The sequence below is a fragment of the Coregonus clupeaformis genome, chromosome 12 (genome assembly GCF_020615455.1).
Source record: "Coregonus clupeaformis isolate EN_2021a chromosome 12, ASM2061545v1, whole genome shotgun sequence".
Classification (NCBI taxonomy): domain Eukaryota; kingdom Metazoa; phylum Chordata; class Actinopteri; order Salmoniformes; family Salmonidae; genus Coregonus; species Coregonus clupeaformis.
Genome location: NC_059203.1, coordinates 23,176,593 through 23,320,771, shown reverse-complemented (window position 1 = coordinate 23,320,771; position 144,179 = coordinate 23,176,593). Strand labels below are relative to the sequence as shown.

Genomic DNA, 144,179 nt, shown 5'->3' with positions numbered 1-144,179 from the left:
TACACTAAGTTGACTGTGCCTTTAAACAGCTTGGAAAATTCCAGAAAAATGATGTCATGGCTTTAGAAGCTTCTGATAGGCTAATTGACATAGTTTGAGTCAATTGGAGGTGTACCTGTGGATGTATTTCAAGGCCTACCTTCAAACTCAGTGCCTCTTTGCTTGACATCATGAGAAAATCAAAAGAAATAAGCCAAGAAGTCTGGTTCATCCTTGGGAGCAATTTCCAAATGCCTGAAGGTACCACGTTCATCTGTACAAACAATAGTAGGCAAGTACAGTGGGGAAAAAAAGTATTTAGTCAGCCACCAATTGTGCAAGTTCTCCCACTTAAAAAGATGAGAGAGGCCTGTAATTTTCATCATAGGTAGACGTCAACTATGACAGACAAAATGAGGGGAAAAAATCCAGAAAATCACATTGTATGATTTTTAATGAATTTATTAGCAAATTATGGTGGAAAATAAGTATTTGGTCAATAACAAAAGTTTCTCAATACTTTGTTATATACCCTTTGTTGGCAATGACACAGGTCAAACGTTTTCTGTAAGTCTTCACAATGTTTTCACACACTGTTGCTGGTATTTTGGCCCATTCCTCCATGCAGATCTCCTCTAGAGCAGTGATGTTTTGGGGCTGTCGCTGGGCAACACGGACTTTCAACTCCCTCCAAAGATTTTCTATGGGGTTGAGATCTGGAGACTGGCTAGGCCACTCCAGGACCTTGAAATGCTTCTTACGAAGCCACTCCTTCGTTGCCCGGGCGGTGTGTTTGGGATCATTGTCATGATGAAAGACCCAGCCACGTTTCATCTTCAATGCCCTTGCTGATGAAAGGAGGTTTTCACTCAAAATCTCACGATACATGGCCCCATTCATTCTTTCCTTTACACGGATCAGTCGTCCCTGGTCCCTTTGCAGAAAAACAGCCCCAAAGCATGATGTTTCCACCCCCCATGCTTCACAGTAGGTATGGTGTTCTTTGGATGCAACTCAGCATTCTTTGTCCTCCAAACACGACGAGTTGAGTTTTTACCAAAAAGTTCTATTTTGGTTTCATCTGACCATATGATATTCTCCCAATCCTCTTCTGGATCATCCAAATGCACTCTAGCAAACTTCAGACGGGCCTGGACATGTACTGGTTTAAGCAGGGGGACACGTCTGGCACTGCAGGATTTGAGTCCCTGGCGGCGTAGTGTGTTACTGATGGTAGGCTTTGTTACTTTGGTCCCAGCTCTCTGCAGGTCATTCACTAGGTCCCCCTGTGTGGTTCTGGGATTTTTGCTCACCGTTCTTGTGATCATTTTGACCCCACGGGGTGAGATCTTGCGTGGAGCCCCAGATCGAGGGAGAATATCAGTGGTCTTGTATGTCTTCCATTTCCTAATAATTGCTCCCACAGTTGATTTCTTCAAACCAAGCTGCTTACCTATTGCAGATTCAGTCTTCCCAGCCTGGTGCAGGTCTACAATTTTGTTTCTGGTGTCCTTTGACAGCTCTTTGGTCTTGGCCATAGTGGAGTTTGGAGTGTGACTGTTTGAGGTTGTGGACAGGTGTCTTTTATACTGATAACAAGTTCAAACAGGTGCCATTAATACAGGTAACGAGTGGAGGACAGATGAGCCTCTTAAAGAAGAAGTTACAGGTCTGTGAGAGCCAGAAATCTTGCTTGTTTGTAGGTGACCAAATACTTATTTTCCACCATAATTTGCAAATAAATTCATTAAAAATCCTACAATGTGATTTTCTGGATTTTCTTTCCTCAATTTGTCTGTCATAGTTGACGTGTACCTATGATGAAAATTACAGGCCTCTCTCATCTTTTTAAGTGGGAGAACTTGCACAATTGGTGGCTGACTAAATACTTTTTTTCCCCACTGTATAAACACCATGGGACCACGCAGCCGTCATACCGCTCAGGAAGGAGAAGCTTTCTGCCTCCTAGAGATGAACGTACTTTGGTGCGAAAAGTGCAAATCAATCCCAGAACAACAGCAAAGGACCTTGTGATGATCCTGGAGGAAACAGGTACAAAATTATCTATATCCACAGTAAAACGAGGCCTATATCGACATAACCTGAAAGGCCACTCAGCAAGGAAGAAGCCACTGCTTCAAAACCGGCATAAAAAAGCCAGACTACGGTTTGCAACTGCACATGGGGACAAAGATCGTACTTTTTGGAGAAATGTCCTCTGGTCTGATGAAACAAAAATAGAACTGTTTGGCCATAATGACCATCGTTATGTTTAGAGGAAAAAACGGGGTTGCTTGCAAGCCGAAGAACACCATCCCAAGCGTGAAGCACGGGGGTGGCAGCATCATGCTGTGGGGGTGCTTTGCTGCAGGTGGTACTGGTGCACTTCACAAAATAGATGGCATCATGAGGAAGGAAAATGATGTGGATATTTTGAAGCAACATCTCAAGATATCAGTCAGGAAGTTAAAGCTTGGTCGCAAATGGGTCTTCCAAATGGACAATGACCTCAAGCATACTTCCAAAGTTGTAGCAAAATGGCTTTAGGACAACAAAGTCAAGGTATTGGAGTGGCCATCACAAAGCCCTGACCTCAATCCTATAGAAAATGTGTGGGCAGAAGTGAAAAAGCGTGTGCAAGCAAGGTGTCCTACAAACCTGACTCAGTTAAACCAGCTCTGTCAGGAGGAATGGCCAAAATTCACCCAACTTATTGCGGGAAGCTTGTGGAAGGCTACCCAAAACGTTTGACCCAAGTTAAACAATTTAAAGGCAACGCTACCAAAGACTAATTGAGTGTATGTAAACTTCTGACCCACTGGGAATGTGATGAAATAAATAAAAGCTGAAATAAATCATTCTCTCTACTATTATTCTGACATTTCACATTCTTAAAATGAAGTGGTGATCGTAACTGACCTAAGACTTTTACTAGGATTAAATGTCAGGAATTGTGAAAAACTGAGTTTAAATGTAGTTTGCTAAGGTGTATGTAAACTTCTGACTTCAACTGTATCAAAGCTGCAGGCTAAGGTTAAATCTAGACTTGGTTTCCTCTATCGTAATCGCTACTCTTTCACCCCAGCTGCCAAACTAACCCTGCTTCAGATGACCATCCTACCCATGCTAGATTACGGAGATGTAATTTATAGATAGGCAGGTAAGGGTGCTCTTGAGCTGCTAGATGTTCTTTACCATGGCATTCGGCCATCAGATATGCCACCAATGCTCCTTATAGGACATATCACTGCACACTATACTCCTCTGTAAACTGGTCATCTCTGTATACCCGTCGCAAGACCCACTGGTTGATGCTTATTTACAAAACTCTCTTAGGCCTCACTCCCCCCTATCTGAGATACCTACTGCAGCCCTCATCCTCTACATACAACACCCGTTCTGCCAGTTACATTCTGTTAAAGGTCCCCAAAGCACACACATCCCTGGGTCGCTCCTCTTTCCAGTTCGCTGCCGCTAGCGACTGGAACGAGCTGCAAAAAACACTCAAACTGGACAGTTTTATCTCCATCTCTTCATTCAAAGACTCAATCATGGACACTCTTACTGACAGTTGTGGCTGCTTCGTGTGATGTATTGTTGTCTCTACCTTCTTGCCCTTTGTGCTGTTGTCTGTGCCCAATAATGTTTGTACCATGTCTTGTGCTGCTACCATGTTGTTTTCATGTTGGATTGCTACCTTGCTGTATTGTCGTGTGTTGCTGCCATGCTATGTTGTTGTCTTAGGTCTCTCTTGTTGTGATGTGTGTTTGGTCCTATATTTCTATTTATTTATTGAATCCCAGCCCCTGTCCCCGCAGGAGGCCTTTTGCCCAGTTAAGTTTGTTCTTAACTGACTTGCCTAGTTAAATAAAGGTTAAATATATATATATTTTTAAACATGTAACAGTACAATCATACTCACTGTATTGAGCAAACATTTAACCAATTTCCTGCATCTTCCCACAAAATATGTGCAGGTTTTCAAGGTGCTTGGCCACATGGATCAGTGCTCATGAAACCCTCTCTGGATCCGGCAGTGTGCACTGAAAGAATATTCAGGAGTCAGTTCTACCGTGGGGTCGGGTTAAGAATAACCTTAGCACCCTAGGTTAAGAACCAGCGAGAAGAGAGGGAGACAAGAGGCTTACCTTCTCACTGTGGCCTTATAGTTCTGTAGAACAAAGACCAATAATAAATCATAACACATTAGGTGAAATCAGTTCATCAGTAAATGTATCTCAAATAATGTCTTCTTGTCACAGAGCTGTTGGTTCTTACCTGCAATAATGAGATATCTTCTGGTTTCAGCTCCTCCTCTACGACGCTGATTGTCTGAAAGGAGCAGCATACTTCAGTCTTGTTTAGTCAGATGTGCTTTCAAATCTCAGTATTGATGCAGTTTTCTCCTGTTCTTCAGAGTTGCTATCTTGTAGTGGTAGAAAACGTTTGATTAACTTTGAGTCCTATATCGTATCCAATGTCGAACACAGCAGGGCTCAGTTTCCCAAAATCATCTTAAGGCTAATAGGTTCATCGTTACAACCATAGGATCCTAAAATCCTCTCAATCACCTTAAGATGATTTTGGGACACCGGGCCCTGGTATATTACACATATAGCTGATGCAAGCTGAATGATACAGTGTGAGGGACTTTACCCAGGACAGCGGTCATGAGTTCACTGTCATAAAAAGTAAGTCAAATGCATTGTAAAGTACTTTGATGACCTATCACTAGCCACACACACAAACAAACATGAACACACACTAGGGTTGGAACTGGAACAAAAATCACTTTGGGACCCTCCAATGCAAAATCCTTGAATTCAGCACAGTTAGGTTCAGCCAAAGATTCTTAATTTACTGAATATTCCTCTCTGGTTGAGCGTTATTGGTGACCATTGCCTGACCCTGGCCTGTGACTCTATCCCCCTCTACAGGCTATAACTACATCCCTACAACACCAGGATAAAATGGAAAAATGTGCATTTCTGAAGAAACTTTCTGTGCTTTCTCCAGCTGTCAAAAAGTATGCTATACTAGTGTGAGAATATTAAATAATGGGATTATCAGTGGGTTAGGATCGTAGTTTGGTGTAACATTATGGTAAGACATTATCAGCTATTACTGTGCTACGTGTAAGCTGTTCTACACTTACAGACAAAACAAAAAAACAATAGCATGTATTTGCTTTAATCATGGAATAAGGAATGACAGTTACAGTATGGTTTTGTATTTCCATGTAATTGATCAGCAGTCATGTACATAACTGTATTCTTAAGACAATAAGAGCTAATGATTAACAAATCAAACGTATCTAAGACAAAGAAATAACAGGTTTATACTCCACTAAGCTTAGACTAAATCAAATCAAATTGTATTGGTCGCGTATACATATTCTGCAGATGTTATCGCAGGTGCAACGGAATGCTTATGTTTCTAGCTCCAACAGTGCAGTAATACCTAACAATACAAAACAATAAACACAAATCCCAAAAAATTAAAATTAAGAAATATCAGAACGAGCAATATCAGAGTCCGGAATATATATATATATATATATATATATATATATATATAAATAATGGTGTTTATGGACAGTATATGAATAGAAAAGGTGTGTACAGCAGTAGTTACAGTGAGGGAAAAAAGTATTTGATCCCCTGCTGATTTTGTACGTTTGCCCACTGACAAAGAAATGACTTAGTACTTGGTGGCAAAACCCTTGTTGGCAATCACAGAGGTCAGACATTTCTTGTAGTTGGCCACCAGGTTTGCACACATCTCAGGAGGGATTTTGTCCCACTCCTCTTGGCAGATCTTCTCCAAGTCATTAAGGTTTCGAGGCTGACGTTTGGCAACTCAAACCTTCAGCTCCATCCACAGATTTTCTATGGGGACTGGCTAGGCCACTGTGCATCTTCTTGAGCCACTCCTTTGTTGCCTTGGCCGTGTGTTTTGGGTCATTGTCATGCTGGAATACCCATCCACGACCAATTTTCAATGCCCTGGCTGAGGGAAGGAGGTTCTCACCCAAGATATGACGGTACATGGCCCCGTCCATCGTCCCTTTGTTGTCCTGTCCCCTTAGCAGAAAAACACCCCCAAAGCATAATGTTTCCACCTCCATGTTTGACGGTGGGGATGGTGTTCTTGGGGTCATAGGCAGCATTCCTCCTCCTCCAAACACGGCGAGTTGAGTTGATGCCAAAGAGCTCCATTTTGGTCTCATCTGACCACAACACTTTCGTCCAGTTCTCCTCTGAATCATTCAGATGTTCATTGGCAAACTTCAGATGGGCATGTATATGTGCTTTCTTGAGCAGGGGGACCTTGCGGGCGCTGCAGAATTACAGTCCTTCACGGCGTAGTGTTACCAATTGTTTTCTTGGTGACTATGGTCCCAGCTGCCGTGAGATCATTGACAAGATCCTCCCGTGTAGTTCTGGGCTGATTCCTCACCGTTCTCATGATCATTGCAACTCCACAAGGTGAGAACTTGCATGGAGCCCCAGGCCGAGGGAGATTGACAGTTCTTTTGTGTTTCTTCCATTTGCGAATAATCGCACCAACTGTTGTCACCTTCTCACCAAGCTGCTTGGCGATGGTCTTGTAGCCCATTCCAGCCTTGTGTAGGTCTACAATCTTGTCCCTGACATCCTTGGAGAGCTCTTTGGTCTTGGCCATGGTGGAGAGTTAGGAATCTGATTGATTGATTGCTTCTGTGGACAGGTGTCTTTTATACAGGTAACAAGCTGAGATTAGGAGCACTCCCTTTAAGAGTGTGCTCCTAATCTCAGCTCGTTACCGGTATAAAAGACACCTGGGAGCCAGAAATCTTACTGATTGAGAGGGGGTCAAATACTTATTTCCCTCATTAAAATGCAAATCAATTTATAACATTTTTTACATGCGTTTTTCTGGATTTTTGTTGTTGTTATTCTGTCTCTCACTGTTCAAATAAACCTACCATTAAAATTATAGACTGATCATTTCTTTGTCAGTGGCCAAACGTACAAAATCAGCAGGGGATCAAATACTTTTTTCCCTCAAGGATTAGCCTTGACTAGAATACAGTATATACATATGAAGTGGGTAAAACAGTATGTAAGCATAATTAAAGTGACCAGTGTTCAATGACTATGTCTTTAAGGTGCAGGGCAGAGTACTACTTGTCAGTTTTCTACTCTCTTATGCCATATCAACAGTTTGAACAAGAAGTTCAAATCGTCCAAGTCACTATAATATCTTGTTTTCAAACAGTAGCTAGGTGGCTTGTTTCAACATTGTATGGTAAGAGACATTATCAGCTCGAACTATATTTTTTCCACTGTTATGGCACGATCTTTAGAGGCTGCCGTTTAGAGAAGTTACAAAAGCAGGGAAAGACTCTCTCAGTAAAAGTTTGTGCGATTGTGTGTAGGTGTGTTTTATTAATAGGGTCAGAGAATGACAGCTCTCCTCTGTCCCAGTCCAGCTTCACTCTGATCCTCTGGGGTGTGTGTCTCACTGTGAGGGGAATGGTTGGCTTTGGTGGGGATTCTGCTGAGTATTCACCTTCAGAATCATAATATAGACACCAGAGTCCATTGCGTATACGCCCCTTCCTCGGTACAGATTCTGTGATCACACCCAGGGCCCATGATGCATTTTCCCCAACCTCAACATCCCAGAAGTTTGTCCCCGAGTTAAAGCCCTCAGAGCCCAGGACAAATGCACGATCAAACCTCTCTGGGATGTCAGGAAGCTGTTGAGCCACACCGAATCTCACACTGGTCAAATCCTCAGACAGGATGAGACTTGGATGAGCAGTCTTGGGGTCCAGAGTCACAGCAGCTAGACAGAAAATAGACTATCAGACCTGGGTTCAAATAGATTATTTATGTATTTGAGTTTTTTCAAATACATAGCCCAAAACAACTACCTCTATTTGAAGTATTGGAATGCCTACTTGTAAAACTCTACCAAAAGGTTTTTGAAAGTGTTGTCAAATACTTTCCTGTTTCCAAATACATTCCAATATTCTCAAATCACTATATCTAAATCAGTGGATGCTGCTGAGGGAAGGATGGCTCACAATAATGGCTGGAACGAAGTGAATGAAATGGCATCAAACAAAGGGAAACCATGTGTTTGATACCATCCCACTCATTCCGCTCCAACCATTACTACGAGCCTGACCTCCCCGATTTTTCAGTAATTGAAACACTGTATTATATGTAATTGATCCAGGCCTAGCGTTTCACAATTGCATACTTTAAAAGGGGCATTATGTATTCACTTCAGTTAGTAAATAAACGTGTTAATTGTAACAATCATACTCACTATATTGAAAAACCTCTTTAAGAATTTCCTGTATCTTCACACATGATCTATGTAGGTTGCCAAGGTGCTTGGCCACATGGATCAGTGGTTCTGAAACCTTCTCTGGATTCGGCAGTGTGCACTGGGCCCTGGTAGAATATTCAGGAATCAGTTGTACTGTGGGGTTGGCATAACTTTGTTAAGAACCACAGAAGAGAGACAAGAGGCAGATCACTTACCTTTTCACTGTGGCCTTATAGTTCTACAGAAGAACAAAATACAAAATGAATAATACATGTAAACAGCGTTATACATGATATCACATCAGTTCATCAATAAATGCATCTCAAATAATATCAACAAGTTATTGGTTCTTACATGCAGGAATGATACATCTTCTGCTTTCAGCTCCTTCTCTACGGCTCTGATTGTGTCTGAAAGTGATGATATCCCTCTGCTCATCTCCTCAGTCTTCTTCTTCATCATCTCACTCTTCTTCTTCTCTTCCTCCTTCAGAGTAGCTAGTCTGGCTGCCTTGTCCTCTCGAAGCAACTCGTGAAGCTTCTCAAACTCCTCCTCAATCTGCCTCTCTGTGTCCTGGGCCTGTAGCTGGAGGCCGTGAGAGAAATATGTCAAATATACTTGAATATACAGTGGGGGAAAAAAGTATTTAGTCAGCCACCAATTGTGCACGTTCTCCCACTTAAAAAGATGAGAGAGGCCTGTAATTTTCATCATAGGTACACGTCAACTATGACAGACAAAATGAAAAAAAAAATCCAGAAAATCATATTGTAGGATTTTTAATGAATGTATTTGCAAATTATGGTGGAAAATAAGTATTTGGTCAATAACAAAAGTTTCTCAATACTTTGTTATATATCCTTTGTTGGCAATGACACAGGTCAAACGTTTTCTGTAAGTCTTCAGAAGGTTTTCACACACTGTTGCTGGTATTTTGGCCCATTCCTCCATGCAGATCTCCTCTAGAGCAGTGGTGTTTTGGGGCTGTCGCTGGGCAACACGGACTTTCAACTCCCTCCAAAGATGTTCTATTGGGTTCAGGTCTGGAGACTGGCTAGGCCACTCCAGGACCTTGAAATGCTTCTTACGAAGCCACTCCTTCGTTGCCCGGGCGGTGTGTTTGGGATCATTGCCATGCTGAAAGACCCAGCCACGTTTCATCTTCAATGCCCTTGCTGATGGAAGGAGGTTTTCACTCAAAATCTCACGATACATGGCCCCATTCATTCTTTCCTTTACACGGATCAGTCATCCTGGTCCCTTTGCAGAAAAACAGCCCCAAAGCATGATGTTTCCACCCCCATGCTTCACAGTAGGTATGGTGTTCTTTGGATGCAACTCAGCATTCTTTGTCCTCCAAACACGACAAGTTGAGTTTTTACCAAAAAGTTATATTTTGGTTTCATCTGACCATATGACATTCTCCCAATCCTCTTCTGGATCATCCAAATGCACTCTAGCAAACTTCAGAAGGGCCTGGACATGTACTGGCTTAAGCAGGGGGACACGTCTGGCACTGCATGATTTGAGTCCCTGGCGGCGTAGTGTGTTACTGATGGTAGGCTTTGTTACTTTGGTCCAGCTCTCTGCAGGTCATTCACTAGGTCCCCCCGTGTGGTTCTGGGATTTTTGCTCACCGTTCTTGTGATCATTTTGACCCCACAGGGTGAGATCTTGCGTGGAGCCCCAGATCGAGGGAGATTATCAGTGGACTTGTATGTCTTCCATTTCCTAATAATTGCTCCCACAGTTGATTTCTTCAAACCAAGCTGCTTACCTATTGCAGATTCAGTCTTCCCAGCCTGGTGCAGGTCTACAATTTTGTTTCTGGTGTCCTTTGACAGCTCTTTGGTCTTGGCCATAGTGGAGTTTGGAGTGTGACTATTTGAGGTTGTGGACAGGTGTCTTTTATACTGATAACAACTTCAAACAGGTGCCATTAATACAGGTAACGAGTGGAGGACAGAGGAGCCTCTTAAAGAAGAAGTTACAGGTCTGTGAGAGCCAGAAATCTTGCTTGTTTGTAGGTGATCAAATACTTATTTTCCACCATAATTTGCAAATAAATTCATTAAAAATCCTACAATGTGATTTTCTGGATTTTTTCCCCTCAATTTGTCTCTCATAGTTGACGTGTACCTATGATGAAAATTACAGGCCTCTCTCATCTTTTTAAGTGGGAGAACTTGCACAATTGGTGGCTGACTAAATACTTTTTTTCCCCACTGTAACTACCATTCTTACATTCAGTCCACAAACTCACTTCTGTGCAGTTGTATTGTACAGCATTATTCAGCAAACTCACCTTAATTTGCTTTGCGGTTTCACCACAGGTTAGTTTTACTTCTTTAAAGGCCTTCAACTTCATCTGTAAAGGCTTCAATGTAGTTGTGAGTTCCTCCTAGAATGAAAAATGGACACTACTTTGAAGAAAGTATATTCCTGTTTTTATTACTTTATATTATTGTACTTTTAAATTTAAATTTAAAAACATGGCTCAAATCTATCCAAACCTGTGCACATGAGTTATCTGTGGTTCCTCATATGTAAGACAACAGTGTTTTTATTACGAATAAGTTGTTGTTGTTGTTGTTAGAATTGTATATTATAGGATGTCATGTATTTGTATTTTGTATTATTTTAGTGTGTATTTGTATTGTGGCTGTGCTACTTAGACTTGCTTTCAATGAGAATGACAGATGTATAACTCACATTTCTATGTGAATTTGCACAAAAAGTGAGAATTAGTCACACAGTGTTTCAAGTGAGAATAAGGCAGGTCTGATGTCGAAAAATAAAGGATATTCTTGCTTACTTCACCCATATTACATTTGTGCAAAAAAAAAAGGTACTGTGTAGTTCCTGTTGTTAGCTACACCACTACATGGCAAAAAAGTTATTAACTACTGAAAACACTATACCAAGATTTGAATTTAATTCAACTGCCACAAAGCTACTGCAAAATGTAATTAAATTACTAATTGAATTACATGTAGTTGCACTACTCCCAAACACTATAAGACATAATACATTTATGACTACAACCTTATTCTGTTGAGGTTTGGACATTTTATACCAACATATTTATATATATATATATATATATATATATATATATATATATATATTTTTTATTTTTTTATTTAATTGATTTATTTATAGGGGACAATGCACATTAATCAACATCAATATTACAATAATGCAACAGCCATGTCAATGTGCCGGGGTTAGCCAAAAGCTAACCCGTAGTCCCAGGGCAGGTAAAAGCAATTACGGTAGCTCTGTTCTATGTGTGCTATTTCTATGCTTCTCGTTCTTAAGACTGAAATGACATTTTTGCATCTACCTATCAATTTTGAGATTTGTTGGTATTTTGGTCCATTAATATTAGTATGTTCAAAAAGTAAACATAAAAATGTCAAATATTTGTTTAATTTATTTAGTTTATCATACTACCGTCATTAACATTTTAATGAATTTTAACCACCTTACAATGGACATACATCAATAATTGCAAAACGTTCTACATTTCATAGAGAATGTTATAAACTGGACTATATTTAGCAATTTACTTTGAAGAGAGATGGTGATTGGGTCTAAATTCAATGCACTTGTCTTTAACTGCCATTTCCCAAAAGTCAGATACTTCCCACAAGCCAACCCATTTTTCTCAACTTCAGAAGCATCTGCATTCACCACATTTTGTGTGCTTATCCTTAGATATATTCTCCAGACTTGCCCAGAGGGAATTTTTGACATGTTGTCAATTTTTAATTTGAGATAAGATTTTATTTTTTTAAATTCACAACAATTTCATGTTGTGTACATGTCTTTAGTATTTTACAGATAGAAAGCTGAAAAAAGTATTTATCCACATTCTGCTCTGGACAAGTCCGGTCCTGAAGCGAAAAATATTTTGGCTGACTTCATCCAGTGTCCAGAAAAATGGATTTGCACAATATGCAAATACTGTTTGTGCATATTTAAGGAGATATCACCTAATTTGCATATTTTAATACAATATTTCTGAGAAATGCTAATACAAAAAGTATAATATTTGTGTCTACATTCAACTTGTAGAACTTGATTGTGATATAATTAAGGGGGAAAAATATGCTGAGGTGTGGTGGCTGGCCTTCAGTTTAGTTTTTGCGTCTTTTACGTTCGGTTTTGTACACCAGCTTCAAACAGCTGAAAATACAATATTTTTGGTTATACCATGGCATTGTTGAATACTCTTTTCTGATTGGCTTGAAGGGCATTCTAGAGCATGCATACTTGCACGGTAGAATTCAAAGAATTACATGTCTATAGTTCATTCTTACATGTTATATGTTTGAGCTGCTTTTGAAAGCAAAAGTCAAATTGAAAACATTATTGGCATTGTTGAATTCGATGTTCATAATAGCAAGCTAGGACTGATGGTTTGGTTAGCTAAACTAGGAAGTCTGTTTGTTTGGTTACCAAGGCAACTACTGTGTATCTCGTAAATTTGCTAGCTACTTCAGTGGATGTTGAATGTGTTCAATTATAGCGATGGTATAAAAGGAATAATCAATTCGTGGCTCGATGCATTCTCTGGAAAATAATGCAACTCCGTGGAAGGTCAGTTGCACTCCGCTAGCGCGTCGTGGCACACACCTTCTTGCACAGAACGCATAACCTCTTGTTGATTATCCCTTACTTACTGGAAATATATTTCACAGCGGCTTAGAATGATTGTACAATGATTTTCTACACTTGCTTGTTTTGTCACAAACTGAAATTAGGCTAACTAATATCTGACTCCAGTGATCTGTTCTTGCAATTTATAGTTTGACATTTACGATTTAGATATCATTTTTCACGAAGTAGTGAAATACTTTTTCAAACTTTACTTTATTTAGCTTAACTTTTTCCTGTGTGACGTAACTGTATACTATACAGTATCTTTTCAGAGTAACTTCCCCTACCTTATAATCCTGTGCAGCCTCATCGACGGGACAGAACTTGTGTTGTGCATGTTTTTTAGAAGTATGACACACCAAACACACTGGCTGTTTATCATACAGACAGAAAAGTTTGAGTTTTTCGCCATGCAGACTGCAGAGCACCTCAGACCCTGCTGAAGCTCTCCGACTCCTCTCATCTGAGAAGCCCACACACAGATTCTTTAAAACCAGGTTACAAGGAGGTTCTTCCTTTGAGGATCTTCTACTGCAAATGGGACATTCCCGAGATGCCTTTTGTTTCCAGAATTCCTTCAGACAGTCTTTACAGAAGCTATGGCTACACGACAAGAGTACAGGATCCCTGAAGATGTCACAGCACACAGGACAGGATAAATCATCTTCTTGGGGAGAATGTTTGGAAGCCATTTTCTTGAAGAAATCCCAACCTGTCACGATATTATGTAATGGCCTCTGAAGGAAGCAGTATACTTCAGTTTTGTTTAGTCAGAAGTGCTTTCAAATCTCAGTATTGATGCAGTTTCCTCCAACTGTTCAGAGTTGCTATCTTGTAGTTGTAGAAAGTTGGAGGCCTCCTAGGTTATATCGTATGTAGAACTTTTAGCTGACACAAGTTGTAGAAAATGCCCCAACCACTTCCTGAATGACACTTCAACCAATCACCTGTCACCTCCACTTCCTGCAGGGGCGGAACTGCTTCTTCTTTGACATCATGGCGTTCACACGTTTTGTTTGTGGATGCCGCCACCTACTGTGCGGGAGTGTGTGGTCAATTTACATTTACATTTTAGTCATTTAGCAGACGCTCTTAACCATTTACATTATCCAGAGCAATTTACAGTAGTGCATACATTTTCGCATTTGTTAGTACTGGTCCCCCGTGGGAATCGAACCCACAACCCTGGCGTTGCAAGTGCCATGCTCTACCAACTGAACCACACAGGACCACAGTACATTTTGTGACACAAAAATGTAAAGGAAGGGGGAAAGGTAAAAATGGCCCCACCAACTAGCCCTACACCTATATACCACTATTCCTTAAAAATTAAAATATTCCACTACTTTAACCCTAACTGATCCTACACCTGGCCGTCTGCCTGGGAGGGCTGGTCTCTTTCTTCAACACATCTTAACTCTTCTGCAGTAAAATCTCGTACACCCAAGTACTTCTCTGCAGCTGCCATCACAACATCTATTTTCTGTGATTTACGTTCCATTTCTGCTCTACAGTTGATAGCCATAGCAATGAATGCTAAGAAGCCAACCTTACTGAAGCACAAATTCACTCTGTACCCATCCCTTGACCTATCATCCTGTACTCTGTTCACTGCCTCAGCATATAACACCTTTCTTCTACTCTGACAGTGGCACCCTCAACCTGTCTCTCGCACTGGATACTTCTGATACCCAGCAACATGGGCACCCCCACAATTGACACCGTTTTTCCCACCGATACTACACATTAATTTGTCCGATGCCCTCCTGCACAATTCTCACATCTCTGAATCTCTGTCCTACACACTACTGCAACATGACTATAAGCTTGGCATCTGAAACACCTTAGTGGGTTCGGCACAAAAGCTCTCGTGGGATAACTGATATATCCTAACATGACTTTGTCAGGTAAAGACTCTGCTTTACAAGTTGAACAGACAGTGTCTTCTGAGATTCATCACGTTTGCCACCGGGTCTGCGTAGCACCAAACGGCGGGCGTCACAGACACAGGGAATCTTCCATTTCAGTTGCTCCACCTCAACACTTAACCGCCACCCCAGTAATCACTCCTTTCAAAGGTACCCTGCTCCGGAGAGCAAAGCAAGTCACAGTCCCCTGTATCTCAGTTAGTAGAGCATGGTGCTTGCAACGCCAGGGTTGTGGGTTCGTTTCCCACGGGGGGCCAGTATGAAAATGTATGCACTCACTAACTGTAAGTCGCTCTGGATAAGAGTGTCTGCTAAATGACTAAAATGTAAATGTAATGTAAATGTCTTGTCCCAAGGCAGCTACCTTCACCCAAACGATTTAACACTCAGCCTGATACTATAAAGGCAGAGATACACTTTCTCCAAACATTTCACTCCCACTGGGCCAGAATCATCCTTTGCATGACCATCGGGGCTCGGCTCAGGGGTCTTTGCCACCGCAGGTAATTCATCCTCACTCTCGTCAGGTTCAATTTCTGAGCTATTAGAGACACCAGAGTAAGGTTAGTACTGCCATTCTTCCTCAACACACATCTTCCCTCTGCACTCAGCTCTTCTCCTTATTCCTCGCTGTCCATTACCATGTCTATCCGTTCACCAAGCTCTTTCCGCACCTTGATCCACTACATTGTTTGCAGAACACACACTGATGTCCTTTCTCCAATACCCAACTTCTGTTCCTTAGCCCAATTTACTAGTCTAGGCAATCTCTGGCCTCTTCATGCTCGCAAGCAGTGGTGTAAAGTACTTACAGTTAGTAAAAAATACTTTAAAGTACTACTTAAGTAGTTTTTGGGGTATCTGTACTTTACTTTACTATTTATATTTTTGGCAACTTTTACTTCACTACATTCCTAAAGAAAATAATGTACTTTTTACTCCATACATTTTCCCTGACACCGAAAAGTACTCGTTACATTTTGACAGGAAAATGGTCCAATTCATGCACTTATCAACAGAACATCCCTGGTCATCCCTACTGCCTCTGATCTGGCAGACTCACTAAACACAAATGCTTCGTTTGTAAATTGTGTTGGAGTGTGCCTCTGGCTATCTGTAAATAAAAATATATATAAATAAAACAATTGTGCCATCTGGTGTGCTTAATATAAGGAATTTGAAATGATTTATACTTTTCTTTTGATACTTAAGTATATTTTAGCAATTCCATTTACTTTTGATACTTAAGTATATTTAAAACCAAATACTTTTAAACTTTTACTCAAGCAGTATTTGACTGGGTAACTTTCACTTTTACTTGAGTCATTTTCTATTAAGGTTACTTTACTTTTACTCAAGTATGACAATTGAGTACTTTTTCCACCACTGCTCGCAAGACAAACGACCAGACAGGTTTTTCTAGTCGATCACCAAACATTTCAGTAAAAACCCAACCAATGATAAAGCCTTGTGTTTTTTTTATTTGTTTCGTGCTGTTGACGGTAGGTGCACTTGATTCAGCTGCCCTAGCGCCGGGAAGAAAAAGTGTTCTCATTTTGTACCATTGCATGTGTCTGAAGGTAGAACTCCGCCTAGCCGGCAGGCCCAAAGAGCACCTACCGCTGAACAATCAGATAGCTCAGATCACCGTGTCTGCAGTTTCCTTGCGCAATAGACTGTAAAAAGATGCCTCGAACGCATAGAAAAGTTTATAATGTGAGATTTTGTTATCAGAAAGTTCATGTTTAATTTGTCATTCAGCACTGTCAACACTGTTCAACAGTGTTATAAGCTATAAAATGCTCGTTTCGATAAGCTTGCGTTATTATTTCCGGCTTGTGTCTTTTAATATCGAGGAATATTTAACTTTATCTGCTCATAGGAGTAACAACATGAATTGGTGCATGACGCAGAAGTGATGCAGTGCGACTTAAGTTTCGCCATCAGCTGGAAGACTGTGTCCCCTTTCCTCAGCAGAGGAAGAGATGAGGGACGGTGAGTCGGTAAAAAAAAAGTTATATATATTATGTCACTCAGCTGTGCCTGCTTAATTTGAGCTGGATCCTGCCGGAACAGGATCCGTCACCTCTCCGTTTTGGACTGTTTAGTTCTGGAACCTATTTGTCAGAATCCGGTAAATCTCGTGGCATAAAAAATAATTTTCACTTTTTGCAATGTAAAAATTATAATAGAAGCCATCAAAGTTAATTTGAGTTGCCTCTTCATTAATTCTCCTGCCCCCACCAAAAATGGTAATGTGAAAAAGTTGATTTTCAGCCTGGGCCTAATATTCTAAGAGTTAATTCGGGTTGGGCCCCGGGTTTATGGTTTGCGCAACATTGTAACCTATGTTTGAGACCAACGCTTGGCCTTGGCTGTGTTAGAAGCGCGGCAGTATCTCTCACATAACTAGAATGAGATTAACTTTCTATGATCTCTCTCCCTCTCTGCTCTGATAGACATGAGCCTGCAACTCTCATCTCTCCAGCGTTGCACTTCATCATTTATTACCTTATAGAATCATAGCCACACTTAGGGTTCTGAAGGAACTGCAGCACCCCTGATACATTTAAATACATTTGCCAAAATTATAGAATTACTGCTGTCTGTTCAGAAATAAATGAAATCATTCAAAATAGCCTACTACACCATAAGAAGAACTATAATTTATCCACAGAGGATCAATAGCTTTTTTTTTTTTATAGCCTAGCTGTGGATTGTAGCCCAATAACAAGGAATAGCCTACAGTCGGGAACGCGCTGCAAATCTGTCAGTTAGCAAACAGCATGCAGACAAAATAGGCCCTTCGCAATATTTCAAATACAATCGAGGGAAACACAGGTTGGAAAGCAAATGGTTCCTGCTGAAAAGTGAAAACTCTATGCTGTAGGCTACCAAAATATTTGATCAACTTCCAAATATTGTTTTACAAGAGAGAGAGAGAGAGAGAGAGAGAGAGGCTTTTGGCATGAGCGCATTGGCCATCACCAGTGAGTGAGATGCGCATCATTGGGTGAGTCAGTGAAATAAGTTAGTCCTAAATAAAAACTGTGTTTGTGACAAATCATTCACTAAACCCTAAACCTCAACTAAATCTTGTAATGAATAATGTGGAAATTGAGCAAGTTGTGGAGACTAAACTGCTTGGAGTAACCCTGCATTGTAAACTATATTGGTCAAAACATATTGATGCAACAGTAGTTAAGATGGGGAGAGGTCTGTCCGTAATAAAGTGCTGCTCTGCTTTCTTGACATTGCTATCAACAAAACAAGTCCTACAGGCCCTAGAGTTGTCGCAAATTAAAGTTGGCCCAGAACAGAGTAGCACGGCTGGCCCTTAAATGTACACAGAGAGCTAACATCAATGACATGCATGTCAATTTCTCCTGACTCAAAGTAGAGGAGAGATTGACTGCATCCCTACTTGTCTTTGTGAGAGGTATTGACATGTTGAAAGCACAGAGCTGTCTGTTCATACAGCTAACACACAGCTCAGACACCCATACATACCCCACAAGATAGGCCACCAGGGGTCTCTTCACAGTCCCCATGTCCAGAACAGACTCTGGGAAACACACAGTACTACATAGAGCCATGACTACATGGAACTCTATTCCACATCAAGTAACCCATGCAAGCAGTAAAATCTGATTAAAAAAAAAAAAAGATTAAACTACACATTATGGAACACCGCGGACTGTGAAGACACACACACAGGCACACACACACACACACACACACACACACACATACAGGCACACGCATGTACAGTACATTACAATATTGTTGAATGGTGGTATTATACATTTTGTAGTGTAGATATGTAGTGGTGTATTAATGTTATATGATGTACCTTTTGTTTGTTTTTGCCTTGGCAGCATCTAATTGGGATCCCTAATAAATACAAATACAAATCAGTGTGGCAGCCTGAGTAACATTCAAGTGATTGTTCAAGAGTTTGAGTTTATACCTTTTCCCTTTGTTAATTACCTTTGAATGTGTTATACTGAATGTAAGTTGTGTTCTCTTTACAATGTATCTGTCATTTGAGCATCTTTAGCCAACTAAGATTGAAATTAATAATGAATAATTCACAGCTTCAAAGCCATTCATACTGACCATATAAAAAGCCTAGTTAGGTGCCCAAAATTATTTATTTACTGAATATAGAGAGCAATAGTAATGGCGTCGTTTTGTATGAACTAACAAATGCTAACTTCGCCATGGCTCGTTGGCCAAAGCCTATGGGGAAATTAATGTGTTTATTTATTTTTTATTTTTTATTTAAAAAAAAACACAGGCTTAGGACATTTTATACGTTTTGTTCTCTGAGTTAATCTTCATCAGCTAACGTCACTTTTTGTGGCGTTTATCCCAAAACCCCATTCTTTCCCAAATCATTTACCCCGTAGGAATGAATGGCTGAACAAACCAGAGGTTTCGTTTCCAGTTTTTAGGTTGAGCATGACCAAAGACAGTACAGTATAAACTCTATGGCATTACAGTAATGTGACCCTGGCCTACCCATGCACCTTGACTTGCTGTTTCGTTAATGCGCCAGGTGTATAACTACAACAAGTTAGCAAGTCGGACATTTCCGAGTTTCCTAGTTCCGACTCCAACTTGAACGCGGCATCTATCCCACTCAACAGGCTGTATACGTCAGCTGCAACATAACAAGGGCCAGAAACAATGCCATCATGCATATGCAGGAAGCACACTTGCAGCACAGCTAGCTAGGCTACTAGAACTTGCGTAGTTGTATGCCGTATTATGTCCTACAGAAACCGGGATTCGTCTTCTACGTTTACGAACCGTCTTGCCTTTATTGGTTGAATTTAGCTAGCTAGCTAACAGATAGCATAACTATGCTTACGTTTGCTGGCTTGTGACTTTTGCATGCTAGGAGGAGAAACCCTCAGCTAACTGTTAAAATAGTGAAAATAGAATCGAGGACGAATTAATTCATAAGATCGGTGTTATTTGCTAGCTGTACGTAGCTAACTAGCAGCAAACTACGAGGGGAGAGCTAGCCAGCTGGTTAGCTCCCATGCTGCTCTATGCAGTAGCTGGCGGGCTAGATTATTAGCTAGTTTGCTAGCTAGCCATGACTTTTAGTTTTGGCCAGCATTTAGGCTTGCATGTTTTTGCAATTCCACGTTGTAAATGGCTGCTGTCAAAGTTGCAACTATAAGCTTGAATTGCGTTACTAAAGCACGAGTAGCTAGCTGACAAGATATTGTACGCAGTATAACAACACTGCTTTCAGATGTATAAGCCGAGAGCGGTCCTATGGTGTAATGGTTAGCACTCTGGACTTTGAATCCAGCGATCCGAGTTCAAATCTCGGTAGGACCTCGTCCTTTTGATAAAAAATATCCTTAGTCACACAATTTATAAATTGCCAATCTTATTAACAGTATAATTACTGGTGGTTATATCTCAGATATAAATGTGGATTTGTAGTCTCATATCAATACGTCTGCTCTGCTATCCCCATAAATAGTCTACCACCACAGGCCTATTACGAGTATTTTGATGGATCTAATAAAATCCCAACGAAATATCACAAGATTTCTCAGAGGGAATTGCAATAAAGCCAGACAGAACTCATTTTTTTACCCTTTTATTTACTCAATTTTCAACAAAAAAAATAGATTTTTTTTGTTCTTACACCATTTGTTAGGCCTATAAACTTTTTCAGACACTTCAAATATATTGTAACGACCCTGTATTGTGTTCTGTGTTCATGGATGTGTTATCGTTCTCATGGGTACTAGCAGGGGTTAAATATGCCAGGACAGATGGAAAGGTTGGGGGGTATGATGGGTAATCCCGCGGGATTTTGGGAATGATTAAATAGGGGGTTACGGTCTCATCTCTCTCTCTTCTGTTCGGGACCCTTGATTTGACATGTTCTATTTGTGTATGTTTGAGGTTTAGCGGCGTGGGTTGTGGCCTGAACAATAGCCCATTTAGGAATAAACCTGTGTTCTGCCTGTACACCTGGTGCCCGTCTCTCTTTTACTTTATGACCCAGCTGGGTCATTACATTGGTGTCAGAAGTGCTTTCGAGCGACGGGATAGATCGAGATTAGGCGAGTTAGCTGTTTCAGTATAGGCCGTGGTTAGCTTTAGCGTGACTCGCATCTACGGTCAGGATGATCGGGCGAGGCGGAAAGTTAAGGAAGAGTCGGACAAAGTGGCCGTTGTGGGCTCGGGTGTACCCGGTCGGGAGGGTCAGGCGATGACGGCTGTAGAAGAGCTGGAGAGCCACATGGCGGGAGTTAAATTGTCAGTCAGCAAGATGGCAGAACGGGCGGGTTTTCCTTCAAACCGCTCGACCAGAACAGACGTCACGGCGACGGAGATATCGACGTCACCGCGTGCGAAATGGCTGGACCTCCTTATGTAAACAGAGATGGCAGCGCCCTATTGCCATTAGCCACGGTAGCGGCTAAACTCCCAAAGTTCAATGGACAAGGTAAATGGGAAGTTTTTTTCACTCAATTCGAGTTGTTGGCTAGAGCCGGGAGGTGGTCTGACGAGACGAAAGGGTTACAGCTTGCCCTGAGCCTGTCAGAGGAGGCGTCGGAATGCCTGCTAACGCTAGCCCCGGACGAGAGGGGCGACTACGGTGCGCTAGTGGAGGCATTGGGGGCCGTTTCGGCAGCGATGCACAGCCCAACATGCTGCGGATTGAACTGAATAACAAAAAGAGACTTCAGGGGGAATCATTAAAGGCGTTGGCAAGTGATATTCTGAGCCTGACCAGGCGGGCTTATGCAAATATGTCGATTGGGGTGCAAGACGAGCTGGCACGGGACAGTTTCATTAGAGCGCTCTCCCCCACCGAACTGGGTAAGCATGTGCAGATGTCGGACCCAGCATCTCTGCGGGCTGCAGTGGAGATAGCCAGGAAGAGGGAGCTGATCTGGGGTGAGGGAGTGAGTGGAGGTTGCCAGTCAACCAGAGGTGAGAGCAGCGGCGGCCGGGGTGCTGGGGGTCACCAAACCAGAGTGGGTCGACGAGTTGGGAGGGTTAGTCAAGACCGCTTCGCTTGTCATTGAGAAGGGCTCCAGACAACATCGCAGTGTCAGCTCAACTTCCATTGTCTGCTGGGGTTGTGGCCAGACTGGCCACATTCAGCGGGAGTGTGGCAGATTCTCCAGTCAACAGGGAAAGCGACAGCGGGTTCTCGCGCAGGGGGCAGCGCGGGCCCATTCCTCCGCCCCCGAACCCACAGTAAGCAGAAGATGTACCCAGCAGTGCAGGCAAGAGGGTGGGGACCTGCTTCCCCAGGGTGTAGCGGCCACCGTGTTTCCTAGTCCGGTAGTTGTGGTGGGACGTACCACCATTGGGGACTTCTGCAATGTCATCGTCAAGGTAGAGGGGGTGGAATGTTTGGCCCTGGTCGACACGGGCTCTACAGTAACCCTGGTGAGACCAGACATACTACCTGTTGGGGTGCGGGTGGAGCCGACCTTTGTCCAGCTACGGACTGTCACGGGGGAGCTAGCCCCCATGTTAGGGGAAGTGTCGGGTGTCTGTGACTGTGGGGGGAGAACTGTGGGGTGTCCGGTGTGGGTAGCAGCGGTACAGGACCCCTGTATACTGGGAATGGACTTTTGAAAAACTGTGGGGCTCAGTTGGACTTAGCTTCGGGCACTTTGAGGCTGTCGGGGGGGCCCACAGTGGGAATGTCGCCTACGGGAGGGCCAGCAGGGGGCAGGGCTGTCCCTCCGTCTTCCTCCAAGCTTGCCGAAACTCCACTGGTCGTCCCGGCTGCTCCCTTGGTCGTTGTTCCATCCCAGCAGCTGTCTCCGGCGGCAACGACCTTCACTCCCCATAATGGTGCAAGCACAGGCATCCCAGTAGCCCAAAACACACTGGCTCCTTCACCCCATCAGCCCGACGGGGAAGGAGGAAGTTACTCGACGCCCGTTGAGGCTGTGTGGCTGAAAAACTGTCAAAGGTCTGGACGAGGGACAACAGAGACAATTAAAGCAGCTGCTGTTTGACTTTAAAGATAGCTTCGCTTGGGGGAAGATGAGGTAGGGCAAACGCACCTGGTTCAGCACGACATCGACACTGGGGACAACCAACCCATTAAAATTCGGCCCCGTCGCATTCCCCTTGCCAAGAGGGAAGCAGCAGCCACAGCTATTGCTGACATGTTGCGGGCTGATTTCATTGAGCCATCAGATAGCCCGTGGTCCGCGCGGTCGTCATGGTGCCTAAGAAAGGGGGTAAACTTAGGTTTTGTGCGGACTACAGGGGCCTAAATTCTGTCACCATTAAAGACTCTTACCCCATACCGAGGATCGATGAGTCGCTAGACCACGTCAGAGGGTCCTCGTGGTTCTCTTCCCTTGATCTGCGCAGCGGCTACTGGCAGGTGCCCCTCTCGCCTGGGGCACGTGAAAAAAGCGGCCTTCTCCACGGATAGGGGCCATTGGCAGTTCAAGGTGCTGTGCTTCGGGCTTTGTAATGCTCCTGCCACCTTTGAGAGGCTCATGGACAGAGTGCTGGCGGGGGTTCCGAGAGACGAGTGTGTCGTGTACCTAGACGACATATTGGTACATGGCACGTCGTTTGAGGGGGCACTGGGGGGCACTTAGGCGAGTGCTGGAGAGGATCTCGGGGCGGGGCTAAAATTACACCCGGAAAAGTGCCATTTCATGCAAAGGGAGTTGGCGTTCCTGGGTCATCAGCTGGGTGGTGAGGGTATCAGCACGTTGCCAGACAAAGTGGAGGCTGTGAGGGGGGTGGCCAATTCCAAAGGAAAAAAAAGGAGGTTAAGAGCTTCCTGGGTCTGGCATCCTACTATCGTAGGTTTGTGAAAGGGTTTGCGGGGATAGCAGCTCCTTTGAACCACCTTCTCAAGAAGGACACTGTCTTTCAGTGGACCGAAGAGCACCAGCGGGCGTTTGAGGCCCTCAAACGTGCCCTGGTGGAGGCCCCTGTCCTGTCCTCACCAGACCCAAACCGTCCGTTTATTCTGGACACCGATGCAAGCAATGAGGGCTTGGGGGCCGTGCTGGCTCAGCGTGGTTCTGACGGGGAGCACGTAGTAGCTTATTACAGCAGAACTTTTGATAAGGCCGAAAACGCTACTGCGTGACAAGGAGGGAGCTTTTGGCTGTCGTGGCAGCAGTACGCCATTTCAAGTACTACCTGGGGGCCTGCCGTTTGTGGTGCGGACGGATCACTCCGCCCTGCAGTGGCTTCTCTCCTTCAAGGAGCCAGAGGGTCAGATCGCCCGCTGGTTGGAGGAGCTGCAACCCTACGACTTCCAGGTGGAGCACAGGGCCGGCCTTCGCCACAGCAATGCAGACGCCTTGTCCCGCCGCCCGTGTGCTGAGGACGGCTGTGGGTACTGCGCCAAACGGGTGGAGCGAGAGAGGGAACTGTGCATGGAGGAGGGAGTCACCGCCACGGTGAGTCAGCTGAGGGTGACAGAGTGCCGGGAGCTTGAGGCTGTGGACGTCGGGGAGTGGAGGCGTCGCCAGGAGGAGGACGCAGAGCTGCGTCCTGTGCTGGGGTGGGTGGAAGAGAGAAGACGACCGCCATGGGGGGAAGTAGCCCCTCTATCACCAGTCACCAAAGGACTCTGGGCTAAATTCTCAGTCCTTAGAGTGGCTGAGGGAGTGCTCCAGAGGGGTGGAAAAAGCCAGCTACTGGAGAAATGACGTGGCAGGTAGTGGTTCCCAAAAGGCTGCAAGGGAGCGTGTTACAGCAGCTTCACGGGGGAGTAGGCGCAGGGCATTTTGGGGTCTCCAAAACGCGTTAAAGCGCGTACGTAAAGGCTTCTATTGGGCCAGGCACAGGAGGGATGTGGAGGACTTTTGCAGGCAGTGCGATGAGTGTGCTGCTAAGAAAGGACCTCCAGGTCAGTCACACGCCCTCCTACAACAATTCCCAGTAGGGGAGCCCATGGAGAGACTGGGGGTAGACATAGTTGGACCGTTTCCAATCACAGACAGCGGTAACAGGTGGATTCTAACTGCTATGGACTACTTCACCAAGTGGCCAGAGGCTTACGCTCTCCCAGACCAGGAGGCAGAAACAGTAGCTGATGCATTGGTAGGGGGAATAATCAGTCGGTTCGGGGTGCCACAGTCTATACACAGCGACCAGGGAGAAACTTTGAGTCACGGGTGTTCTCAGAGTTGTGTAGACGGTTAGGCGCGGAGAAGACGCGCACTACTCCGCTTCATCCCCAGAGTGATGGGCTGGTGGAAAGATTTAACAGAACATTAGCACAACAGCTGGCTATCGTTACCTCAAAACACCAGAGAGATTGGGACACCCACTTACCGTTTATTCTCATGGCATGTAGGTCGGCTGTTCAGGAATCGACTGCGTGCTCCCCAGCGCTACTAATGTTAGGTCGTGAGTTGCGCACCCCAGCCGAACTGACGTTTGGCCACCCTCCTGATAACGACGACGGGGTTTTGCCTGGCCCGAACTATGTTCGTCGACTGCAGAACCGGTTAGAAGCGGCTCACACCTTCGCAAGAGAGCAACTCGAGAACGCAGGAATGCGCCAAAGCGCCACTATGACTCACGCGCTAGGAGGCACTTTGGAGCGGGAGAACGCGTGTGGCTTCACAACCCCACGCGCAAGAAGGGGCGGTGCCCAAAGCTGGACAGTGCCTGGGTGGGGCCGTGCCTGGTGATAGAGAGAGTGGGGGAGGTGACGTACCGGGTGGAGGTTCCCCCACGGGGCAGGAAGGTGGTGGTCCACCGGGGACCGATTGGCGCCCTACAGGGGAGGAAAACGGTAGGGAATGGAAGTGAGGACTCTGATGTGAGCACACGGGGACAGTCTAGCGAGGAGACTCTAATGCAAGCAGAGCCTGGGACGGGGCTGCCTCTTCGAGGGGTGCTGGAAATGACATTGGGGCAGATGAGTGTTCTGGGGGTCCACCAGTGAGAGTCAAGGGAAGGCACAAGAGACTGATGCGACCTCCGGGTCGTTTTAAGGATTTTGTTTTTGTAACCCTAGGGGGCTAGGGTTTAGAAAGGAGGGGGCTATGTAACGACCCTGTATTGTGTTCTGTGTTCATGGATGTGTTATCGTTCTCATGGGTACTAGCAGGGGTTAAATATGCCAGGACAGATGGAAAGGTTGGGGGTATGATGGGTAATCCCGCGGGATTTTGGGAATGATTAAATAGGGGTTACGGTCTCATCTCTCTCTCTCTTCTGTTCGGGACCCTTGATTTGACATGTTCTATTTGTGTATGTTTGAGGTTTAGCGGCGTGGGTTGTGGCCTGAACAATAGCCCATTTAGGAATAAACCTGTGTTCTGCCTGTACACCTGGTGCCCGTCTCTCTTTTACTTTATGACCCAGCTGGGTCATTACAATATTATTGTCATATAAACTCCATATGGAAAATACAAACACGTAATTAATCTAAATACTGCAATGTTTTGTCATATAAAACACTCGATAACAAAACAGCAAAAATAGTATAAAATAACCAAGTCTCAATAATACAGTGTAGCTATACAAAACAAAATACGAGTGCTTGGTTATTGCCTTTGGCTTCAGTGGAATTTATTTGCGTGCCCTGGCAATTAGACAATACGAATTCGTACTCCTTTGGTGTTGATGGAAGCCTTTCTCTACTGTGATATTATAGTTGTCCTCAGATACCAGTAAGCTACTTCTTTCTCCAAGATAACACAGTAAAAATAAGATCATCATACGGTTCTTTTTTTCTTGCTGTATCCCATATTGTGAAGCATGTTGAGCTGGGACTATTTTTAAGTTACAGTTGACTGCATGGTTCACTAGCAGGTTGAATTCATTTGCATATGAAATATAGTTTGGTATCAAACAAGTTTATGGGGGGAAGGATTTAGATTATTTCCTGAATCTCAATGCAAGACCAATATCACTTACATTGTGAGCTACGCTCACATTTAATAATTGCTACACTAAAGTGCATAACGCACAATCATTAATAATACATAAACATAATGTAGAAAAGCTATTTTAAGGTTTGGAAAATATTATTTGGGATACTGTGTGTGAAATGAAACATTGGTTTAAAAAGTGCACAGTTCATATGGCTCTTTATCAACTCGCTTTCTTCATCTTCCTCTATAGGATCACTTAATTTTTCCTCTCTTTGGCATGTCAGCCCTGTCACTACCGCAGTACTGGCATGGTAGAAACCATAACAAAGACTATGGTCATGTTCATTAGGGCACGCAAGGAAAAACGTTTTCAAAAGGTTTTCCAACAGAAACCGAAAATCAGCAAGTCCAGGTAGTCCCTCCCTGTTTCAGTCCGTTTGGCACATAATGAACATGACCCAGGAAATGCTGACATTCCAGTCCAACTATAAATGCAGTAAAATGACTCCCAATCCGATTCCTATTTCTGACAATACACACACACACACACATACACTGAGTGTACAAAACATTAAGAACACCTTCCTAATATTGAGTTGCACTGCCCCTTTTGCCCTCAGAACAGCCTCAATTCGTCGGGGCATGGACTCTACAAGGTGTCGAAAGCGTTCCACAGGGATGCTGGCCCATGTTGACTCCAATGCTTCCCACAGTTGTGTCAAGTTGGCTGGATGTCCTATGGGTGGTGGACCATTCTTGATACACACGGGAAACTGTTGAGCGTGAAAAAACCCTGAAGCATTGCAGTTCTTGACACAAACCGGTGCGCCTGGCACCTACTACCATACCCTGTTCATAGTCACATAAATTTTTTGTATTGCCCATTCACCCTCTGAATGGCACACATACACAATCCATGTCTCAATGCTTAAAAATCCTTCTTTAACCTGTCTCCTCCCCTTCATCTACACTGATTGAAGTTGATTTAACAAGTGACATCAATAAGGGATCATAGCTTTCAACTGGTCAGTCTATGTCATGGAAAGAGCAGGTGTTCTTAATGTTTTGTACACTCAGTGTATTTACTGTATAACCCCCTTCCGGGCTGTTTTCTCTTCAAAGAGGTTGACTATACAGACATTGGGTAACGTAATACTGACCAACAAAACAAGTGATTTTCCATATCTGCATGTGTGGAAACTGGTTAGTCATTGATATCGTTCAGGCTTTTTCCAAGGCTTGCCTATTTAAAATTACAAATACTTAATAGTCATAAATAATATGATTAAATGAAAGGTGATGGCAAACAGTAACTGAATGGACGTTACAAAAAAATGAAATGCGAAATCTCCCCTGGCAGAGGTGGTGTTAATCCACTCACTCAATTGTAGAGGAAAAGCTTAAAGCTATCACCTCAAAAGCTATTCTGTACCTTTCTAATGCACCATCCTGATGGACATGATTGTGTCCAATCCGGTTCCTCACCAGTGGACAGCTGTCTTCAAACATGCAAAAACACACACACACACCAATTGTACACACAAACACACTGACCAATTTGCAGACACACATATCCAACCCACCAATTTCCTTCCACCCACACCAATTTACACCCAGTTATCCCCCGTTGTTGCCCTTGCTCTGTGGCCCCTGGGGGTCCTAGCTCATCTGCGTTGCTGCTGCTGGGGCCCCAGCATGACCTTGTTGATGAAGTTGACGATGGCCACAGCCGGCTGCTCCGGGTCCATCTCGGCAAACAGGTGACACACATTCTCCGACGTGCTGCCAGTCCGCCTTGCCACAAAACCAAACACCCTGCAGGAGTGAGGGATGAAGAGAGCGAGAGAGAGGGATGAGAGGAGGTGAAGAAGGAAACCAAACAAAGGATGGAGTGGGAGATAAGATAACCAGACGGGTGAATAAAAGAGAATAGGATTTGTGTTTTTTTAATCTATGATGGTAGAAAACTGTTTTTTCTCAGCGCTCTTTTCGTGAGAAGCACAGATATAAGAAGAAACTCTGGAGCATCACATGACTTATATTCACTGTCGTTCTCTTAAGGTTCATTCAATGTAGGGATCAATTTTATAAGAGTCATCTTTTTATAAAAGGAGAGCACTGTATGATAAATTGCCATGATGCACACACAATTCTATCTACACACAAAGGCACAAGCAGAGACACAAGCACTTACTTGCTTGACTTGTTATCAGAATTAGTCCACCTGAAGCAGACAGACAGACAGACAGACAAGGACATAAAGACAACATGTCTTAGATGCATTGAGGCAGTTGGAGCTTCTCAAATTGAGCAAGAAGTGCAGTCATACCGTCAGGGTTGTTGTTCTTAACCAGAAAATACATACTATACTGTAGTTGCACATACACAAAAAGGTTTATACCATACCAGTATGTAGAAACATCCATAGAAGGCCTTCTAGATGTAGCAGTATTCAGCCATAATGGTGCAATACAGGGTTAATGCGCAGTAGGCTACAGCAACATTTAGGGTTGGGATCCATTTGATTTGAAATTCATTTTAAGTTAAAGGGGCAATCAGCAGTTACTACATCCATTTTGTACTTAGAAATTAATGATATATACCCAATGACTCTTGAAGAAAATAACTTATAAATGCCTCATGAGATTAGTTCAACTGTCGTAACCCATCAGAACCCAAAATATAAGCTTGTTTAAGTAAATGTAAAGCAACACTATATAGCCTCAAAACATGGTTAGAACTATCATGTTGATATTATGGATGGTCAGTCCTTGCATCCATAGATCTGACTATGAATTTGAGTGATTACATTTCTCCAGCCCCATCCCTCAGGTTTTTACTGAAACAGGGGCAGGGAATTGTTACTACTGCTGATTGCCGCTTTAACATTGAACAATTTAGAGATTAATTGACCCAACCCTGAACCACAATGCCATCTGTGTACCAAACAAAGCAGTGTTCAGCCATGTCAAAATACAAGGTCAACTTCGCTACACAGCTCATATAAGTCATTGCTCACGACACATCACATTTCAACTTTCATTCGGTGGTATTCACATGTGCACAAGGTCTATGTCGCAATGGTTGCATATAGGCCTAAAGCCAGAGTGTCAGACCCCATCGTTCCATGCGTTGTCTTAAGGCTACTCTTAACGTTAGCATGACGTTGGTCCCACCTCTTGTCCTGAGGATCCACGCTGCTGAAGGTCACACTGTTGATGGGGTAGTGTCTCCTGAAGAAGAGTCTGTATAGTGGTTGTATTCATTAGGCACCAAACTGGAGGAAACAGACTAAAACAAGGAGGGACTGCCTACACTTACACCATGGTCCAATAAGAAATGCTCATTTTAGTGTTCTGTTGCAAAACATTTTAAAACACACCTCCTTTGACTGTCGGTCAGCGTGATGCCCTGAGTGGACACTTTGAAGTGGACCATGGTGGCCATGGGCTGAGGGCTCTGGGTCAGAGTGCACCTGGTCGCCTTGGAGACAGCCTGAGGCCCCGTTAGTGACTCGGTCTCCACAGAGTTTAGGTAGAGCACGTTACAGGCTGGAGGTGAGGGGAGGGGGGGGAGGAATGATGGATGAACAGTATTTAGAGATGTAAGTGGGTCATGTCACACCTACACAAGGCCTCACCTAACTTGAGATAAGCTTGCCGAGCTCAATGCATTGATAGAATGTGAGTATTTTTTACTAAGTCATGCTAGCATTCCACTCTGTTTACCCATCTCTCTATAGGGATCCATGTACCTTGAGCAGCCACTGTATTTGACCCTTGAACTTTCTCTCACCTGCGCCCTGTTTGAGGAGGTCAGCTGCAGTACTGGTGTTGCTGGCACTCTGCATCTCTCCGACCAGATCTGGAACACCATAACAACATTAGGACATTTCCCCATGACTCACCACTAAATCATGCTAACTCTCTGGGTACGTACATGCACAACATGCATCCATACTTACACATTACACACTCCCAATACACATTTCTCATACACACGTGCACCCCATACACTCTTTTTAATGTAAATATACATTCCTAATATTGAGTTGCCCCCCACATTTTCCCCTCAGAACAGCCTCAATTCGTCGGGGCATGGACTCTATCTACAAGGTGTCGAAAGCGTTCCACAGGGATGCTGGCCCATGTTGACTCCAATGCTTCCCACAGTTGTGTCAAGTTGGCTGGATGTCCTTTGGGTGGTGGACCATTCTTGCTACACACGGGAAACTGTTGAGATTGAAAAACCCAGAAGCGTTGCAGTTCTTGACACAAACCGGTGCGCCTGGTAACTACTACCATACCCCGTTCAAAGGCACTTCAATCTTTTGTCTTGCCGATTCACCCTCTGAATGGCACACGTGCACAATCCATGTCTCAATTGTCTCAAGGCTTAAAAATCCTTCTTTAACCTGTCTCCTCATCTACAGTGGGGAAAAAAAGTATTTAGTCAGCCACCAATTGTGCAAGTTCTCCCACTTAAAAAGATGAGAGAGGCCTGTAATTTTCATCATAGGTACACGTCAACTATGACAGACAAAATGAGAAAAAGAAATCCAGAAAATCACATTGTAGGATTTTTAATGAATTTATTTGCAAATTATGGTGGAAAATAAGTATTTGGTCAATAACAAAAGTTTCTCAATACTTTGTTATCTACCCTTTGTTGGCAATGAGACAGGTCAAACGTTTTCTGTAAGTCTTCACAAGGTTTTCACACACTGTTGCTGGTATTTTGGCCCATTCCTCCATGCAGATCTCCTCTAGAGCAGTGATGTTTTGGGGCTGTCGCTGGGCAACACAGACTTTCAACTCCCTCCAAAGATTTTCTATGGGGTTGAGATCTGGAGACTGGCTAGGCCACTCCAGGGCGGTGTGTTTGGGATCATTGTCATGCTGAAAGACCCAGCCACGTTTCATCTTCAATGCCCTTGCTGATGGAAGGAGGTTTTCACTCAAAATCTCATGATACATGGCCCCATTCATTCTTTCCTTTACACGGATCAGTCGTCCTGGTCCCTTTGCAGAAAAACAGCCCCAAAGCATGATGTTTCCACCCCCATGCTTCACAGTAGGTATGGTGTTCTTTGGATGCAACTCAGCATTCTTTGTCCTCCAAACACGACTGAGTTGAGTTTTTACCAAAAGTTCTATTTTGGTTTCATCTGACCATATGACATTCTCCCAATCCTCTTCTGGATCATCCAAATGCACTCTAGCAAACTTCAGACTGGCCTGGACATGTACTGGTTTAAGCAGGGGGACACGTCTGGCACTGCAGGATTTGAGTCCCTGGCGGCGTAGTGTGTTACTGATGGTAGGCTTTGTTACTTTGATCCCAGCTCTCTGCAGGTCATTCACTAGGTCCCCCAGTGTGGTTCTGGGATTTTTGCTCACCGTTCTTGTGATCATTTTGACCCCACGGGGTGAGATCTTGCGTGGAGCCCCAGATCGAGGGAGATTATCAGTGGTCTTGTATGTCTTCCATTTCCTAATAATTGCTCCCACAGTTGATTTCTTCAAACCAAGCTGCTTACCTATTGCAGATTCAGTCTTCCCAGCCTGGTGCAGGTCTACAATTTTGTTTCTGGTGTCCTTTGACAGCTCTTTGGTCTTGGCCATAGTGGAGTTTGGAGTGTGACTGTTTGAGGTTGTGGACAGGTGTCTTTTATACTGATAACAAGTTCAAACAGGTGCCATTAATACAGGTAACGAGTGGAGGACAGAGGAGCCTCTTAAAGAAGAAGTTACAGGTCTGTGAGAGCCAGAAATCTTTCTTGTTTGTAGGTGACCAAATACTTATTTTCCACCATAATTTGCAAATAAATTCATTTAAAATCCTACAATGTGATTTTCTGGAAAAATTTTTCTCAATTTGTCTGCCATAGTTGACCTGTACCTATGATGAAAAGTACAGGCCTCTCTCATCTTTTTAAGTGGGAGAACTTGCACAATTGGTGGCTGACTAAATACTTTTTTCCCCCACTGTACACTGATTGAAGTGGATTTAACAAGTGACATCAATAAGGGATCATAGCTTTCACCTGGATTCACCTGGTCAATCTATGTCATGGAAAGAGCAGGTGTTCATAATGTTTTGTACACTCAGCGTATATTGTATATTGTGTCATGCACACACATAGTCCATGCCCTATTGATACAGGTATAGTATACAGTGCCTTCAGGAAAGTATTCAGACCCCTTTACTTTTTCCACATTTTGTTACGTTACAGCCTTATTCTAAAATGGATTAAATAAAAACAATTCCTCGTTAATCTACACACAATACCCCATAATAACAAAGCGAAAACAGTTTTTTTGTAATTTTTGCAAATGTATTAAAAATACAAAAACTGAAATACCTTATTTACATAAGTATTCAGACCCTTTGCTATGAGACTAGAAATTGAGCTCAGGTGCATCCTGTTTCCATTGATCATCCTTGAGATGTTTCTACAACTTGATTGGAGGCCACCTATGGTAAATTCAATTGATTGGACATGATTTGGAAAGGCACACACTTGTCTATATAAGGTCCCACAGTTGACAGTGCATGTCAGAGCAAAAACCAAGCCATGAGGTCGAAGGAATTTGTCCGTAGAGCTCCGAGACAGGATTGTGTCGAGGCACAGATCTGGGGAAGGGTACCAAAACGTTTCTGCAGGATTGAAGGTCCCCAAGTACACAGTGGCCTCCATCATTCTTAAATGGAAGAAGTTTGGAACCACCAAGACTCTTCCTAGAGCTGGCCGCCTGGCCAAACTGAGCAATCGGGGGAGAAGGGCCTTGGTTCAGGGAGGTGAACAAGAACCCGATGGTCACTCTGACAGAGCTCCAGAGTTCCTCTGTGGAGATGGGAGAACCTTCCAGAAGGACAACCATCTCTGCAGCACTCCACTAATCAGGCCTTTATGGTGGAGTGGCCAGACGGAAGCCACTCCTCAGTAAAAAGCACATGACAGCCCACTTGGAGTTAGCCAAAAGAGCAAGATTCTCTGGTCTGATGAAACCAAGATTGAACTCTTTGGCCTGAATGCCAAGCGTCACGTCGGGAGGAAACCTGGCATCATCCCTACGGTGAAGCATGGTGGTGGCAGCATCATGCTGTGGGGGTGTTTTTCAGTGGCAGGGAGACTAGTCAGGATCGAGGCAAAGATGAACGGAGCAAAGTACAGAGAGATCCTTGATGAAAACCTGCTCCAGAGCGCTCAGGACCTCAGACTGAGGTGAAGGTTCACCTTCCAACAGGACAACAACCCTAAGCACACAGCCAAGACAACGCATGAGTGGATTCGGTACACGTCTCTGGATGTCCTTGAGTGGCCCAGCCAGAGCCCGGACCTGAACCCGATCGAACATCTCTGGAGAGACCTGCAAATAGCTGTGCAGTGACGCTCCCCATCCAACCTGACAGAGCTTGAGAGGATCTGCAGAGAAGAATGGGAGAAACTCCCCAAATACTGGTGTTCCAAGCTTGTAGCGTCATACCCAAGAAGACTCAAGGCTGTAATCGCTGCCAAAGGTGCTTCAACAAAGTACTGAGTAAAGGGTCTGAATACTTATGTAAATGTAATATTTCATTTACTTTTATAAATAAGCAAACATTTATAAAAACCTGTTTTTGCTTTGTCAGTATGGGGTATTGTGTGTAGATTGATAAGGGAAAAAACAATTTAATCAATTTTAGAATAAGGCTGTAACGTAACAAAATTTGGAAAAAGTCAAGGGGTCTGAATACTTTGCGAAGGCACTGTACATATAGTATCTGCCCCCATACTGTTTGATACAAAGTTATTCTGTTGAAACACATAGGGATTTACCTTTCTCAGGGATGCACAGGGCACATGGCAGGGAGATAGGGGTGAGTGAGTGCTGGTACACCAAGGCAGATAAACTTCCTAAAACACATACGCATATCAGATCATCACAGGTGAAGGAGAGAAGACGAGGAAGGAAAGTCACTTTCTAACCATTTTCACACTACTGAGCCAGGCAAAGCTGTACTGCGCTGGCCTGGTTACACATACACCATAGTATCCGGAACTGTACTGTGAAGGATAATGTGAAATTAAATATCTGAGATAGCACTGAATTCCATGATAGTGTAAAAAAGGGTATTAAAGCAATGATAGACGTAATTGTGAGGCCAACAGCGACATCTGCAGGACAGAAATAGGACTCACCGAAATAGGACTCGTTCTGACAACCCTTTATCTTGACCCCCCGAGAGCCTGTCTCAATGAGGAAGTGTCTGACCAGATGCTCCTGATCATCCACTGAGAAGGAGAGAGAAAGGAGGGAGGAAGAGATAGAGGAGAGAGAAAGGAGGGAGGAAGAGATAGAGGGGAGAGAGAGGGCGAGAGAGATACACAGAGAGAGAGACGGGGGATAGTGAGAGAGGGGGAGGGATAGTGAGGGAGGGGGAGAGAGAGAGAGAGAGAGAGAGAGAGAGAGAGAGAGAGAGAGAGAGAGAGAGAGAGAGCGCGAGAGAGAGAGAGAGAGAGAGAGAGAGAGAGAGAGAGAGAGAGAGAGAGAGAGAGATAATTGATATCACTTGTAACAAAATAGAATAGACAATGGATTTTTAAAATGCTTTGTCAAATAAATAATGACTTCCCCGTTACCTTTGCTGTTGTTGACGTTGTTTGAAGGATGGCTGGCCACCTTGAGGGCCAGACCGTAGGCCCCTTGAAAGGAGTTACTGTCCCTGATCAGGAAGGAGCCGGGCTCCTTTTCCTTCAACACAGCGATGGCTACAAGGGGGAGGAGGAACACTAGAGTAAGTATTACTATGGTAGAAATGAGTTACCTTTCATTCAAGTATACACTACAACAGTATTTCTCAAATCAAGAAGATCGTACAAGATGTTTGCATGTCAACACAGTTGCAATTGACACTGGTTGTTGAGAGTGAGCTTCTCTAGATCTGTGAGGGGCTATCTAAATAAAGGGGAATCCTTCAAAACTTTAGCCCAGGCCTGTTCCCTTACCTTGGTCTCTGGATATGCCAGGCTTGTACCAGAACTTGGAGCTGTCCTGGACAAACTTGGCATTGACCTTGCTGCTCTCCTCTCTGACACTAGGCAGTGCCAGTCCTCGTCTGACCGGCGGGGGGAGCTCCCCCACCCCCACCGAGGGGGAGAAGGTGACGTGGAGGGGGCTAGATTGGGGAGAGGGACCCATGGGTCGTATGGCACCCAGGGAGGAACTCAGGAGGGACTGGGAGCCGTGCCCATTGCGGTACCCTGGCATGGAAGACAGGCGCCTCTTTTCAGGGAGTGGGGGCTGGGCGGCGGCGATAGTGACAGCGGTGTACCCCGAGTAGGGGACGTGGGGGACTTTGAGAAGGGGGTAGTAGTAGGGCGCCAGGGGGAAGGTGGGGGTGTTGTACCCGTCAGGGACAGGGGATGGGGATTTGGGGTCACTGTCACTCACAGGGGTAAGTCTCCGCCCAGCTGGGTCCATGGCCAATGGAGAGGGCTGAGGGGAGGGACGTTGCTCTGGGGAGCCAATGTCAAGATGTGGGGAGGGAGGGGCAGAGCTGGGGGTAGAGCAAGGGCTCGGTGATGCGCTGCAGCCTCTTTCTAATTGGGGTGAGCCACTGAGGAGGGCGCTGCCATTGAGTTTCACTTGGACAGGTACGATTGAATGCCTTGCGCTCGGGACGGCAGCGGTCTGAGTGGACATCTGTAGTACTCTCTCCACGACCTTCAATTCTCCATCCTCAGCTGTAGGGGGAGGTGGATGCACACTTGCACTTACAGTGTGCACTTCCATGTGCACTTGTTGTGAGTCACTAGGGTTCACACGTTCACTCGGCATCTGTATGGACTCTTTAGAAGAGCGGTCACTGCCTTGGTTTTGTGACTCTGTCGATGCTGTCGGTGTTGTTGTGGATTTTACCACTAGGTGCGGTGCCCTTTTGGTCTTCGGCGTGCTACTGTTACTATTGGTGTTAGTGTTAGGTTCCAGGATGGTGGAGGCGGAGGCTTGAGCTGCAGAGACGGGGGCCCCACTGAGGGGCTCTATCTGCTGGGGCCCTTGACTTGGTTCCTGGGGCCCCTGGGGGCCGTCTGGGGGACTCGGGGGGGAAACTTCTACAGTGGCGTCAAATATCTCTTCATCTGGCTTCTTCTCACTGGAGCAGACAGACAGACAGACAGACAGACAGACAGACAGACAGACAGACAGACAGACAGAGAGAGAGAGACAGACAGAGAGAGACAGAGAGAGACAGAGAGGGAAAAGAGTTTGTTTCTGCTTATTTACACATTTCAAAAGTGCTGAAGACAACGTAGTAGAAAAGGTACATAATGATTTCGCAATCATACTTCCAGCTTTTTCAGCACAACAGTAAAGGGAACATATAAAATATGTTAAATATAAAACTGTGTCAATGAGAACGCATTTAGAGAGAAAGGAGGACATCCAAAAAAGTACTACTAGATTCTTAATTATTATCCAAGGGGAAATTGATTGAAAGGACAAGAAGAGGCATTGCCAGTTGTAATGTATTGACTTCAATAGGAGTCACAGGAATCGTTAAACGGTACTTTACTGGGGTGTATTCACTAGGAACCAAACGGAGGCAAGCGGGCTGAAACGGGGAGGGACCTAGCTGAATTTGTTCGATAAGAAACACTTGTTTTTGGTTTTCTGTTTCAAAATTTTTGCTACGGTGTGCGCTAATGAATACACCCCTGGTGTTCAGCCACATAGCAAGCAATAGTAATGTCGTCTTTCTGTAGGCATTCACTCCGCCATGGCTCATTGGCCAAAGCCTATAGGGGAATGAATGGAGTTTTTGTAGGGTTTTTGGATAAACGCAGAAAATAAGGTCTGAGATAAACACAGGCTTAGGAGAACGTATATGTTTTGTTCTATGAGATCATCTTCATCAGCTAACGTCACTTTTTGTGAATTTTGAAGGATTTATGTAATTTAAAAAAAAGCACAAAGGCTTCCTAACTCATAAAGGTCATGTTAACTGACTGATATTATCTCATAGAACAAAACGTATAAGATCTCCTAAGCCTTGGTTAAACTCTTATTTTCTGCATTTATCCCCAAACCCTATTCTTTCCACATTCATTTTCCCCATGGGAATGGCTGAACAAACTAGAAGTAACTCATTTCTGTTTTCCAGGACTACAAGCTGGCGAGCTTTATTGGCAGAATACATCACTGTATTACTGGTTTAATACATCACTGTATACAGTGTTGGGGAAGCTACTCTGAAAATATAGTTTACCAAGCTCCCAATTACTTGACACTGGAAGAAGTTAAGCTACACTAAAGCTACCCTTAAGAAAAATATAGTTTCCTTAACTAAAGTTTGAAAAGTAGTTCACTATATCCAAACTACTTAGTTAAAAAAATTATATGTAAATCTGAAATGTCAGACTACAAACTGCAAGAACAATTCACTTTGGGGTCATATGTTAACAGAACGTGTAATTTAGCCTATTAAAAAAAAGAAAAAAAGAAATTAAACTGAGAATTAGGCAGGTCAGATGCTGAAACAGATTACATATCCTGCTCCACTGGTTTAATCCATCACTGTATTACATATCCTGCTCCACAGGTTTAATCCATCACTGTATTACATATCCTGCTCCACTGGTTTAATCAATCACTGTATTACATATCCTGCTCCACTGGTTTAATCCATCACTGTATTACATATCCTGCTCCACTGGTTTAATCCATCACTGTATTACATATCCTGCTCCACTGGTTTAATCCATCACTGTATTACATATCCTGCTCCACAGGTTTAATCCATCACTGTATTACATATCCTGCTCCACTGGTTTAATCCATCACTGTATTACATATCCTGCTCCACTGGTTTAATCCATCACTGTATTACATATCCTGCTCCACTGGTTTAATCCATCACTGTATTACATATCCTTCTCCACTGGTTTAATCCATCACTGTATTACATATCCTGCTCCACAAGGTTTAATCCATCACTGTATTACATATCCTGCTCCACTGGTTTAATCCATCACTGTATTACATATCCTGCTCCACTGGTTTAATCTATCACTGTATTACATATCCTGCTCCACTGGTTTAATCCATCACTGTATTACATATCCTGCTCCACTGGTTTAATCCATCACTGTATTACATATCCTGCTCCACAGGTATAATCCATCACTGTATTACATATCCTGCTCCACTGGTTTAATCCATCACTGTATTACATATCCTGCTCCACAGTTTTCTTCACCACTTCGTCTCACACAATTCACACTGAAAACACAAACCTAAAGCGAACACCACAAGAAGAAAATGGATCCATGCTCCAGGTGATGTGTCCCCTAGATACAGATCTAGGATCAGCTCCCCCTCCCCCAATACTAACCTTTACCATTAGCAAAACAGCGTCTGAGATAGCAACAGGAGGCTGAGGGTTACCCACCTGTCTTCACTGTGTGCAGGGCTGCTAGTGATGGCTGTGTAGTCTGGATCAGAGTCTGATAAAGGTGTGGGGCAAGTGGGCTGTCCGTCAACCTCTGCTTGCCCCAATGACCCCTGGGAAGAAGAGTCCTCCATACCAACACTGTTTCGCACCACGTCTGATGCACCTAGAGAGAAAGCAAGAGAAAGAGAGCGGGGGGTGGGGGGGAGAATATTTTTTTTTATTAAATGGATGTTTTAATTTCTTTCTCATCTTTACAATAATTGTAATAATTTCCTGATTTAATCTCTTCAATTTGTGTTGGAAAGAGAAGGGTTAATACTGAATAGAAAAAATTATCCAATCAGGATTTTCTTTGGTGGTCTCTGGGTAGATAAAACTAGCTAGCTCAGCCAGCCATTGGCTAGGCCTTCAGAAGCTGGACAGAAGGCCATTCAACTGTATTAGAGCAGAATTTTGGACTGACAGTGGAATGAACCAATCACATTTTGACTTGCAATGGGGTGGGAGAAGGCCTAGACAGGTCACTACTGAGAGTGCAAGAGGTAATGAATTCTTATCAAATCAAATTGTATTTGTCACATGCGCCGAATACAACAGTGAAATGCTTACTTACAAGCCCTAAACCAACAATGCAGTTTTAAGAAAGAATACCAAAAAAATAAAATAATAATAATAATAATAATTAAAGAGCAGCAGTAAAATAAGACCTAGACTAGACTTGGCGCTCCGGTACCGCTTGCCGTGCGGTAGCAGAGAGAACAGTCTATGCCTAGGGTGGCTGGAGTCTTTGACCATTTTTAGGGACTTCCTCTGACACCGCCTGGTATAGAGGTCCTGGATGGCAGGAAGCTTGGCCTCAGTGATGTACTGGGTCATACGCACTACCCTCTGTAGTGCCTTGCGGTTGGAGGCCGAGCAGTTGCCATACCAGGCGGTGATGCTATAAAGAATAGCAGGCTGATAAACAGCCAATACAGTAGGAGGCAGCAATACACTAATAGGTTGTAGTCTGCCAGAAAGAAGAGAGTGCCAGACCAAAAACATCTGCGTCGCAAGCAGTAGTTTTCCCACGCTAACGCTAGTAACGTTAGCTAGCTTGTGTTGTAGTAGTGTGACATTGGTGACGGCGGCTGCAGCAGCTGTTATCAACTTCAAGGTGAATGTTGTTGCTAATTTGTTAGCATCACCCTTTTCAAGATTAACTTTCAAACTTCCTTTACAATTTATCAATATCTGGTGAGTGAAACTGTTTTTTGTTGCAGCTCGCTTGCTGTTAGCTATCTCTTATCTCTTTGACTGTGAAACATTGTTGCATTTAAACTTTAGATCACCGGTCAGTGTGATGAACGTGATAAAATATATTTGCAATGGGAAGAAATATCTGGTTTGTTAATAAAATGTTGGACATGAAATGGTTGCGATTTTGTAGTGGTATGATTTCATGGGGCCTACTGGAGTGAATGGGCTGCTTATTCTTTAACATTATTTGATGCTGTATGTGACTGCTGTCGCTTGTCTATCAGCCTTGTCTATGTGTTTGACCAAAACTGTCTCTCCTTCAGCGCCATGGAGTGCACACGTATTACAGTCACTGTCCTTTCAGCACCATGAGCCTGCCACCTTTGATGTGACACTGTTGTTGTCGCTGTTGGTGATTGTGTGATAGTGGTGCTGGCTACCATAAGTTGTGTAAACAGTGCATTATTTTATCCTGTGTGTCATGTTGTGTCCATGCCGGTTCTGTCTCTGTGTGTGTGGCAGCCCGAAGCGCAGCCAGGCCTGTTTAATTAGATTTTTGGTCCCTCTGAAGGCCTAGGTCCTATAGTCACGGTTCGCCAATGTGTGAGATTGCGTCACTTACCAGTCTTTCCATCAGTCTGTTGCTGCCGGTCGGTGGGTGGTTCCGAGGGGGAAGCACCAGGGTTTGGGCCACCAGGGGGCAGGGGCAAGGTGGACCCAGACTGGTACCCCGAGGCATACCCCCGGATCCCGTGGCTCTCCGAGGGGGAGGCCTGCTGGTAGGGTGAACAAGGGCAGGAGTGGCAGGGGGGTTGGGGGGTGTTGTATCCACTGCTGCCAAGGGGGCTGTCCAGGAAGGGGTGGGGGCTGGGGTACCCGGGACCCTGACCCAGGGGGGAGTGACAGCCTCTATAGGGTGTCATCCCTCCCACTGACCTCCGCTGCCAAAACTCTGCCTCTCTCTCCGCCTCCCACGGATTCTCCACCTCCCAGAGCTGAGGAGGCCCCTCCCTCCCCCGCTTCAGCCCTGCCTCCCTGTCCCACAGCTCAGAGTCCCGCCCTCGGGCCCAGTGCGGGCTCTCTGGTTGGTCCGGGCACAGCGGGTGGAAGGCTCTGGCCGAAGCCGATTGGTGCTCTCGCCTGCAGGTGCAGTCTCGGCATGGGCAGCCACCAGGGGGAGGAGCCGCCGGGCTGAAAAACATCTCCCTATACGGGCTGGAAGGCAGGGATTGGTGTGAGAGGCGAGGGGGGGTGGGGGCGGGGTAATGAAAGACCTGACACTTCTCCCCACCGCAGAAGAGCCTATTGGAGGCCGGGATGGTGTGGGCGTGTGGGTGGGCGTGTTCAGGGGCGGGGTAGGGGTAGCATGGCCGATGGAGACAGGGTAAAGGGGGCGGGGGACGTTCCCACAGCAACTCGGGCAAGGGATGGGCGCTATGGTGATGGCACAAGTCCAGACGGGGCTCCAGGGGGCGATGAGACACCGGCTGCTGGGAGGGTAAGGCGGGTAATGTTCGGCTCTTTGGGTTCCCCTTGGTGCTGCTGTTACAGCGGTCCATACAATGTCCGTTAGCAAAGCACAGCTCCCTCTCCCAACCCGATGCCTCCCCACACCTCTGACATCTTGGACCGTGGCCCGCTCGAACGCAACATGACCACTGCTCCCGCCTCAACCCTCCATCTGGAACAGAGTCTACGTCATCCAAAATTGCTGTCTCCCGGTCCCTCTCCCTCTGCCTCACCCTGTCTCTCTCTCCACCCTCCCCCATCCGCAGTAGACAGTCCATCTCCTCCTTCTCTTTCTCCAGGCGGGACAGGGGGCAAGGAGGGGGGTCCTCTATGTGTTCGGAGGGGGTGGAGGAGTGTCCCGAGTCAGAGCTGAGGGACAGGGGCTGAGGTTGAGATTGAGGCTGGGCCGGTGGAGGAGGCTGGGCCGATGGAGGAGGCTTGGCTGTGGGGCTGCCTTTGGGGCATGCATTGGGAGAGGCATCAGCGACACCGAAGGAGCCCCAGCCCCGGCCCCGGTGCTTCTTCACCTGGGCGTACAGGCTGCCGTCCAGAGGACCACGCGTGTGGGAGATGTCTGACAACCAGAGAGGGATTCAGGGTTAGCTTGTGTGTGTGTGTGTGTTTGTGTGTGTATGAGTCCAGGATTGTTGTCTTGGTGGCGTGAGTGTATACACCAGGGACATGTGTGTGTGGGTGTAGTTGCGTGCATGATACAGTATGTGTGTCTGTAGGGGAGAGTGGGGTAAGTTGAGCCGATTCCAGGGAAATCTAGTATTCTTTCTAACAAAGATATCTATATATATATATATATTTCAGGGTGTTGTGTATCCCTGGAAATAATCAGAATTCATGTCAACATTACAGTTTTAAATAAGATAGCTTTCTTGGCACAACTTATCCCGGGTATGGGGTATGTTGAGCCGCGGTACAGGGTAAGTTAAGCCGCCTACACATTTCTGTACTGAATTACATATTACCACTACCTTTTAAAACCATATCTATCTTTATTTCCCAAACACAATTCAACACAATCAGAATCGCTTTTTCGTCTTTTAATCATAGGCCAGGCCCTGTTGTTACCTCATATCCCAGAGATAATGCCTTCCATTAAAACATTTCAATTTGCTCAACTTGCCATTGGCTCAACCATTGGGTCAACTTACCCCATGGCCGTTGGCTCAACTTACCCAAAGGCAAACATTTTGACTATATTAGCCCACACAGCTACAAGGATGCACTTTCATGCTAGGTTTAGGACCTCATATTGAAGTTTATAGAAACCCCAACTGATGTATAGAACAATCTTAAAATGATCTACATAGGTTTAGATACAAGCATCATGAAACCTCCAACACAATAAATACATTTGAAAATCTGTTTTTTGGACGTAACTTGCTTACCACTTTTTCCACGTGGTTTCTTCCTTCACAGACTCCATGAAATTATGACCTCTTCCTAAATATTTGGTCAAATGATTAATTTTGTGTATGGATTCCTAGAAACAAGGGTGACTCAACTTACCCCTTGGGCTCAACTTACCCCACTCTCCCCTATGTGTGTGTGTTTCACCCTTACCCTCAGTGCTATCCTGGTGGTGCAGGTTGAAGTTCTCATAGGAGTCCCAGCGCACCACTGGGTCTGAGGTGTTGTAGTCCACTGTAACAGAGGGGTCATTCTTACGGTACTCTCGCCCTGTGAAAAGAGAGACAGATACTAGATATCACACACAGCTTTGTACACATACACACACAGCTTTGTACACACACACTCGCTCTCTCTCAGTACCTTTAATTTTCTCTGGGCTGTAGGAGAAGATAAACTCCACCGTAGCATCTGGAGGGAAGCGGTTATCTACAGAGAGACAAACAGCCAAGACTAAACAACCCAAACTATATATACAGTGGGGAGAACAAGTATTTGATACACTGCCGATTTTGCAGGTTTTCCTACTTACAAAGCATGTAGAGGTCTGTAATTTTTATCATAGGTACACTTCAACTGTGAGAGACAGAATCTAAAACAAAAATCCAGAAAATCACATTGTATGATTTTTAAGTAATTAATTTGCCGGCTCCGGGCGTGACCACCCCTCTATCTCTACCCCCCCGTAGCGCCCCTGGTCTGGACCCGCTGGCCGGAGCTGGACTGAACACCGGTGGAGCGGATTGCTCTGGCTCCGGCGCGGAGCAGCTGACCGGTGCCGGACCAGGCACCGGTGGAACAGGCACGGATCGTGCCGGACTGACGACGCGCACCACTGGCTTGGTGCGGGGAGCAGGTACGGGCCGGACCGGGCTGACAATGCGTACCATTGGCTTGGTGCGGGGAGCAGGAACGGGCCGGACCGGGCTGACGACGCGCACCACTGGCTTGGTGCGGGGAGCAGGAACGGGCCGAACCGGGCTGACGACGCGCACCACTGGCTTGGTGCGGAGAGCAGGAACGGACCGGACCGGGCTGACAACGCGCACCACTGGCTTGGTGCGGGAAGCAGGAACAGGCCGGACCGGGCTGACGACGCGCACCATTGTCTTGGTGCGGGGAGCAGGAACAGGCCGGACCGGGCTGGCGACGCGCACCATTGGCTTGGTGCGGGGAGCAGGAACAGGCCGGACCGGGCTGGCGACGTGCACCACTGGCTTGGTGCGGGGAGCAGGAACGGGCCGGACCGGGCTGGCGACGCGCACCACAGGCTTAGTGCGGGGAGCAGGAACGGGCCTGACCGTACTGGGAACACACACCACTGGCCTTGTGCGGGAATCAGGAACGGGCCGGACCGGACTGGTGACACACACCACTTGCTTGGTGCGAGGAGCGGGACTGGGTTTCCTCATAAACCTCCGCTCCCTCTGCTGCCTACTCAGTTCCTCTCGCCGTGCCTCTACACTCTCCTTCTCCCTCGTGACCAATGACCCCCTTAATCTGGCGGCCTCCTCTGCTAACCGGCTGAACCACTCTATCGCGGCCTCCTGCTGCCTCGTCGTCCACGGCGTGAGCCCCCCCCTAAAAATGTTTTGGGCTTGTCTCTCCCCCGTGCTCATGGCCTCCATCCCTCTTGCCAGACTCTCACTCATCTCCTCCCAAGTCCATCCTCTCTCCTCGTCACGCTGCTTGATCCAGTCGAGGTGGGATCTTCTGTCACGATCGTTACATGATGAAGCGGACCAAGGCGCAGCGTGGTAAGCGTACATTTTATTTAATTAACGTACTTAACACACACGAACAAAAAACAACAAACCAAACGATACGTGAAGTCCTGGGTTGAACACAAACCTTCCGGAACAAGATCCCACAAAATAACAGTGCCAAACAGGCTGCCTAAGTATTGTCCCCAATCAGAGACAACAAGCTACAGCTGCCTCTGATTGGGAACCACCCTGGCCAACATAGATATACATGAACTAGAACACAAACCTAGAAAACTAAACAATAGAAAATCCACACCCTGGCTCAACATTTAATAGTCCCCAGAGCCAGGGGGGTCCTCTGTAGCTCAGCTGGTAGAGCACGGCGCTTGTAACGCCAGGGTAGTGGGTTCGATCCCCGGGACCACCCATACACAAAAATGTATGCACGCATGACTGTAAGTCGCTTTGGATAAAAGCGTCTGCTAAATGGCATATTATATTATATTATATTATATGAATTATATTTTTGCATACAAAATCTTTTTTTAATGGCATTTTGCGGGAGTTGTTCCACATATCAACCAATCAGCATCCAAACAAGACATTTTATAAATCTCTCTCTCTCCCTCTCTCTCTCTCTCATCAAATATGCATTACATATGCTGTATAAGATACACACATGAAATATGTAATGTGTGTGTATCTTATACACAGTATATTTCATGTATATTTTAATTTAAGTATGTTATAAATACACTGAGTGTACAAAACATTATGAACACCTGGTCTTTCCATGACATATACTGACCAGGTGAATCCAGGTGAAAGCTATGATCCCTTATTGATGTCACTTGTTACATCTACTTCGATCAGTATAGATGAAGGGGAGGAGACAGGTTAAAGAAGGATTTTTAAGCCTGGATTGTGTATGTTTGCCATTCAGAGGGTGAATGGGCAAGACCAAAGATTTTAAGTGCATTTGAACAGGGTATGGTAGTAGGTGAACTGCAACTGCAACGCAGTTTCCTATGTGTATCAAGAATGGTCCACCACCCAAAGGACATCCAGCCAACTTGACACAACTGTGAGATGCATTGGAGTCAACATGGGCCAGCAACACTGTGGAACGCTTCGACACCTTGTAGAGTCCATGCTCCGACGAATTGAGGCTGTTCTGAGGGCAAAAGGGGGTGCAGCTCAATATTAGGACGGTGATCTTAATGTTTTGTACACTCAGTATACGTCATACATATACATGCGGTGAAATATATGCATCTGTGTGTATATTTCACGTGTGTATCTTATGTATATTTTATTTACATTTTAAGTGCACTGTCTGGAGTAGCATGGTTTACCCTTTACCTTAAACCTTTATCCACTTGTCATTTTCCATTTGGTTCAGAAACTTTGTGCATTAGCGTGGCTTAGTCGAGCTCTTGAATTATTTTGAGGTAGACAGAGTGAATTGAACCATTTCAAGGAAACTGATTTAAAGACATATTTGTAGATATTTGATTAGTGTTGGGATGAACAATATGTGTCAGGATAGTCTTGTGTTTTGCATACATACTCTTGATGTTTATCTAAACATAGTAACTTGAAAGCAGGGCATGCTTTGAAAAACAGGTGGCATGAGTTTCACTGAATAGTCTATCTCTCTTCATAGAAATGAACATAGCTATAGCAACTCATTTCTCTATTGTCTCTCCATATCCCTATAGAAAACCCTATTGTATGGTAACAAAAATTGTAATTTTAGTGGGGTAGTTTATGATTTTTCTGTATATCAGAACATTTGCAGGTGTTCTATGAAACCATGTGAATTTCTATTGTGCCACCAATGTTAAAATCATTCAGGACTGGTTTTACATTATTTAACATTATATTTTACATTGTATAATAATATGTATGTGTACAGTGCCTTCAGAAAGTATTCATACCACTTGACTTATTCCACAAGTAGATTTTCAAGTAGATTTAAGTCAAAACTCTAACTCAGCCACTGGGGAACATTCATTGTCTTCTTGGTAAGCAACTCCATTGTAGATTTGGCCTTGTGTTTTAGGTTATTGTCCTGCTGAAAGGTGAATTCATCTCCCAGTGTCAGGTGGAAAGCAGACTGAACCAGGTTTTCTCTAGGATTTTGCCTGTGCTTAGCTCAATTCCGTTTCTTTTTTATCCTGAAAAACTCCCCAGTCCTTAATTATTACAAGCATACCCATAACATGATGCAGCTATCACTATGCTTGACAATATGGAGAGTGGTACTCGGTAATGTGTTGTATTGGATTTGCCCCAAACATAACACTTTGTATTCAGGACAAAAAGTGAATTGCTTTGCCAAATTCTTTGCAGTAGTACTTTAGTGCCTTGTTGCAAACAGGATGCATGTTTTGGAATATTTTTATTCTGTACAAGCTTCCTTCTTTTCACTCTGTCAATTTGGTTAGTATTATGGATTAAATACAATGTTGTTGATCCATCCTCAGTTTTCTCCTATCACAGCCATTCAACTCTGTAACTGTTTTAAAGTCTCATGGTGAAATCCCTAAGCGGTTTTCTGAGTTTGGAAGGACGTCTGTATCTTTGTAGTGACTGGGTGTATTGATACACCATCTAAAGTGTAATTAATAACTTCACCATGCTCAAATATATATTCAATGTCAGGTTGTTTTATTTTTACCCATCTACAATAGGTGCCCTTCTTTGCGAGGCATTGGAAAACCTCCCTGGTCTTTGTGGTTGAATCTGTGTTTGAAATTCACTGCTCGACTAAGGGACCTTACAGATAATTGTATGTGTGGGGTACAGAGATGAGGTAGTCATTCAAAAATCATGTTAAACACTATTATTGTACACAGAGTGAGTCCATGCAACTTATTATGTGACTTGTTAAGCACATTTTTACTCCTGAACTTATTTAGGATTGCCATAACAAAGGGGTTGAATACTTATTGACTAAAGACATTTCAGCTTTTCATTTTTTATTAATTTGTAAAAATGTCAAAAAACATAATTCCACTTTGACATTATGTGGTATTGTGTGTAGGCCAGTGACAAAAATTCAGACTGTAACGCAACAAAATGTTGAAAAAGTCAAGGGGTGTGAATACTTTCTGAATGCACTGTATAGGAATAGTGTGTAAAGAGTATTTTTGTTGTCCCTTGGTGTCTTGACAATATGACTATCTTATTTTAAACAAATTATTTAATGTAATATTATCTTATGTTGTTCTTGTTTGTTCTGTACTCTGTCATGTATTTTACGTTTTATGTGGACCCCAGGAAGAGTAGCTGCTGCATGAGCAACAGCTAATGGGGAGCCTAATATCCTTCTATTTCATTGTAATGGTGAGTCTACATTTTTAGAAAATTGACATTAGAATATAAACGCATCATAAATGAAGATAGCAGCTCAAGCCCTTCTAATTTGATTTGAAACAGCCCATACCTGTTCTATTTTATTGTCAAAGCAATTTTGATTCAAACTAATACAATTACATTTGAATATGATGATATCACAATCAAACATAGGACATTTTATAGAATTTTAGGGTGTGTTCGTAAATTCACTCTGGAGAGCATTCTTGGTGTTCATAAATTCAGAGTGTTGTCAGATTGTCCGTTCGCAAATTCAGAGCGTTTCACTCTCAGAGCATTCAGAGAGCACACTGGATGCTCTGGCCGAGGACTAGTAGGGTGCTAGCTACTTCCAGACACAAATGAGAGAACACTGACCATTTTACTTGCCCTAGTAGAGCAGGATAGGCTGTTTTCATGTTCTCTAGACCATTGGTGACTGTAACTGTGCTGCTTGCAACAATTGAAGTGTTTTTGCAGATGTTTACTGACACCTGTCATATTCAAAAGGTGTTGCACGTTCGTAAATTCCTCAGTTATTCTGCGCTCTGGCACACTCAGACGAGAGTGCTCTGAAATCGGAGTAGATGGCCAGAGTGAATTTACCAACTCACCCTTAGAATTGAGAATGTTTGGTCTGCTAGGCGCCAATGTTTGTTTGGAATTCTGTTTTGGTGGCAACAACCCCAAGACTAGATGTGAGATTTTCCCTAAATGTGCCGAATTCAGCATCTTCCTTGGAGACCATCCTTGGAGCTGCCCCCTTGGACATAGTGGACAGAGGAGGCGGAGGCGGACGATGGCGATGTCATATACAGTCATGACCAAAACTATTGGCACCCTTGATAAAGATGAGCAAAAAAGACTGTATAAAATAAATAATACAAATACCAAGCTATAGTGTATGCAAAAGAAAGGGGGAAATTATATTATTTTATACTAATACAATTGCTCTGAGAAAAATATTGTGTTTAACAAGCAATTCATTTTTTTCTCAAAAAGATAGGTGTCAAAATGATTGTCAGAATTATCGGAGACTGAGATGGCCATTGCAAAATATTGATTTTGTGGTCAATTAACCATTTCTTTGTGGATATTGGTGTGTGATTGGGGTTATTGTCTTCCTAGAAGATTGACTTGCAGCCAAGTTTCAGCCTCCTGGCAGAGGCAACCAGGTTTAACAAGGGCCCAGAACAAGTGGAAGCAAAATAACCCCATAACATCAAAGATCCACCACCATATTTTACAGTAGGTATGGGGTTATTTCTGTATACAGTGCTATGAAAAAGTATTTGCCCCCTTTCTAATTTTCTCTACTTTTGCATATTTGTGATACTGAATGTTATCAGATCTTCAACCAAAACCTAATATTAGATAAAGGGAACATAAGTGAACAAATAACACAACAATTACATTTTTATTTCATTTATTTCATAAACAAAGTTATGCAACACCCAATTCCCCTGTGTGAAAAAGTAATTGCCCCCTTACACTCAATAACTGGTTGTGCCACCTTTAGCTGCAATGACTCCAACCAAATGCTTCCTGTAGTTGTTGATCAGTCTCTCATGTTGCTGTGGAGGAATTTTGGCCCACTCTTCCATGCAGAACTGCTTTAACTCAGTGACGTGTGGGTTTTCAAGCATTAACTGCTCGTTTCAAGTCCTGCCACAACATCTCAATTGGGATTAGGTCTGGACTTTGACTAGGCCATTCCAAAACTTCAAATTTGTTGCTTTTTAGCTATTTTCATGTAGACTTGATTGTGTGTTTTGGATCATTGTCTTGCTGCATGACCCAGCTGCGCTTCAGCTTCAGCTCACAGATGGATGGTGTGATGTCACGAGAGGCTGTGTCCTGGAGGGACGTTACATCCCCCTGAGGTGGCTGCAAACCCAGACAGCTATGGCTCCATCTGCTGGTATGGTCGGGAACTCCACCCCTCTATGGCCAATCTTCCCACGCAGCTGAAACAAATGAGGAGCTGATGAGCTGAAGGTTTTGGGAAGGGAAGAGACAGTCTCCAACCTGGGCTCTCTGGAGGACAAGAGTGCTGCACGTCCACTTCCAGGAGGAATATAAGGATTTGGAGATACTTACCTTTGGGAAATACTCACCTTTGGATATATGCACCTGTGGAAATACGTGAGAGACATTTGGAAGGACTTTTTGCTGGGTTGGCCACTAGCTGCAACGTGGACTACACAATCCCGCTGAAAGCTGTGTAGCCTCTCGTGACGTCACAGATGGTGGAGAATACGGGCACGCTCAAGCGTTAATAGTGCATGTCAGAGGAGGATACCGAAGGTTTGATCACCCAGTTTTCCAAGTTGGCCGTAGGCTCCCCGCCCGACTGAAATGGAGGACATATTGAAAGCCCTTGTTGCTGGCCAGCAAGCCCAGATGCAAGCAAACGTGGCTCTCTTGGAGGAGCAAAAGAAAGCCAACCTTCTGAAGGCAGAGGAATTGCAGTTGCAGAGACAGAGGGTGGTCCAAAATACCCGCCCAATAAAGGCAAGTGACTTTATATCTAAGATGGGAGCTACCGATGACATTGAGGCATACCTGCATGCATTTGAGGCCACGGCCACTAGGGAAGCCTGGCCCAAGCAACAGTGGGTTGGTCTGTTAGCCCCCCTTTCTAACCGGGGAATCGCTGAATGCTGTCCGGGACCTGGGCCCTGACCAGGTTACTGACTATGATGCCCTGAAGTCTGAGATCCTCAGCAGATATGGACTCACAAAGTTTGGTATGGCCCAGCGCTTTCACAGTTGGACCTTCCAACCAGACCAACCTCCTCGGGCGCAGATGCATGAACTTGTCCGAATCGCAAGGAAATGGCTGGATCCGCAGAGGAATACAGCAGCGGCGGTGGTGGAGGCCGTTGTGGTGGATCGTTACCTCACGCGCCCTGCCTTATGAGGCAAAACGGTTCATCAGTCAACAGGCCTTGACCACGGCTGATCTGACCGTGGAAGCTGTGGAAAAGTACCAGGCCACAGCGGAGATGCTGAATGCTTCCCGAAAAGACCCCAGGAGTGCGGCCCCACCACAAATGGGAAGAACCCGTCCAAAGGACCCCAAGGTCTCGAACCCAGCCACGTCAGGACTTATCCCGGCTCCAGGGGGAGCCAGAAACCAGGCGGGTCCAAGAAGAGTACACCAGGAGGGGGAAACTTCGACAGTGTTACCGTGTGGGGAGATGGGACATATCTCCTGGCAGTGTGGGAAACCAGCCGATGAACCTATGCCCACTGCGGAGTCCTCCAGCTCAGCACCCACACACCGTTTTGCCTCGCTCTTGGGAGTCGTAGATGGCGGCCCAGATCGACCCCCCACCTGCCCGGTAACTGTGAATCACCATGATGTGGAGGCCTTACTGGATTCTGGTAGCCGGGCCACCCTGGTGCGTAAGGATTTGGTGGGCCCAACGTGTCTGACCCCGGGGAAAGTCCTCCCAGTTTCCTGTGTCCATGGGGACACCAGAGAATACCCCATTACTGAACTTACAATGACCAGCACACGGGGAACCATACACACGACGGCGGGGGTGGTTGATTCCCTCCCCGTCCCTGTCCCTAATTGGACGAGACTGCCCAGCCTTTTACCCACTCTGGAGAGAGTCTCAGGAGAGGATAACCCGAGTACCTCGGAAACGGAGAGGCAAGACTCATCCTGGGAAGGCTCGGTGCAATCCTCCGAGTTACTCACTCCCGCCCGGGCTCTGATAGGGATGGCAGGTGCCCAGACCGACACAGAGACGGAGCTACAGAATCTGGACAAAGAACTGTCTGGTCTGAAGGGGACCGCTGAGAGGTATCGTTTGTTAAAGCAACAGTTAGACATGAAGACAGAAGAGTTAGATATCCTCCAGGCTAAACTCCAACAGAGCTCCTTCCTAAGCAACAGGAGGAGCTGGAGAGGCTGCGCAGGACCATCGAGGAGTGTGAGGAGACCCTGCGCAGTAGTAAGGAGGTCCAGAAGAAGGCAGAGGAGAAGTACAAGGTGTTGGAGAACAAGATGAAGAATGCGGAGGCAGAGAGAGAGAAGGAACTGAAAGCTGCTCAACAGAAGCTAAACTCTGCTAAAACCAAGGCTGATGCGTTCAGTAAGAAACTCAAGGAGAGACAACAGGAGGCTGAGTCCCTGGTCCTAGAGTTGGAGGAGTTGAAGAGAGAGCAGTCTGGCAAGCACCACGGCAATGCGGACGCCCTCTCCCGGCGTGATGCCTTCTTCGCTGCCTTTACCCGACGAGGACGTCGGTCCCGAGGAGGGGGATGTGTGATGTCACGAGAGGCTGTGTCCTGGAGGGACGTTACATCCCCCTGAGGTGGCTGCAAACCCAGACAGCTATGGCTCCATCTGCTGGTATGGTCGGGAACTCCACCCCTCTATGGCCAATCTTCCCACGCAGCTGAAACAAATGAGGAGCTGATGAGCTGAAGGTTTTGGGAAGGGAAGAGACAGTCTCCAACCTGGGCTCTCTGGAGGACAAGAGTGCTGCACGTCCACTTCCAGGAGGAATATAAGGATTTGGAGATACTTACCTTTGGGAAATACTCACCTTTGGATATATGCACCTGTGGAAATACGTGAGAGACATTTGGAAGGACTTTTTGCTGGGTTGGCCACTAGCTGCAACGTGGACTACACAATCCCGCTGAAAGCTGTGTAGCCTCTCGTGACGTCACAATGGTCTGACATTCTCCTGTAGAATTCTCTGATACAGAGCAGAATTCATGGTTCCTTCTATTAAGGCAAGTCGTCCAGGTCCTGAGGCAGCAATGCATCCCCAAACCATCACACCACCACCACCATGCTTGACCTTTGATATGATGTTCTTACTCTGGAATGCAGTGTTTGGTTTTCGCCAGGCATAATGGGACCCATCTCGTCCAAAAGAAAATAAATACAGAAGACAGAAGAGAACTCCATACCTACTGTAAAATATGGTGGTGGATCTTTGATGTTATGGGGCTATTTTGCTTCCCCTTGGGACCATTAACCCACCTGTTGCCTCAGATGTTGAGGAGGTGGTCTCAGCCCTACAGACCCTCACTCTCACTCTCACTCCTAGCCCCAGCCCCCCGCCGAGTCCAGTCCAGGCTGTCTCTGCTGCAGTGGAAGTAGACTGGTGTGCACCTCAGCCTGACCAGCTCAGTAAGTGACTTCACCAGCTCAGTAAGTGACTTCACCACCTCAGCCTGACTTCACCAGCTCAGTAAGTGACTTCATCACCTCAGCCTGACTTCACCAGCTCAGTAAGTTACTTCACCAGCTCAGTAAGGGACTCCACCACCTCAGCCTGACTTCACCAGCTCAGTAAGTGACTTCACCACCTCAGCCTGACTTCACCAGCTCAGTAAGTGACTTCACCACCTCAGCCTGACTTCACTAGCGCAGTAAGTGACTTCACCACCTCAGCCTGACTTCACCAGCTCAGTAAGTGACTCACCACCTCAGCCTGACTTCACCAGCTCAGTAAGTTACTTCACCAGCTCAGTAAGTGACTTCACCACCTCAGCCTGACTTCACCAGCTCAGTAAGTTACTTCATCACCTCAGCCTGACTTCACCAGCTCAGTAAGTTACTTCACCACCTCAGCCTGACTTCACCAGCTCAGTAAGTGACTTCACCAGCTCAGTAAGGGACTTCACCACCTCAGCCTGACTTCACCAGCTCAGTAAGTGACTTCACCACCTCAGCCTGACTTCACCAGCTCAGTAAGTGACTTCACCACCTCAGCCTGACTTCACCAGCTCAGTAAGTGACTTCACCACCTCAGCCTGACTTCAGCAGCTCAGTAAGGGACTTCACCATCTCAGCCTGACTTCACCAGCTCAGTAAGTGACTTCACCACCTCAGCCTGACTTCACCAGCTCAGTAAGTGACTTCACCACCTCAGCCTGACTTCACTAGCTCAGTAAGTGACTTCACCACCTCAGCCTGACTTCACCAGCTCAGTAAGGGACTTCACCAGCTCAGTAAGTGACTTCACCACCCCAGCCTGACTTCACCAGCTCAGTAAGTGACTTCACCACCTCAGCCTGACTTCACCAGCTCAGTAAGTGACTTCACCACCTCAGCCTGACTTCACTAGCTCAGTAAGTGACTTCACCACCTCAGCCTGACTTCACCAGCTCAGTAAGTGACTTCACCACCACAGCCTGACTTCACCAGCTCAGTAAGTGACTTCACCACCTCAGCCTGACTTCACCAGCTCAGTAAGTGACTTCACCACCTCAGCCTGACTTCAGCAGCTCAGTAAGGGACTTCACCATCTCAGCCTGACTTCACCAGCTCAGTAAGTGACTTCACCACCTCAGCCTGACTTCACCAGCTCAGTAAGTGACTTCACCACCTCAGCCTGACTTCACTAGCTCAGTAAGTGACTTCACCACCTCAGCCTGACTTCACCAGCTCAGTAAGGGACTTCACCAGCTCAGTAAGTGACTTCACCACCTCAGCCTGACTTCACCAGCTCAGTAAGTGACTTCACCACCTCAGCCTGACTTCACCAGCTCAGTAAGTGACTTCACCACCTCAGCCTGACTTCACCAGCTCAGTAAGGGACTTCACCACAGTACCAGGATTTATGGTACATACACTACCGGTCAAAAGTTTTAGAACACCTACTCATTCAAGGGTTTTTCTTTATTTTTACTATTTTCGAAATTATAAAATAATAGTGAAGACATCAGAACTATGAAATAACACATGGAATCATGTAGTAACCAAAAAAGTGTTAAACAAATCAAAATATATTTTATATTTGAGATTCTTCAAATAGCCATCCTTTGCCTTGATGACAGCTTTGCACACTCTTGGCATTCCCTTAACCAGCTTCACCTGGAATGCTTTTCCAACAGTCTTGAAGGAGTTCCCACATATGCTGAGCACTTGTTGGCTGCTTTTCCTTCACTCTGCGGTCCGACTCATCCCAAACCATCGCAATTTGGTTGAGGTCGAGGGATTGTGGAGGCCAGGTCATCTGATGCAGCACTCCATCACTCTCCTTCTTGGTAAAATAGCCTTTACACTGCCTGGAGGTGTGTTGGGTCATTGTCCTGTTGAAAAACAAATGATAGTCCCACTAAGCCCAAACCAGATGGGATGGCGTATTGCTGCAGAATGCTGTGGTAGGCATGCTGGTTAAGTGTCCCTTGAATTCTAAATAAATCACAGACAGTGTCACCAGCAAAGCACCGCCACACTATAACACCTCCTCCTCCATGCTTTACGGTGGGAAATACACATGTGGAGATCATCCGTTCACTCACACCACGTCTCACAAAGACACAGCAGTTAGAACGAAAAATCTCAAATTTGGACTCCAGACCAAAGGACACATTTCCACCAGTCTAATGTCCATTGCTCGTGTTTCTTGGCCCAAGCAAGTCTCCTTTAGTAGTGGTTTCTTTGCAGCAATTTGACCATGAAGGCCTGATTCACACAGTCTCCTCTGAACAGTTGATGTTGACATGTGTCTCAGTGAAGCATTTATTTGGGCTGCAATTTCTGAGGCTGGTAACTCTAATGAACTTATCCTCTGCAGCAGAGGTAACTCTGGGTCTTCCATTCCTGTGGCGGTCCTCATGAAAGCCAGTTTCATCATAGCGCTTGATGGTTTTTGAGACTGAACTTGAAGAAACTTTCAAAGTGCTTGAAATGTTCCGTATTGACTGACCTTCATGTCTTAAAGTAATGATGGACTGTCGTTTCTCTTTGCTTATTTGAGCTGTTATTGTTACTGTATAATATGGACTTGGTCTTTTACCAAATAGGGCTATCTTCTGTATACCCTCCCTACCTTGTCACAACACAACTGATTGGCTCAAACGCATAAAGAAGTAAATAAATTCCACAAATTAACTTTTAACAAGGCACACCCGCTAATTGAAATGCATTCCAGGTGACTACCTCATGAAGCTGGTTGAAAGAATGCCAAGAGTGTGCAAAGCTGTCATCAATGCAAAGGGTGGCTATTTGAAGAATCTCAAATATAACATATATTTTGATTTGTTTAACACTTTTTTGGTTCCTACATGATTCCATAAGTGTTATTTCATTGTTTTGATGTATTCACTATTATTCTACAATGTAGAAAATAGGAAAATCCCTTGAATGAGTAGGTGTTCTAAAACTTTTGACCGGTAGTGTACATGTTCACATACATGTCCATGCTACAGTGTAACATCCAGTGCTTTAACAAGTACTTCTGCCAACTTCAAGTGTTCTACTACAGGGAGTTGATGCAGAGGGCTGAGATGGAGAGAGACTCACATACACCCAGTGACACAGAAGAGAAAGGCCTGGTCTGACTCAGAGGACACTGATGAGGAGGAAGAGGTAGTGGAGCCTCCACAGAAGAGGCAACATGGGAGCTCTGACGAGCAGTGGCTCTTTTCTGATGAGGAGAGGGAGAAACTCGAGGCCATTCTGGGGGTGTTGGAGTTGGCAGTGGCGATGAGCTTACTCTCTGCCTCTGAGGTATCAGTTAGGATATTGGTAGGTATAGGTTTGCTAATACATTCTTTATTTGTATATCAATATATTATTTAAAATAAATACATAAATAATTTAATCATAAAAATGGTTGCTTCTTGTCAGATTGTTTTGCGTCTTGCCTCCAAGTCAGATTTGTGTGTGTGTGTGTGTGTGTGTGTGTGCGTGCAAGCGAGTGAGAGTGTGTACTTGCCTCCAATAATAAGCAACTGGACTTCGTCCTGAAACACAATCATTCCCTTCTCCCTCCTCCCCTCCCTCTCCCTCATTCCTAAACTCCCTGACGTTCTAACTCTATCCCACCCCTGGTAAGGTACCTGCACAGGCCAGGTCCAGCTCTCCCTTGCCGAACCACAGCTGAGCTCCGTGGACTGTACAGGTGTGGAACTGCAGCCTGAACACTGCCTCCCTCTCTGAGCCACGCGGCCGCCGGTGGTAGCACTTCACCTGGAGAAAAAGAGAGAGGGAGAGGGAAGGGGTAGAGAGAGGGAGAGAGAGAGAGGGGAGAGAGGGAGAGACAGAGATGGGTGGGGGGAGAGAGGGAGAGACAGAAACGGCGTGGGGGGAGAGAGCGGGTAAATACTTATTTTTGCGCCACATTGGCAACAAAAGCTCCAATCAGTTGCATTCTTATTCAAATGCAAAATGGAGGATAGTTTGTTTACTTCTGTGGCTATAAACCAATAAGAGAACAGGTCAAATGGGAGATAGTAGATTATGATTAACAGGAGTGAAAGTTAGCCACTGGGCATCCATTTTGTGTCTAACAGTGCTCTCTCACCATGATGTCCCCTTTCAACAGTAGCGCCGGCTCGAGCGTCACACACAGCTTCCTCGCCCTGGAGCCCTGGGGGTCGCTACGCATACAGACAGACGTAAACATAGTCAAAACACACGTCAACATAGTAAAACACACCTCAACATAGTCAAAACACATGCTAACATAGTCAAAACACATGCTAACATAGTCAAAACACATGCTAACATAGTCAAAACACATGCTAACATAGTCAAAACACATGCTAACATAGTCAAAACACACCTCAACATAGTAAAACACACCTCAACATAGTCAAAACACATGCTAACATAGTCAAAACACACCTCAACATAGTAAAACACAGGTAAACCCTGTTCAGTTGGAGTAAACTCAGACCAGCACACATGTAAACACAGACAGTAGCACATATAAACAGCATAAACAAGTCCCAACAAAGGTACACAAGTACCTACCGTGTGTGAAAGTGGAAAGGGAACACAGTGAAAAACACACTAGAGACCATATGCTATTATTCACCACAATAATCGTTAACAACATAAATGAACTCACTAGATGCCTGAGGTGTAGACCAGCTGTAGAGACTGGTAGATCTTCAGGAAAGGATAGTAACCTGCACAGAGAGGGAAAGAAGTGTGAGAAAGAAGGAGAGACAGCAGGGGGAGAAAGAGGGTGTTGTTGTGATGTCATTAAAAAAGAATGGGTTGCAATCTATCCCCCCAAAGTTTTGAAATTCAATAAAAATACTTGATAATTTAAAAAAAATACTAATGTTGATACTCCTAACAGTACTAAACAAAAAATACTAATGTTGATTCCCCTAACAGTACTAAACTAAAAATACTAATGTTGATACTCCTAACAGTACTAAACTAAAAATACTAGTTGATCATTCTAAAAATACTGATGTTGATACTCCTAACAGTACTAAACTAAAAATACTAGTTGATCATTCTAAAAATACTGATGTTGATATTCCTAACAGTACTAAACTAAAAATACTAGTTGATCATTCTAAAAATACTAATGTTGATACTCCTAACAGTACTAAACTAAAAATACGAATGCTGATACTCCTAACAGTACTAAACTAATACGTTCCAACTCATTTCCATCTCAACATTTTCTGTTGTTTCAACTTGAAAAGAAGAGTTACTACACACATTTGACCTTACATTTTCAAATAAAATTGATTTACTGAGTTTACTTCAATTAAAACCATAAGGCATCGTGGTAATTTATATTTTCGAGTTGAAACAACTTAGATTTGACAGTGTAGTGTACTACATCACATTGTACAGTAGGACACTGACCTCCCCCTGCTGCCTGGAAGTTGGGCAGGCTGGGGATGAGGACCTGGTGAAGGTATAGAGGAATGCTGTTCATCTTGATCGCCCCCGACAGCAGACCCCCAAAGTAGTACATATACCTGGAGAGGAGAGGAGAGAGAGAGGGGTATAGAATTAGGAGTAAAACACACAAGAGGGAGGAGAAATGGGGGGGAATATGCGGGAAAGTTGCATGGCATAAGAGAGAGAGAGCGAGAGAGAGAGAGGGGAGATGTTCTTGCCTGTTCTGGGAGGGCTGTAGCGAGGAGGAGACTTTATCCTCACAGAACTTCCTCATGGCCAGAGTGGTCAGGGCCTGGTCCGCCCTACACACACACAAACAGGCTATCAATAAACAGGCTACCCCCGCCCCGCCCCACACACACACATCACATACCCTGCAGAGATCTTGCTGTAATGCATGTAGGCACCCACAATGACCCCCGTCTTCCCTGTGTTTCCCTGTGAGAGAGAAAAAAGAAAAAAGAAAAGAAAAGAGAGATGTAAGATAACTGGACATATTTGAACAGAAAACACAACACAATACAACAAGTCACTAAACCCTCCCTGACCTTGCAGTGCAGGACAACCACGTTGCTGGGGTCAGAGGTCAGCCAGGTCTCCATGGCCTTACACATGGCACAGATCTTATCCAGTGGAGGGGCGTGCAGGTCGGGCCAACCAAAGTCTTCAACCTGAAGATGAGAGAACATTTTAGGTTCTGAGGGCTATTTAGTTAGCCTGCTCCCAGATCTGTGGTCCTCTGTAGCTCAATTGGTAGAGCATGGCGCTTGTAACGCCAGGGTAGTGGGTTCGATCCCCGGGACCACCCATATGAACAATTTATGCACACATGACTGTAAGTCGCTTTGGATAAAAGCGTCTGCTAAATGGCATATTATTATTATTTATTACGGTCTTGCCAACTCCATGTTTGGCATGACAATATGACCATAGTAGTTGGCAAGACAGCAAAAACAGATGTGGACCAGGCTATTATTTATCGACTTATTCACACATGTAGACTGGACTAGTAGCACTCTGGAGTGTGTGTATTAGGACAGTCCCCGACAAAAAAACAATCTTGGTCGACCTAGAGTAGTCTGTTCTTTCGACCAATCGATTGGTCAAAATTGTACAATTTGTATTTTTCCCTTTATATGTGTTTTAATAAAATAAACTATATTTAGGCTACTGAGCTTGTCTGATGCTTTAAGCACACTGTGATTAAATAGACACACAAATGACTGAATAGGGAGCCAGAGATCAAGATAGCATAACCAGATTCTGCCATTAAGCTCTTGAAGTTGCCGGTAGGTAATAGCCTACCCCAGGGGTTGTCAACCCTTTTCCATTTGGAGGGCCAATTTATCTCACCATTTCGACCGATCTGCGTGCCAGTTATGATTTTCATATGCACATTTTCGTGGAACAGTTTCATTTAATTAGTATCTCAATATCTTTATCATTTGGTTAATCAAAATTCTAAAAGTAATTTCTATTGCCATTGGCAACTATGTAAAAATAGCCTACATAAAGCCAACAAATAAAAACATTGCAGCCTGCATGTAGAAAATATCCTGATAAAAATAAATATCCTATAAATTACATTGGTTATGCATGGCCTGTCTGCAAGGAACTTGAAACATTGATTCAACTATTAACCTGGGTCTGGCCTGAAGCTCATGCTAGCAAACTTGCAACATTGTATAAAATATTCTGGGCACTCAGAGTTTCCTGAGCAAGTGAGCTCCGGACAGACAAAGCTGTAGGCTATTTGCGCAAGGGATAAGAAGTAATCAGGTAGGCCTATTTTATGACGTTTCCACCAGATACGAGCATAAACATTTTTTCCCCTTTCACGCTGAGTCGTTATCAAAAGAGAGCTGGAAAGATTTTTCAAATAGGCTACGTTGAGGAACTATTGTCATTCTCAATGGATGTAAAAACATACTTTGTTTACTTGCTACAGTGAGGGAAAAAATTATTTGATCCCCTGCTGATTTTGTACGTTTGCCCACTGACAAAGACATGATCAGTCTATAATTTTAATGGTAGGTTTATTTGAACATTGAGAGACAGAATAACAACAACAAAATCCAGAAAAATGCATGTCAAAAATGTTATAAATTGATTTGCATTTTAATGAGGGAAATAAGTATTCGACCCTTCTGCAAAACATGACTTTGTACTTGGTGGCAAAACCCTTGTTGGCAATCACAGAGGTCAGACGTTTCTTGTAGTTGGCCACCAGGTTTGCACACATCTCAGGAGGGATTTTGTCCCACTCCTCTTTGCAGATCTTCTCCAAGTCATTAAGGTTTCGAGGCTGACGTTTGGCAACTCGAACCTTCAGCTCCCTCCACAGATTTTCTATGGGATTAAGGTCTGGAGACTGGCTAGGCCACTCCAGGACCTTAATGTGCTTTTTCTTGAGCCACTCCTTTGTTGTCTTGGCCGTGTGTTTTGGGTCATTGTCATGCTGGAATACCCATCCACGACCCATTTTCAATGCCCTGGCTAAGGGAAGGAGGTTCTCACCCAAGATTTGACGGTACATGGCCCCGTCCATCGTCCCTTTGATGCGGTGAAGTTGTCCTTTCCCCTTAGCAGAAAAAAAACACCCGCAAAGCATAATGTTTCCACCTCCATGTTTGACGGTGGGGATGGTGTTCTTGGGGTCATAGGCAGCATTCCTCCTCCAAACACGGCGAGTTGAGTTGATGCCAAAGAGTTCGATTATGGTCTCATCTGACCACAACACTTTCACCCAGTTCTCCTCTGAATCATTCAGATGTTCATTGGCAAACTTCAGACGGCCCTGTATATGTGCTTTCTTGAGCAGGGGGACCTTGCGGGCGCTGCAGGATTTCAGTCCTTCACGGCGTAGTGTGTTACCAATTGTTTTCTTGGTGACTACGGTCCCAGCTGCCTTGAGATCATTGACAAGATCCTCCCGTGTAGTTCTGGGCTGATTCCTCACCGTTCTCATGATCATTGCAACTCCACAAGGTGAGATCTTGCATGAAGCCCCAGGCCGAGGGAGATTGACAGTTATTTTGTGTTTCTTCCTTTTGCGAATAATCACACCAACTGTTGTCACCTTCTCACCAAGCTGCTTGGCGATGGTCTTGTAGCCCATTCCAGCCTTGTGTAGGTCTACAATCTTGTCCCTGACATCCTTGGAGAGCTCTTTGGTATTGGCCATGGTGGAGAGTTTGGAATCTGATTGATTGATTGCTTCTGTGGACCGGTGTCTTTTATACAGGTAACAAACTGAGATTAGGAGCACTCCCTTTAAGAGTGTGCTCCTAATCTCAGCTCGTTACCTGTATAAAAGACAACTGGGAGCCAGAAATCTTTCTGATTGAGAGGGGGTCAAATACTTATTTCCCTCATTAAAATTAAAATCAATTTATTACATTTTTGACATGTGTTTTTCTGGATTTTTTTGTTGTTATTCTGTCTCTCACTGTTTAAATAAACCTACCATTAAAATTATAGACTGATCATTTATTTGTCAGTGGGCAAACGTACAAAATCAGCAGGGGATCAAATACTTTTTTCCCTCACTGTATTTGAGGTGAAGAAAAAATAATATTTGAGAAGCTCCACAGTGGTGGTAAGTTAAGACAATCAGAAATACTATCAGCTCTGCAAATGGCCACATTTATAGGCCTACATTTGCACGCAGGCCTAGGCCTACTCCAATGCATAATCAGGTGCATGTCCTTACTGAACATTGACAGGAGCGCTACAAATAAAAGACAATTAATAAATTGACAACTCGTAAATGGAATGAAATAAACCAAAACGTGTTCCTCACAAGTGCGGTCCGCAAACAACGTGTCCATTCTGACAATGAGAACGGTGAAATACTGTAATAATAATATTATATTGAATGCATTAACATAAATTACCGTAACCAAACAAATATTGTAGATGATAAATTATGGGAATTAAAGGTAAATGTACTACTGGTGATACTGGTGTGCCATCCCAGGGGCGTGAATCAGACAGGTGTCTCATGAGCCATAAAAATAAATAAATAAAATATATATATATAGTCTCGGCCGACCAACAGCCTATCGACCAAACAGTCGACAAAATGGGGTCAGACCTAGTGTCTATGTAGTCGTCCTACCTTGGGGTTGAGTCGTGTGATGTCATGACGCTTCTCAGACAGGTTTAAGAGCTGGTAGAGGCAGACGTTGAGACAAAAATAATAGGAAATCAACAATGTCATACCCAGCAAGCACACAACCACCACACAACATTGCCTCAACGTTGACTGCAAGTTGTGTGGCAAAAATGCACATCACGTAAGTGATTGGAGGAAACAAAACAATTAGCGTTTGTTTAAAAAGAACAATATACTGTTTGTATTGCTTCTTTATAACACCACACAGTAACATAGTTAATACCCAAACGGAATGTAAGCATGAGTATTGGTCACTTGCTATATAAAAGAGTAATGGAAGAAGATGGCGCTACCTCAATGGTTCACAATTGTTCGCAGGTTACGATACAAAACACTGTTGTTCACAGATCATTACATTTCTGCCAGAACAAGTAAACAAACAAACAACAAACAAACACACCTTTGTTTTTGGTGTTATAAAAGTTTAAGTTGGAACTTAAAATCTGTTTCAAATTAAGTATGATCTCCTTTTCATTGCATTTTGTGAGTATAATGTGTGATCAAAATGGATAATTCAATACATTTATTCAGTTTAAATGTCCATTTGATCTCCATATAGACAGAAGTGGGAAACCTTACTTTGTAAAGGCCGTTGTGGGTGCAGACTTTTGCTTCAGCTGAGTAGTAAAATGCCCCGTTCCAAAAATCAAAGCCTTAATTTGGGACAATGATTAGTTGATACATTTAATTAGGAGTGTTACTGCTTGGCGGGAGCAAAAGCCTGCACCCACACCAGTCCTCTCAGGGTGGGATGATAAGACAATAAATTAACTTTGGGGAGTGGCAATATGGTATGTGGGCTTCTTTTTATACATATGTATCGACTGATGTTCCCAGCACCAGGGTCATGTTCATTAGTGCACGCAAAAGTTTGAAAACGATTTGCAAGAACATTTAAACGAGCGTAGTCCCTCCCTCCCTGTTTCAGTCTGCTTAGTTGCCTTTGATGCCTAATGAACACAACCTAGTTCACATTTTGGATGTGTGAATTGCTTTTTTCCAAATACAGTAGTCCTTTCCCCCCTAACTCACCAGGAACTTATCTTGGTGTTTGGACTTGAGCATAGCAGCCACTTCCTGTAGGTTACCACGGTAACGTTGTTCTTCCAAGTGGGGCAGAAAGAAGACAGAGATGATCCGCTCAGTGATGTAGGTGAGGTCAAAGTCATAGTGCCTCGCCATCACTCTCTCCATCACACGATCCACACTCTTACTCCTGGAGGAGAAGAGAGAGAGAGGGGGGGAAGGAGGAAGAGGGAGAGAGGAGGGGGATAGTGAAAGAGAGAGAAGGAGGGTCAATTACTCTATCACTCTCTTCCATCATCTGCTGTCTCTCTTAATTTCTCCTTCACCACCCACTCAAAAATTCAGATTTCTTCCTGTGAAACCATAAAAACAAAACAATCACTTTGCATTTTTCATCTGACCAGGTCTTGATTACTTAATTGGCAAAGTGGGCAAATTTAGGCAGGAAATGCCAACAACTAACAGTGAGCCATTGTACTCATGCATAAAAAAACGAATAATGAAAGAAAAGCAATGTAAGTTAGAATTTTGTAAAGTTAGTGTGGGAGAGGTGGAACAATGATTGTTATTGATCAATAAAGACAAACCTCCTGGCATTGACAACCTAGATGGAAAGCTACTGAGGATGGTAGCTGACTCTAAAGCCACTCCTATCTTTAATCTGAGCCTAGAGGAAAGTCTTTGTAAACAAATTAACTACAGACTTTCAGCATGCTTATAGAGAAGGGCACTCAACATGTACTGCACTGACACAAAATAAACTGATAATAAGAAGATTGTGGGAGCTGTACTGTTAGATTTCAGTGCAGCCTTTGATATTATTGACCATAACTTGTTGTTGAGAAAACGTATGTGTTATGGCTAGGGCTGTTGCGGTGACCGTATTAGGCAGTGAAATTCCACGTGACCGCTTAGTCATGGTAATTAGGCTTCTCCAAGCTCTGATGCTGCTGATGGTCATTAGTAGCCTACCAAACTTGCTAACTGCCTGGTACTCAGCACTCTACTGTCCCTCTAATCACTCTGACATCAATGCACACCCCATGTAGCCTAGGCCATAGGCATATATGTTTTAATAAGGTTTGTATCACAACTAAAGTGGCCAAATAACTTCTTAAAATTAAGCACATTAATCCGCTTTACAAGGAGTGTAGAGCCTAACTGGCATACATAAGCAGTGTGTGAGGTTCATGTTTGGGGAAGATAATTTTCACCATAAAAATGCACATTTACAATAAAAGCATTCCATGCATGATTGCATTTGCGGTCACTTTTGCTAATGGTGTTTTCCGCTAATTGAACATTTGTGCTTATAGCCTACTACCATGTGTGCATTGCTGCACTTGTAATGTGAAGAAATAGCTTAATAGTTTATCAACATTTTAAGCTAAACGTTCTGATCTGTTGCGTCAGCCACATTGCGTAAAAAAGGTTTTTTGATGCTAGTGGTTGTATTAATTTTGGATCTATCGCATCCCACAACTGTCTCAGACTATGTTTGGAATATTTATTTCTCGCACAGAATAGAATAGGTTGACCTATGGGGATAGTAGATTGACATAGGTTAGTGCTTTTGCTGTTCGTTAGGCCTACTCATCTTGTTGGCTGACGAAAAGTAAATGTGGACAGTTCTTCCAATATCTTCAATATGCACCTCGGAATTGGATAAGGACATGCGCAGTTGCGTCCCCGTTGTGTCTGTCTTCACTTGTAGCCTGTGAGAAAGACCCGATCACATGATGGAGCGTGCAGCACTCAGCAAGAAGGGCATAACAGCCACTGGCCGCAAAAGGCATGGATTTATTTAGGGTGCATTATGGCCACACAAAGCGGAGTGTGTACAGCCTGCGCAAAAAACAAAGCAGAGCTCATGCCTTTCAAGTGACTTTTTTCAAATCATCATTAGAGTTGCATCACACAGAGTTACAAAGTATTAACAATCAAAACATATAGCCCAACGTTTGTAGAACAACTAAAGTTACATTAATAACTCTAAATTAAGCATATAGGAATACCTACTTATTTGTTAACCGCTCAACACAGAATAGCCGCATGTGCGCACTTCCTCAAATCGTTTGGAGAAAATATCCTTTCTATTTTATTCAGCTTTCTTCAATTGTATTCTTCATACTATAAAATAATATAAAATAATGACATGGAATTCTAAGCAAATCTTGTCTGCTAAATGAACTAGCGTAGCCCACAGCCATTTGGCATAGCCAGATCAGGACCTAACATAAGGACAACTCAGAGTATGCTATTCTGTTCTTCTGAAATAGACTACATTTTCTTCATATCATGCTTCTTTAGACCTGTCTAAAATAAATAATGGATTTATTGTGAAGGTGTAGGTTATATTACATGGATTTATTTCACTTTTTAAAATGTAGATGTTGCAAAGGTCAGCATCAGTCGCTTGTAGGCTATGTTAATTAACAGTAAATTACCGTGAGACCGACAGTTATTTGCTTGACAATCACCGGCTGACGAAATTTCGTGACCGCCACAGCCCTAGTTATGGCTTTTCAACCTCTGCCATATCATGGATTCAGAGCTTTCTATCTAATAGAACTCAGAGGGTTTTATTTAATGGAAGCTCTCTAATGTCAAACCTGTCAAGTGTGGTGTACCGCAGGGCAGCTCTTAAGGCCCTCTACTCTTTTCTATTTTTACCAATGACCTGCCACTCTCATTAAACAAAGCATGTGTGTCCATGTATGCTGATGATTCAACCATATACGCATCAGCAACCACAGCTAATGAAGTCACTGAAACCCGTACCAAAGAGTTGCAGTCTGTTTTGGAATGGATGGCCAGTAATAAACTGGTCCTGAACATCTCTAAAACTAAGAGCATTGCATTTGGTACAAATCATTCCCTAAATTCTAGAGCTCAGCTGAATCTGGCAATGAATGGTGTGGCTGTTAAATGACTTGGTGTTACCTTAGATTGTAAACTGTCATGGTCAAAACATATAGATTCAATGGTAATAAAGATGGGGAGAGGTCTGTCCGTAATAAAAAGATGCTCTGCTTTTTTGACATCACACTCTACAAAGCAAGTCCTGCAGGCTCTAGTTTGATCTTATATTGATTATTGTCCAGTCATATGGTCAAGTGCTGCAAAGAAAGACCTAGTTATGCTGCAGCTGGCCCAGAACAGAGCGGCACGTCTTGCTCTTCATTGTAATCACAGGGCTAACATTAATACTATGCATGCCAGTCTCTTGGCTAAGAGTTGAGGAAAGACTGACTGTGTCACTTCTTGTTTTTTATAAGAAACATTAATGTGTTGGAAATTCCAAATTGTTTGCATAGTCAACTTACACACAGCACTGACACACACTTACCCACCAGACATGCCACCAGGGGTCTTTTCACAGTCCCCAGGTCCAGAACAAATTCAAGGAAACGTACAGTATTATACAGAGCCATGAGTGCATTGAACTCCCTTCCATCTTATATAGCGCAAGTGAACAGCAAACCTGGTTTCAAAAAACAAATAAAGCAACACCTCATGGCACAACGCCTCTCCCCCATGTACATGTTGTGTGTATGTACTGATGTATGTGTAACTGATAGATGCACATTTTAAAGTATTTTGTCTGTAATGTATTTTTTGTTATTTGTCGGACCTCAGTAAGACTAGCTGTCGCCACTGGCATCAGCTAATGGGGATCCTAATAAATCTAATCACTCCGCACTCACACTCCTGAATACACTATGTGCAACTGATTGAATCCCGTCCCAAGTCCTTCACTACTAAGTAGAAAGAGAACAAGTCCTTCACTGAACAAAAATATAAAGGCAACATGTAAAGTGTTGGTTCCATGTTTCATGAGCTGAAATAAATGATCCCAGAAATTTTCAGTGAGCATTTCTGCTTTGCCAAGATAATCCATCCACCTTATTTTATTTAAAAAAAATTAATTTAACCTTTATTTAACTAGGCAAGTCAGTTAAGAACAAATTCTTATTTACAATGACGGCCTACACTGGCCAAACCCGGATGATGCTGGGCCAATTGTGCGCCGCCCTATGGGACTCCCAATCACGGCTGGTTGTGATACAGCCTGGAATCGAACCAGGGGTTCAGTAGTGACGCCTCAAGCACTGAGATGCAGTGTCTTAGACCGCTGCGCCACTTACAGGTGTGGCATACAAAGAAGCTGATTAAATAACATGATCATTACACAGGTGCACCTTGTGCTGGGGACAATAAAAAGCCACTATAACGTGCAGTTTTGTCACAACACAATGCCACAGATGTCTCAAGTTGAGGGCATGTGCAATTTGCATGCTGACTGCAGGAATGTCCACCAGAGCTGTTGCTTGAGAATTGAATGTTCATTTCTCTACCATCAGCCACCTCCAACGTCGTTTTAGAGAATTTGTCAGTACTTCCAACCGGCCTCACAACCGCAGATCGTCTGAGACCAGCCCCCCGGAGAGCTGATGAAACTGTGGGTTTGCAAAACTGAAGAATTTCTGCACAAACTGTCAGAAACCGTCTCAGGGAAGCTCGTCTGCATGCTCGTCGTCCTCACCAGGGTCTTGACCTGACTGCAGTTTGGTGTCATAACCGACTTCAGTGGCAAATGCTCACATTCGATGGGCACTGGCACGCTGGAGAAGTTTGCTCGGTTTCAACTGTACCGGGCAGATGGCAGACAGCGTTTTATGGCGTTGTGTGGGCGAGCGGTTTGCTGATGTCAATGTTGTGAACAGAGTGCCCCATGGTGGCGGTGGGGTTATGGTATGGGCAGGAATAATCTACGGACAACGAACACAATTGCATTTTATCGATGGCAATTTGAATGCAAAGAGATACCGTGACGAGATCCTGAGGCACATTGTCGTGCCATTCATCCGCCAACATCACCTCCTGTTTCAGCATGATAATGCATGGCCCCATGTCATAAGGATCTGTACACAATTCCTGGAAGCTGAAAATGTCCCAGTTTTTCCATGGCCTATATACTCACCAGACATGTCACCCATTGAGCATGTTTGGGATGTTCTGGGTCGACGTGTACGACAACATGTTCCAGTTCCCGCCAAATCCAGCAACTTCGCACAGCCATTGAAGAGGAGAGGGACAACATTACATAGGCCACAATCAACAGCCTGATCAACTCTATGCGAAGGAGATGTGTCGCGCTGCATGTGGCAAATTGAGGTCACACCAGATACTGACTGGTTTTCTAATCCACGCCCCTTCCTTTTTTTAAAGGTATCTTTATTCCCAGTCATGTGAAATCCAGAGATTGGGGCCTAATTTATTTATTTCAATCAACTGATTTCCTTATATGAACTGTAACTCAGTAAAATCTTTTAAAAAGTGTTTGGTACCTGGGAAGGGAGTTCCTCTTCTTCTGGGACGAGGACTTGGTGAAGCCCTGCTGAGAATGAGGGAAAGACATCAACTATTTACATTTGGGGCTTTTGTAGTACAGTACCGCAATAAGTATCAGAAAATAAAGGGAGAGTGGAGAACACCTTACTAATGCCATACAGAGCTAAAACAAACCAAAACAAGAACCACATGAAGGCAGGAGGACAGAGTTAAATGAATCCTCACCAGGTCTGGGGCTGGGACGCAGGTGGATGTCACCTGAAAGACAGACCACAGGTTAGTACACAATCTACACTCATCAATACAAACACACTTTATTAATACATTGGGGTATAGGGCCTCCCGAGTGGCGCAGCTGTGTCGCAGCGATGGGGGCAAGATTGTAACTACCAATTGGATATCACAAAAAATATATTATTATTATTATATATATGGGGTATAATGTCATACAGAAGATACCTGTCGCATAATGATGGCAACTAAAAACACATTCTCCTCCATACACACATGCTGACCACACACACACTTTATGCCAAGTCACATGGCTCAGTGGGTAGATAGTTATTGTGCTCTGTCCAGGAGGGAGGTGGATAGGGGGAGGAGAGAGGGAAGTGTGCTGATGGAGGGGATTCTCACTCTCTCAACAGCTGAAGAGGAAACACTGCTGCTGTCATGCTGTCTTCTGAGATTTACCCCTTCCATATGACTGACTAGTGGGGCGTGATGCCAGACTCGACACACACCGGTTTGCACACACACACGCACATGTATTTGCACATATGCACGCGAGCACAACTCAAATGCACACTGCAGCTTCATGTCCCAGAGAGAGGGGGAGGAGGGGAAGGAGGGGAGGGGGAGGAGGGGAAGGAGGGGAGGGGGAGGGGGAGGAGGAGAAGGGGAGGAGGCAAGGGGAGGATGGGAAGGGGAGGCGGGGAAGGGGAGGTGGGGAAGAGGAGGAGGGGAAGGGGAGGAGGGGAGGGCGGGGGTAGAGCAGGGCCAAAATAAATCCACCACCACATTACATCTCCTTAATAATAATAATATTAATATGCCATTTAGCAGACGCTTTTATCCAAAGCGACTTACAGTCATGCGTGCATACATTTTTTTTTTTTTGTGTGTATGGGTGGTCCTGGGGATCGAACCCACTACCTTGGCGTTACAAGCGCCGTGCTCTACCAGCTGGCAATTAGACAGACGTTTCCTGAATGCACAGAGGCCTCCTTTTCATTCCACTCACTAACGAACACATGAAGATAGAAGACACACACACGCCAATAAACAATAATGCACACATACACTCACTCACACACGCACACCCGCCCACACACACACACACACAGACACTTATTTTATGCATCTTCATGTGTGTGTGTGTGTGTGTGTGCGTGTGCGTGTGTGCACAAGTGCATGTGTGTGCGTGTGCATGCATGCGTGTGTGTGTTTGTTTGTGTGTCTGGAATGAAGAGGAGGCCTCACACGCACACAACCTGTGTACCTGTTCTAAGGCATCACTACCATGTGATGCACACACGTCAATATACAAAGCAGCCAGACCGTGACCTATTGACCTTGACTAAGCCATCTCTGCCACTTTGTGTTAAACTAAACAAAATGTAATCTTTGTTTTTGACACACTCCAGATGACTGGACTGAAAACACGACAGGGCAAAATGTGAAAATGTGTGATATGAAACTAAACAGGGAGTCAGAGAGTAGCGAGGGAGGACAGAAACACGAGCGACGGCGAGAGAGTTATTTGGGTGATGGAGGGAGAGAAATAACCTCTCTCTCTCGCCCTCTCTCTTTCATACAACTCTCTCTCTCACACATACAACTCTCTCTCTCACACATACAACTCTCTCTCACACATACAACTCTCTCTCTCACACATACAACTCTCTCTCTCACACATACAACTCTCTCTCTCACACATACAACTCTCTCTCTCACACATACAACTCTCTCTCTCACACATACAACTCTCTCTCTCACACATACAACTCTCTCTCTCTCTCACACACATACAACTCTCTCTCACACATACAACTCTCTCTCTCTCACACATACACCTCTCTCTCTCACACATACAACTCTCTCTCACACATACAACTCTCTCTCTCTCACACATACAGAGCTCCCTCTCACACATACACCTCTCTCTCTCACACATACAACTCTCTCTCACACATACAACTCTCTCTCTCTCACACATACAGTGCTCCCTCTCACACATACACCTCTCTCTCTCACACATACAACTCTCTCTCACACATACAACTCTCTCTCTCTCACACATACAACTCTCTCTCTCTCACACATACAGTGCTCCCTCTCACACATACAACTCTCTCTCTCACACATACAACTCTGTCTCTCCCTCGCTTGTGTTTCTGGTGGAGGGATGGACAGGGCGAGGAGAAAGAGGGCGAGAGAGAGATAAAGAGAGAGAGAGAAAGAAAGAGAGAGAAAGAAAGAGAGAGAAAGAAAGCGAGCGATAGTTTATTTATTAGCCAAGCTTTCTTTTTCTTTTTGTAATCTTATTTTGATTTAATTAAATGTATTGACCGAAGATTACACAATACAACAGCAGTAGTGTTGTACCTGTATACATGATTATATGTACTATTATTACTACTGAAATGAACTGGATTTCTTCATCCTCATTGCATTGTACTGTATTTACTGAAATGCTGTACCACTATACTGCTTTGGCAATATCTACAAATTGTATTTCATGCCAATAAAGAAATCTGAATTTGAATTTGAGAGAGCGAGAGAGAGAGAGAGAGAGAGAGTAGTGAGAGAGAGCGAGAGAGAGAGAGAGTAGTGAGAGAGAGCGAGAGAGAGAGAGAGTAGTGGGAGAGAGAGAGAGAGAGAGGGGGAGAGAGAGGGGGAGAGAGAGGTAGAGAGAGAGAAAGAGAGAGGTAGAGAGAGAGAGAAAGAGAAAGAGAGAGAGAGAGAGAGAGAGAGAGAGAGAGAGAGAGAGAGAGAGAGAGAGAGAGAGAGAGAGAGAGAGAGAGAGGAGGGAGGTCTGTGCTGTCTGATTGTTTACTGCTGGGCTGAGGGAGCTCCTGCAGGCAGCTCTTTAAACACCATCATCAGCCAGTTGAACAGCCCTAGATCACAGCTGAGCTTACTACTTTCAGTTCAATCACTCCACTCTGCTGCCTGCCCTAACATGACAAGAAAAAAAACAGAGAGAGAGAGAGAGAAATATGGACAGAGCGAGAGTGTTAGAAATGGAGTAAGATGGAGGGAGGGAAGAGAGAGTCAGAATCAGAGAGGAAGAGATAGAGAAGGGAAGAGTTGAGAAAGGGTTGAAAAGGATATAAGAATGTGGGAGACATTGACTTGCCATTTCTCAAGAAAGCTAATTGAATTGAATGTAAATTCAATTGAGGGAGAGAGAGAGTGGTATAGAACCCTGGTATAGAACAGTAACATTATGCCATTATAAAATCGATGTCAGAGTTCCAGTGGAAGTGTGTGTGTGTGTGTATGTCTGTGTGTGTTTTACGTAACAGGAAGTGATGACATCATGACCACGTGACCTGTTTACCAGGGTCGTGTTTGGGAGCAGATAGAAACGACTTGCATAGAGACTGACATGATTCCCTGTCCTACATGACAGAAAAGCATGTCTGTTCCACATGGTCTATTTCTATGTGAATGTTCTCGAACATTGCATCCCACTGAACATGACCCAGATGAGCAGGAAAGCACAATAGTTCTAGGCTGCGTCCCAAATGGCACCCTATTCACTTTATAGTGCACTACTTTTGACCAGGGCCCCATAGGGCTTTTGGGATGCAGCCCTAGTTTTTGAATAGAGATTCATCCCACAGGGTAGGAAGCTACTGTTAATTAATAGGTTGTAATAATGGTGGTTAACTGGATAAATGATGGAGTAAGTCACAGGAAGGAGACGATGCAGACAGACACGGACTGAAGCCCCTCGAGACTGGGGTTGAACACAGTAGCATAGCACACACACATACACACACAGACACACACACAGACACACACACAGACACACACTGAATGACTCATGAGTCAACAGGATGCAATTTGCAGGACACCGTCAGAGTCGCTTGCGCTGTACACTCGCTAACATGCTTGTGTTGCGTGCATGTAGCCTATTTACACTAATATTGTATACGCACGTACGCATGTTAACATGGACAAGGGTGCGCACGCACGCATACACACAGTGTACACATGTCCAGGGCAGCAGCAGCAGCAGCCTGAGGAGCTTCATTAGTTCATTTAGCCAGTGTGCTGCTAGGGCCATCTGGTTACGTTTGCCTTGTCCATCAGATAGACTAGCTACTACTTACAGAGGTGGCTGCCCGTCCCCCATCTAACCCTCAGGGACTACTGACTGGTATTACAGAAGTACAACTGCCCATGTGTCCCTCCGTACAGCCAGCATGAGACAGAGAGGCAAAGTCATAGACGTAGAAAGAAGAACTAGACAAAAGTACCTCCTCAGTGCAGTTGTGGCCTACCAACCTATTAGAACTTTACTGTGATGGAAAGATGACTGGATTCCAATGAATGGGAATGCCACATATGACTGCAAAATACCACTTTAAGATGTTGCCAATGCCATCATGGCACAATTTAAATGGATTCCAATGAACCACAAAATACTTTTTCAGGACGCAGTCATCTTGTTCAAAATGGCGCCAAGCACGAGCCTAACTAGATGATAAGTGCATCACTACTACCTTCTTGAGGCTGTATGCCCAGATCCAGAGATCTAGGATATTGGGGCGGAATTTCCACTCAAAGTACTTTGTGACCCTTTTTTGCTTATTGTAGGCCTACTATTGGATATTTAATGTTGGTCATTGGCTGTAACTTTGTCTGGTGCTATTTTGGGCCAGGTCTCTCAGTAGCAGGAAGGCAAAAGGCAAATAAAGAAAGTGGCTGGGTATTCTGAGTCAGTGGGACCAAAGACTAATTCTGACTGTTTGAGTCAGAGGTTAGAGGTTACATTCTGTCTGTCATCCAATAATAGGTTTTATCAGGACGACTTCCAAGACAGAACTGACCTAACTTCCAGTTGCTAAGGCAAAAGAGAGGGAAGTGAGGAAGAGAGGGAGGAGAGAAGGGGAAGAAGTGAGTAACTCATCCACTTTTGACCTAGCGAGGTAACCAACCAAACCCTGAGAATATTGAGCTGAGAATACTCTTTAAGACAGCAGTTCAGACAACTGACACACACAATCTCCACTCCAGCTCTAAGTCTGACTCTCTCAAGAATCTTATAATATATTACATCTTATATATTCTAAGCATCTTCTTCTCTCCTCTTAACCACTGTGAAATTGATTCAAAGAGACAGAGCCAACATTTCAACAAGAGCACAGGTTAGACGTAGGATCTGTGTTGCTGTGGCTAAGTAAGTAGCCAGTGAGAAAGCATGCTCATTAACTCCCTCTCTCTGTTTCCATCTGCCTGCCTGTCTGTCTGTCCCACAGGGGTTATAGTACAGGGGTTACAGTACAGGGGTTTCAGTACAGGGGTTACAGTACAGGGGTTACAGTACAGGGGTTACAGTAAAATTTAGACAAACCACAGTCATGCCGCCATGGGAGACAAGCATGTACTTCCCCTTCCCCTTTCCACCAAATAAACACTACTATAACGAGATGACAAACGACACAGAGATTAAGATAATGCACGAGAGGCATGGGGGGGGAGACATTGGATAGAGGGAGTGGGCACACAGAGCTGGGAGGGAGAGAAAGCTTGGGGGAGAAGGCGGGAGAGCAAGAGCATTTGGGTGAAAGAGAAGGGGAGACCTTGGAGTTGACAGAGAGATATAATGATAGAGGGGGAGAGGGGGAGAGAGAGTAAGAGTGCGAGAGAGTGAGTGAGTGAGTGAGAAAGTGAGCGAGAGAGTGCTTTGGGGAGGGGGGGCAATCAACAGCTGAAAATGCCTTCCAACCATTGAGACCAGACAGAGATTTTGGTAGCTATTTTGATAGACCTCCTTACTTTAGACCCTACGCTGCTCTGAATGCTCATCAAGGCATTTGTTTGTTTGTTCATCCGTCAACTCAGATCTCTACTTGCTCTACAAAGTGTAAAGACCATGCTATTTCACCATGTTTTTTTGACACAGGCAAATACCCAAGTGTACATGAAACCTGTACACACAAACCTGTCTCTCACTCTAACCCTTTTATGCTTCTGGATATTCCACCTGCTCTTTCCATGACATAGACTGACCAGGTGAATCTAGGTGAAAGCTATGATCCCTTATTGAGGTCACTTGTTAAATCCACATCAATTAGTGTAGATGAAGGGGAGGAGACAGGTTAAAGAAGGATTTTTAAGCCTTGAGACAATTGAGACATGGATTGTGTATGTGTGCCATTCAGAGGGTGAATGGGCAAGACAAAATATTTAAGTGCCTTTGAACTAGGTATGGTAGTAGGTGCCAGGGGCACGGGTTTGTGTCAAGAACTGCAACACTTCTGGGTTTTTCACACTCAACAGTTTCCCGTGTGTATCAAGGATGGTCCACCACCCAAAGGACATCCAGCCATCTTGACACAACCGTGGGAAGCATTGGAGTCAACATGGGCCAGCATCCCTGTGGAATGCTTTCGACACCTTGTAGAGTCCATGCCCTGATGAATAGAGGCTGTTCTGTGGGCAAAAGGGGGTGCAACTCAGTATTAGGAAGGTGTTCCTAATGTTTGGTATACTCTGTGTAACTCATCTAGCCAACTTTCTAGGCAAAATAAACTATATTTGATTAATAAAAATCTATTAAACCCTACAAATCCATAAGTCATGCCCGTAACACAAAAAACAACACAAAAAACCTATAAGCCTCAGTAGCACCAGAGGTCTTGCCATGGCCACAGCGCAGAAAATAGCAACCCTATAATCCCAGTTAGATGAGGCCTATTGTTGTCTGTATCTCCCAGTTTAGCCACACAGTATATTAAAAACGCTGGGTAAATATAAACACGTGTGTGTGTGTGTGTGTGTGTGTGTGTGTGTGTGTGTGTGTGTGTGTGTGTGTGTGTGTGTGTGTGTGTGTGTGTGTGGGCATATTCTCCCTTTATTGCTTCCGTACTAAGTGGGGAGAAGGCTTAAGTCATTTACGCAATATGCATCCACTAAAGCATATACCTTACAGTACATGCAGAGGCTGCAGCTGGAATGGAGACAGAGATGACTCCCCACCGTTACCAATAAGCTCAACAACGTAACATCTGCTCAGTCCACTGTGTTTACACTTAGTTCTAAGACTGCATGTCCTATCTAAAGAACAATCCACTTCACCTCTGCTAATGAGCTCTACCACAACAGTAAAGAGCTCTATGTAAACTGACAGAACTATTTCTGTCTTGCAAGCGATCTCCTGATATACCTAGAGCTTGCTATGAAGGGATAGCATGTCTCCCGAGTGGCGCAGTGGTCTAAGGCTGTGCCACTAGAGATCCTGGTTTGAATCCAGGTTCGAATCCAGGCTCTGTCGTAGCCGGCCGTGACCGGGAGACCCATGGGGCGGCGCACAATTGGCCCAGCGTCGTCCAAGGTAGGGGAGGGAATGGCCGGCAGGGATGTAGCTCAGTTGGTAGAGCATGGCGTTTGCAACGCCAGGGTTGTGGGTTCGATTCCCACGGGGGGCCAGTATGAAAAATCTAAAAAATAACGTATGCACTCGCTAACTGTAAGTCGCTCTGGATAAGAGCGTCTGCTAAATGACTAAAATATAAATATATATAAAAAAATATATGTCTTGCCTCTAACTAGAACATCAAATCCTGTATGTGTCTTTGCTATGTTGCCCAAGATGTTCCACATGAGAGAATTTCACCCCATCAAGATACTCTGCTACTATCTGTAGGTGTTTGTCTTAAATTATACATTACATGTATTGTAAGCAGGTCATTGCACAGTGCAATACAACTTCTTAGTCCACAAAGTAATCAAGTATAAAAGAATGGGACGAACTCCATAAAAACAGGTGATCTTTTTACACTTCTATAATCCAAACCATTCATACACTAATACATGAGTGTAACATGTATAATCTCTACCTCAATTCATATGTCAACAGACCAGTGCTTTATCTGAACAGCTGACAAAGTGCATACATCACGACAACCTGTATAGCTCACACGACCAGAAGCAGTAGGTCCACAGATTGTTAGGACAGCTGTCCTCTCAAACAGAACCGTCTAGACACACAGACACACGCATTTGGAGGTACGCTTCAACCGCTTTCAACTACCTAGCTCTTACTATGCTTCTCAGCTTTTCTGTACAGCAGTACTCTATATACACAGTACTCAATACTCTATATACAGTACTCAATACCCTATACACAGTACTACTCAATACTCTGTACACAGTAATAATCAATACTCTATTCACAGTACTACTCAATACTCTCAATACTCTATATACAGTACTCAATTCTCTCAATAGTCAATACTCTCTTCTAGTCACGTCTGCCATTTGAAAAACCCAATAGATTAGGGTTCAATATCAATCTATCGCTCTATCAACAAATCACAGTGAAAACACAGTACACAAAGAAGTGCACAAGAGGGGAAGATTCAAAGAGTATAATCTTTCCATTCAGTGCCCATTATAAACTCCAGACTATGTCCTCAATATCATGAATGAACCACGGAGCGTGTTTTACCTTTCAGCAAGCTGCTTCAATTCCCTCTTAACTCTCTCGCTCTGTCACAGAAGAGCCTTCTCTGTAGAGAGAGAACATTATACAGTGCCTCTCTCTCTCTCCCACTCCCTCTAACAGTAACACATGCTGCCGCTGTGCAGGCACACGATACAGTAATATTTTCCCTTCCTCTCTTTCCCTCACCCCCCCCCGACACCACTGCAGAGTCAAAAGGCTCTGGTTACTGATGCCCTCTTCCCTCCCCTGGGGCGAGACACTGGTAAAGGGAGGCAGAGGAATATACACTGATAGAGGGAGGGAGGGAGAGTGGATAAGAGAGTAGATAAGAGAAGGCGAGGGAGTGGACAGTGTGAGATACTGTTAAAGAGAGAGAGAGAGAGAGAGAAAGAGAGAGAGAGAGAGAGAGAGAGAGAGAGAGAGAGAGAGAGAGAGAGAGAGAGAGAGAGAGAGAGAGAGAGAGAGAGAGAGAGAGAGAGAGAGAGAGAGAGAGAGACAGAGAGAGAGTAGAGAGAGTGAGTGAGAGAGTAGAGAGAGAGAGAGATAGAGAGAGTAGAGAGAGGAGAGCGAGAGAGCAAGAGAGAGAGAGAGAGAGAGAGACAGAGAGTAGAGAGAGTGAGAAAGAGAGAGAGAGAGCAGAGAGAGAGAGAGATATAGAGAGAGTAGAGTAAAGAGAGAGCGAGAGAGAAAGTAGAGAGTGGGAGCGAGAGAGAGAGTGAGAGAGAGTAGAGAGACTAGAGAGAGAGAGTAGAGAGTGAGAGAGAGAGAGAATAGAGAGTGAGAGAGAGTAGAGAGAGAGAGTAGAGAGAGAGAGTAGAGAGAGAGAGAGAGAGAGAGAGAGAGAGAGAGAGAGAGAGAGTAGAGAGAGTAGAGAGAGTAGAGAAAGAGAGAGAGTAGAGAGAGAGAGGAGAGAGGAGAGAGAGATATAGAGAGAGTAGAGTAAAGAGAGAGCGAGAGAGAAAGTAGAGAGAGTGAGAGAGAGAGAGTAGAGAGTGAGAGAGTAGAGAGAGACTAGAAAGAGAGTAGAGAGTGAGAGAGAGAGAAGGAGAGAGAGAGAGACAGAGAGAGAGAGAGAGAGAGAGAGAGAGAGAGAGAGAGAGAGAGTGAGAGAGAATAGAGTGAGAGAAAATAGAGAGTGAGAGAGAGAGATGGAGAGAGAGAGTAGAGAGAGTAGAGAGTGAGAGAGTAGAGAAAGAGAGAGTAGAGGGAGTGTGAGAGAGAGTAGAGAGAGAGTAGAGAGAGAGAGAGAGAATAGAGAGTGAGAGAGAGAGTACAGAGAGAGTAGAGAGAGTGAGAGAGAGAGAGAGAGAGAGAGAGAGAGAGAGAGAGAGAGAGAGAGAGAGAGAGAGAGAGAGAGAGAGAGAGAGAGAGAGAGAGAGAGAGAAAGAGAATGAGAAAGAGAGAGAGATAGAGAGAGAGAGAAATTGTGAGGGAGAGAGAGTAGAGAGAGAGAGTAGAGAGAGAGTAGAGAGAGAGAGAGAGATAGTAGAGGAAGAGAGAGGGGAGATAAATGAAGAGAGGGAGAGGAAGGAGGAAAGATTGAAAGAGGCAGAGAGAAGAGGAGAGAGGACATGGGAGAGAGGGAGTAAACAGAAATATTTTAAGAAAGCGACAGAGGGAAAGAAAGAGGAGAGGACTGTAACAGACAGACATACTGATCAAATAATCCTCCAACTATGATCATATAACTGTGTATCACATTAGTAGGGTAACACTACATTACATACAGAGACAGAGAGAGATAGAGAGAGTAGAGAGAGGAGAGCGAGAGAGCGAGAGAGAGAGAGAGAGAGAGAGACAGAGAGTAGAGAGAGTGAGAAAGAGAGAGAGAGCAGAGAGAGAGAGAGAGTAGAGAGGAGAGAGAGATATAGAGAGAGTAGAGTAAAGAGAGAGCGAGAGAGAAAGTAGAGAGTGGGAGCGAGAGAGAGAGTGAGAGAGAGTAGAGAGACTAGAGAGAGAGAGTAGAGAGTGAGAGAGTGAGAGAGAGAGTGAGAGAGAATAGAGAGTGAGAGAAAATAGAGAGTGAGAGAGAGAGTGGAGAGAGAGAGAGTAGAGAGAGAGAGTAGAGAGAGTAGAGAGTGAGAGAGTAGAGAAAGAGTGAGTAGAGGGAGTGTGAGAGAGAGTAGAGAGAGTAGAGAGAGAGAGAGAGAATAGAGAGTGAGAGAGAGAGAGAGAGAGAGAGAGAGAGAGAGAGAGAGAGAGAGAGAGAGAGAGAGAGAGAGAGAGAGAGAGAGAGAGAGAGTAGAGAGAGAGAGTAGAGAGAGAGAGAGTAGAGAGAGAGAGAGAGAGAGAGTAGAGGAAGAGAGAGGGGAGATAAATGAAGAGAGGGAGAGGAAGGAGGAAAGATTGAAAGAGGCAGAGAGAAGAGGAGAGAGGACATGGGAGAGAGGGAGTAAACAGAAATATTTTAAGAAAGCGACAGAGGGAAAGAAAGAGGAGAGGACTGTAACAGACAGACATACTGATCAAATAATCCTCCAACTTGTATGATCATATAACTGTGTATCACATTAGTAGGGTAACACTACATTTCACAGCCATGCCAATCCAAAACAATTCAACAGAAACATTTAATTAAGAAAAATAAATATTGGAGATAAATACAGAGTCATAAGACATGAAGTAAAAGAGATATGGAGAGAGATAAATGGAGGGATGGAGAGAGAATGGAAAAATAATTGACAACGGAAAAGATATTGACAGGAACAGAGAGCGATGGGGCGAGAGAGAGAGGGAGAGAGAAAGAGAGAAGAGAGATAGCATGCTGTGAAGCTTTTAAACATTTGTAGCCTTGTCTCTGCTGTGAAGCTTTTAAACAACATTTGTAGCCTTGTCTCGGCTGTGAAGCTTTTAAGCAACATTTGTAGCCTTGTCTCTGCTGTGAAGCTTTTAAACAACATGTGTAGCCTTGTCTCTGCAGTGAAGCTTTTAAACAACATTTGTAGCCATGTCTCGTGTCCCTCATGTATTTATGTACAGTCCCAGATGGAAGCTGTCTAATCATAATCCCTCTCTCTTCCCTCTCGCTCTCCAGCTGCCGCACACTTATTTGCACCCGCCGTCAATCGCTCCCTCGCCGGCATCCCGAGCACGATGGTTATTTCTATATTTACCTACTTAGTATATTTTTCAGATTGATCATTACTCAGTGTGATGCACACTCCACTCCGCTCCTCTCCTCCCCATATCACGAGCCTTTCTGCCCTACTGTTGTTTTTGGTCATGTTACTGTTAATCAAATCAAATCAAACGTTATTTGTCACATGCGCCGAATACAACAGGTGTAGACCTTACTGTGAAATGCATACTTACAAGCCCTTAACCAACAATGCAGTTCAAGAAATAGAGTTAAGAAAATATTTACTAAATAAATCAAATAAAAAGTACCGCAATAAAATAACAATAACGAGGCTATATACAAGGTCAATGTGCGGGGATAAAGGTTAGTCGAGGTAATTTGTACATGTAGGGGGGGGGGGACAATGTAAATAGTCCGGGAGGCCATTTCATTAATTGTTCAGCAGTCTTATGGCTTGGGGGTAGAAGCTGTTAAGGAGCCTTTTGGACCTAGACTTGGCGCTCCGGTACCGCTTGCCGTGCAGTAGCAGAGAGAACAGTCTATGACTTGGGTGACTGGAGTCTTTGACAATTTTTTTGGCCTTCCTCTGACACTGCCTAGTATATACAGTGGGGAGAACAAGTATTTGATACACTGCCGATTTTGCAGGTTATCCTACTTACAAAGCATGTAGAGGTCTGTAATTTTTATCATAGGTACTCTTCAACTGTGAGAGACGGAATCTAAAACAAAAATCAAGGAAATCACATTGTATGATTTTTAAGTAATTCATTTGCATTTTATTGCATGACATAAGTATTTGATACATCAGAAAAGCAGAACTTTGGTACAGAAACCTTTGTTTGCAATTACAGAGATCATACGTTTCCTGTAGGTCTTGACCAGGTTTGCACACACTGCAGCAGGGATTTTGGCCCACTCCTCCATACAGACCTTCTCCAGATCCTTCAGGTTTCGGGGCTGTCGCTGGGCAATACGGACTTTCAGCTCCCTCCAAATATTTTCTATTGGGTTCAGGTCTGGAGACTGGCTAGGCCACTCCAGGACCTTGAGATGCTTCTTACGGAGCCACTCCTTAGTTGCCCTGGCTGTGTGTTTCGGGTCGTTGTCATGCTGGAAGACCCAGCCACGACCCATCTTCAATGCTCTTACTGAGGGAAGGAGGTTGTTGGCCAAGATCTCGCGATACATGGCCCCATCCATCCTCCCCTCAATACGGTGCAGTCGTCCTGTCCCCTTTGCAGAAAAGCATCCCCAAAGAATTATGTTTCCACCTCCATGCTTCACGGTTGGGATGGTGTTCTTGTGGTTGTACTCATCCTTCTTCTTCCTCCAAACACGGCGAGTGGAGTTTATACCAAAAAGCTATATTTTTGTCTCAACAGACCACATGACCTTCTCCCATTGGATAATCATCCAGATAGTCATTGGCAAAGTTCAGACGGGCCTGGACATGCGCTGGCTTGAGCAGGGGGACCTTGCGTGCGCTGCAGGATTTTAATCCATGACGGCGTAGTGTGTTACTAATAGTTTTTTTTGAGACTTTGAGACTCTCTTCAGGTCAATGACCAGGTCCTGCCGTGTAGTTCTGGGATGATCCCTCACCTTCCTCATGATCATTGATGCCCCACAAGGTGAGATCTTGCATGGAGCCCCAGACCGAGGGTGATTGACCGTCATCTTGAACTTCTTCCATTTTCTAATAATTGTGCCAACAGTTGTTGCCTTCTCACCAAGCTGCTTGCCTATTGTCCTGTAGCCCATCCCAGCCTTGTGCAGGTCTACAATTGTATCCCTGATGTCCTTACACAGCTCTCTGGTCTTGGCCATTGTGGAGAGGTTGGAGTCTGTTTGATTGAGTGTGTGGACAGGTGTCTTTTATACAGGTAACGAGTTCAAACAGGTGCAGTTAATACAGGTAATGAGTGGAGAACAGGAGGGCTTCTTAAAGAAAAACTAACAGGTCTGTGAGAGCCGAAATTCTTACTGGTTGGTAGGTGATCAAATACTTATGTCAAGCAATAAAATGCAAATTAATTACTTAAACATCATACAATGTGATTTCCTTGATTTTTGTTTTAGATTCCGTCTCTCACAGTTGAAGTGTACCTATGATAAAAATTACAGACCTCTACATGCTTTGTAAGTAGGAAAACCTGCAAAATCAGCAGTGTATCAAATACTTGTTCTCCCCACTGTAGGTCCTGGATGGCAGGAAGCTTGGCCACAGTGATGTATTGGGCCGTACGCACTACCCTCTGTAGCGCCTTACGGTCGGATGCCGAGCAGTTGCCATACCAGGTGGTGATGCAACCGGTTAGGATGCTCTCGATGGTGCAGCTGTAGAACGTTTCGAGGATCTGGGGACCCATGGCAAATAGTTTAAGTCTCCTGAAGGGGAAAAAAGTGTTGTCGTGCCCTATCACGACTCTCTTGGTGTGTTTGTTCCATTATAGTTTGTTGGTGATGTGGACACCAAGGAACTTGAAACTCTTTTAATGCACGGTGCATTAGACACAGCAGCTGGTGCCGTGTCACACACCATTATGTTTTGGAGTGTGTGCGTGTGTGTGTTAGTGGAGGAGAACACCATTATGTGTGTGTGTGTGTGTGTGTGTGTGTCTGTGAGTGTGACAAATACAATAACACAAACCAAGGATTTGATGCTGTAGTACTTCCTTTGCAGGAGTGCTACAGCTCTCGAACAACAAAGTAGGGTAGGGGGGGATACACACAATAAAGTTGTCTCCTTAAAGAGCGTAAGCCGGTAGTAATTTGCCCTTCCTGTAATTTCTTGTCCTATCTCTAACTCTAACCCTGACTGACTAATCCTAACCCTGACTGACTAATCCTAACCCTGACTGACTAGCCCTAACCCACTAACCCTGACTGACTAACCCTAACCCACTAACCCTGACTGACTAACCCACTGATATGATGAAGATATGGGGCCATTTCATATGAGTGTGTAACTAGTTTAAAGTTAGTATGGATGGGTGGTTCTGGGTGACTAAGTCTGGGGTAGTAAATTCCAATCTGTCCAAGGAAGATAGTGGGATTTATATGAGAATTGTCACGCCCTGGCTCTGGGGACTCTAATATGTTGAGCCAGGGTGTGTAAAGTCTATGTGTGTTGTTCTAGGTTTCACATTCTGGTATTGTGGTTCTATGTTGGCCAGTGTGGTTCTCAATCAGAGGCAACGTGATTCAGCTGTTGCTTGTTGTCTCTGATTGAGAACCATACTTTAGCAGCCTGTTTCCCCACAGAGTTTGTGGGATCTTGTTTCTAGTCGGTTGTGTTAGACCGTGAACTGTCACGTTTTCGTTTTGTTGGTTTTGATCGTGTCTCTATTAAAGAGTATGTTTGCCTGCAACGCTGCGCCTTGGTCCTCATCTCTGTTCGACGATCGTGACAGAAGATCCCACCAAGACTGGACCAAGCAGCAAGTCCAGGAGCCAGTGCCTGAGAGATCTCTAGCGGATCTCCTTCGCCTCCTCGACTGGGTCAAGCCATGTGAGGAAGAGAGGGGCTTGACGTGGAGGCAGAAGGGCGAAAGGCTGGCGAGGAGCATGGAGACCTGGTCCACGGGTAGGAGTGAAGCCCATAAATTTTTTAGGGGGCTAACGCCGTGGACGACGGGGCAGCAGGAGGCCGCCAGGTTACGGGAGTCACTGGTCACCAGGGGGAAGGAGGATGTAGAGGCACGGCGAGAGGTACTGGCGTGTGTTGCCAGTCCGGTCCGGCCTGTTCCTGATCCCCACGTAGGGCCAGTGGTGTGTGTTCCCAGTACGGTCCGGCCTGTTCCTGCCACTCGCACCAAGTCAGTGGTGCGCTTCGTCAGCCCGGCACGGCCCGTTCCTGCTCCCCGCACCAAGTCAGTGGTGCGCTTCGTCAGCCCGGTCCGGCCCGCTCCTGCTCCCCGCACCAAGTCAGTGGTGCGCTTCGTCAGCTCAGCTCGGTCCGTTCCTGCTCCCCGCACCAAGTCAGTGGTGCGCTTCGTCAGCCCGGCACGGCCCGTTCCTGCTCCCCGCACCAAGTCAGTGGTGCGCTTCGTCAGCCCGGTCCGGCCCGCTCCTGCTCCCCGCACCAAGTCAGTGGTGCGTTTCGTCAGCCCGGCGCGGCCCGCTCCTGCTCCCCACACCAAGCCAGTGGTGTGCGTCGTCAGTCCGGCACGGCCCGTGCCTGTTCCACCGGTGGCTGGTCCGGCACCGGTCAGATGCTTCACGCCGGAGCTAGAGCAATCCGCTCCACCAGTGTGCAGTCCAGCTCCGGCCAGCGGGGCCAGACCGGACCAGGGGTACTTTGGGGGTTGGAGAGGGAGCGGGATCAGGCCCGGAGCCGGATCCGCCGCCTAAGCCGGAGTGCCCACCCGGTCCCTCCCCTGTGGTGTTTGGTAGGCGCGGACGGAGTCCGCGCCTTTAGGGGGTACTGTCACGCCCTGGCTCTGGGGACTCTAATATGTTGAGCCAGGGTGTGTAAAGTCTATGTGTGTTGTTCTAGGTTTCACATTCTGGTATTGTGGTTCTATGTTGGCCAGTGTGGTTCTCAATCAGAGGCAACGTGGTTCAGCTGTTGCTTGTTGTCTCTGATTGAGAACCATACTTTAGCAGCCTGTTTCCCCACAGAGTTTGTGGGATCTTGTTTCTAGTCGGTTGTGTTAGACCGTGAACTGTCACATTTTCGTTTTGTTGGTTTTGATCGTGTCTCTATTAAAGAGTATGTTTGCCTGCAACGCTGCGCCTTGGTCCTCATCTCTGTTCGACGATCGTGACAAGAATGACGTCCTGCTTGGGGGTAAGAGGTCATGACATAGAAGGGGTAGTGCTCATTGACGATGGCCAGATGTGGTTGAAGAAATGTGTAACCAAGAGTATAAAAGATGTGAGATTTGTGTGTGTGGGCAGTTCAACTGACAATGGGGCAAGGCTATGTCCGTTTGTTAGATGAACCCACGGGCTCGTGATCAAATAAATACTTGGTAAAATCTCCACAGAATGTCTAAGTAAATTCTTGCATCTTGAACTTCTCAATACCAGAAACTCATCATAACAGATTGGCATCTAAATGAACAGGATGCAGTTCACAGCCAAACTAACAGGTAAGCAGACTTTCATTTTTTTTATTATGTCAAATTCTGCTTATCTGTGGTAAGGCTTAGCTGTAACGGACTTTTAAAATTCTATATTTTAAAGGGGGAAGATGAGTTGTATTGAGTTATGTAATGAGATGTAAGGAGTTAATAAAAGTTGACGATAATAGGGTGCTATTATTCTAAACAGGGTTTGGTCTGAGTAAAGGACCAAACATAAAATAGAAGTTGTAGAATGGGTTTTAACAACATTGGGTCTAGGCTCTTTTATTATGATAAGTTAGATTCGTGTCCTAAAGTAAGATAGATGGGTTATGTCAGTCCCGTGATTGTCACGGTTTCGGCCGAGGCGGCCCCTCCTCCTTGTTCGGGCAGGTTTCGGCGGTCGTCGTCTCCGGAGTACTAGCTGCCACCGTTCTATGTTTCTTGTTTGATTGGTTTTGTCTGTTTGTCACACCTGTTTTGTGTTATGTCTCATTAAGCACCCTATTTAGTTCCTTGTTGTTAGTTAGGTGTTGTGTGTAATTGTTTCCTTGTCATGTTGCTGCGCTACCTATTTTTGGTGCGCTATTTAGTAGTTTGCCTCCTTGTTGTTTTTAGGAGAGATTTACGCACATGTTTAGTGCGCCCGTTTGGTTACGCCTGTGCTCGCTTTTCTCGCCTCCGGGCTGTTCTTGGATTATTTTGTGTTGATTCTACTAAAGACTTTGTTTGGATATACTTCTGCGTCCTGCGCCTGATTCCACACCACACCTACCTACAGCAACTCTTGACAGAATTACACACCACATATGGAATCAGCAGGAGCACCCACCGACATCATGGAGGAGCGTCTTCGTGGTCAAGAGGATCGAATCAACCAGATCGGGCACGCCTTGGACCGCGTCATGAACACCCTCCATCGATGGGAGACAAGCGGTACCCACACCCCCACCTATCGCACCATCACCATCGGACAGCCCGCCCGTCCAACTACCGGAACCCAGTGGGATTCGGCTCTCGCTCCGAGGGCGTACGACGGCACCGCTGCCGGGTGTCAGGGGTTCCTATTACAAGTGGAGCTCTACCTTGCCACCATACACCCGGCGCCCTCGGGATACGAGGCGTTTCCGCCCTCATCTCCTGTCTCACCGGCAAGGCGTTGGAGTGGGCCAACGCCGAATGGAGGGGAATAGACGCCGCCACAGTCACCTATGCAGAGTTCTCCCGCCGCTTCCGTGCTGTCTTCGACCATCCACCAGAGGGGAAGGCGGCGGGGGAGCGTCTATTCCACCTCCGACAGGGGGATGAGGAGCGCTCAAGAGTTTGCGCTGGAGTTCCGGACTCTGGCGGCAGATGCAGGGGTGGAATGAGAGGGCCCTCATAGACCACTTTAGATGTAGCCTTCGGGAGGACGTCCGCAGAGAGTTAGCGTGCAGGGATACTACACTAACATTTGACCAGTTGGTGGACATGGCCATTCGGCTGGACACCCTGCTCGCGACCCGCGGACGTCCCAGGTGGGGGCCTCCCATTCCACCCTCCAGCGCCTCCGAGCCGAGCCCGATGGAGCTTGGAGGTGCTGGCGCTAGAGGGAGGAGAGGAAGGAGCCCGAGGGGGGCAGTCTCCTGCACCAACTGTGGCCGCGGAGGGCACACCACGGCTAGGTGCTGGGGAGGGTCCCCTGGTGAGAGAGATGGCAGGTCACACATTGGGGAGTCCTCCCAGGTGAGTAGGCGCCCTACTTACCCAGAGCTTTCTGTCGTACACATTACATTACCTGTTTGTTTCCCACAGGTTGCACTCGTTCCCAGCATAAGGCGCTAGTCGATTCAGGCGCAGCTGGGAATTTTGTAGATCGTAAATTCTGTGTTAAGTTAGGGATTCCCCTCCTTCCAGTCGATAAGCCCTTCCCTGTACATGCCTTAGATAGTCGTCCGTTAGGATCTGGGTTGATTGGGGAGGTCACAGCGCCACTTAGGATGATGACGCAGGGGGTCATGAGGAGACGATTCAACTCTATCTGATCGACTCTCCTGCGTATCCGGTGGTACTGGGGCTTCCCTGGTTGATTACCCATGATCCTACGATTTCGTGGCGAGAGAAGGCTCTTAAAGGGTGGTCTGCTCAGTGTGAGGGGCTATGTCTGGGTGTTTCCGTAGGGGCGACCTCGGTGGAGAGCCCGAACCAGATGCCAGCACTGCACATTCCGCCTGAGTATGAGGATTTGGCACTCGTGTTTAGTAAGACCAGAGCGGCACGGTTGCTGCCTCATAGACAGGGGTATGTGCGATAGACCTCCAGATAGGAGCTGCGCTCCCGCGGAGCCATGTGTATCCTTTGTCACAGGAGGAGAAAAGGGCAATGGAGACTTACATTGCCGAGTCTCTGAGACAGGGATACATACGGCCTTCCACTTCTCCCGCGTCCTCGAGCTTCTTTTTTGTGAAGAAAAAGGATGGAGGTTTGCGTCCGTGTATTGATTACCGCGGTCTCAATCAGGTGACTGTGAAATATAGTTATCCACTCCCGCTGATTGCGACCATGACGGAGTCATTACACGGGGCACGGTTCTTCACAAAATTGGACCTCAGGAGCGCATATAACTTGGTGCGCATTAGGGAGGGCGATGAGTGGAAGACAGCATTTAGTACTACCTCCGGCCATTACGAGTATCTCGTCATGCCATATGGGTTAATGAATGCTCCATCAGTCTTCCAATCGTTTGTAGATTAGATTTTCCGGGACATGCAGGCGCAGGGAGTAGTGGTGTACATAGATGGTATTCTTGTGTACAGTTCTACTCGGGCCGAGCATGTAGCCCTGGTGCGCAGGGTATTGAGGAGACTGTTGGAGCATGACCTGTATGTCAAAGCCGAGAAATGTCTGTTCTTTCAGGAGTCAGTTTCCTTTTTGGGTTACCAGTTGTCTGCGTCAGGGGTGAGAATGGAGGTGGACCGAGTGTCTGCCGTGCGTAATTGGCAAACCCCAACTACAGTTAAAGAGGTGCAGCGGTTCTTGGGCTTTGCGAATTACTACCGGAGGTTTATCCGGGGTTTTGGACAGGTGGCAGCTCCCATAACGTCTCTTCTGAAGGGGGTCCGGTGCGCTTGCAGTGGTCGGCTGAGGCGGACAGGGCCTTTGGGAGACTGAAGGACCTGTTTACCTCGGCTCCGGTGCTGGCGCACCCGGATCCCGCTTTACCCTTCCAAGTAGAGGTGGACGCGTCTGAGGCCGGTATCGGGCAGTTCTTTCACAACGGTCCGGCACACCACCTAAGCTCCGCCCCTGTGCTTTTTATTCTAAGAAGCTCAGTCCGGCGGAGCGGAATTATGACGTAGGGGACAGGGAGCTGTTAGCCGTAGTACAGGCCCTAAAGGTGTGGAGGCATTGGCTTGAGGGGGCTCAACACCCTTTCCTCATTCTGACCGACCACCGTAACCTGGAATACATTCGGGCAGCTAGGAGACTGAATCTCGCCAGGCTCGATGGACTATGTTTCTCGCCCGGTTTGTGTTCAAGATCACTTACATCCCTGGGTCCCAGAACGGGAAGGCAGATGCCCTGTCCCGCGGTATGACACGGAGGAGAGGTGCGTGGAGCCCATTCCCATACTACCGGAGTCTTGTCTGGTGGCACCGGTGGTGTGGGAAGTCGATGCGAGATCGAGCGGGCATTACGCACCGACCCTAGCCCTCCACAGTGTCCGGTGGGTCGGACGTACGTCCCGCTCGAGGTCCGGGATCGGCTGATTTATTGGGCTCACACGTCACCCTCCTCTGGACATCCAGGTATTGGCCGGACAGTGCACTGCCTTAGTACGAAGTACTGGTGGCCAACGTTAGCCAGGGATGTGAGGGTTTATGTCTCCTCCTGCTCAGTGTGTGCCCAGTGTAAGGCGCCCAGACACTTGCCCAGGGGTAAATTACAACCCCTGCCCGTTCCACAGCGACCCTGGTCTCACCTCTCGGTGGATTTTGTTACCGACCTTCCCTCCTCACAAGGGAATACCACCATCCTGGTCGTTGTGGATCGGTTCTCGAAGGCCTGTCGTCTCCTTCCCATGCCGGGTCTTCCTACTGCCCTACAGACCGCTGAGGCTCTATTTACTCACGTCTTCCGGCATTACGGGTACCCGAGGATATAGTGTCCGATCGAGGCCCCCAGTTTACCTCCAGAGTCTGGAGAGCCTTTATGGAACGGTTGGGGGTCTCGGTGAGCCTTACCTCGGGTTACCACCCGGAGAGTAATGGGCAGGTCGAACGAGTCAACCAGGATGTGGGGTAGGTTTCTGAGGTCATATTGTCAGGGCCGGCCGGAGGAGTGGGCGAGATATGTGCCCTGGGCCGAGATGGCACAGAACTCTCTCCGCCACTTCTCCACTAGACTAACCCCTTTCCAGTGTGTGTTAGGGTACCAGCCGGTTCTGGCACCTTGGCATGAGAGCCAGATCGAGGCCCCTGCTGTGGATGAGTGGGTGCGGCGCTCGGAGGAGACGTGGAACGCTGCACACATCCATCTGCAGCGAGCCATCCGTCGACAGAAGACGAGCGCCGACCTACACCGCAGTGAGGGGCCAGTGTACGCACCTGGAGATCGAGTCTGGCTCTCAACCAGAAACCTGTCCCTCCGCCTGCCCTGCCGGAAGCTGTGTCGGCGGTTTGTGGGGCCTTTTAAAGTCCTGAGGAGATTGAACAAGGTGTGTTACAGGTTACAACTGCCCATTGATTACAAGAATATTAACCCCTCGTTCCATGTGTCTCTCCTCAGGCCGGTGGTAGCTGGTCCACTCCAGGACTTTGAGATTGAGGAGACTCCTCCGCCCCCCGTTGGACATCGAGGGGGCTCCGGCGTACACTATTCGGACCATCCTGGATTCGAGACGCCGGATGGGGGGTCTCCAATATCTCGTGGAGTGGGAGGGGTACGGTCCGGAGGAGCGGTGCTGGGTGCCGAGGAGGGACATTCTGGATCCGTCCCTGCTGACCGAATTCCATCCTGGTCATCCTACGCGCCCTGCTCCGCGTCCTCCTGGTCGTCCCCGAGGCCGGGGGCGGCGCACGGCTGGAGCCGCGCGTCAAGGGGGGTACTGTCACGGTTTCGGCCGAGGCGGCCCCTCCTTGTTCGGGCAGGTTTCGGCGGTCGTCGTCTCCGGAGTACTAGCTGCCACCGTTCTATGTTTCTTGTTTGATTGGTTTTGTCTGTTTGTCACACCTGTTTTGTGTTATGTCTCATTAAGCACCTTATTTAGTTCCTTGTTGTTAGTTAGGTGTTGTGTGTAATTGTTTCCTTGTCGTGTTGCTGCGCTACCTATTTTTGGTGCGCTATTTAGTAGTTTGCCTCCTTGTTGTTTTTAGGAGAGATTTACGCACATGTTTAGTGCGCCCGTTTGGTTATGCCTGTGCTCGCTTTTCTCGCCTCCGGGCTGTTCTTGGATTATTTTGTGTTGATTCTACTAAAGACTTTGTTTGGATATACTTCTGCGTCCTGCGCCTGATTCCACACCACACCTACCTACAGCAACTCTTGACAGTGATGACAGAATAGACATTATTAGATGCGAGGTTCGAGTCCTCAGCGATAAACGTCTTTGGTAGACGAACGTAGAAAGATGCAAGGTTCGAGTCCTCAGTGATAAACGTCTTTGGTAGACGAACGTAGAAAGATGCGAGGTTCGAGTCCTCAGCGATAAACGTCTTTGGTAGACGAACGTAGAAAGATGCGAGGTTCAAGTCCTCAGCGATAAACGTCTTTGGAGACGAACGTAGAAAGATGCGAAGTTCAGGTCCTCAGCGATAACTGTCTTGGTAGACAAACGTAGAAAGGTGCGAGGTTCAAGTCCTCAGCGAGGTTAGGGATAAAGGTTTAAATCCCTGGTAGAAGATAACAATTAAAATAACCCGTAATTCTTTACGAGAGTAAGAGCAATATAGAGGAGAAGTACAAATTAAGGAGGGTCAACCTTCTGAGAGGTAGAGTGCTGTAGTAACAAGAGAATAAGGCGTGTGAAATAGGAAGGAGAGAGAAAGCAATAAGTCATACGACAGAAAGAACCAGAGCAGAGATAAGTAAACCTGTTGTATTATAACACCAAAAGTCTAAATAAGCAAACAACATTTTAATAACATCAGGGTGGAGATTTGATGCAAGTGTTTAATTTACTAACATTGCATTAATTAATAATACAATACATTGTGGAACCATATCTTCGTGATAGGTCAGCATGTACAGATAATGAATATCCTCAATAGAGTAGTTAAAAGGGGTAAATTACAGATAGTGTAAAAATATGTCATGGACAATATCGTTGTAAGCAACACGAAATGGGATTTACATTATATTAAAGAGGCATAAGTAGCATGTGATTTAAGGAGTGCACGTATTCTTTGATGTGAGTACCTAGAAGTTTCTAACGGTCTATATGGAGTTTGTGACAAATTTGAAAATATGATCAATTTTACGTGTGGGTAGGTGATTACTAGAGATTTCATAAAATAATAATTGGAATAATAATTATATATTGGCTTGCTCACCCAAACGTAGACGTACGTCATGGGTGGGACATAATTGATGTGGGTTTTCTAAGTTTGTACCGTGGTTGGATAGTGTGATCGAGGTAGGGTTTAAGGAATAAACTGACCGTGAGTAATGTGGTTAAAGACGTAAGTTATAATATTTTACAGAGCCAATTTAGGGTTTCCATCAAAAATAAAACTCATTATGGAGCGAATATGATGTAATAAAGGAATTTCATTATGTCGCAAGGGAAAACATAATCCGTTTTATTAAAATCGGCAGATCTATTTCCAAATCAATGAATGTGGATTTGACTCGTTGACTGCTAATTCATTCATTTTGAGCACGTGAGATCTTTGCAAAGAAACACTTGAACTACCTTTTTAAGGCTATTTTCTTGTAATTGTGTCGTTATTATGTACCAGAGGTTAAGACTATAAACCATTGTAGTTGGGCTATTTGTGGGACTTATTGTATTTTCAAAAGGCATAGGTTGCATGGTACTGACTAAAATCTGAGTTTTGGAGTGTAATTCATCTGCTGGTATGTGTTGCTTGAACGGATACTACAGAGTAGTTTGGTGATGTCGAATGGAAGATTTGTAACGTGTTTTGGTTCAAATAGAAAGACTCACTTATTTAACAGGTATAGAGAGACGATTGCGTGGTAGTCATTTTTTTGTGCGTTGCCTAAGGGTTTGCTAGATAAGCGATGGTGATGTAATGTCGATCACTACATTGGATATTAATAAGTGTATATAAAGTCAATATATGATGGTAAAATACAGCAAGTGTTTGGTGTTACTTCTAGCCCACTTAGAAAGGATATTTACCTAGATCTGATGTATTCTGATAATGGAGGAGTGTTGGTTTCAGATGAGCTGTGACTATAATCTTAGTTGATTACAGGGGAAATAGAATGTAGTTTAGAACACACAGAGAAGCGAATGTCTTATATTCATGGGAAGTGAAGCAAGGGAACTTAGAGAATAATAGGAATATTAAACAAACACTAGGGATACTGTAGCTTTGTTAGAAGTGTTATGGACATACTATTGTAATAGGTAAACTGAACCAAACATGACCTTACTACAGCAATTTAGGATTGTTAATGTTATTAACTCAGTTTTTAAACCCTACAATAGAGGTAAATGCAGAACGCGGCTTGAGCATGGATGTTATTTGGTATACTAGTAAGAAGGGGTTTCCATATTTTGTCTGCGGGTGTTAGCAACTGGGTCTCGCTGAACGTGAAGGAGCTTTAAGTGTAATAATGGGTTAAATGAGGTGTAAACAGATCACTAAGTGATGTAAAAAAAGAGGATGTCAAAAGGCTGGTGAATATTATCGGTGTGAAATGGCTAGCTAGTTAGCGGTGAGAGCTAGTGGGGTTTCACTTGGTGACGTAACTTGCTATGCAACGTGGAAGTAGTTGTTTAACTTGCTTTCCAAGGATCGCAGATTTTGTGGAGCGACGGGTAATGGTGTTTCGATGGTAAATGTTGTCGATATGTGTAGAGGGTCCCTGGTTCGAGCCCAGGAAGGGACAGAAAGCAAATATTTTACATTGATTCTATTGACCTAGATTACTAGATTACTTGATAACATTACTTGAAAGGAATTGTCTTACCAACACATAGCGAATAGTATAACATAGTAATTAAAGTTGCATATCGGTGAATAGATGTTTTGTTCGTTTTGACTATAACTTCACTATAATATATATTTTGTTGAGGTACCGTTATATGGAAAGTTAGCGATAGAGAATAATAGATATTGTAGAGGGTTTACAAAGTAAGTAAATTAATTGGGTGATGAGACATGTTGAATTGATGTTGAATTGGATTGTTTAATAAGACTGGTATTAAAATAATGATTTGTATTAAGGTGAATGAAAATATGTTATTAGGTAGTAGTGCTTTGTGGAGACAATTTACTAATGACACGATTTCGTAAGAGGGTGAAAGGAAGTAGTGATAAGTGGGCTATATTGACATATGTAGGACGCATTGGAATGATATGAAGAACATGTCTAGATAGTTGAATATGGAACGTTATTTGATAATTGGTAATTATTATTATTACATTATATCATTTGTTTAAACAACAGTGAGTTATGCAGACAGTTCATTAAGTCTAAAAACGATAATCTGTTTATGGTACGTTGAACAATGGGAGATAGTTGTTACTATTAGGATGATGGATTAAATAAACAATTTTTTGTAAGTTATGAAGTTATTAAACAATAGGTTGTTATTGTAAAACATCAATGCAACAGGTTGCGATGATTACATTACTAGAAAGGGGTTATAGGTTTATATTAGAAGGTGTAGTGAACTTAATGAAACGTGGTATTATATAGTGTCTTCCAGGATTGATGGAAGTCTACTACAGTATATGTTAAGGGAAAGTAGGAGACAACGTATCAAACAATTTTTAAATAGATGCCTGGGATGAAATATCACGTCTTACTTAAGTGGAGTACGTGATTGTATTGGTTAATGAATGAAATATGATATTTACAGGGGTGACAGGATCAATAGAAGGGGAAACAGATTTTCCTATGTTGTTGATCAAGTAAACAATAATGTATCATTTGATATGGGATCACAAGGAGCAGATTTAGGGGTTAAATAATCATTGTGAGATTTAAAGAGATATGATCTGAAGGGTAATCAATTAAACATAATCATTGTATACTCGAGGAATTTTGAGTGGTTTTCATCTTTTGAGAGATTTTATATAATATTTTTATGGAGTAGTTATGAGGAATTAGATTGATACAAAGGATTATTGATGAGATAGGACTGTGTATATCTGCATCATGTTTTGTGTGTACTTACTATTTTTGGATTACTGATTGTAATTGAATGTTAAGAAAATGTATAATTTCTCTTCCAGAAGAAAAGGGGATTTGCTTATCTCATTGGAATGTTGCCCAGGGCTAGGGGGAGCAGTTTAGTGAAGTTAGGCAGTATTAGGTCGTAAAAGGGAGCTACCAAATTATGTAAGGCCTGGCTATTTTTGTTTGTTGTTTTTCAATTGGGTTTTTCAAATAAAACACAACACACCTAGTATGATGTTTATAAAGGGTTGTTATTTTGATTTTAGGGGGTTTTCAACAGGTCAAAGGTGATAAGTCTTAAAGGAGCACACACAGTGAATTCTATGAAGTTTTATTTATATTTTTTTGACTGAGTTTTGGGTATACATGATTTCTTATGAGAAGAAATGTCATGAGGACTTAATGTTTCGCTTGGGATACACAACATTTATGAAATGTTTTGAATGTTGGTAATGATTAGTATACTATTGGATGGAACAATTCGTTGAATGATTTCAATGACCTCTGAACTCTGTTTTGACTTTCTAGTGTGACTTGATCATCCACACTGGGAATTCTAAAGACAATGAGAAGAGGACTTTAAGATAGTTTATTTTACCGAGTTGAGGGTAATTTATAATACTGTGAAAATGGTGAAGAAGTTTATAATTTGGTAATAATATATATGATTCGAACCATATAAAATAATAAAAGAGAGAGAGAGAGCTTTCCCTGAATGAGGGATACCTGTTGCTAGTCAATTGTACAAATCTTGGATTACTTTGTGGGATAGAAGTTGAGGTATTATCAAATGTTGTCATTATTAATTTAATGTATTATTATGGTTTAATAGTTGGTGTTTTGTTTTTGAAAGCATGAATCACGTTGTGACATGTGTTCAGAAAAGGGGGTAGTAATGATGGTAAGAGGATTTATTGGTACATTTGCATATTGTATTAAGAATATGAGCAATAGTAAGTAATGTGTTATGGGTTAGATTAAATGTTTTAGGGGAAAATGTATTTGTGGTATAAGGCAGAATTTAGAGGAGGCCTTTCTATGAAATGAGTGGACTGCAACAAGCATGTGCACTTCCTAATCTAAAAGGCTTATCAGGACTGATAAGAAGACAGGATGAAGTAGCATGCTGTGTCTCACCTAAACAATGTTCTGAAGATTTTTTTCAAAAAGGTGAAGGCTTCTCTGCCAGACCTACCAGGAGAATCTGGACATTTTCTGCGACTTGGAGACTATGTGGTGGTAAAGGATTAAAGAGGTCAGAGATGGACAACACCCAAGTGGGAAGGTTAGTAATAGGTGTTGCTGGCTACCTTGATGGAGGGGCAAGTAAGAGAGAGAGATTCCTAGATCTATATGTACCAATGTAGGACTTTTCTAACGCAGAGGAGGAAGATGGCACCGCTTCGGCGGAGCATTGTTTTGTTTTGTCTGTGTGTTTTTGCAGCAGGGACTATTGGTACGCTGATAGAAGGACACACTCCACAGAGAGAGGGTGATAATTGGAGAACGACTCTGCATGATCATAGAACTAGTGAAGGTAGAAGGTTTATGCATCGTCACACAGTCTACACCAACGGAGGTATGGATAGAGGGGAGGTTGACTAGGTATCATGTCAACCACTGCAACAGATTGCTACGAGGAAACTGACGATCTAGAGATGAGGGAGATGAGGATGCTATTGATGACAATTATCAGGTCATGGAAGACGATGTCAGAGGAATGATACTGATGAGCTGTGGGTTGTGGCTGATTACCTCAGTGAAGGCACAGAGCTATAGACCTCCAAGAATTTCAAGATCTTGCAGATTTTCAGGAATCAACTGACTGTCATTCCATTCGGTTATATGTATTTAAAGGGTTTATCTAATAGAAATTGGGAAGTATATTAGAAATTGGTATTAAGTATGATTGTTAAAACATAATAACTTGTCATATGGTCAATGATTGTATGGATTTATTGGATTAGAAATGTTATCAATTAAACTGTTATGTTTGTCTTCTAGTGAGGTAAATATAGATGGTGTCTTGATGCATAGTAGGGATAATTTGGCCTAGCATGGTGTGAACCTAAATAAATAAAAGTAACAAACTATGAACTGGCTGAAGATGAATATCAGAGGCGTTGAAGATGTTTTTGTAAAATACCACTTCTAAATGCAATTGGTCTACAACAACCAATCAAAGATATCAAAGGATTTTCTCATGTTGTAATCTCGAAGGAGTGGGAAAGGAGTACACCATTAAGTGAGAATGGAGAGATATATGTTCAAATGCAACATCTTTTAATGTTGTGGGCATAATGGTTGGCAAATGAACAAGACAATGAGGTTGTGGAGTTGGTGGTGAATCTAATGAGACATTGTAGTTGTGACATTGTCATGGGCAAGTCATTTTGAAATGTGAAGATGTCTGAAGAACATAATGAAGAGACGCCAGAAGATTTAAGTGCCAGGAGAAAGAGGGGTTGCTTAGCTGTGTTGATAATAAAATTGGATTTATCTAAATTTGCTAATTTGGGTAGTAGGTATATACACTGCTAAATAAATAGTATTAAGAATGCATTGAGATAATAATATGTATTTATTATCAGGATGAGGAAAGTCATAATTGAATTATGGATGTTTATAATGTATGTTAATATAAGTGCACATTCTGACAGTTGTAATGGGTGATAAAGTTGAGGGTTTTAATTTTCATTGATAAGGATATAGTGAATCAATAACAATTGTCATTTTAAATTTGGTTGAGTTAAGTGATTTGGTTGGTTATAATTTATAACATGAATGAGTGATTTAAGTAAATCATTAGTATGTATTAGTATAGAAATGTTTTCTATAGATATTATGGGTTAAAACAGTGACACATTATGGTAATGTCTTAGGATACACTTATATGATTTATTTTGAGTAGGCATTGTTGAATCATACTGTTTCAAACATGGAAGTTAAGGTGAGGATTGTGAATGAAATCATGAATATATAATGTTGATTAATTGGGTTAACATATTAACATATTAGTCATTATATACATTTGAAATATTGGGTGATATTGATATGGATGTTTGGAGTGGTACATATCTATGTTGATAGGCAAGTACTTAATTGGTTACTATCATGGGGTTATGATATTTTTATATGATCTGATTTTGGTTGAATTCTTAAAGCATGAATAGTTGAGGGATGTAATGATTTAACAGGGAGTGAAAATAGAGTGTTATAATGTGTATCTATATCAGGAATGATAGGAGAACAAAGTCGGAGTTGAACATTGTATATTTTAACAATCATGAGTTTTTAAGCAATTGGGTCTGAGATGTTACTCATTAGACTATGTAAGTGATAATCACATAGCATTGGATGCTATTATAGTAGATAAAGAGGGAATGTATGTGATTATATGGGGGATACATGTTGGACATTAAGATTAGGAAGGTATTGGGAATTTACATAAAGCTATGGAAAATATTAGAGACATATAGGAAGGTATTAGGAGAATGAATAGAGATGTATCAGTCAATATAAATGCAAGGAGAGAAAGGATAAAATATTCATCTATATGTTATTACAGTTTAGAGTACATTGATAATGTTGATTGGGGAATGAGGAATGTTAAGTTGGAAATGTATAAAGTGGATTTTAAAGTTTGCAGGATTGAAGATTTGGAAAGAAGACTATCTCAGTAGATCAGATAGCGCCCCAAGTGACCAGTGACAAGCTTGGGGTTCATCTGACTGCGCATGGATGACGAAGACGGACGTTTTGTTATTTTTATATTCATGTGTCCAGATTATAATATCCATGTAACTTTGTAATGGTCATGTATCTTTGTATTTGTGGGGATGATGTCATTATGGTTACAATTTATTTCTATGAATGCTTTTTCTTGGTAGCATGTATAAGATGATGGGTCAGTTATCTAGCATAGTTAAGAATCTAATCATATATGTATACTACTGATTGGAGAACATTTGATTTTATGTGAATTTTATGTGAAGTGTTGGGGGTTAAGTAATGTTATATTTAATGAATTTTTACTTACCATAGACATAAAAAAAAGATGGATTGATATGATGAGGATATGGGGCCATTTCATATGAGTGTGTAACTAGTTTAAAGTTAGTATGGATGAGTGGTTCTGGGTGACTCTAAGTCTGGGGTAGTAAATTCCAATCTGTCCAAGGAAGATAGTGGGGTTTATATTAGAATGATGTACGGACGGAATGTCCTGCTTGGGGTTAAGAGGTCATGACATAGAAGGGGTAGTGCTCATTGACGATGGCCAGATGTGGTTGAAGAAATGTGTAACCAAGAGTATAAAAGATGTGAGATTTGTGTGTGTGGGCAGTTCAACTGACAATGGGGCAAGGCTCGTGATCAAATAAATACTTGGTAAAATCTCCACAGAATGTCTAAGTAAATTCTTGCATCTTGAACTTCTCAATACCAGAAACTCATCATAACACCCACTAACCCTGACTGACTAACCCTAACCCTGACTGACTAACCCTAACCCTGACTGACTAACCCTAACCCTGACTGACTAACCCTAACCCTGACTGACTAACCCTAACCCTGACTGACTAACCATAACCCTGACTGACTAACCATAACCCTGACTCACTAACCTTAACCCTGACTGACTAACTAACCCTAACCCTGACTGTGTCTGTACTAAGTCTGTGTACTAAGTCTGTGTACTAAGTCTGTGTACTAAGCTTTACACGCATGCACATACAATACGCACGTGCACACAGTCGATTCAGTCCTCAAGAAATGTGACTAGAGGAACTGCTGGCACTACATAGAGCCCATAATCCAAAGTCATTTTGGGCCACTTGCCATGTAATAAAGTAGTCCGCGCAGTACCATTACATCCCCTTTACTTCTTCCATGCTCACCAAGCATGCCAAGAGGTAACAACATTACTTGGCATCCTTCAAAAACATAGCCAGTAGTTTTTGACAGCTTCCCTCTCATAGATACATCTAGGCCACTGATAGTCTAGTCCTAGATTTTATTGGGCTGTCTTGGTGCTAATAACCATAGTAACCATAGCAAGACAGCACAAACAGACCTAGAACGAGGCTAGGCTAGTACATAGAATTCCCTCTGAATGTTACATTTTTAGAGGTTTCAACGTTGAACGTTTTTTACCAAACTCAAAGCCCTTCCTGAACAGATTTACAGATTTTTTTAAAGATACCTACCTTGGCTTCACATCTCTTATGAACGGCTGTCTTGCACTCTGCAACGAGGACAAAAAATAACTGTGTGAGAGTGGGTTGTTTAAGTGTGTGTTTGTGTGTGTGTGTGTGTGTGTGTGTGGGGTGTTGTGTGTGTGTCTGTGTGTGCGTGTGTGTGATGGTTGTACGTGAATGCGTTTGTGTTACTGAGCTATCTTAAGATGAATGCAAAAATTGTAAATCACTCTGCATAAGAGTGTCTGCTAAATGACCAAAATGTAAATGTGATGTTATCCTCTGTACTCACCCATGCAGAAAGCCCCAGGGATGTCGATGTTCTGTCTACACACTTCACATGGTCCTTTCTTCCTAAAGCTCTTCTCTGTGAACAAATGGGACCCGGCTCCTTTACCAAGCTGTAACAGAACACAAACAGGCTTTCAGTACCATTAACATAACGCAACATAACGTAACATAACATAACATGACATGACAAACACAAAGGGATGGAGACTGCATCCAAATACCATTTGTCAAATGTTGTACAGAAGTCATAGTATACAGGGAAATGGGGAAATCTTGGTGCTCAAAACTGACATCCAGAAGAGTGTCTGTCTGCTCATGGAAAATGTGATGGATAGAGACTGTGTGAGTGTGGTATGGGATACTATGCTCATCTATGCTTAAGGTGTATATATACAGAGAGAGTGAGTGTGTGTGTGTGGTTATGTCCACACCCACTCTGTCACAACACTTTGTGTCACAGGTTGAGGGGATGGAGGGATTGAGACTACAGAAAGAGAGAGAAAGACAGAGAGAGAGAGAGAGAGAGAGAGAGAGAGAGAGAGAGAGAGAGAGAGAGAGAGAGAGAGAGAGAGAGAGAGAGGAGCAAAAGAGGCCAATTCTCCTATTTTCCTCAGAACAGGAAGAGAGGTGATGTCTGGCACAGTGCAGTATGGGCGCCCTTTCAGTGGAAACCTATGGTGGACAGTGGGCACCAGGCGGGCACTATCAACAGACGCCTCTGCAGACCCCCAACCTCAATTATTAAATCTAGGACACTAAAAACAAAAAAAGGTCAAATCTAGAACAGTGTTTTACAAATGGCAGATCGGAACTCACTGATGTTTGTGGCTAAAGCCTGGGTTAGTTGTGGCTGGCTGGAAACATGGCTTTGCTTATTTGTGGGTCGCAATACAACTTGAAAAGCTTTTATGTGAATCAAATCACAAGAAGTTTGGGAGCCGGAGAGGGGAGGGGAGGAGAGGAGAGAAGAGGGGCGCACACACACACACACACACACACACACCTAAACAGTCTCTGTTAGGGTGTAACTCTATAAAATCTACATCCTCTCCTGCCTCATAATCCATGATTTATGCTTTTCATACTCTCAGATGATTTCGGGTAAAAAGCAAGGTATGCCAAACGTCCGAGAACGTTGCGGCAACACCTTCCTAAAGCAGTAGCATCTGACTGCATGTGAACTACATTAGCTCATTAATCTATCCTCGAGTGAGAAGGGAGGAGGAGAGTGTAGTCTGTGTCAACAACTTACACCAACTCCAGCAACAAACACAGGGGTTTGTCTTCTGACTAAATGGCTGGTGCATTTCTCTGGCCTGAAAGAGCATTTCTGAAGTTTGCGTTTTTCTGTCTATCTCAAGAACAGGAGAGGTTTTAACTAGACACCCAAAACACCACCTCACAGTCTCTCTAACTCCCTCAGAAACACCTTCGCAAACACCTTTATTTATTCACTCACTCCATCACAAGGCACACCTCTCCGTTGACTGCCCCTCCCTCTCTTCCTCCATCCTAAATTCTGAGAGGACGCACAATCACACTCTATGTAGCTTTGCCGTGATTTAAAGCCATTGCATGTTGAGTAAAGGATGTAAAAGCTTTATAGACCATTAATTGGTCTTTTGTAAGTGCATAATGTATGCTTAAGACATTATTTATATGTCGTGTGTGTGAGTGTGTGTTCAATCAGGATGAATAGTTTATGTAGACCACGGATGATGCCCATGGCATGCTTTTAACATGTCTAGTTGAAGCATGTTCAATAGCATAGTGACCATCCTATTGACATTCAGATTGCCAGAGCACAGTGTGAAAATAGATACAAAGAACATTTATTCAATGATTGATTGATATGTATCCAGACTGTTCAAGTCGTGGTCCCGTTGCACGTTTACTAAAGTGCCACTAACTGGGACTGGACGCATCAGAATGTATGTATGGATGGATCTGTCATTATGACTCTGTGTGTGTGCGTGTGTGTGTCACTAACAGCATGGGGAGCGGGAGCTCTGTATGTGTCACTCTGTCTGTCTCTATGCCCATCTCTGTCTGTCTCTATGCCCATCTCTGTCTGTCTCGGTCTCTCTCTGTCTGTATGCCCATCTAGGTCTGTCTCGGTCTCTCTCTGTCTCTATGCCCATCTCTGTCTGTCTCGGTCTCTCTCTGTCTCTATGCCCATCTCTCTCTGTCTCTATGCCCATCTCTCTCTGTCTCTATGCCCATCTCTCTCTGTCTCTATGCCCATCTCTCTCTGTCTCTATGCCCATCTCTCTCTGTCTCTATGCCCATCTCTCTCTGTCTCTATGCCCATCTCTCTCTGTCTCGATCTCTCTCTGTCTCTATGCCCATCTCTCTCTGTCTCTATGCCCATCTCTCTCTGTCTCTATGCCCATCTCTCTCTGTCTCTATGCCCATCTCTCTCTGTCTCTATGCCCATCTCTCTCTGTCTCTATGCCCATCTCTCTCTGTCTCTATGCCCATCTCTCTCTGTCTCTATGCCCATCTCTCTCTGTCTCTATGCCCATCTCTCTCTGTCTCTATGCCCATCTCTCTCTGTCTCTATGCCCATCTCTCTCTCTCTCTATGCCCATCTCTCTCTGTCTCTATGCCCATCTCTCTCTGTCTCTATGCCCATCTCTCTCTGTCTCTATGCCCATCTCTCTCTGTCTCTATGCCCATCTCTCTCTGTCTCTGTCTCTCTCTGTCTCTATGCCCATCTCTCTCTGTCTCTGTTTCTCTCTGTCTCTATGCCCATCTCTCTCTGTCTATATGCCCATCTCTCTCTGTCTCTATGCCCATCTCTCTCTATCTCTATTCCCATCTCTGTCTGTCTCGGTCGCTCTCCCTCACGTTCGATACTATGCGATCTATTAGATCAGCCTGTATACTGTTATATAACTCAGTGCGGTCTTCTGAAATCAATTTCAGTTATGCAATTCTGTGTCCAAACTCCAGTGTTCTAAAAGAATAGTCAATGCTAAGGTAAATTCGCTGATTAATCTGGAAACAGATTTGGTTGGTGGACACACTATGTGAACTTGCCTACACCCCTGGCAAAGACAACCTACTTAACTTGTTTCATTTGTAACTAATGCTTTCCATCCATGGAAAATTAGACTTCTTATGTAAGGCATGTGGGAAGCATCCAGAAATTTCAAGTGACTCAAACTCAACTGTAAAAGTGGATAGAAAGTTTAATAAAAATGGAATTATACAATATTTCACAAGAATTCTACACGTAATAATATTGTAGTGTAATATGAGATGCTATACTAGCCTATCCCTTACAAAAAAAGATTGCAGTTTTTAAACTGCAGTAAAAGTGCAGTAAATGCAGTCCACTGTGGTATTTTGGATGCAGTAACTGCAGAATAAATGCAGTTGAACTGCAGTTATACTGCACTGTAACTGCGGTTACACTGCAAAATTACTGCAGTTAAAAAAACTCTTATTTTGGACGTGTATTTGCAGCATACTACAGTTATATTGCACTCTAACAGTTATACTGTTGAATGGAGTCGACGTACATGGTTGTCGAAGGGTATTAGGATAGCCGTTTTGGTAAGAGTACAATAATTTGGCAAACTGGTAGAAATTGGGAGTCACTCGCTTTTGCAAACAGATAATAAGCAATTTAAAAATGACAGAAGTAGCCTACAGACACATAAGTTCGCCATTAATATCTAACACAGAAGTGTTTACCGTAGTGACTTCTGTTAGCAGCAGACACAAGTAGCCAATGTGTTTTTCAATTAAATTGTCGATATATTGATGAATAAGAGTAAGTTAGGCTATGATAAATATGAATACACTACAAGTCCTCTTACCTTACTCATCTCGCGGTTTGGTCCTCTTTTAAAAGCTGTTTCGTTGTTCATGTATCATTAATGACGTCCATACATCTTAGCATATATCATTGCTTACATTATGTCGCTCTCCTCGAATGTGCGCTCTTTCAGATCTATTGCCGACATAGGCAGAGTCAGGTCAACAACAAAGCAGATACGCAAGAATCTATTGGCCAGGTCAAACTAAGGGTTAATTGTCTGATTGATTCAGATATGTATATTTACATCTTTATCTACATAATGCTGAAGTAGGTCAATGTGAATAATATTACTAAATTCATTTGGTTAAAATATTTAAAAAACATTTACAATATGATCAATTGTGCACCCTGTATTCCCTCACAAGGCCAAAATGAGAGTAGAATATTCGAAAATAGCAGCACCTAGTGGCGAAGAAGGAGAAGAGCGCTCAGTCTCCAACATGAGAATCAGAGTAGCCACATTGCAGCAGACATTCGCGTACCAAACAATTTAGAAAAACTTCATTCTATCTCAAGGGATTTAAACTGTTCAAATATCTTGATTCATTTCACTATTCTAACCAACTTAAGATGTCTTGAATCCCCCTCAAAAGAGGAAGATAATGAGCCTTTGGTAAAGGCGGTTAGAATCATAAAAACAAACTATATCATGTTAACTTTATTATTTGAATTGGAAATAAAGATGACATGTTAAATGTTATTATACATGTTACAATTATTAAATAATAACGATAATACTGTCCATCCTAATTGTATCCTAAGAATTTTACTTGATAGTGAATTACCAAATCACTTATCAGAGGAAGTTCCTCCTCTCCTCACAGTCTCTTGGTTCCCCCAAAGCGCTCCTGCTTTGGCCAAGCAGCATCGCATCAGTAGAAACCAAGACTGTTCTCAGGGCAGGCCTGGTTGTAGCTAAATATGGAGAACAAGATGTGGAAGGAGGCTCTGAAGCACTGCAGGGATCACGGACCTCGCCAGCTTGCTGTCTGAGACTGAGCAGCTCCAGATCCAGAAAAAGATTCATTTAAAGGGGGCCCAGACGGACCGGTCCATGCTTTTTTGGTGGCTTCTGGATGTTGGTGAACAGGGACCCCTGAAGTACCAGGCCTGGACCGGGGAAAGCCTGCCCCACTGCCCCTCGCAACACCTCCGCTTGGACCCTGGCCAGAGAGAGAGAGCTTTGGCGAACCAGGGACTATAAGGAGAGGAGGAACTTCCTCTGTTACAAGTGATTTGGTCATTCATTATCATTGATGAGTAAAATCATTTTTTAAATAACATAGAATACAATGTTTTATTTCTAATTAAAAAAGATGACTGGAATTTGTTTATTTTTACAACTAAGATACAGTAACATAGGCTACATTTCAACCTCAGTGAACAATGTGTGCAACATATTCAATATAAAGTGCGACATATATGCAACAAGTACATGGAGTATGTAGCCTAAAAAGCATGAGAGAAAAAGATTTGATCATTACTATGACATGTTTTGTTATACAGTAAATCAGCCGGTTGGGGAGATGTTACATTGCAACAATAATAAAACTGAGAAGGAACAGACTGTCCCTTGTTTTCTGTCAATCTTTCTAGCCTAGCAGGTCCAGACTGGGACCAGAAATCGAGCCTGGACTTCTGAACACACTGGCCCATTTTCTTCCTTGAGGACCCCAAACCAGCCCATTTTTCCCCCCCTCGAGGCCCCCTCTCCGGCCCATTTTCTTCTTAAGGGCCCCGCTATTAGCCAGAGAATGTTCATTTTGCACACAAAAAACCCAAGTTAGACAGGCCCACTGGGCTAAAAATGGACCAGCCCATCTGGCATTTGCCAGAAATGCAAGATGGCCAATCCACCCGTCCTAGGCTACAATACTATGAATGTGCAAATAGCCTAACAGAATCCCGCAGTCAAGAGAATCCATTACAGACAGCACTTTGACAGCTGCTTAGCTTGCATGCAAACGGTATAGACTGGACCATTAATAGAGACCAGTGTTTTAAACACATATTAGATGCATGTGCTTGTTCTATAATGCATTGAATATTGAATCCATAATTAGTTTGAGGTTAAATTAACAATATCAAAATGTAAATTACTTGAACAGGGGGGTGCATCAAGATGACTTGAGAATATTTGTAGCTAAACTCACAGAATAAAGAAAGCAAAGAATTCATGAATTGTTTTTACATTTTTATTTTAAAAAACACGCACATTTCACCCTCATTCAACAGACAAGAGGCCATTTTTTATACAACATTGTACAACAGAAACATAAGTATTTTTGTCTGGCTGAGCCTGAGATACTGTAGTTACAGATTAGTAGTTAATAGTACTTGTATACATTATTTAAGCAATAAGGCCAGATGTGGTGTGCTAAAAGTTCTTCCGCTGCACCATCGAGAGCATCCTGACTGGTTGCATCACCGCCTGGTATGGCAACTGCTAAGCATCCGACCGCAAGGCATTACAGAGGATAGTGCGTACGGCCCAGTACATCACTGGGGCCAAGCTTCCTGCCATCCAGGACCTCTATACCAGGCGGTGTCAGAGGAAGGCCCTAAAAATTGTCAAAGACTCCAGACACCCTAGTCATAGACTGTTCTCTCTGCTACTGCACGGCAAACGGTACCGGAGTGCCAAGTCTAGGTCCAAAAGGCTTCTTAACAGGTTCTACCCCCAAGCCATAAGACTCCTGAACAGCTAATCATGGCTACCTGGACTATTTGCATTGTCATTTTACGCTGCTGCTACTCTGTTTATTATCTATGCATAGTCACTTAAACTCTACCCACATGTACATATTACCTCAATTACCTAGACTAACCGGTGCCCCCGCACATTGACTCTGTACCGGTACCCCGTGTATATAACCTCCCTACTGTTATTTTACTGCTGCTCTTTAATTATTTGCTATTTTTCTTTTTTACTTAACACTTTTTTTTATTTTCTTAAAACTGCATTGTTGGTTAACGGCTTGTAAGTAAGCATTTCACTAAGGTTACCTGTTTTATTCGGCGCATGTGGCAAATAAAATGTGATTTGATATGGTCAATATACCACTGCACTGCATCTCAGTGCTTGAGGCGTCACTACAGACCCCCTGGTTCGATTCCAGGCTGTATCACAACCGACCGTGATTGGGAGTCCCATAGGGCGGCGCACAATTGGCCCAGCGTTGTCCGGGTTTGGCCGTCATTGTAAATAAGAATTTGTTCTTAACTGACTTGTCTAGTTAAATAAAGGTAAAATAAATAAAAAATATATACATAAATACACTCAGTGTAGTCAACAGGATGGAAAACAGAAAAGTAACATCAGTTGATCATGTAAGTCAGCCATTGAATAGCAACACTTCATTTCTATGGGAGGTGGTGATTAGCGAAGAACTCCAAAGACTTCACTGAGACAGCAACTGAAAAACAAAAGGCAAAACACAATAAGAGTAACACAGCTGGAAACCATATTCAACCATGGACAATAAATACAACCATTCAAAGCTAGAATAATAATCGCACATCTCATACCTTATATTTTATACTGTAGATGTACAGCCTTATTAAAATGTATTCAAGATGTGTTACTGTAAATATTATATATTTTATGGCAAAAAAAATGTTTTATGGCAATGGGAGGTCCAACATGGTACAAAGGAAATCACCCTTTTCACTGTCTCCTTGATATAGGCCTTCTTGTTTGACAGGTCATGACGAGGGTACATTTTAAAAACCTGAAACCCATCGTAAGAGAATAAGTAAAACATAAGTAATGACTATATTGTTTTTTAAAAATGGTTAATCTATCAGGTTCTTAAAATATACACTGTATATCCTCAATTCACCCATGAGGAAAAGTGTGAGAATTCAATGTATGAACTCAATGAACTGGTGTTCATAAAGGATTAGAACGACTAACCCTCTTGAAAATGTCCTTCATTGTGACTTTCTCCAGGTCGACATGGTCCACCAGTTTCTTCACTGTCGTTTTCAGCTCCTCATTTGATGGCTTCCTGGTCATCCTCTTAACCAAGGGCTCGTCATCCGAACTGTCATCGGTGATGTCATCATCTGACTCTGATTCTGTAAGCGCCACTTAAACCAAAAGTGAGAGAAAATGAAAAATACACAAGTAAAAAAAAAATCTATATATATTAAGAGTTATGTCATTGCTGTAAAAACACATACAGCGCCCTGTGAAAGTATTTATTAGGCTACCTTGCAGTTTTAATATTGTTGTTTGTTCCGGATCTACACAACCTAAATTGCAATGTCTTGACAAAAAAAACTCACCTTTTTTACTTTGCATCAAACGCCTTCTCTTTGCTTTCCTCATTGCTTCAATCTGTAATCCAACAAGGGCCAATTTAATATCTGCCACTAAGAAACCATAATTCACATGACATTACAATAATCTCAATAATTCTAGAAACGAATGACAACCTGCTATGCACAGCCAATATTTAGTCTAGAGCTGGGACGATAAAACTAAAATTATCGACACCGTCACTTTTCGCAGGCATTATGATGATATAATTTATTACGATAAGTAGCCTATACTAGAGAAATGTGAAGTTTGAAATGAAATAAGTTTGCTAATATGGGTGATTGTATTGGGACTACAACCATCAAACTAGAAGTAGTAGTTTAAAGGATAATTGGAAAAAAATAACTGTGGTGCACGTGAATGTTATAAACGTATCTTTCTATTTATCATTATCACATCAGTTCAGGCAATTCATCGCGATATGGATTTTTGTCAGCTCTTATTTAACCTATATCATCCAAATGAATTTAAACTCGCCTTCTGTTCATATTCGTTGTCCTCAAAATCTGTTGAGGTAAGGTCAGAGATCTCAGAAACATAATCCTCATCATCTGAACATGGTCGCCACATATTTCTGTGTACTGTCTCAATCTTTTTGTGTGTGTTTGGCAATACTCTCTTCAGGGGAGAAATTGTCTGCAGGGAATAAAGTGTATTAGTATTCCAGTGAAGTTCTGCTCTTTGCTGAATGTAAACATTAGGCTGAGGCGAATATCTAAGGGAATATTTACAGTATAGCTTAAATGCGTAGACTCAGGGTCCTAACGTTGGGTACATTATAGCAGATTCAATACATCTCTTTGTTTGTTCAAAGGTTTGTTCAAAATATCACAACAGCCAATAACGTCAAAGTATTGAAAAATTCCAAGATCTGAAGAACCCCCATTCCAAATCAGTCAGGTGAAACATGATCACATTTCCCCTTACCTTGGCTGAGGCTTGGTTTATACCATAATCATCATCATTCTTGGAGTTGTCATCAACATAGTCCAATCTCTTGTGCCTCAACCCAACCCTCTTGGCTTGAGGACCTCTGCTCTTTTGTTGTTCAGCTTCCAGTTCACTGTCACTCCCCTCCTCAGATTCTTCACACACTAAAGGAGTGTTCTGACGTGACCTGCTCCGAGGTCTACTGGATTTACTCGTTTGTTTGACTGTTAGACAAGAAACATAGCAGAGAGATGGGCACTTTAGCTAAATTTGACTGTAGTGAAATTAAGTATGGTAGGGGTGTACATTGATGGCGTCGGTGGGATTTTTATGGTGAGGATTTCAGCCTAATAACTTGTGAGTTGAAACAGCTAAAAGCATGATCAACATGCCTACATATATTTCATGATAATTAGCCAAAACATTCATGAGCCACTCCAGATCATTAACATCAGTATTTCTCAGTCAGGAATTATGAACTAAAATTTCTGATGATAATTACCTGTGGGAGATACAGTAGCAGGGCTGGTTGGGGGTTCTCTGCTGCGTCGGGGGGTTGTGCTACGAGGAGACGGTGTCTTGCTGTCTCTTGTCTGGGCCCGCTTTCTTTTCCTTGCCGACTCCAGTTTCATCTCCCTCTCATACTCTTCCTCAGTAATAACCCTAGCTTTCAGTTGGGCCTTTATCTTACTTGGCGTCATCTTCTTCTGATTATCTATCTCTGTCAAGATCTCAGCCAACTCTGGATCAATCAGTCCTGCTGCCACCATGGGGTGGGACATGTACTTGCTGGGAGTTACTGCTGGTGGTGGTGGCGCTGATGGAGTTGGGCTGGAGGGAGTCGCAGTCTTTTGGGGCATTTGCTTTTTGGATGTCGAGGGAACTCTTTTACTCGAATCTATGGCACTGGGATTAAAGGGGAAGATCCCAGCTTTTCTGAACCCACTGACTACGATCTTCCGCTCTTTGCATTGCTGGTACGGCTGACGGAGAACCATTGGAAAGGCCATCTTGGAAATGACTAAGGAGTTTTTGAAGTGGCAAAGGTCTCCAGCCACCTTGAAAAACCCAGTCTTCAAAGCAGAGAAGTAGGTCAAATCCAGGGGCTGCAGGATGTGAGAGCTGTTTGGAGGAAGAACTAGGAGCACAATATTTTCTTTTCTTGCCGCCTCAATCACCTCCGGATCCAGGTGACTTTTGTGTCCATCAAACACCAGCAGCAGGGGACGTGTTTTCACAGCATACTTGATGAAATTATTCACAAACCACCTCCTGAAGAGTTCATTGTCAATGTATCCTGATGGTGATGTGCCATAGAGAGCATTAGCAGGACCTCCCTTGGTGTAAGGTCCTCCTGGGAATCTCTTTCCAAAAATGATGAAAGGGGGGACATCTTCACCAGCCGCATTAAAGCAAGCCAGTACTGACACACGGTCACGTGTACCAGTTGCCTGGATGTAATTCTTCTTTGAGCCCTTAGGTCCTTGCACCATTATTTTAGATGCATCCATCTGGAACCCTGTCTCATCACAGTTGTATATCTGATAAGGTTTATCCTTCAACCCATGTTGCTCCAGCATCTTCTCCAGGAGCTCAAAGTATTCAGTCACCACAGGTTTTGTGGCATGGTTGGCTCTGCATCTATTACTGATGTCTACCTTCTGCATGCTCTGGGTTTTGCCTCCGTCTGAAAAACAACCACCATGATTGGCCTAATGGTTTGATGTCATCTCCTTAGTTTATTTTCCTCCTAAAGGCAGTGCCATAGGCCATCACTCTGGGCTTGGTCAGGGGGAACCCCACTGATGAACAGTATTTACAGTATTGCACTAGTGCTTCCTCATCTTCTTTTGATAACAAGGGTTCATGCCCACCGATGCGGCCATGGGTAACCTTTCCACTTTTTCTGTCACCTATTGTGGGCCTTGGTACTTTAAACATTACAGATGCCATTCCTGATTGACATGCCCTACTAGTAGCTAGCTATATCATTTTCGAAATCTCTTAATAAATGTCATAGTTTGGCCCTACCAACTAATTCTAAAGAAAAATCACTGGTTGATTTATCAAATATCATTACAAAGATATGATAAAAACTACATATTATCTAGCTAGCTAACGTTAGCTAGCTACCAGCTATTTTACCAAAATGCATGGCCAGCCAGCTCAAGATATTTATCTAGCTAGTTAACGTTAGGTAGCTAGCGCCGAATGGACCAATTATACTTGCTCCTTTCCAATCCACTTAATTTATCGACTGAAACATGTAACTTGGTTTCTTCTGGTATGTCATATTTATTATTTTCATTCCTTACCACATAATCCGAATCACATTTCCACGTCCAGCTCCGGTAGCAAAGCTTGTACTGGCTAACGTTAGTGTTGACCAAAGATACTGTTCACATAGCTAGCTAGCTACTACGCTTATGCGTCGATTGGTGAGTTCATTTCAGCTCGCCCAGTGCCCCGGGTGAGAGGAATATTACTTTATAACCAATGGAATTGTCTCAATGTGAAACGTCGTCCAACTGGTGCCCCGGGCGAGATAAAGCGAGCGACTGTTCTATATCGTGGAGCTCCGCCCCATAGGGGAGCTCTGCTCCTAGTGGTTTACCCTCTGCCCTACGGCAGAAACAGCCTGAAGCAAAATTATGCACACACCTGTCAGCCAATGGGAGCACAGGTGCCCCTATATAAAGGGACCCGTTCCCTCAATCTGCCTCCCATTATCTTCAGCGACTGGACTAGAATTGAAGAAGCCATAGAAGACTCAGGAAGATTTCGTCGTTGATATCCAGCCATCAACGTCTTCCAGCATGAGCACACCAGGGAAATTCCCACCCCCAAAAGCCCTTTTTAGGGCTCTATGTCGATGCACCGACATGGCAGCTACGGACCCCCACGATCTTTGTTTCGTGTGCTTGGGACCGCAGCATGCTAAGGACGGTCTCGGCAACCCTCCTAACTGCGCCTCCTGCGCCCTCCTTCCCTATGAAGGAGAGGAAGCAGCGTTGCGTTCTTTAGAGAGGACGTCCCTCTAGAGGATGTATTGTCCACTCTCGCCTCTGCTTCAGAGGCGTCGACGGACAGTGCTGGCTCAGAGGACGACAAGGAGGGCGCAGAGATGGATATCCCAGTGGGACAATCCGGAGCTCTGGCGCCAGCTTTCAAGACCCCCTTTCCCTTGGAGAGCGCGAGGTCTGAAGGTTCCTTATACGATGACGACATGGGCTCTGTGAGATCAGAAGCCCTGTCCTTCGCGGCAGCCTCTCTGCGTTCGGACTTTCCCGAACTCATTGAGAAGGCGGCTAATCGACTGGAGATAGCGCTGCCCCCAGCTCCCCTTCCTGTGGAAGTGGACCTGATGGAAGGCGGCCCCTACTCCAAGCCAAGGAGGGCGGCTGAGCCTATGGCTCCAGCCATGCCTTCCCTTGGCAAATATGTCGAGGGCTCGTGGGGTTCACCTCTGGCGGCGCGTTCGCCGGCCAGAGCGTATATCCCATTCACCAGAGTGGCCGGGAATGAGTGGGCGGCTAAGGGAATCCCTAGGCTCGAAGGCGCCATGGCGGCGTACTTAGTGCCAGGTTCGAGTCCCTGGGCAGCCTCCAAGAAGGCCACCCTGCCAGCACAAAGGGACAGGCTCACAGCACAGCTGGCTGAGAAGTCCTTCACGCTGGGAGCCCAGGGCGTGTCAGCGGCGAATAACATCGCCCTCCTCGCGGCCTCCCTATCCCGTCTCACAACGGGTAGGTCTGAGTTGACCGGCGAGGAAATCGAGGAGGCGTCCAGGATTTCCGGGGCCATCCTCCATCTGACGCAAGCTGTGGCAATTTGCGCAGGCAGGACCATGGCCACCTCGGTGGTCACAGAGCGTCACCTGTGGCTGTCCATGACGGCCATGAAGGAGACCGACAGAGCCTCCTTGCTCAACGCTCCCGTCTCCAGCGAGGGCCTATTTGGGGTCGCTGTGAAAGACGCAACAGAGCGTATCGCCAAATTGGATGAGGAGAGGAAGCACCTGGCCAAACATCTGCCATTGGCAATGAAGGCCAGCAGAGCCCCAGCTACTCCGTCCACCTCCAACGCCCCCAGTAGAGCTACAGGGAGGCGACGGGCCAGGCGACAGGCGTCCACCACAGGCAGCAAGAGAGCGGGTTCGGCCCCTCCAGCAGCGACAGTGGCAGCGACGGTCCCGCCGGCGAGGGAGGTCGTCGTCAAGCCGGCCTGGCAGCACCAGAAGGTCTCCCAAAAGAGGCGGCACCAATGACGAGGCGAGGGGGAGAGGACGGAAGACGGCTCGGCGCAAGACGCAATTGAGCCTACTGTTCCCCCCCACCCCATTGTTCAGGGCGTGGAGGGTGTGTTTTCTGGTTATGTGAATAAAGAGCTGGTTCTCACTGACATTGTCAAAGAAGGACATTTATTCCATAACGTACTACAGAACACTTCACGTTCTATGGTTTTCCCTCACCATCCTGAGTGTAGCTCAACCCACCAAGAGTGCGTAGTTGAGCGCATTCAGGAGAGGAAAAGGGAAAAGGTAGCAAGGCGCAGCCTTAGCTCACTTAATAAAGATATTTTACTACAGACTCCTAGGAGTTCTGTAGTAAAGGTCTCACACAGCAGGCAGCTGTCTCTGTCCCAATGTGACATGAAGACGCAGCCGCTAGCCGGGAATGACGCCTTGCTGCAGGCTAATGCCTCAGCCAGCGCAGATCAGACCCGTGCGACGTTCATGGAGAGCGGAAATACCAGAGTTACAAGTATAACCAAGGTATGGACGCCTCCGGTCTATTCAGAACGTAACAATGCCCATGGCTCTGAGCGCAGCTCACCACACATTGAGTGTGCTGTTGAGCAGCCGCATGAGACCAGTGAGGAGGTATTGTGGCACCACCGTGTGGTACCGGTCAGTGATCACACCTTTCAGACTCTGTTGAGTACTGTAATGGATGGGTCTCATGGCAAGCAGCAGTCTCAGTCAGACAATGACATGATGACGCAATTGCTATCCGGGGAGAGCGCTCTGTCTCAGGCCAATGCCTCAGCCAGTGCAGTTCAGAACCGTGCTGCGTTCACGGAGGGCCGGATTACTGGAGTTACGGTCGTAACTAACGTATCAAGGCCCCCGATTCACCCAGAACGAGCTGATGTTTACTCTCCCTTTCGAGGGGGGCCCGCCTTGGGCTATTCCACCAACTCAGTGCTGGGGAATAGCGGCGGCGAGGGCCATAGAGGAATACAGGTCCTTCCTACTGAATGCACCACAGCTTCGTGCGCGCCCGCTTTCTCTGCATTGCTGGCAGTGGCAACGAAGCTGTACCCTCTCACGCTGGCTAGATCAGACGTTGCAGAAGGGTTATGCCCTCCAATTCCATCGGACCCCACCCCCGTTCAGGGGAGTGGTGGAGACGGTGATGAAAACTCCAGACAAAGTAGCCGCTCTGATGTCAGAGATTACGGAACTTTTGGCGAAGGAGGCGGTCACAGTAGTTCCCCGAGAGCAAAGGAACAAAGGGCTGTATTCGCCTTATTTCCTGGTGCCCAAAAAGACGGGGGGAGTGAGGCCGATTTTGGACTTACGCATTCTCAACGAGAGCATAACCAAACGGCCCTTCCGAATGCTGACGACAAAACGTCTACTGGAATGTGTCCAGAAGGGAGACTTTTGCACAAGCATAGACCTAAAGGACGCGTACTTTCATGTGCCGATACAATCGCGCCACAGAAAGTTTCTGCGGTTCGCCTTTCAAGGGGTGGCGTACGAGTTCACGAGGATGCCGTTCGGGTACGCCCTGGCACCTCGAACATTTTCCAAATGTGTGGAGGCGGCATTGGAGCCGCTGCGTCATCAGGGGATAAGGATATTAGCCTACCTAGACGACCTGCTGGTTCTCGCCCCTTCAGCAGAGCTGGCGTTCACGCACACGACACAGACAGTGATTCATCTCACGCGTCTGGGGTTCGCTGTGAATTGGAAAAAGAGCGCACCCTGGCCCAGTCATCAGATTGTCTACCTGGGACTACAGCTAGACACTGTAATGATGAGGGCTCGAATTTCGGACCCTCGAAGGGCAGCATTGTTACTAGCCCTGAGGAAGTGTCGTCCGAATCACACAGTAACGGCGCTATCGATCATGTCACTTTTGGGTCTCATGTCGGCAGCCCACTCTGTGGTCCCGCTGGGGCTTCTGCACATGCGCAGAACACAGCGGTGGTTCGCCCAACTAAGACTAGACCCAGTGCGTCAACGTCATCGGTTGGTGGTGGTTCCTCTCTCGCTAAGAGCAGACCTGGACTATTGGAGGAACCCGAGCGTTCTCACGCACGGAGTCCCGATGGGCAAGGTGTCATCCTACATTCCAGTGTTTACAGATGCCTCTCTGACTGGATGGGGAGGGACATGTCAGTCTCAAGCGATAGGAGGTGCATGGCCTCAATCAGGTCGTCACATCAACCTCCTAGAGTTGGAAACGGTTCGACTGGTTTTGACCCACTTCGCGTCTACCCTTCGGGGTCGCGATGTGTTGGTCTGGTCAGACAACCGGACCACAGTGGCTCACATAAACCGCCAGGGAGGGGTCAGGTCTCCTGCCCTCCATCGGGCGGCAGTGGAATTGTGGCTGTGGGCTCACAAGCACCTTCGCTCGTTGAGAGCAGCGCACATTCCGGGCTACTTGAACGTAGGGGCAGACCTCATGTCAAGAGGGGGTCCTCGAGACGACGAGTGGTGTCTGCACCTGGACATTGTTCTACGAATATGGGAACAATTCGGGAGAGCCGAGGTGGACCTGTTCGCGTCACGTGTGAACGCGCAGTGTCTCCTATGGTTTTCCCTGAGGGAACAGGACGAACCACCACTGGGAAGAGACGCATTCGCGCACTACCCGTGGCCGAAAGTTCTTCTGTATGCATTCCCTCCGCTGTCTTGCATTCTCCCACTGCTAGCCAGGGTGCGGTCAGAGGAGCTGTCAGTGATACTGATAGCGCCCGATCGCCCGGGGGCTCCGTGGTTTGCGGAGATGAGTCAGATGTTGATTGCGCCACCTTGGCCAATTCCACATCGACGAGACGCGTTGACCCAGGCGGGAGGCTCGATAGGGCAGTGGCCCATAATCGGCCAACCACTGAAGGCTTGGTTCCTGAATGGGACAGGTTGAGGCGCCGTGGGTTATCTGATGCAGTGATCAGAACCATACAGGGCGCAAGAGCCAGTTCCACTTCTAGGGTGTATACCAGTAGATGGAATGTTTTCTCACGATGGTGTGACACACAGGACGTGGACCCCATGAGCTGTCAGGTAGAGAGTGTTCTCTCATTCCTGCAGTCTATGTTTGATAAGCAGAAATCGCCCTCCACCATTCGAGTGTTTGCAGCGGCAATTTCAGCTGGTCATGAAGGGTTTAACGGGAAAAACGTGTTCAGTCACCCATTAGTGAAACGTTTCTTATTGGGAACGCGACGGCTTAGGCCGATGCCTAGAGCTACGCTGCCCAAGTGGGATTTGGCTCTGGTTCTCGAAGCGCTATGTAAGTCGCCGTTCGAGCCATTGAATCAAATACCCCTCAAGATGCTGTCTATCAAGACGGCGCTGTTGCTCGCCTTGACTACTGCTAAGCGGGTCAGTGATTTGTGTGCACTGTCGACGAGACCCGACTGCCTTGCCATCAATGGCGATCTGAGCAGAGCGGTGTTACGTCCTAATCCGGCATTTGTGCCGAAGGTTATTAACAGTGCATATAGATCACAGATCGTGGAATTGTGGGCTTTTCATCCCCCTCCCCATGGGGAGAGGAGTGAGGAAAAGCTTCATTGTCTGTGCCCAGTACGCGCTTTGGCGTGTTACGTTGAGCGCACAGCAGCGGTTAGGTCATCGCCTCAGCTGTTTGTGTGTCACGGTGCGGCTGCATTAGGTAGACCACTTTCAAAACAGCGATTGTCTCATTGGCTTTGTGAAGGTATTGAGACGGCGTACGAGGCGGCGGGGCAACAACCGCCTCAGGGTATTAGAGCGCACTCCACTCGTGGAGTAGCAGCTTCTACTGCCCTCTTCAGAGGAACAGAGGTAGAGGATATTTGTAGAGCAGCGTCATGGTCGACACCGTCTCCTTTTATCCGTTTCTATCTGTTGGATATGTCTTCTAACTCTTTGGCTCGGTCTGTACTCAGCGTGGCTGAAGGGAGATCTTGAGAAAACAGAGAAAGAAAGCAGGATTGTGACCATGCTCATAAGTCCGCTTTTATTAGAAGAAACATATTATGGATGGACATGTTTTCTAACTCTTTAGTTCGGTCGGCATTCAGCAGAGCTGAAAGGCGATTTTGAGCTAGAAAGAGAGGACAAAGCAGGACCTTGGACAGGTTCCAATCAGGTCCGCTTTGGTTAGGAGAACTTGTTATATCAAGGATAAGCTTTTTAACTCTCAAGCTCGATTGCACTCAGCACAGCTGAAGGAGAATCTTGAGCTGGAGGAGAGAGAAGCAGGACGATAGACAGGTCTCTATCAGGTCCGCTTTGGATGAAAAGCATATCTGGTGGCATGTCTCCTGACTGACAGTGTCAGTATGGTAGAGACATGTATTGAGTGGACAGAATGTGAGGTCATCTATCTGATGGTTCAGTTTAGTATGACTGGTATATTTTGTTCCTGCCTACTAATCTCTGGGTTCCATTGAGTGAGTAAGGTGGTCTATTGGACACATAATGTAGAGTGACATTTTATGTCATTCCATTAGTGGACGATAGTGTTGTCTCAGAATATTGAGGCACGGCTATCTGCTAGTACAGATTAGCATGGCTTCTATTCTGATGATCTGCCCACTAGCCATTGGCATTGCCATTGAGCTAGATAGGGCGGGTCTATAACCGATGACGCGGTATATTGTGACGCCCGGATGGGGTTTTTAGTCACAGTACTGCGGGAATTGGTTGCAGCCATTGCTGGGCTTGACCTTTTTTCATTTTTTAATGGGAAGTGTTAGGCTCGGCAGGGAGTACATTTTGGAGCGTTTCGCTCCGCCTTAAACCACTAGGAGCAGAGCTCCCCTATGGGGCGGAGCTCCACGATATAGAACGACTAGTTACCGGAGTGTAACTCCAGTTCTATGAGTGGAGCGGAGCCCCATAGGACTTAAGGCCCTGCCGACCCTCTCTAGTCTCGCTGAAGATAATATCTCGGGAGGCAGATTGAGGGAACGGGTCCCTTTATATAGGGGCACCTGTGCTCCCATTGGCTGACAGGTGTGTGCATAATTTTGCTTCAGGCTGTTTCTGCCGTAGGGCAGAGGGTAAACCACTAGGAGCAGAGCTCCCCTATGGGGCTCCGCTCCACTCATAGAACTGGAGTTACACTCCGGTAACTAGTCGTTTTGTTTCTCAATCGCTGCCACCTTCGCTTTTAAAAAATGCGCGAAGTTCTGCTGAAGTAAATAAAAGTTATGATCACATGATCACTAACACAGCCTATTTGACTAATAAGATTTTATGTAATTCCAATTTCCATTGATTTATATAAAAAATAATTTTTATAAGGGAAATCTCAACTAACCTCAATGTATTATATCCTTACCCTCATGCCACTGCAAGAGGTACTGCAAATTGTAATAACTTGAATTTGATTAATAGGAAGTGGAATGTCTGTCCCAGAAGGGCTGTGTTACATCACTATTGACAATCAACTCACATTATGTTACACACTCAAGCACAATTCAGTACTATCATCCCTACACACTTTCCCCCCACAGATGATTGTGATTTGTCCTAAATTAAACACAAACCTTGGATTTCTTTCCCTTTGCCATAGGATGACGCTTGAGGATTTTAGACCATATTTATCAAGAGCTCATTACATTTACATTTTCATGAGCAGAGATCTCCTCTAACCCTCGCAAATAGTTAATGAGATACAGTATAATATGGTAGTCTTGCCAAAGTCTAGCTCATTTTTCACAAAGCATCTCCAACCATTCCAGCTCCCAAACCTCAGTTAGTCCGGTTCCAGTCAACAGCGAGAAAAGCATTAGGCAATAGCAGCACCTAGTGATGAGAAAGAAGAAGTGCGACAACTCAGTTTCCTAACTTCTGGTTCTTCCAGTGGACATTTGTGTACCAAACAATATAGGAACTCTTCTCTCAACTCTCCATTCCGTCTCAAAGGACCCAAAGGTAACTACAAACATTGTGCCTAGTTATGTTAGCTCAATGAGGAGCGGGAATGGAGTACCCAAAGTCTGAGAGAAAGATTGAAAATCCTCAGAATTATAAAAAAGACAGAAAACTCAGTTGGGAAGGGAGTACGGGGTCTTAGAACAAACATATCCACCCAGTTGTCCCGGGCTACGGTAGACTTGCATGACTATTATGAAATTGCTGGATTTGAGCACCCCACCCCTTTTGTCATGCTCAAGCCAAAGGCTAGCTCATTCCCCATACATCTCCAACCATTCCAGGCCCAAAGCACTCAGCCTCTACTATTGAGATGGGCGAGGAGCAGACAGTGCCATTGATTCATACATACTGGATTTCATTAATACCTTCTGGTAGATGTTTTTTGTTGTTGTTGTGTGAACATTAACTCGTCAACAAGGCTTCTGTTTGCAGCTAACATGTTGCCAGAGTAACAATATCAGTTGAATTAACATTCCAAAATGTTACTTTTTGTAAGGATTACTGTGGGGTTTTAGCGACAATATTCAAACTGATAACGACTTAGCTATTCCTAATAAATACAGTAGAAAGTCTACATGGCCACTTGATTCTTTTTTTACGACAGTTTAGACCCGAAACAGACAAGTTCGCCGCACACTATCTTCTCAGACTATTAGCGAACCGTCGCGGCTAACAAATGCCATATGTTAGCTAACTTTCGAACTATTTCCCTTGTTGAACGCACCTGTCAGGTAACCTGCTTCGGGTAACACACACCAGCCGGGACGGGAGCAGGTGGGAAACCCGAGGTATGCTCCTACGATGTATTGGTATTTATATCCCCATTTTCCATGATCAGAAGAGTGTCACCTCTAAAATAGCCATGAAACTCTCCGAATAGGAACGGGGAAGTGTGTGTGTAAGACAAATCATCGCTCTCCATTGAGGAATCCACCTACTAGTCAACAAGGACCCCTATTTTGGCTCAAACATTGATATGAACAACTCAAACATAAACACAAGTCAAACATTGGCAATGGCATACAAGAGAGCAATGAGCATTGGTCACAATGCAGTACCTGTGGGTTGGAATAATGTAACGTGTAGACAACATTGCCCAACAAACAATACACATTATACAACATATGAAGACAAATGGATTGCTGTGTTTGCATGTGTAAACCCATGCCACTGTTTTTAATCTAGATCAGGGGTATTCAAGTTCTACCCCGGAGGTCCAGAGTACTGTTGCTTTTTTTGTTATTCTACCTGATCATTAATTGCACCCACCTGGTATCCCAGGTCTAAATCAGTCCCTGATAAGAGGGGAAGAATGGGAAGGCTTTCCACTAGATATTGGAACATTGCTGCGGGGACTTCCATTCAGCCACAAGAGCATTAGTGAGGTCAGGCACTGATGTTGGGCGATTAGGCCTGGTTCGCAGTCAGCGTTCCAATTAATCTCAAAGGCGTTCGATGGGGTTTAGGTCAGGGCTCTGTGCAGGCCAGTCAAGTTCTTCCACACTGATCGACAAACCATTTCTGTATGGATCTTGCTTTGTGCACGGGGGCATTGTCATGAAACTGAAAAAAGCCTTCCCCAAACTGTTGCCACAAAGTTGGAAGCACAGAATAGTCTAGAATGTAATTGTATGCTGCAGCGTTAAGATTTCCCTTCACTGGAACTAAGGGGACCATGAAAATCAGCCCCAGACCATTATTCCTCCTCCACCAAACTTTACAGTTGGCACTATGCATTGGGGCAGGTAGCGTTTTCCTGGCATCCGCCAGACCCAGATTAGTCCGTCGGACTGCCAGATAGTGAAGCGTGATTCATCACTCCAGAGAACGCGTCCAATGGCGGCGAGCTTTACACCATTCCAGCCAATGCTTGGCATTGCGCATGGTGATCTTATGCTTGCGTGAGGCTGCTCGGCCATGGAAACCCATTTCATGAAGCTCCCAACGAACAGTTCTGGTGCTGATGTTGCTTCCAGAGGCAGTTTGGAACTCGGTAGTGAGTGTTGCAACCAAGGACCGACTATTTTTACACGCTATGCGCTTCAGCACTCGGCGGTCCCGTTCTGTGAGTGGTCCCGTTCTGTGAGCTTGTGTGGCCTACCACTTCGCGGCTGAGCTGTTGTTGCTACTAGAAGTTTCCACTTCACAATAACAGCACTTACAGTTGACTGGGGCAGCTCTAGCTGGGCAGAAATTTGATGAACTGACTTGTTGGAAAGGTGGCATCCTATGACAGTGCCAAGTTGAAAGTCACTGAGGTCTTCAGTTAGACCATTTTACTGCCAATGTTTGTCTATGGAGATTGCATGGCTGTGTGCTCGATTTTATACACCGGTCAGCAATGGGTGTGGCTGAAATAGCCGAATCCACTAATTTGAAGGGGTGTCCACATACTTTTGTGTACATAGTGTAGCTCAGGGGTATTCAAATCTTACTCTGAGGTTCCGGACCTTTGCTGGTTTTCTGTTCTACCTGATATTTAATTGCCCCCATCCAGGTCTAAATCAGCCCCTGATTAACTGATGAACGCTTAGGCCGAAACGTTTGCCTGAATGAAATAAATACTAAAAATAAATCTTGAATCTCCTTTTTGAGTGCGGACCAGCTACACAATTTTGGAATTCTATTTGCATTTTGGTCGACGCAACTGTTTTGAGCATAATGGTCACGTTTCATTGATACAAGTATTATCATAACAGCACAAAGTTGACCTTGTCAACGGTCACAACCGGACCTGATTTATGACAGACCTTGATCATGTCAAGCCCTCCCTGGTGTGAAGTTGTACATACATGCAGTTCTCATTTTGGGAACAGACTAGTAAAATGACCCACTGGAGCCATGTCAATATGTGGTCACTTTTAATATAGCTATAGCAGACGCGACGCATAGGAGCGTAACGGACACCACTTCCTCTTCAACTTTGACCCCCGGGGAGCATTTGTAACACCCTTCGATCGGCCCAACGACTGCCATCCCTCGCTCTCTCTTTTCATTTGACCTCTTTAATCCTGACCGGTATATCACCCCTTCTCGCCTTCTGACAGCGAACTAAATGGGACTTGCGACATGGCGTGCGGCGAATGCCGGGGATATTTGAATACCTTTCACTAAACACAAGACATTTCTAGAGAGAGAGAACACCCTGTAAAGGACGCCCTACTGTCTGCATGTGTGTGTGTGTGTGTGTGAGATAGCAAGTGAGAGAGAGATAACTAAGTTAGCCACCGATTGCAATTTCCACCAGGTAATATCTCTACTGGAAATTATAGTCTATTTCTTATCAACATTAATATCAATGAATGTAGTCAAAGCATCCAACAAAGTCCTGTGTCATGCTAAATCAGGTTGACATAGTTAAATACTGCCAACAGCTATGGAATGATACATTGCTCGGAGTCCAAAAGACAGTGAGGAAAAATCATTAGCAAACTCCTGTAACCACATGCCATGTGATACTGTGATTAAAATGACAATTATCCATATACGCTATCAGATTCAACTAATCAGGGTGTTAAGTTAGATCAAGTGTGGTAGGGCTGGAACAAAAAAGATTGCACACACACCTAGCCTCGAGGAACTGACTTTGACACCACTGATTAGAAGTTCAATCCGAACCGTTTGTGATTTAGTTTTTGTTATATTGCACATGACACCAGGGGCATTAATTTGGTTTTAGAAGTGGGGGGGCAATTATTATTATATATATTTTTGTATCCAGTTGGATAAACACTCCAAACAGCCTACCCGACCGCTCGGAGGCGTCCGCATGGTCCTAAAGCACACCGTTGCCTCGTTTTGTATCACATTCCAATGATAAAACTGGGGGGGGGGGGACAAAAATGCAATTTCAGAATGTCCACCCCGTCCCCAGTGAAAGTTGCGCCCCTGCATGACACTATCCATAAACATGCCCCGTCAATGCTATTGGTTGTGCTCACAAACAGCTTATTCTCCATAGACTAAGTGGAAGTTGCTACATTATGGGTTAAGACTGGGGGTCCTGGCTAGAAACATTGGTTTTGTTTACATGTTGATAGGTCACAAGACAACTCCAAAAAGTATTAGGCGAGATACTCAGAGCACCATCAATTGAGAAGTGGTATAACTACCTAGATTGACCATGATTCGGTACTATCTATTCATATCCCATTCAAGTCCCCCAAATTGTCTCCTGAGGTAATATTGTAATAATATTATAATTTGCCATTTAGCCGATGCTTTTATCCAAAGCTACTTACAGCAATACATGCATACATCTTCCGATGGGTAGCCCCAGCGTGATTCAAACGCACAACCCTGACGTTGCAAATGCCATGCTCTACCAACTAAGCCACGGAAGGGTTAAACGTTTAGAGTATTGCAGAGATGTCAACAAGTCCCTCGCTTACCTCAGCCAGCTGCAGGATTTCAACGGGGACATCGTGGACCACTACGTTTGTGGATCCATCAGGTTCTGGAGCGTGTCTCTTTCCGCTGTGACGCTGGGTACTGTGAACACATCCCATAGATACGGTAGTACTCCTCTCTTATTTTTTATGTCAGTTATCCCAAGGACCTGCTCTCCTTTTCTTATTCTTCTTTTCAAAGGGACCCCCTCTCTTTTCTTCAATCTGGGTTCTCCCTTTGCTTCTTTGGCACTACCTTATTTTAGCCCCCCCCCCCACCCCCCAAACCCCTCTCCCTTTCCTTCCGCTGTCTGACTGCTCACTCTAATCTGCCAGGACTGGACCCCTCTCAGCCTCCACTCCCTCTCTCCCTGGCTGTCCTATCTCTCCTCTCAGCAAGCACTGGGCCCTCTCTCTTCCCCTCCTGTCCCTTCTCTCTTGCCGTTCTAACACCCTTCTCTCTCTCCTGCCTTTTAACACCCTCCACACTTTCTCTCCCTCTTTACTTTAACCCCTTTCTCCCTCTCTGTCACTAGCTGTTCTCCCTTCCAGCCTGCACAGACCCTCCTCTCTCTCTGTCACTAGCTGTTCTCCCTTCCCTTCCTGCCTGCACAGACCCTCCTCTCTCTCTGTCACTAGCTGTTCTCCCTTCCCTTCCAGCCTGCACAGACCCTCCTCTCTCTCTGTCACTAGCTGTTCTCCCTTCTAGCCTGCACAGACCCTCCTCTCTCTCTCATCTCCTGTTACACCTCTGACTACCCTCTCGCTCTCCCCTTTCGACCTTCAAAGCAACACCCTTCTCTTGCTCTGTCTCGTTCCCCATCTCTTCTTACAACCCTATCTCTAGCTGTTCCCCCTCCCCTCCTCCTCGCTCTCCCCCACTCGCTCTCTCTACAGGGAGAGGGGCAGCTGTTTTGGTCAGGCTGACATCAGGCCCTTCCCCTTTTCTTGGTGTGTGTTCATCCTCTCTCTTTCCCCCCTCTCACATGGGAGCGATGAGATAGCGCTGATCACTACGACACCCTGCCCGGACTTTGCACGTGAAGGGAGCAGACAGTGAAATGGTTCCTTCCTACCATTTTTCCTCTCCTCCCTCTCTATGTCATGTGGGAGCGACTAGATAGTGCCTCACACACTCCAATAACCTGTCCACCCACCCGGACCCTGAAACTCTACTTGGGGAGAGAACACACACAGGACATCAGTACTGTAATTCTCTCTATTTCTCGCCTTCTCCCTCTCTCTTATGCTTTCCCTTAATATCCCTCTCAACTGAAAACAATGATGACTGTTCCTTTAGACCTGTGTAAACCCCCACCCTGCAACACACACACACACATCATGCTCACCCTCAAATCCAGTCCAAATGGCAAACTCCCAAATGCAGAAAAAGTTATAGTAAAAAGCTTGAACAATAAGCTCTTTCAAAGCCATGTTCTTATCCCTAAGTTAGATCCCACTGGCATACTTAAAAATGGGACAGTGTTAAAAATGGGACTGATGTATGGCCGGGGGACTAATGTATGGCTGGAGATTAGGTAGGAGCACAGTTGAACTGAGTTTTACTAAATCTGGCCAACTGAAGTCAAACCATTAAGGCAAAAACATCACTTCCCCAAAAAAGTGACATGGCATTTCTGTCACCTGAATGTCAAGGGGATGTTGTGGTTAGTAAAAGTAGCGAGGCTGGAGAGGGTCTCCTCCTGTTCTGTGGGAGTCACATGGGGAGCAGGACCTCCTCGGAGAGCCAGCTGGTATCCCGCCCAACCATCAGGAATAACACTCCACAGCAGAGAGCAGGGGGTGGGGAACAAAAACAGTTAACACACCATCGCCCCCCACCCCCCCAACAATATATTCCCATTCAAAATCCTAAATTCTCTGAATTCTAGTTGGTTTACTATTCTTGTGAGGACTTCTAGTTTCTAACAAGTATAGTAAAATGTGCACACACACACACACCTGTCAGCATTCCTGAGGCAAAACATCAACATGCTGATGGCTGTTTTAGCAGGGGAGTCCAGGACCCTCCAGTCCCTGTCGAGACAGGCGTGAGGGAGGGGGACGGGGAGAGGCACAGCAGGACCCTCCACACCTGCCACCATGAGTTCTGTACACAGTGGGGGGGTGAAGAGCGATTGCCACCAGAGAAATATGTTCAGGTCCACACCTGGGGTGCATTCAGTGAGGTGAAACGTTCACAACGTTGCCGATAGAAATAGAGCAGACACAATTCCATATTCTGCATGAAAATCATATCTGTTCTATATAATTCATTTCTATCTGAAGGTTTAACTGCGGCACAATGCAAACTGACATCTAATTATTGTTGATTAATGGCCGTCCTTGTCAACGAACTGCATAAATATAAATTCATATAATGGGCTCTATGGAATAACATTACATATAAGACATACAGTGCCTTCGGAAAGTATTATTTTTCCATATTTTGTTACGTTACAGCCTTATTCTACAATGGATTAAGTAAAACCATTTCCTCAGCAATCTACACACAATACCCCATAATGACAAAGCGAAAACAGGTTTAGAAATGTTTGCTAATTTATTAAAAACAAAAAACAGAAATACCTTATTTACATAAGTATTCAGACCCTTTGCTATGAGACTCGAAATTGAGCTCAAGTACATCCTGTTTCCATTGATCATCCTTGAGATGTTTCTACAACTTGATTGGAGTCCACCTATGGTAAATTAAATTGATTGGACATGATTTGGAAAGGCACATGCCTGTCTATATAGAGTGGGGGAAAAAAGTATTTAGTCAGCCACCAATTGTGCAAGTTCTCCCACTTAAAAAGATGAGAGAGGCCTGTAATTTTCATCATAGGTACACGTCAACTATGACAGACAAATTGAGAGAGAAAAAATATCCAGAAAATCACATTGTAGGATTTTTTATGAATTTATTTGCAAATTATGGTGGAAAATAAGTATTTGGTCACCTACAAACAAGCAAGATTTCTGGCTCTCACAGACCTGTAACTTCTTCTTTAAGAGGCTCCTCTGTCCTCCACTCGTTACCTGTATTAATGGCACCTGTTTGAACTTGTTATCAGTATAAAAGACACCTGTCCACAACCTCAAACAGCCACACTCCAAACTCCACTATGGCCAAGACCAAAGAGCTGTCAAAGGACACCAGAAACAAAATTGTAGACCTGCACTAGGCTGGGAAGACTGAATCTGCAATAGGTAAGCAGCTTGGTTTGAAGAAATCAACTGTGGGAGCAATTATTAGGAAATGGAAGACATACAAGACCACTGATAATCTCAAATCAAATCAAATCAAATTTTATTGGTCACATGCGCCGAATACAACAGGTGCAGACATTGCAGTGAAATGCTTACTTACAGCCCTTAACCAACAGTGCATTTATTTTAAACAAAAAAAGTAAGAATAAAACAACAACAACAAAAAAGTGTTGAGAAAAAAAGAGCAGAAGTAAAATAAAGTGACAGTAGGGAGGCTATATATACAGTAAAATAAAGTGACAGTAGGGAGGCTATATATACAGGGGGGTACCGTTGCAGAGTCAATGTGCGGGGGCACCGGCTAGTTGAGGTAGTTGAGGTAATATGTACATGTGGGTAGAGTTAAAGTGACTATGCATAAATACTTAACAGAGTAGCAGCAGCGTAAAAAGGATGGGGTGGGGGGGCAGTGCAAATAGTCCGGGTAGCCATGATTAGCTGTTCAGGAGTCTTATGGCTTGGGGGTAGAAGCTGTTGAGAAGTCTTTTGGACCTAGACTTGGCACTCCGGTACCGCTTGCCGTGCGGTAGCAGAGAGAACAGTCTATGACTAGGGTGGCTGGAGTCTTTGACAATTTTGAGGGCCTTCCTCTGACACCGCCTGGTATAGAGGTCCTGGATGGCAGGGAGCTTTGCCCCAGTGATGTACTAATCTCCCTCGATCTGGGGCTCCACGCAAGATTTCACCCCTTGGGGTCAAAATGATCACAAGAACGGTGAGGTAAAAATCCCAGAACCACACGGGGGGACCTAGTGAATGACCTGCAGAGAGCTGGGACCAAAGTAACAAAGCCTACCATCAGTAACACACTACGCCGCCAGGGACTCAAATCCTGCAGTGCCAGACGTGTCCTCCTGCTTAAGCCAGTACATGTCCAGGCCCGTCTGAAGTTTGCTAGAGTGCATTTGGATGATCCAGAAGAGGATTGGGAGAATGTCATATGGTCAGATGAAACCAAAATAGAACTTTTTGGTAAAAACTCAACTCGTCGTGTTTGGAGGACAAAGAATGCTGAGTTGCATCCAAAGAACACCATACCTACTGTGAAGCATGGGGGTGGAAACATCATGCTTTGGGGCTGTTTTTCTGCAAAGGGACCAGGACGACTGATCAGTGTAAAGGAAATAATGAATGGGGCCATGTATCGTGAGATTTTGAGTGAAAACCTCCTTCCATCAGCAAGGGCATTGAAGATGAAACGTGGCTGGGTCTTTCAGCATGACAATGATCCCAAACACACCGCCCGGGCAACGAAGGAGTGGCTTCGTAAGAAGCATTTCAAGGTCCTGGAGTGGCCTAGCCAGTCTCCAGATCTCAACCCCATAGAAAATATTTGGAGGGAGTTGAAAGTCTGTGTTGCCCAGCGACAGCCCCAAAACATCACTGCTCTAGAGGAGATCTGCATGGAGGAATGGGCCAAAATACCAGCAACAGTGTGTGAAAACCTTATGAAGACTTACAGAAAACGTTTGACCTGTGTCATTGCCAACAAAAGGTATATAACAAAGTATTGAGAAACTTTTGTTATTGACCAAATACTTATTTTCCACCATAATTTGCAAATAAATTAATAAAAAATCCTACAATGTGATTTTCTGGAAAAAAAAATCTCATTTTGTCTGTCATAGTTGACGTGTACCTATGATGAAAATGACAGGCCTCTCTCATCTTTTTAAGTAGGAGAACATGCACAATTGGTGGCTGACTAAATACTTTTTTCCCCACTGTAAGGTCCCACAGTTGACAGTGCATGTCAGAGCAAAAACCAAGCCATGAGGTCAAAGGAATTGTCCGTAGAGCTCCGAGACTGGATTGTGTCGAGGCACAGATCTGGGTAAGGGTACCAAATAAATTCTGCAGCAATGAAGGTCCCTAAGGACACAGTGGCCTCCATCATTCTTAAATGGAAGAAGTTTGGAACCACCAAGACTCTTCCTAGAGCTGGCCGACCCGGCCAAACTGAGCAATCGGGGGAGAAGGGCCTTGGTCAGGGAGGTGACCAAGAACCCGATGGTCACTCTGACAGAGCTCCAGAGTTCCTCTGTGGAGATGGAAGAACCTTCCAGAAGGACAACCATCTCTGCGGCACTTCACCAATAAGGCCTTTATGGTGGAGTGGCCAGACGGAAGCCACTCCTCAGTAAAAGGCACATGACAGCCCGCTTGGAGTTTGCCAAAAGGCACCTAAAGACTCTCAGACCATGAGAAACAAGATTCTCTGGTCTGATGAAACCAAGATTGAACACTTTGGCCTGAATGCCAAGCATCACATCTGGAGGAAACCTGGCACCATCCCTACGGTGAAACATGGTTGTGGCAGCATCATGCTGTGGGGATATTTTTCAGCGGCAGGGACTGGGAGACTAATCGAGGCAAAGATGAATGGAGCAAAGTACAGAGAGATCCTTGATGAAAACCTGCTCCAGAGCGCTCAGGACCTCAGACTGGGGCGAAGGTTCACCTTCCAACAGGACAACGACCCTAAGCACACAGCCAAGACAATGTCTCTGAATGTTCTTGAGTAGCCCAGCCAGAGCCTGGACTTGAACCTGATCGAACATCTCTGGAGAGACCTGCAAATAGCTGTACCTAATCTGACAGAGCTTGAGAGGTTCTGCAGAGAAGAATGGGAGAAACTCCCCAAATACAGGTGTGCCAAAATTGTAGCTTCATACCCAAGAAGACTCGAGGCTGTAATCGCTGCCAAAGATGCTTCAACAAAGGACTGAGTAAAGGGTCTGAATACTAATGTAAATGTGATATTTGTTTTTTATTTATAATAAATTAGCAAAAATGTATACTTTTTTTTTTGCTTTGTCATTATGGGGTATTGTGTGTAGATTGATGAGCGGAAAAAACAATTTAATTGTGTGTAAATGGGTGAGTCATTATTACATTTTTAAAATCCATTTTGAATTCAGGCTGTAACAACAAAATGGGGAAAAAGTCAAGGGGTCTGTGTAGAAGGAGAAGAGATTAATAGGCTTACTGTAGCTATCTGTCATGCATAATATGAATAGGTTGTTATGAATAAGCCCCTTCATAAAGAGACAGACACCCTTAATAACAGGACTGATGTCCATTGGAAACTTGAAAATTCTGTTATTTTCCCATTTCTATTGCTTTTTAAGTTGTACTTCACATATTTACATGTCGGCACAATGAAATATTGGTTAATGAAATACAGTGAGTGCCTTCAGAAAGTATTCATACCCCTTGACTTATTCCCCATTTTGTTGTTACAGCCTATTTACACACTATACCCGATAATGACAACGTGAAAACATGTTTAGACATTTTTGCTCATTTGTTTAAAATGAAATACAGAAATCTCATAAGTACTCACACCCCTGAGTCAATACTTTGTAGAAGCACCTTTGGCAGCGAATACAGCTGTGAGTCTTTCTGGGTAAGTCTCTGAAGTTTCCGCACCTGGATTGTGCAACATTTGTTCTTTTAAAAATTGTTCAAGCGCTGTCAAATTGGTTGTTGATCATTGCTAGAGTGTTTGAGGTTATTGTCCTGCTGAAAGGTGAATTCATCTCCAAGTGTCTGGTGGAAAGCAGACTGAACCAGGTTTTCCTCTAGGATTTTGCCTGTGCTTAGCGCCAATCCATTTATTTTTTATCCTGAAAAACTCCCCAGTCCATAACGATTACAAGCATACCTATAACATGTTGCAGCCACCACTATGCTTGAAAATATGGAGAGTGGTACTCAGTAATGTGTTGTATTGGATTTGCCCCAAACATAATACTTTGTATTCAGGACAAAAAGTGAATTGCTTTGCCACATTTTTTTTTTGCAGTATTACTTTAGTGACTTGTTGCAAACAGGATGCATGTTTTGGAATATTTTTTATTCTGTACAGGCTTCCTTCCCTTCACTCTGTCAATTAAGTTAGTATTGGGGAGTAACTACAATGTTGTTTATCCATCCTCAGTGTTCTCCTATCACATCCATTAAACTCTGTAACCGTTTTAAAGTCACCATTGGCCTCATGGTGAAATCCCTAAGCGGTTTCCTTCTTATCCGGCAACTGAGTTAGGAAGGACACCTGTATATTTTTAGTGACTGGGTGTATTGATACACCATCCAAAAGTGTAATTAATAACTTCACCATGCTCAAAGGGAATTCAATGTCTGCTTTTTTATTTAATTTCTACCCATTTATAATAGATGCCCTTCTTTGCGAGGCATTGGAAAACCTCCTTGGTCTTTGTGGTTGAATCTGTGTTTGAAATCTGCTCGACTGATGGACCTTACAGATAACTGTATCTGTGGGGTAGAGATGAGGTAGTCTTTCAAAAATCATGTTAAACACTGTTATTGCACACAGAGTGAGTCCATGCAACTTATTATGTGACTTGTTAAGCACATTTTTACTCCTGAACTTACTTAGGCTTGCCATTAGAAATGGGGTAGAATACTTATTGACTCAAGACATTTCTGCTTTTAGTTTTTAATTAATTTGTAAAAACTATTTCCACTTTGACGTTATTAGGTATTGTGTGTAGGCTAGTGACAAAACATCTACATTTAATCCATTTTAAATTCAGGCTGTAACTCAAGAAGATTTGGAAAAAGTCAAGGGGTGTGAATACTTCTGAAGGCACTGTACATTTTGTTTGACCCTTGACATCCACAGGCCCAATTTATCAATTACTTTGAAATGTGAAAATGTCATCTCAGAGTAATCCTTACATCCTCTTTAGGGCTGCTCAAACGTTTTCTTAAATGTAGATATTTTCACAGAAGGAAGTCTGAATCACCAACAGCTGGCCGAAATGTGGTTAACTTAATAATAATAATAATAATAATATGCCATTTAGCAGATGCTTTTATCCAAAGCGACTTACAGTCATGCGTGCATACATTTTTGTGTATGGGTGGTCCCGGGGATCGAACCCACTACCTTGGCGTTACAAGCGCCGTGCTCTACCAGCTGAGCTACAGAGGACCACAACTTGATGGCTTTTTAATTTCTGTCACTATTGCGTCAGTCTGCGAGTGTTGAGAAATTTATACATCTGCACTGTGATTGGGGATAATGGTGATGAGATTTAGTTGAGATGTGTCTGTCGGGAGGCATTGTTACTGTTGGCTGACCCACCTAAAGTCCCGTGTTGCAGTGTTGTACAAGCAACTTATGTCTGGATTACATTGATATGGTACTGGTACTCCTTGTATATAGCTTAATTCTTGTGTATTTTTATTCCTTGTGTTAAAAAATAATACAAATAAAAATAGTAGCACAATAGGAATACAATATACAAGAATGGAGCTAAATACAGGGAGTACCAGATCAACGTGCAGGTGTACGAGGTATTTGAGGTAGATATGTACATGAAGGCAGGGTAAAGGGACTAGGAATCAGGATAGATCATAATGAGTAAACTAAAGAACAGAGTAGCAGCAGCATATGACTGTAAAGGTGTGTGTATGTGTTGGTGTTGTGTGTGCGTATGTAAATGTGAGGGTTTTTTGCATGAGTGTCAGTGCAGTGTGTGAGTGAGTATATAGTGTGTATATATAGTCTTGTGAGTGTGCATAGTGTGACGACCCTCCCACTCTGTCTGCCGTATTCTCTCTTTGTTCTTGTTTCCTTGTTAGGATGCCGGTGGGCGGAGTTGGGAGGGTCGTCAGCTACATGGGAAACACCTGGGCCGGGTGTGTCCCAGGATAAATGGACCTCTTCCACATTCATTAGGGAGACTCTCTCCAGGCAGTTACTTTGATCTTGGTTGTGATATTTTTGAGGCCTTTTTGGGTTGTTTGCTTTGGCACTTATCAACACTTTTCTATATTACATTTATGCAAGCAAACACTCACTTACACTACTGATTACTGATTACACACCCCATTGTTATTTCAGTTAGTTACTTTAATTAATAAATATATACTTTGAGTACTCCTTGTCTCCACGTGTCTCCCTTTTGTTACGAACTTGAGCCGGTTCGTGACAAGTGGGGGCTCGTCCGGGATTTTGAACTGGTTGTGTTTGGGAGAACGTGGAGTTTATGTCCAATTCTGTAGGGTTTTTCTTTGTAAATTTTGTTAGTTTGTTTGAGTTTGATAGGCCAGTATTGGTTGCCTTTGGGTTTTGTACTGCGTTGGAGAGAGTACATTGGTTAGTTTCCAGTCCCTGCCCAGCCTGGAAACTCTTGCTCTACTCGCTGTTGGGACATCGGTCTGAGGTGAGTACAATCGGCTGTGTACCTCAGTGGGAGATTGGGTAGGGTAGTGACATTTGCTACCCGGAGCTATAGCTTTTTCCCCTGATAGGCTTAGTGACGTGTTTTGGTTGGGATACGTTGGGCATGGTTAAATGTTTGTTATTTTTGTGTGGTGTCAGTGGACTGAGCAGTTGTCTCGGGGCACATCCGTGGCTTGGGGAAATCTACCAGCGTGCTGGGGGTTTAATTCCTTGCCAGCGGGCTACAGTGCGTAATTACCCACCGCAAATCTGCACGAAGACTAGGGTTGAGTTATTGTAGGTTTTGGGGAAGCGCCATATCCCAGCTCTTTTCTGTGGTGCTCGGTGTGATTGTATTTCTCTTGTGTCTGGTGTGCTCAGCAGAGGGGTTGAGAAAGATTATTATGATATATATATATTTAATTTTTTTTCCCTGATTATGGCGTCTAATGTAGACGAGTTCATTCGCTTTCCATCAGAAGAACTGTTAGAATTATGTACTAAAGAACAGCTGTTGAAGGTTGCTGAACACTACAAGGTTGAAATTAGTGATAAACGTCTAAAAAATTCTATTAGGTTAATATTGAAGGCCAATTTGATGGAGAGTGGTATTCTGGATGTTACCACTGGGGCAGCCTCTGCTGAGGACACGTTGTCTCCCCGATATGTTACAATGACCGCTCCATCGGTTAGTCATAGTAGTCTTCTTTTTGAACAGCAGAAAGAACTGCTTCTGTTACAGCTAGAGTATGGACAAAGAGCTAAAATGGAGTATGAACAAGCTAAAATGGAGCATGAACGAAATGGACAGAGAGCTAAAATGGAGCATGATCGTGTAAAATATGAAAGGGAATTGGAATTTAAACAGGATATGGAGCGTGCTAAAATCAAGCTGCAACAAGAGCGACTAGAGTTGGTTAGGGAAGGAAAGCTCTCAGGGGAGAGTTTGCTCTGGGAAGATGACCCAGAGTTACCTAGGGGTCGTTCCTCTTTTGGTCGTAATCCAGACACATTTGATATTGTTGGGAATTTACGGTTGTTGCCCCAGTTTAATGAAAAGGACCCGGAGACATTCTTTTCGTTGTTTGAGCGTGTTGCTGACGCTAGGAGTTGGCCTGATTCTGATCGCACTTTGATGTTGCAGTGTGTGCTGACTGGTAAAGCGCAAGAAGCATATTCAGCTCTTAGTGTAGCAGACAGTGTTAGTTATGAGAAGGTTAAAACGGCTGTGTTACAGAGTTATGAATTGGTCCCTGAGGCTTACCGCCAACGATTTAGAACTTTAAAAAGGGATGATCAGCAGACTCATGTTGAGTTTGCGCGAATATTATCTTCACAGTTCAATCGCTGGTGTTCCGCCTCTGCAGTTATGACTTTTCAAGGGCTGTGTGATCTGATTATGTTAGAACAATTTAAGGACACAATCCCTGATCGTATAGCGACGTACATTAACGAACGAAAAATAAAGACTGTCGCTGAAGCTGCGGTTTTGGCAGATGAATATGTGTTGACTCACACACATTTTTTTGCAGAACCCCGTATTCGGAGTGAGTGGGGGTGTTTGCAGAGATTTGGGCCTCGCTCGCCGAGATACTTCGGTTCCCGGGCAGAGTTTCATTCAACTGGGGTTGAGCCTGATACCCGTGGTAAAACTGACTTTGGTCAAGAGTGTCACTACTGTCGAGAATTAGGTCATTGGAAAAATGAATGTCCGATTCTTAGGTCTAGGGGTAAATTCAGTACAGGTGCTTATGGTAAATCGAGGCCTATAGCGTTAGCAGCGCCTGTTCCACATCAGTTCACTCCTGACGCATTGTCTCATGCTCAGAGCCATGTGAAGGGCTATATTGATCCCGACTATTTACCTTTTGTTACGGAGGGTTTTGTGTCTATGGTAGGAAGTAAGAACCTAGTGCCAGTAAAGATCCTAAGAGATACAGGTGCCTCTGAATCATTTGTGTTGGAATCTGTGTTACCCTTCTCTGCGGAGACTGATTCGGGGAATAGTGTTCTAATTAGGGGAATAGGTTTGAACACTCTGTCAGTTCCATTGCATAAACTGATGTTGGATTGTGGACTGGTGAAAGGTGAGGTTGTTGTGGGGGTGCGTCCTTCATTGCCTATTGAGGGTGTTGACGTGATCCTTGGAAATAACTTGGCTGGGGAGCGTGTGTGGCCTATCGTGTTTCCATCTTTAGCGGTTTCTACTAAGCCTTCAATTGTAGGGATTCCTGATGAGAGTGCGCAGAATTTCCCAGAGGTGTTTTCTGCGTGTGCAGTGACGCGTTCTATGATCCCTGATGACTTGGTCACGGAACTGGCTAACGAGAATACCATAAAGAAGTCTGTTACTGTTTTCCCTGTTATCCCGTTATCCGTATCCCGCTCCGATTTAATCGAGGCGCAACGGGCTGACCCTACATTAGAAGAGTTGCGGGACCAGATTGTGCCTGTAGAACAGTTGGGAGATGTCGCACAGGGCTATTTTCTCCAAGAGGAGGTCCTGATGAGGAAGTGGATGTCTCATGGTAGTTGTTTTCTGGGGGAGGCGATTAGTCAGGTTGTGGTACCAGTTAGGCTTCGTGAGTTGGTGCTGACAACTTCTCACAACGACGTTGCTGGGCATATGGGTGTGAGAAAAACCTACAATCGCATATTACGACATTTTTTTGGCCAAGATTAAAGAGGGATGTTTCTGATTTCATCAAAACTTGTCACACCTGTCAATTAACTGGTAAACCTAATCAAGCTATTAAGCCGGTACCACTGTTCCCTATTCCTGTACTCAGTAAACCTTTTGAGTATTTGATTATTGACTGTGTTGGTCCTCTGCCTCGTTCTAGAAAGGGTAGTAATTATTTGTTGACTGTGATGTGTCAGACCACTAGGTTTCCTGTTGCCTACCCTCTCCGGTCTATCACGACTAAGGCTGTTCTTTTGGCTGATATTGTTTATTCCCTGAGTTCTGGTCATGCTAGGTCTGTGCAGGAGCAGGAAGATGTTTCTGGTCCTGACGATTGCATACTGCAGGGTAGATTGAAAAATTCAGAGACACTGGAGATTGTAGATAGCCTTCTTACTCACCTACCTGTTGATGAGCGGAAAGAGAGGGTTGGTTTGATTCCGGGATTTCCAGGGTTGTTTTCGGATACACCTACACGTACAAACTTAATAGAACATGATATTGACATTGGAGATGCTGACCCCATTCGTCAACGGTTCTATAGAGTTTCTTCAGAGAAACTGCGTTGTCTGGATGCTGAGGTCAGGTACATGCTGGAGAGTAAAATAGCAGATCCTTCTTTCTCCAGTTGGGCTTCTCCCTGTATCTTGGGCAGTAAATCGGATGGAACAAATAGATTTTGTACGGACTACCGTAAGGTAAACGATGTCACTGGGCCGGATTCATTTCCTCTTCCTCGGATGGAGGACTGCGTTGGTCAAGTCGGGCGCAGCTACGTTTGTGAGCAAATTTGACCTGTTAAAGGGGTATTGGCAGGTGCCACTGATGAGTAGGGCACGTGAAATCTCTGCCTTTATTACACCTGTTGGTCTGTACTCGTATTCGGTTATGAGTTTCGGACTGCGTAATGCGCCTGCCACTTTTCAGCGATTTATGAACAGGGTTGTCTCTGGTCTGGCCGGTTGCGCTGTTTATCTGGACGATGTAGTGATATATGCAGATGCTTGGGAGGAGCATCTGTCCCGTATTCAGGCCTTGTTCGGACGTCTGGCTGCGGGTCGCCTCACGATGAATTTGGCTGAATGTGAGTTTGCTCAGGCGACTGTGGTATACCTTGGAAAGGTGGTTGGGCAGGGTGACGTGCGCCCTGTTCATGAATATTGATGGGACCGACCATTGTTTGATTTTGTCATGTTCTATCTTTCCTGTTTGTCCCCTCCTAGTCTTGTGTTCTTCTTTCCTCTTAAAGGTTGCTTCCTGTGTAAAGGTTGCTGAGGTCTGGAGAGGAGGATGATGGGTGGGGCAAGTGGAGGTGTGAACATGTACAATTTGTCAGTTTGGGACGCAGGGGCTGGTACGTTGGTCCGGGGTCCTTGTTGGTCCCCGGTCTTATGGGGGGGGGTGTGACGACCCTCCCACTCTGTCTGCCGTATTCTCTCTTTGTTCTTGTTTCCTTGTTAGGATGCCGGTGGGCGGAGTTGGGAGGGTCGTCAGCTACATGGGAAACACCTGGGCCGGGTGTGTCCCAGGATAAATGGACCTCTTCCACATTCATTAGGAGACTCTCTCCAGGCAGTTACTTTGATCTTGGTTGTGATATTTTTGAGGCCTTTTTGGGTTGTTTGCTTTGGCACTTATCAACACTTTTCTATATTACATTTATGCAAGCAAACACTCACTTACACTACTGATTACTGATTACACACCCCATTGTTATTTCAGTTAGTTACTTTAATTAATAAATATATACTTTGAGTACTCCTTGTCTCCACGTGTCTCCCTTTTGTTACGAACTTGAGCCGGTTCGTGACAATAGTCAGTGCAAGATAGTTAAATGGTTACCCTAACTATTTAGCAGTCCTATGGCTATTTAGCAGTCTTATGGCTTGGCGGGAAAAGCTGTCTCGGCACCTGTTGGTCCGAGAGCCGATGCTCCGGTACCGTTTGCCGCACTGTAGCAGTGTGAACAGTCTATGGCTTGGGTGGCTGGAGTCTTTGGCAATTTTCGGGCCTTCCTCTGACACCACCTGATATGGAGGTCCTGGATGGCAGGAAGCTCGGCCCCTGTGATGTACTGGGCTGTCTGCGCCACCCTCTGTAGTGCTTTGCGGTCGAGGGTGGTGCATTTGCCTACCAAGTGATGATGCAGCCAGTTAAGGTGCTCTCGATGGTGCAGCTGTAGAACTTTTTGAGGATCCAAGGGCCCATGCCAAATCTTTTCAGCCTCCTGAGGGGAAAGAGGTGCTGTCGTGCCCTTTTCACGACTGTGCGGGTGTGTGTGGTCCATGTTAAGTCCTTAGTGATGTGGACGCCAAGGAACTTGAAGCTCTCGTCCCACTCCACTACAGCCCCATAGATGTGGATGGGGGTGTGCTCTCCCCTCTTTCTCCTGTAGTCCATGATCAGCTCCTTGGTCTTATTGACGTTGAGGGAAGAGGTTGTTGTCCTGGCACAACACTGCGAAGTCTCTGACCTCCTCCCTTAAGGCTCTCATCGACGTCGGTGATCAGGCCTACCACCGCCGTGTCAGCAAACTTGGTGTTGTGGGTGAACAGGGAGTACAGGAGCGGACCCTGGAGGGGCCCCCGTGTTGAGGGTGGTGTGGCCTACCCTTACCACCTGGGGCCAGCCCGTCAGGAAGTCCAGGATCCAGTTTCAGAGGGAGGTCTTCGTCCCAGGGACCTCAGCTTGGAGGGGACTATGGTGTTGAACGCTGAGCTGTAGTCTATGAACAGCATTCTCACAGTTACATTTACATTTACATTTTAGTCATTTAGCAGACGCTCTTATCCAGAGCGACTTACAGGAGCAATTAGGGTTAAGTGCCTTGCTCAAGGGCACATTAACGTCATTTAGCAGACGCTCTTAGCCAGAGCGACTCACAAATTGGTGCGTTCACCCTATAGCCAGTGGGATAACCACTTTACAATTTGGGGGGGGTAGAAGGATTACTTTATCCTATCCCAGGTATTCCTTAAAGAGGTGGGGTTTCAAATGTCTCCGGAAGGTGGTGAGTGACTCCGCTGTCCTGGCGTCGTGAGGGAGCTTGTTCCACCATTGGGGTGCCAGAGCAGCGAACAGTTTTGACTGGGCTGAGCGGGAACTATGCTTCCGCAGAGGAAGGGAGCCAGCAGGCCAGAGGTGGATGAACGCAATGCCCTCGTTTGGGTGTAGGGACTGATCAGAGCCTGAAGGTACAGAGGTGCCGTTCCCCTCACTGCTCCATAGGCAAGCACCATGGTCTTGTAGCGGATGCGAGCTTCAACTGGAAGCCAGTGGAGTGTGCGGAGGAGGGGGTGACGTGAGAGAACTTGGGAAGGTTGAACACCAGACGGGCTGCGGCATTCTGGATGAGTTGTAGGGGTTTAATGGCACAGGCAGGGAGGCCAGCCAACAGCGAGTTGCAGTAGTCCAGCCGGGAGATGACAAGTGCCTGGATTAGGACCTGTGCCGCTTCCTGTGTAAGGCAGGGTCGTACTCTCCGAATGTTGTAGAGCATGAACCTGCAGGAGCGGGTCACCGCCTTGATGTTGGCGGAGAACGACAGGGTGTTGTCCAGGGTCACGCCTAGGCTCTTCGCACTCTGGGAGGAGGACACAGCGGAGTTGTCAACCGTGATGGCGAGATCATGGAACGGGCAGTCCTTCCCCGGGAGGAAGAGCAGCTCCGTCTTGCCAGGGTTCAGCTTGAGGTGGTGATCCGTCATCCATACTGATATGTCTACCAGACATGCAGAGATGCGATTCGCCACCTGGTTATCAGAAGGGGGAAAGGAGAAGATTAGTTGTGAATCGTCAGCGTAGCAATGATAGGAAAGGCCATGTGAGGATATGACAGAGCCAAGTGACTTGGTGTATAGGGAGAAAAGGAGAGGGCCTAGAACTGAGCCCTGGGGGACACCAGTGGTGAGAGCACGTGGTGCGGAGACAGCTTCTCGCCACGCCACTTGGTAGGAGCGACCGGTCAGGTAGGGACGCAATCCAGGAGTGAGCCGCGCCGGAGATGCCCAGCTCGGAGAGGGTGGAGAGGAGGATCTGATGGTTCACAGTATCAAAGGCAGCAGACAGGTCTAGAAGGACAAGAGCAGAGGAGAGAGAGTTAGCTTTAGCAGTGCGGAGAGTCTCCGTGACACAGAGAAGAGCAGTCTCAGTTGAATGACCAGTCCTGAAACCTGATTGGTTTGGATCAAGAAGGTCATTCTGAGAGAGATAGCAAGAGAGTTGGCTAAAGACGGCACGCTCAATAGTTTTGGAAAGAAAAGAAAGAAGGGATACTGGTCTGTAGTTGTTGACATCAGTGGGGTCGAGTGTTGGTTTTTTGAGAAGGGGAGCAACTCTCGCTCTCTTGAAGACGGAAGGGACATGGCCAGCGGTCAAGGATGAGTTGATCAGCGAGGTGAGGTAGGGGAGAAGGTCACCGGAGATGGTCTGGAGAAGGGAGGAGGGGATGGGGTCAAGCGGGCAGGTTGTTGGGCGGCCTGCAGTCACAAGTCGCAGGATTTTAGGGGAGAAAGAAGTCAAAGCATAGGGTAGGGCAGTGTGAGCAGGACCAGCAGTGTCATTAGACTTAACAAACGAGGATCGGATGTCGTCAACCTTCTTTTCAAAGTGGTTGACGAAGTCATCCACAGAGAGAGAGGGGGGGGGGGAGGATTCAGGAGGGAGGAAAATGTGGCAAAGAGCTTCCTAGGGTTAGAGGCAGATGCTTGGAATTTAGAGTGGTAGAAGGTGGCCTTAGCAGCAGAAACAGATGAAGAAAATGTAGAGAGGAGGGAGTGAAAAGATGCCAGGTCGGCAGGGAGTTTAGTTTTCTTCCATTTCCGCTCCGCTGCCCGGAGCTCTGTTCTGTGAGCTCGCAATGAGTCATCAAGCCACGGAGCTGGAGGGGAGGACCGAGCCGGCCGGGAGGATAGGGGACACAGCGAGTCAAAGGATGCAGAAAGGGAGGAGAGGAGGGTTGAGGAGGCAGAATCAGGAGATTGGAGGGAGAAGGATTGAGCAGAGGGAAGAGATGATAGGATGGAAGAGGAGAGAGTAGTGGGAGAGAGAGAGCGAAGGTTGCGGCGGCGCATTACCATCTGTGTAGGGGCAGAGTGAGTAGTGTGGGAGGAGAGCGAGAGAGAAAAGGAAACAAAGTAGTGGTCGGAGACATGGAGGGGAGTTGCAGTGAGATTAGTAGAGGAGCAGCATCTAGTGAAGATGAGGTCAAGCGTATTGCCTGCCTTGTGAGTAGGGGGGGACGGTGAGAGGGTGAGGTCAAAAGAGGAGAGGAGTGGAAAGAAGGAGGCAGAGAGAAATTAGTCAAATGTGGACATAGGGAGGTTGAAATCCCCCAAAACTGTGAGGGGTGAGCCATCCTCAGGGAAGGAACTTATCAAGGCGTCAAGCTCATTGATGAACTCGCCAAGGGAACCTGGAGGGCGATAGATGACAAGGATATTAAGCTTAAATGGGCTAATGACTGTGACAGCATGGAATTCAAATGAGGAGATAGACAGATGGGTTAGGGGAAAAATTGAGAATGTCCACTTGGGAGAGATGAGGATTCCTGTACCACCACCCCTCTGACCAGATGCTCTCGGGGTATGCGAGAACACATGGTCAGACGAGGAGAGAGCAGTAGGAGTAGCAGTGTTTTCAGTGGTGATCCATGTTTCCGTCAGCGCCAGGAAGTCGAGGGACTGGAGGTTGGCATAGGCTGGGATGAAGTCAGCTTTGTTGGCAGCAGAACGGCAGTTCCAGAGGCTGCCTGCGACCTGGAACTCCAGGTGTGGGGTGCGTGCAGGGACCACCAGGTTAGAGAGGCAGCAGCCACGCGGTGTGGTGCGTTTGTGTAGCCTGTGCAGAGAGGAGAGAACAGGGATAGGCAGAGGCATAGTTGACAGGCTGTAGCAAATGGCTACAAAAATGCAGAGGAGATCGGAATGAAATGAGCTAAGCATCTGGGAGAGGAGAGAGCAGGGCCTCCCTCACCAAAAACTTCTACCTCAGAAACTAAAATTGTTTCACTGAACCACCCGAACAAAAACTCTCCCAACTTCCACCTTTAGAAATCAGAATTGTTGTGAACCACAGCGGTTCAATGTTTAAAGGAATAGACTCAACCCACTTTATTCAGCTAGCTAACTATGACACCATAGCTAACTAGCAAGCTAGCATCCAATAACAATAACACACCGTTTAGCACCAACACTTGGTCACAACAAACCACCAATAGTGTGATAACACACTAAACAGATCATTCGTGTCTGTGTCAAGTTCCTTTCATGACGCAGCAATGATTAAACGTTGGCTAGCTAGGACAAGTATATTGTATTTGGCTACTACCGTACAGTTAGCTGGTCGTGTTGGGTAGCTAGCAATGGCCACTGTGTTGACTTTGTTTGAAGAACGGCTAGCTAGCTAGCTTCGTGCTACCCCCGGCACACAATGGCTACTGTGTTGACTCTGACTCTGTTCGAAAAAACAGCTAGTTAGCTCGCTTCGTGCTACAGCCGGCACGGCCGAAGACACTGCCAACCTACAGTAACTAACCACAACAACCCACGATGCCTAGCTATGACGCCGTAGCTAACTAGCAAGCTAGCATCCATTAACACACAATTTAGCACCAATACTTGGTTACAACAAACTGCCAAGAGTGTGTTAGCACACTAAACAGATAATTCATGTCCGTGTCTAGTTCCTTTCATAACGCATAACGCAGCAAAAAATTAAACGTTGGCTAGCAGCACATTAACATTGGAAACAGCTCTCCACCGTTGCTAATGCGTTACCAGTAGCTACCCACTAGCTAGCTAGCCTCGTGCTTCGATACTAACCTACTATTACCTACGGAAACCTACAATAACAACAATACTAACCTATGATAAATACAATACCTAACTACAACTAACTACCTACCTACGATCTAATACATGGTTAAGCTTTACTCAACACCATATGAGAAGCTTACCTCCTGCTTACCTCCAGCTAGAGAAAAACACAACCTCTCCCGACGTTGTGGAGTCCTTTCCCCTCTTGTCCAGGTGGGAGAGGGCAGTGTGAAGTGCAATTGAGATTGCGTCATCT

General features: G+C 44.8%; 3 protein-coding genes and 1 non-coding gene across 5 annotated transcripts; 1 reads left to right on the top strand and 3 right to left on the bottom strand.

Annotated features, from left to right (window-relative positions):
• Window positions 1–7,067: 7,067 nt before the first annotated feature.
• LOC121578625 (E3 ubiquitin-protein ligase TRIM39) lies at window positions 7,068–14,018 on the bottom strand. The gene is made up of 6 exons (XM_041892994.2): window positions 13,257–14,018; window positions 10,610–10,705; window positions 8,659–8,889; window positions 8,520–8,542; window positions 8,302–8,429; window positions 7,068–7,812 (listed from the first exon to the last, which is right to left on the bottom strand). The coding sequence occupies exons 1-6, from the start codon at window positions 13,659–13,661 to the stop codon at window positions 7,310–7,312; spliced, it is 1,386 nt and encodes a 461-aa protein (XP_041748928.1). The 5' UTR covers window positions 13,662–14,018; the 3' UTR covers window positions 7,068–7,309.
• A 6,165-nt stretch (window positions 14,019–20,183) lies between these two features.
• trnaq-uug lies at window positions 20,184–20,255 on the top strand. Its single transcript has one exon. It is a non-coding gene; the product is annotated as a tRNA-Gln (tRNA).
• A 7,524-nt stretch (window positions 20,256–27,779) lies between these two features.
• LOC121578022 (tensin-2-like) lies at window positions 27,780–125,217 on the bottom strand. The gene is made up of 27 exons (XM_045223757.1): window positions 124,961–125,217; window positions 101,320–101,428; window positions 101,037–101,074; window positions 69,864–69,896; window positions 69,635–69,684; window positions 64,290–64,473; window positions 63,201–63,251; window positions 59,629–59,751; window positions 59,454–59,518; window positions 59,299–59,382; window positions 59,042–59,157; window positions 58,281–58,341; window positions 57,732–57,807; window positions 57,268–57,397; window positions 43,742–43,807; window positions 43,532–43,648; window positions 41,070–42,530; window positions 39,206–39,371; window positions 35,763–36,910; window positions 35,397–35,525; window positions 34,956–35,048; window positions 34,593–34,670; window positions 30,566–30,634; window positions 30,153–30,321; window positions 29,947–30,015; window positions 28,965–28,994; window positions 27,780–28,585 (listed from the first exon to the last, which is right to left on the bottom strand). Exons 1-27 carry the CDS (start codon window positions 125,075–125,077, stop codon window positions 28,435–28,437), a joined length of 4,983 nt encoding a protein of 1,660 aa, XP_045079692.1. The 5' UTR covers window positions 125,078–125,217; the 3' UTR covers window positions 27,780–28,434.
• LOC121578023 (protein DEK-like) lies at window positions 108,378–109,483 on the bottom strand. Of its 2 annotated transcripts, XM_041892064.1 has the most exons (3): window positions 109,438–109,483; window positions 109,064–109,239; window positions 108,378–108,563 (listed from the first exon to the last, which is right to left on the bottom strand). In XM_041892064.1, the coding sequence occupies exons 1-3, from the start codon at window positions 109,478–109,480 to the stop codon at window positions 108,549–108,551; spliced, it is 234 nt and encodes a 77-aa protein (XP_041747998.1). In that variant the 5' UTR covers window positions 109,481–109,483; the 3' UTR covers window positions 108,378–108,548. The 2 variants fall into 2 exon arrangements, with proteins under 2 accessions (XP_041747998.1, XP_045079693.1); XM_045223758.1 differs by lacking the exon at window positions 108,378–108,563 and having other exon boundaries at window positions 108,825–109,239.
• Window positions 125,218–144,179: the final 18,962 nt, after the last annotated feature.

Bases quoted from the DNA above. Each gene is read 5' to 3' on its own strand.
- LOC121578625 (XM_041892994.2), bottom strand. From the start codon at position 13,661: ATGGCTTCCAAACATTCTCCCCAAGAAGATGATTTATCCTGTCCTGTG. The intron at 8,543-8,658 runs GTAAGAACCAAT...GTTCTTCTGTAG, and splicing joins AAGATGTATCATTCCTGCAT to AACTATAAGGCCACAGTGAA. The intron at 8,430-8,519 runs GTAAGTGATCTG...ATATTCTACCAG, and splicing joins TATAAGGCCACAGTGAAAAG to GGCCCAGTGCACACTGCCGA.
- LOC121578023 (XM_045223758.1), bottom strand. From the start codon at position 109,480: ATGAGGAAAGCAAAGAGAAGGCGTTTGATGCAAAGTAAAAAAG. The intron at 109,240-109,437 runs GTGAGTTTTTTT...TTTTGGTTTAAG, and splicing joins TTTGATGCAAAGTAAAAAAG to TGGCGCTTACAGAATCAGAG.
- LOC121578022 (XM_045223757.1), bottom strand. From the start codon at position 125,077: ATGGGATGTGTTCACAGTACCCAGCGTCACAGCGGAAAGAGACACGCT. The intron at 101,075-101,319 runs GTGAGTACAGAG...TCCTCGTTGCAG, and splicing joins CCCTGGGGCTTTCTGCATGG to AGTGCAAGACAGCCGTTCAT. The intron at 35,049-35,396 runs GTAACGGGGAAG...TCTCCTTCTCAG, and splicing joins CAACGTCAACAACAGCAAAG to TGGATGATCAGGAGCATCTG.